The following is a 144,179-nucleotide window of genomic DNA, read 5'->3' on the forward strand; positions in this document are numbered from 1 at the left end:
ACCTATGTCTGTCCAGTGTGCTCCATGCCTGCTCAACTAAATGCAGCTAAAGCGAATTGCATCGACTCTTCCCCTTCAGAGGCCTCACAGTGTTACACAACACCTCTGTGACAGTTTTAATTTAGCCACTGGACAAGTGTGTGGATCTGCTGAGGGATAGAACAGCTGTGAAGGCTGTGTTCTCTGAAGAAAGAAGTGGTTTGCACATCTGTGGGCACACATCACACATCAAAGAGTGCAGATAAACTCAGTTATTTTTCCTCCTCCCTCAGTTGACCACAGGGGGGCGCCATAGGCAGTCACATGATTGTGTGTTTTATTTGCCCGCTGCTTAAAAGTTCAGTGTAAAACTGACTTCATTAGCAGCTTTGGGAAAATAAATTATTGAATGTTTCACTACCCAATGGCAGCACATCTTCTGCTGTGTCTGGGAAACTATTTATTCATTTCAGTTTCATTTAAAGACCACACTAAGAAGTAAAACACAGCAGAAAAACAGTAAATAATCATGGATGTTGACCTCTGGTAGAGCAAGTTGTGATGTCATAAACTGTAGGTTTTACATCTGCATCTTGTTACTGTCGCTGTTACCATGCCCAGACTAGCATTTAGTTCAAAACGACCACTTTTACAGATGCACTCTCTCACATTATCTAGCACAATTGTTTGCTGAGTCTCTCACAAAACCCAGTACTCACATCATATTACTAATAAGTATTTACTTGATGGAGCATATTTCTGTTAGTTCACTACCTAAGACTCCAAGCTTCTGCTTTTATTTCTTATTTCTAGCCAAATGTAACCTCTTGAGCTGAGTGCAGATTTCTGTCTGCAGTTCCTCTCATGACCACTTGAGGCTCCCCAGTGACACCCATTATTAACTTAAAGTTTACATCCTGGTACAAAAAAAAAAGGTTTTAGTCTCTAAAGCTAATTTCAAATCTCATTTTATGAGTAAAAGATGAGGTTTTTATTTGTATGATGTGAATATGATAAACATGGGACCTGGATATACAGTAGTGGTCACACTGAATGAGGTCACATGTTTTTAAAGTAACCACCTTTTCAGATGGTGATGCATTTTGGACAAAAGTAAATCGCAGCAAATAAAGACACAACGCCGCTGTAAGGTCAGTCCTGTTTGTTACAAACCTTTTATTAAGATATTCAGATTTCTTCCTCATTTTTAATCAGTCTGGTTTCTTTTTCTCTTTACAGTAGTTAATGTGCAATTATCTTTATTACTGGGTCACAGTTAGGAATTCACAAAGTTATTGGCACTTGGAACACATGAGGGAAACACTGGCATGTACAAGGAGAGCAGGGTGGGGGGTGGGGGCTGATTCGAGGGAGCATCTGGGCAATCATCTGTATGGAGTTCAGGGGGAAGAGGGGGCAGGGCTTGGGTAAAGGTCTGTGGGGAGAGGTGTGTGTGTGGTGGGGTGAGGTTGGGTATTTTTCTTTGACATCAGTAGATGCTACTGCATTGTTTTTGTTATTTTTATATATTTATATATATTTTTTAAACTTCCAAAAGCTGTCATTTCACTTTTCCTTTTTTTTCTGGGCTATGAAGAATAATAAAGAATAATACCTCATGCTGCGAGTGCACATCTAACAATCAAACTTTGATAGTGCTTCTATGTCATAATGTACAGTTTATATATTTATATATTTATAGTGGAAGAAAAAAAAGGAGAAAAGAAAGATCTGCAGACTGTTTTCACCCAACAACACCAGAGACAAGAAATAAAACTTAAAAACAAAAAAAAGTCATTCACGGTTGCTATGATCATATGTAAGCCCCGCCCCCGTTTCTGAAGCATGATTCTGAGGTAAGACTGTGTTGACATGGACTCCCAGCTTGTGTCCCGTTTCTGTAAAAACCCTGCACTGTATGCATTCAAATGGCCCGAGAGCGCTCTGCTGAGGCTCCTGGGTTTGTTCCTGAAAAACAAAAAAAGTATGTACCTGCTTTGTAACGGCAGCCACAGCAGTTCAGAAGCTGCTCGCAGCACTGAGATATCTGTGGGGATTAAGGTCTGCTATGGCTGAGAGCTCCCGAGGTAAACTGGTACTTTTTCTTTTTTTTTCTTTTTTTTTTGAAAAACTGCATCAGCGACACGAAGACGCACACACGCACACGTGTCCTGCAGCACCTCCAGAGAGTGTGCGGGTGCGAGCTTCGGCATCTCAGAGGTTTGCCTGTTTTGTATTCATGTATACATATACAGTATATATATAGATATTTATGCATCTGTGAGCATGTGTGTTGTCTCTGGTGTGTGGGGATTTGGGGAAAGAGAAGAGTAAATGTTTCTGATAGACGACTACAGACCAGCAGACAGCAGGAAAAAGACTCGCGCAGCTCAAGGACCGTATCGGAGGTCGGGAGAAGGGGTGAGAGAGGTCAGGTCCGCTACGCCGAGGAAGAAGTGGAGGAAAGCTGGCTGAGCAGAGGGATGGAAGGCGAGACACAAACCAAGAGGCTTCACTTCAGGATTACAATCTTGTATAGTCTTGCGTCCACTTCCTGTTCACTATTCTCAAGTTTAGCCCGTTTTTAACCACACAACAAAAGTGTCGACCGTCTCAGCAGGGCCCCTACACAGGAAAAATCCACCCTCGATTTCTACAACTTCGACTTGTCAAGTGTTCAGACATCCTCTGTCTTTTGGGGGTGTTTTGGCCTTTTGTCCATCAGTTTTTGTTTTCCTTTCTGGAATATGTTATGGCTTTGTACTTTGGTTTTGTGAGTCTATAATCCATACAGTTTAAAAAGAAAACTTTGCTCTTCAGCATTAAACCTGCACTAGTGCAAATTTGTTCAAATAGTGACAAACCATCAGAGAATTATCTCCCTGCTGGGAAGTAACTTATTTAATACTCTACTTTTAAACTATTTAGCTTCTATTTTGTATTCTTGCACCACAAAACACTTCTTCACATTTACACTAACAGGTGCACTCAAAACTGAAAATGAGTAGAGACACCAAACATTTGGTAGCCAAGCGGAGGATATGTTGTTAGCACAGATAATGATGCTACGGCTAGCTAGCTAGCTAGCTTTTTCCCCATGAGCATTAACATTTAACGTTAACATCGCATGTGCAATGTTAATGCCCTGTTTGGTATTTATGTGTTAAATAGTCCTGACTGTAAAAGAATTTGGTTGTTAGCATCATTAGTGCAGATACTGACAATTGTGCTAGCTAGCTAAACAGTACTTTTTTTACTTTAATGCATTAATGACTGTTAAATTGTTACAGTGACTGTAAAATAATATCATTTTTCAGCATTTCAACTATTTTTAAATATCTTTTTAAAAATATTCGACATATCATGGCAGGTGCAGTGAAACACTGGAATCATCATTTTTGCTCACAGCCCAGACACAGGCTTTGTTTAGCAGTTATAAAGCCAAAATTTTCAAACAGTAGACCAAAACCAAAGCTAAGAAAGTTGGCACAAGGGAGGATTTTTCCTTTCGTATTTTGACCGCACATTAAAAATTTGTTGAACAAAAAGTGAATACAAGTGTCAAAAAGATAATACAGTGTCCATGCATCAGATAAACTGGATGGAATTTTTAGCCCAAAAAGACACTCGAGTACATCTGAAAAAAATCACTTTCTTAAAAAGTTCTTAATAATTTGAATACATATAATTGGTTTTACTTTCAAGCTCAAAACTCTCGATTGACCCTGAACCAGTAAACCATCAAATTCTTATTGTACGATCGTTCCTCTATTGGTGATTTCTTTTGTTCATTTCCACTTCCATATACGTGTAGGAACCCTGTTTGAATCAGCAAGACCAGACTTCACCCTTTGTTGGTAACCCTCACCCAACTCCCACCCACCCACCTACCTACCCGCCTGCGTTCAATTGCAATCCATTCCCACATGGGTGAAGGATGATCATCATTTTTACACTTTACAAGAGAAAATAAACATACAAAATAAAAAGGGAAGTACAAAAATGTAAAAACAATTCAAATAAGCCCCCCCAACCCACCCCAAAAAACAAAAAACAAAACAAAACTCACATTACATCTACAATTGTCAACCTTACATCAACAAACGTCCCTCTTCTGATGCCGACATCCAAACCACAGACAGGAAGTGACACGGTGAGTGTGCTCGGAAAGGTGCAGAGGGCTTTGGCTCTACTTAACAATTGAGCTCTTGCCCAAAGGTGCTTTTCTTTTCTATTTTTAAGGGGAAAAAAGATGACTCCACTTTCTCCATGTCACTTTTGTTCCTCGCTGTGGATCGGACGCCGAGACAGAGATCAGGAATGAAAAACATGTGGAGTGACTCGTGGATGGAGGATGGAAGCAGGAAAACGGCTGCAGTGCTCTTTTCTTTTGGAAGTCATGTCGGCAACATTTCAATCTGCTGACAGCTTTTATTTGGCATCGCAGACATTTTGGCAGGTTTGAATTGGATTTGTAAAATGAGCAGCAGTAGCCTCCAGCAGGCCTGCTGTTAAGGTGCTCGGATAAAAACAGTGATCGAGACTCTTTGATTACAATCATAGCTTTTGTGGGATCACTGTTTCTTGGGATCCTGCCACCTGGTGGTTTTGGCACTTACTGCAGCTTCTGAGCCCCCCCTCACCAATTCTCTGAAGCTGCAGTAGCTGTAATTAGCCCCCAGGTGACGTTTTAAAGAGGAAAAAAAAACATTCAAGCAACAATAGCTTATTCTTTGTGGAAAAGCTGGTCAAGTAAACTTACTTTGGGTCGATTTGTGGTGTAAGTTTATGCAGGCTTGGCAAAGACTCTGATCTGAATTATGCAAAGACAACAGCGAATAAGCTTTCATCCATGAAAGGACAGTTTTTTTAAACAGACATTCAGACGCATTGCCTTAAAATGATGTGAGCCCGCCACAGTTTTGTTTGCCTCAGCTCTCCATCCATTTTTCAGTCCGTCCTGATCATGTCCCGACAACGGCTGCAGTACAGTAAAAAACAAACATCTGGTCCAGCATTACACCGCCTCTCCAACCCTCCCCGCCCACAGCACCTCAATCATACAACAATCGCAATGCAAAAATATGTGGTTCTCTTTCTCTATTTTACAGCTAACCAGCTTTGACTCTTTTTTAACACAACTTGGCAACTCTACATACAGGTGTTAATGTCTTATTAGTAGCATTTCCTTTAAAAATAACTTTCAAAAACTACAGTACGCTTGCTCGAATGTAAAAAACAACAACAACAAAAAAACAAACAAACACGATGAAAAAAAAACCTGTAAAACTCAAACAACCAAGCTTTTAGCACTTTGCTCTGGCCCCGCTCAACCTCGAGTTAGAAAACTGTGCTCAGGCATAGCTGCCCTACAAAGGGGCAAAAACTACAACCGACTTTAAAAGGTCAAAGGTGACAGATGATCTTTAAATCTTATATGCTAAAGAAAAACGACAATAATAAAAAAAAAGATATTCTGTGATATACAGCCTATCATACTAGGACGTCCGAGGCTTACTGTTCAGGTTCATACAGTTTTTTTCTCTTTGCACGTCTAAGAGTGTTTAAAACTTCTGTCTCGTCTCTCCGTAGCACTCGGCTACTTGGTTGTAACATTCCCTCCAAAACGAAGAGTAAATAAAACAGATATGAATAAAAATATCCCTTAGCTCTGCTCGCTGGAAGTACGCCAACTTTAAAGGAACTGTGAAGTTCTGGACCGATACCCAATAACCCATTCAGATATTTTTTTTCCAACTGTTAATGTTTTTTTTTTATTATTTCAATCTTTGTGCCAAAAATCATTATAAAACATAACTGCCCTCTTTTAGAGCCTTTCAGCTCTTCAGTGTCTTTTTGAACATCTTATCAATGGAAATTAATCGGACAACAAATAAACATTGATCACTGATATCTGCACCTGCTGTTACCAGTCAACAGGGTTGATATCAACCATTATTTGTATATTTTAGAGCATCCATATGAATCTATCTTGAGAATCCTGGTTCTGAAAGCCAACTCGAGCCTCTGTGCACCCAGCTGACTTCCCAAACCTCCAGATGACCAGGTCAAGCACCATCAGACAGCAGAAACTCCATCAAAAAGCTTCCCTCTAATCACGACTCCTGCACTTTGTTCTCCTGCCTGCCTCTGTGGAAAATTTAAGACATGCAGACTGTTGTGTTAAAACAACGCTGTAGGCTAACGGCTGCCTCAGTAGCTGCTTTTGGACCAAACCAGACCTACCAGTCTTTGATCTGGTTGCATTTGCACCAGTAATACAAACTCTGAAGTGATGTATTTCCCAGGCCAGTGCTTGGTAATTTCCAATCACCTCCTGTTGTGGTCTTTTCATTTCCTGTAATCCCACTCTATCTAGTTTATCACTAGGCAGCAAGTTGAAGGGAAATGCTAGCAGGGACTATGTATTCACATCATGTTCTTTGTTTCAGAGAGGTTCGAGACAGCCTGGACTTCACTGTCAGTTCACTTCTCTGCGTTTTGGTCCATTTTTAAGGCTAATATAAGGAGCTGTTCTTTACATGCCTAACCTTTTACCACCATTTACTTTTGCTGGCCCTGCATTTGCATGTTCAGCTGCTCAAAATACACTTACATCCTGACTAATCACATTACATTTCCCTCACTGAAAGTTCCTCGAATGTTGCGGAAGAACTTAATTCCCAGGAGGACATAAAGAAAAAAGACCTTAAAAATGGAGCTCTATGAGCGACGAAGGACCCGCAATTTGTGTAAAAAGTGGGGTACATCATCCGTTGTTCCCAAAACTAAGGTACAAAAGCAACTAGTATCTCCCAACCTATGACCCTGTGTAGGATGTTCTTATATGAAAAGGATACAAAACCTCTCTCTGCTACATAATTACACATATTATTGCTTTTTTCCAAATTCTGAATAATTCAAGGACTACGTCTAGAGTTCTCCTTTTTGATGCCACTTCTGGGACAGTCTTGATGTTTCTACAAACAATTTGGAATATATATATATATTTTTATCCAATTTGTGTCAGGAAAACAAAGAACTCTTCATTACAAGCTTTCAGCTTGCTATCTCATCTTTTAACATTTAGCCAGTGCAAGATTGATGGAACGACAGATAAAGATTGGCCGGTGCCATCGGGAAATGTCATCTTATTTGTGGATGGGCCAATGGCGGTCAGCAAGGCAAATATTGATACAGTGGTGCATCCAGAGCCCTTTAAACTGCCTTGTTCAAACAGTCCAAATATCCAATGATATTCAATTGAGCATCACCGAGGAAAGGACGAAAACAAGCAAATATTTACATTTGGAAGCAGAACAGAAGTGGGAACCAGTGATTCTGATGATTCAGCTGATAAACTAATTCATGCTATGGTGATCGATTGATCATGTCAGCTCTGGTTCTTGCACACAGTTTGCCATATAATGAAGATGGAGGTGATATTTTGCTTAAAGAGGTCACATGTAGAAAATAAAGTTGTGTTTCAGTGTACTGTGAAACACTGTAAACTCACACTGCCCCTTATTACGAAGCTCAAATGGTCTCACACTGTCACACCATCACACTGCAGTGCTTTAAAAGAATTCAGCCAAATCCGTTTCTGGACATTAAAGGTATTACTTAAATATTTAAAAAATTAGTGCAATTTTAACTTTGTGGGGTTAAAAAAAAAGGCGCTGAAAGGTCACGTCTTTATCTGGATCCCAGTCGGCGTCCACTAACTGGGTGCTCTTCTTATCAAGCCTTTTTAAGAGATTTAAGCAAATCTACCGTTTATTCATTCAAGCCCCAACCCCACCCTTCTGCAAAATGTCACGCTACATAAACAAACAAGCACCTAAGTATTTATCGTGGTGGCACAGGGCCACGGAGAGACAATCACCACATCCTCCTCCCTGTCATTAGTCTCCTCTCTCTTCCTCTCTCCTCTCACTCCTGTGTCTTTGTCTGGATTGAGGCTTTGCTCGTGTGACGGCAGAATGCCGCAATGCCTCGTCTGTCCTGGGAGATTCTTAACAAACATCTCCTCCTCAAGAAGAACAGCAGCACCGCCGCCGCCTCCCCCTCCTCCTCTTCCCCTTACTGCTCAAGTCTTAGATAATTATAATTATTTCTCACTTGGTCACTTGGTTCAACAGTCTGGTTGATATTCACCTCATGATTGGCTGCGTCTCTCATGTGGACACTCTGATTGGCTGGCCACAGCAGCCAAGGGAATATGGGGACAGATAGACCTTCCTCATCAATAGTGTGATTATTAAAAGGTGCGGTTAAAACAAAAGAAGACAGTCGGACCACGGCGTCCACGCGCGCACACATACACACACACACACACACACAGCACTGACGTGCTCGGTCAAATGTACCTACGCCCAATTAGTTTCAGATTTGCATTCGAATAGCTCATATGTATGCACACACGCACGCATGCAGCAACATATTTGGCAGCCTGTTCTCTTGTTGTTATAGACAGCTCACCCACACACACACACACAAACACAGATTTACACACACAGACCCACACACAGAAGTGGATACAGATATACAGGAGGGGAGAGTTTGGCAGGGATTTGCATTCTGTGAAGAAAATGGAGTCGAGACAGAAATGAAGCAGTGGTCGATGGAAAATGATGGTTCACGTAATGAAGCAACAAGGGACCCACACTATTTAGCTGCTTCCTTTGTGTGTGTATGTGTGAGAGCGACCTAGGGCGGCAGCAAAGAAGAGAGAGAGAGAAATGTATACATAAAGAGGCGGCGAGACAGAAAGATGTAAACAAAGAGAATGGAAAACAGAGAGACAGGCGAGGACACGGAGAAAAGAGGGAGGGAAGAAGACGAGAGAAAAAACAATTGGGGAGATGAAGAGAGGGGTGGGGAGAGGAAGAGAGGGGGGTGGGAAGTGTCAGAGTCCTGGCTGCAGTTTTGCTGCTGTCCCATGCAGGAGTACAGGATGTTTAAAAGGCAGCAGCAACTGGACATCTGGGAGGAAATTTGTAGATTAAAAATCCCCTACTGCAAAAAAATCTGAGTGTTGGAGATTTGCGTTACTTATAAGGGATTTTTATGTTTTTAAAAAAATATCCAGGAAGAGTCGAGCTGTAGTCATGACATGCAGCGTGCCCGCAACACATCTGCACGTTTGATATCATACACATATACAGACTCTGTGCTGTGTATATGTCACTCTGCAGGTGTGTGTGTGTGTGTGTGTGTGTGTGTGTGTGTGTGTGTGTGTGTGTGTGAGAGACAGGGGGAAAAAGAAAGGTATGCCGCTCTCGGAGGCAGACAAAAACAAACAGCCACTCATCTCAACCTCTGTGCACATACCACCCACACACCCACACACACACACACACACACACACACACACACACACACACACACACACACACACACACATACAGACCTTGCAGAGCTGAGCACCCAAACCACCCACACACAGTGACAGACATGCGCAGTCGCCCCATGAAGCCAGACACACACGTATGCAGCACATAGATCGAGACGCAGACCCAGCCTGGCATAGGCATGCGCATTACACACACACACACACACACACACACACACACACACACACACACACACACACACACACACACACACACACACACACAGTACCACTGTCAAAAGCTCTTTCTAGTGAGGAGGCAGACATTAACATGCCATAAATGGAGATAGAGGGAAGCGAGAGGAGAGGAAAAAAACTGCATACATACATTAATATGCGCACACACACACACATTAAAAGCACACCCACACATTCTGTTCGCCCACAGATACACACACGCACACACAAAGCCTTTACAAACAGCTCCCCAACCCACCCTGCAAGAAACCACACACACACACACACGTACATACACAGCCGTATGCATGCATGCATTCACACCAAATCATCCGAGCGTCCCAGCCACCACCCTCCCCCCCTCTTCATCCGTCCCTCTTCTCTATGGAGGCTTACACTGTCCTCTCCTTCCCTCTCCATCTCTCCCAGATTCTTTTTGATTCCCTCATTTAAGACAGTGCTCTTACACAAAACACTGCGAATGAGCCAACGCACAGAAAAAGAAAGCAAAACAAAAAGTGCAAACTGTCCATCACCCCCCCTCCCTCTCCATCCTATATCTTTCTCTTTTTCTTTCCTTGTTCATGTCTCACACTTGTTCTGTCCCCAGGTATCGAACTTGGTAGAGTCTCTGTGGATCGTACCATGTGGTCCATCACAGAGGGTGGGGCAAGGCGCCTCCCCACTTCCTCCTCTTGGCCTTTAGGTGCTTGTCTCAAGACTAAGGGTTCTTTGACTAAAAGCATTTGATTTACATCTAAATATGTATATTAAAAAAAACAAACAAACACATAAACATCTTTCCTCATAAAACAGGTTTTAAAAAGCAGACAATTTTTTTTCACAACACTGATCTATAAAAACTGGTTTCGTTCAACGCGCCCCAGAGGTTGCTTTTTTTGGTTCCACACTAAGATCTTGTACAGGGTTGTTTCTGCGTTTCGCTTAAGAGACAGTCTGACTACAGACTCTTTGCTTTGCGTGTGCGAGCGTGTGTCTGTATGTGTGTGGGCGGTGGGTAGAGTCACAACAGCAATATGAAACTGTGACAATGATATTAAACAGTTCAAATAGCTCCACTTGCCCACTTCACTAGCATTAAGGTGCTTCAGGTTTCTTCTATCGCAAAAACACGGGCCACGTATGATTAGGAAAAAGAAATAAAACCTGTGTCCCGTTTGGGTTTTGCCGTGCTCAAAAAACAAAAAATCCACATTTTTGATGTGTTTGTCACAGTGGAAAATTGAAAGTAACGCACGCAGGAAGACAGGAATTAAGAAAGGGGGAATATTTAAAGTGACAAAAGATTTTAGCAAAGCCTGACTGACACTGGGATTTAGAGGAACAATGAAAACTGAGATCAAAGATGCATTAATCTGCTATTTAGGTTTGATTGTGGGCTGATCCATTTGGTTCCATTCTTAATTGCTCTGTGTGGAGGCATTTCGAGCCTGCTACTCTTAACTTTGACTAAATCTAATAAAAAGTTCTTCCGTCACTCTCATTAGGTTTGCTTTAACAATTCTTAGAAAGCTTTTATTAAACTTGGAGTAATGTAACAGGGTTATCTCCATTAACTCCATTAATATTATTTGACCTCACCTGTCTCTTGTCAGCACCAGTCGCAGCACTATTTCAGTCTTGATTCAGTCTCAAGACTGAAAGAGTAGCATCAGTGCACACCTGTGCTGTCTATTCAATTACAAGTTATAGCAGGATAAAGATTTTCACATATTTTTCTGGATGTGCAGGTATATACAGTCTCAGTCCTCTCCATTGCAGCACCAACTGTCATACTGCAGTTCACCTCACTGCCAACTTAGTGACTTTGCTGGAACATTTAGCGCCATTTACTGACCTTTTCCTCAAAAAAAAAAAAAAAAAAAAAAAAAAACTCCTAGCAAAAAGCGCTACTTCACAGATCTTCACCACCTACAAGAACTCCCCTCAGAGTCAGATGCATCTCTCTCCTCCTGCTGCTTAGCGAAGCACCAACCAAAATCTGAGCTCTGCGTGATACAACAATGCATTTCACAAACTAGCACTGCGCTCTGAGACCGCTAAGAATATTGTAAACAATAAAGTGGAAGTCGCTCTTTCCATTTCTACATCGCTTCAAGGATGATTTTCTTTTTCAATAAAGAATAACATATATGGAAATACAGATTCATCTGTGATGCCAATATTGCCCAATCAATATGTATCAGTCAGGCTCTAGTTATTAGTTCATTGTTATTGATTGCCACTGCTTTGATTTGAACAGGCAAGATTAAAGGACTGAAATTAAAAGCTGGTTATAAAACACACTGAACATCCATTTCAGGCAGCACAGTGGCATTGATGATCAGAGTACCAGTGGGACTAAATCAAACGTTCCTCTGGACCTGCATTCAACTTCAAACTGAACAAGAGCAGAAAGCCCTTTCCAGGGTTTTCTTGATGACTGTATTCAGCTGCGTTGCCAAAGCTGAAGGCCAGTTTTTTTTAAAAGAAAAGATCTACTTCTGCACTCTTGTTCTTTTTTTTCTTGAAAGCTACCACTCACACACGCAAGTACCAAAAGCAACCATGACTGCAACGACTTTCAGGGTTGTTTCTATGCCAACATTTCTCTGACTTCTATCATTTAGCAGCTTTCCTTTTTTTGTCATTATAAGCACTTATAAAGCCAGGAATTTCACTTTCAAACAGACGCGCACAACTTTGAGCCACTTTTCTATCTGCTGCATTCTCCTCAAACACAAAATGTATCTGAAACGTATCGCTTCGATGCGATTCCCCTTTAATTCCCACGTCGCTCTGGTGTACTGTAGCCGATGCAGCTGACAGCCCCCAAATGCGTATTAGCGCATGTATGTGTGCTCACTGCAGTGATGGGTGAATGAATCGCCCAAGCGTGTGTGAAACGCTCTGTCTGGCCTCCCTCTCTCTCTCACACTCTCTGCGGCAGCACAAACTGTGCGGCCATTCAGACGCACACCTACATGCGCGCACGGAGCCGTGCTGCTCGCCATGTACCGCCGTCTGAATTAGCACCTTTGTCCGTGCCAGGCGAGCACATATCCAGGCGGGCAGAGCCTGAGGAAGCCCGTTCCGTTAATATTCTCGGAGAAATCAATTTAAACATGAGCTGACATGAAAAGAGCACCGCCGCTGTATCCTCTCTCACACACACACACACACACACACACACACACACACACACACACACACACACACACACACACACTCAATTTGTCACTAAGCTCACAGGCAGAAACTCACTTTAAGACAATTCTCGACTTTCGTTCAGATTTTTTTTTAAAAAGGGGAGAGGGGGAGTTAAACAAACTTAGAGATTGGATTCTAGCTTTTTCTTATTTTTCTCTTTTTTGCCTTTTTTAAAATAAAGCCACACCGTTTTCTCAGTCCGATACATACAAAAACTTAGTTCGATTGTACTCATACCGCAGGAAATAACACAGTGCATTTATCACACGCAAACTCTTTTACAATCATCGGTAACAAATTTCCTCTCCTTCAGGAGTCTCGGCAAACATCACACACAAAGGTGACAAAAAAAACAGAAAAAGTAAACAAACTGATATTTTATTTTTTGTTTTTTTAGAGTTTAACGGCCAAAATGTGGGGAAGGTTTGGGAGGGGGGAAGGTTATTGATTAGGCTTTAAACTCGCTAACAAATCTGAACATATCACCAGCCAATCGAAAAGCTGCTGTCCAAGTCAGAGCATTTCTCTGAAGACCAGTAGGTCAGCTTCCCGGCATGGCCAGCTGGGGTTAAAGAGCAGGCTGAGGTCGAGGAGATCATAAACCATGCCAATATACATATTAATATTCATTTCAACCCCTGACCTCACCGAGCCCAAACACTCAGAGAAGCTTTCATCTGGCAGATGAAACAAAGCAAACCAAAACAACAAAACAAAAAGGGCTCGGCGCAACCTCACTCAGCTGCATCTCGAATGCTTCGCCACGCATACATTCAATATCAAAAACAACAGTGTTACCGAAGTTTGGAGAAGGAGCCTTCTCCAAACTGGATTACCCCTCCCCGCCCCCCTTCCCCTAGGGAATGTCTGTGATTATGGTAAGAAAAGGTTTTTAGTGACAGTACACACTCTTAAAAACATAAAAAAATAAAGGCTGAAATCAGGTTTCTAAAGGTTGCAGAAGGATGAGGAACTGGGGGGGAGCGAACCTCCTTCTGCTACCTTTCACCATCTCTCTCCACAAGAGCATTCAAGAACAAACTGCAGAGATTCATTCTGAGCTGTGGAGACAGACAGAAACGTGGACAAACAAAGGAAGGCAAGCAGAACAAACTGAAGAAACATATCCCCAAACATAAAGCGGGCTAGGGGAGGAGTGATTACTGTCAAGACCAGAGTGGCCATCGTTCTGTTCTCATCACCCCAGAGATATTCCACCCCTCCTTCCATCAATCTGTCCATTCTATCTATCTGTCCGTTCACTCACTCAAAACAAAGTGCTGCTATCTCCCCCCGCCCCCTGCAGGCCGTCTGCCGGCGTGGCTCCGCTTCCCGCTTCGCTGTTGTTGGCTGCTGCCGCTGCAGCCACGGCTTCCAGTGAGGCGGGGTCAAAGCCTTGCTCCGTCCCCAACGCGTCGGCCTCCATCTTCACGCTGTCGGCCAGGAACGCGGAGTAGGCGTCGCTGTCGGCCATCAGCAGTTTCAGTTTGGGGATCCAGCTCTTGCGGACGACGCGGCGGGCGTTGGTGCACATGTCGGCAGCGATGGCGTTCATTTCGCTCTCCTTGAAGCTCGGTGCGAAATTCTGGCAGTAGACTGGAGCGAGGCAAAGAGTATGTAAAGGGACAATAAGAGGAAATGATGGGAGAGAAAAACATATGGCAGAGAAACGCAGAAACGCATTAGAGCCTAAATTCTAAAGCTGCAGCTTTGCATACTGACATGCAATCACAGACTGTATATAAACATAGGCCAGTGTGATGTCATTGATTTGTAGACTTTAATTTTGAACAAAGGGGAACCTTTGGGTACATCATACTATTTATTCATCTCTGGCTCTCTTCCACAGCATGTTTTTTGTTCTCTCTTCCTTCTCTCACCCAAACTGGTCCCTGAGCCTGGTCCTGCTGGAGGTTTCTTTCTGTTAAAAGGGAGTTTTTCCTTCCCACTTTCACCAAAGTGCTTGTTCATAGGGGGTCATATGATTGTTGGGTTTTTCTCTGTATGTATTATTGTAGAGTCTACCTTACAATATAAAGCACCTTGAGGCGATTGTTGTTGTGATTTGGCGCTGCATAAATAAAATTGAATTGAATTGAACTGAACTTGAGGCTGGCTCCAAAAGCAAGTATCATAGACTCCCAAGCCCAATTTGTCTTCTGTAGCTAATGTACATTTTCATAACAACTGTTATAGTTTGCCCTCATATTTATTAGCGTTTAAAACTCTGGGTGTGCTTGCTTTATGTGACTAGTTGATGCTGGTAAAGGCGACTGTAGCTTCCAGCTCTCTGCTCGGCCTCAGAGCCACTAATTTGAGTCACTTAACTGGATGTCTAGACATGGAGTTTTGGTGTTGGTGTACTGTGAGGAAATTCTACTATAAATATCTGACAAGTCTCCTTGCTTTCTGTGCAGTCAATTCAGTGAATTGAGTGAAATTTTAGTGCGTTATTTGTAGGCTATTTAGCATTAATTAGCAGGTATCTGTACCTGGGCCATGTCAATGACAATCCTTTGTGCTAGCGTTAGCTTTTAACTGAGCACATTACCCTCTTCTTTAAATGTGGTCACTTCTTGCTTCAAACTGAAACAGACAGCGGTGACCAAAAAAGCTAACATACCATTTCAAAATGGCACTTCACAGCACAAAAGGTTACAATGGGTTGTGTACATCTTTTATATACAGTCTATGATGCAGAAGCCTGAACTTTGACATTTTAGTCACCAGAAAGCAACATGGTCTGAGGTTTAAGGCAATTTCATTTTGGCTTCACTTTTCCAACCCGACGGGTACGTCCATCTTCCTTATACAGTCTATGCATGTAACTCTCAGTATACATACACTGTACGTCTTCTGTATGACTCACATTTGACAGCGTGCAGCACTCTGTTGTCCAGAGGTTTACGACTGGGATCATTGGTTGAGGAGCGGATGCCGGTTCCACAGCTGTTAGCCAGAGTGCTCCTGAGCAAGTTAAAACAAAACAAAAATACACATCAACACATAAAATACTTGAATGGACAATGCACATCTTTGTCTGCTGTCAACAAGCGCAAAAATGATCAACCATAAAATCTTTATTATATCAGTCTTACAAAAATAACCCCCCAAAATCAGACACTGACCTGTCGAAGAACGCCGCCAGAAGGCGTCTGAGCAGCACTTTGTGGCGGGTGCCGGCGCTGACGTGGCAGTTCATGAGCTGGGCGCGGGAGATGAACACAGAGGTGCCGCTCACCAGTTCCAGCTTCTCAGCCGGGTCTCCTTCCTCATACAGCTTTGGGTGGCAGCGGTTTCCGATCTGGCTGATGAGCTCGGCGGGCAGCGATGCTAGTTCCTGCCGGGACCGCCCCCCTCTGCCCCCCCGCCCGCCCCCTGAGTCTGGGGCTAAGTCTGGCAGAGCCTCCACCCGCTCCCCGACAACTGAGGAAGGGAAAGATCGAGTGTTACCTTTCTTTTTTTTTTGCAATGAGGGTTAGGGATCATTTAAAAATTTTATATAGTAGCAACAGCTTTTCAGCAGTGATACAAAACTTCTAAAGGGAATTACAAAGGGGGCCAGCTCTCAGATGTTAAAAAAACTGGATGCAGGCCGTTCAATCATACACGTTAGCCATAAACTTTTAACATCCAGTTCTAAATGTACTTCTGTTAACCCTTGTGTGGTGTTCGTATTTTTGTTACTCAGCCAGTGTTCATGGGTCTGGTGGACCCGCTAGAGTTTTGGCTTTCCAAATTAACACTATCAAACAATTTTATGTTAAATTACTCAACAGATGTTTACTTCATCCCAATTACAAGACATATGAACAGCAAACATGGTAAATTTTTTCCCTTTACCTTTGTTAGATCACATTTATGAATTAATGTGCTTCTCGTTTTTCTTTTATATAAAATGTTATAAATAAATCAGTTATAATCAAGTGGAGTGAGTGGAAAGACACAACACATTTACACGTGAAAAAATAATTAATTGTTTAATTTTTCTTTTGAAAAAAACTGAACACGGGTCTCACAGACCCGAACACCATACAAGGGTTAATGGTCCTTCTTGTTTGAAACCACTGCATATTTACTGTAAGCACATGATGCTGCTCCTTCGAACTTTTCAGTCTCAAGTCTGATCCTAAAACATTCAATAAACAACAAACCTCGCTGTGCCCCAGTTTCCAATTCCTGCATGTAACAAAATACCGTTCGACCAACTTTATTCACCATCGTTCCATTCAAACCTCCATGTGATTGTCCTCAAACTAGTGATCAAGCAGACCATAAACAGCTCACAAACTTAAAGCAGGACCACAGCTTTCAGCGGTTTCAGTGTTTTGAACATTTCGCTCTCACTAACATCCTCCACTATTGAGAAAGTTGGATAAACAAACTTTCCACCATTCGTACTCGTAAACACACTACAAGCGCTGCAGAGATCAGAGGAGGAAACTTTTAGACGGAGCTGCACAGTAACCCTGGAATGAACTCACCCGCTGATGCATTTATCCTGCTGTCAGCGCTTACCTGCTGCTCCGGCGTTCAGCATGCTGTACATGGTGTACATGTTGCAGATCTGTCTGTACTGCTCTTCAGTCTCATCTGCTATATCATCCTCCTCCTCATCGTCGTGGTAACTGATGGGCGAGTCGCTGGTGTACATGCTCAGGGTGCCCGGGCTCGTACCCTCTGGGGTCCCGCCGTTGTTGTTGTTATTGTTGTGGTTACTGTTGAGCACAGCTCCTCCCACTAAAGCGCTGCCTCCGCTGCCCACCAGAGAGGCGTTAGCGGCAGGTCCGCGGCCAGAAGCGTCCTGGGTTATTGTATTGGAAGAGGACGAGGAAGAGGAGGAGGAAGAATAGCGTGCGGCCTTCCTCAACCCGCCGCCCCCGCCCCCTCCTGACCCCCCTCCCCCATCACGGTTACCCCCCTCCCATAGCCGCTTGGCCACAGGGGTGCAGACCACAGAGTAGGGAGAGCCCTCCGGCTGAGGAAGAGAGAGAGGGAGAGAAACATGCTGGTTATAAACCAGCGCCTGACTGGAACACTCAATAAAACACAGTAATAAACAAATGTCATTTCATGGTTTCGTGGCTTAGAGTACAAATGGTACGTTTCCCATCTCAAGCAGCATCAAACAAATATCACTGGAGGTTCTGGCAGCACGTTTTTAATGCACATATATTGAACAGAGGTGCCGGCCTCAGCTGAAACAGAGCACACATGCTCGTTATTAGAAATGATTTGACTGTAATGAAGCGAGATGGGTTTGAGATAAAACATTCATTCAGCCACTCATTGTCAGTTCGTCAAATGCCTCCCACTGACCATCTCAGACAGGGGAAGATGTACTTCTTACAAGTACAAAATTCCAGGTCGCTATGGTCATAAGTTTATCAAAAAAGGATTTCAATAGATGATGGTGGGTTTTCTTTTTAGTACAATAGAATTCAGCTATGTAGAAATGATCTTCGGTGTCAAACTCAGGACCTTCTTTCTGTGAGGCAACATTGCTAACCACTGCGCCACCATGCTACCCTGCATCCCCGTTTGTAATTCAAAAAATCACACTGAGAAAATGACAATAAACACAAATCACAAATTCTGCATATATTATGAACTGAGTTGTTCTGGTACATGGTGTCATACCTGGGCAATGTCACACTGATGGTGGATGCTTTTTTCTCTATTCTAGCTTTAACCTCTCAAGCCTTTATCAGTTTTCAAGAATATTATATGCCTCGTGTGTAAGAAACTGTGAATTCAATATCAGTCATCTAAAGGCCCCCAGATCTGCTGATAATGATTGGACATCCTAATATTTTAGGGATTCTCCATACTCATGAAGACATAATACCAGCACCGCACCCATCTCTTAAAGTATTTTTTAATGACAGCATAGATCTGAAATTTTGCATAAGAAGAAGAATCTTTTCCCAGGAATTTTTCAGGTCAAGTTAAGATTTTTTTGTTTTGTTTGTTGCTTTTTTAATTGAGATGAATTGAGATGGAAGGGCAAAAAGGCACAATTTCACACAGCCAATAATATGTAACTGAGCTATCGGGAGTATCAAATATATGACCCAAAGGCCAGAATCAGCCTTCCAAGGGGGGGGGGGAATCCAGTCCACTGAAGGCTTTGCAGAGAATGAGAGCATGAAAATGAAAGATGCGGTTACATTTTCTGCGTGTAGTTTTGGCAGCAGAATGACAAAATGCAAATCTCAGGATGTTCATTTGCTTTATATAAAGTTTATTATTTAAAATTCCATCCATCCATCCATCTTCATCCGCTTTATCCGAGGCCGGGTCGCGGGGGCAGCAGCCTAAGCAGAGAAGCCCAGACCTCCCTCTCCCTAGCCACCTCATCCAGCTTATCCGGGGGAATACCAAGGAGCCCGAACCACCTCAACTGGCTCCTTTCGATGTGGAGCAGCAGCAGCTCTACTCTGAGCCCCTCCTGGATGGTTGAATTTCTCACCCTATCTCTAAGGAAGAGGCCAGCCACCCTTCGGAGGAAGCTCATTTCTGCCGCTTGTATCCGCGATCTCGTTCTTTCGGTCACTACACACAGCTCGTGGCCATAGGTGAGGGTAAGGGCGTAGATCGACCGGTAAATTGAGAGCTTCGCTTTTACACTCAGCTCTCTCTTCACCACGACATACCGGTGCAGCGTCCGCAGCACCAATCCGTCTTTCGATCTCCGGCTCCCTTCTCGCGAACAAGACCCCGAGATACTTGAACTCCTCCACTTGGGGCAGGAACTCATCCCCAACCCGGAGTGGGCACTCCACCCTTTTCCGGCTGAGAACCATGGCCTCAGATTTGGAGGTGCTGATCCTAATTCCTGCTGCTTCACACTCGGCTGTGAACCGTTCCAGTGCGAGCTGGAGGCCATCATCCAATGAAGCCAACAGAACTACATCATCTGCGGATGATGTGGTTCTGACGAGTTTCTGAGGCCACCGAAGTGAAAGCCCTCCACCACTTGGCTGCGCCTAGAAATCCTGTCCATAAAAATTATGAACAGAAATGGTGGCGGAGCCCATCATCCACCGGTAACGAGTCCGACTTATTGCCGGCAATGCAAACCAAGCTCTTGCAACGGTTGTATAGGGATCGAATGGCCCGTAGCAATGGGCCAGACACCCCATACTCCTGCAGCACCTCGCACAGGACACCCCGAGGGACACTTATTATTTAAAATTAAAATTAATTACATTAAATGTGTCAATAAATAATCAAAATGTACTTCTTTACACTAAAAGAAAAATAGGAATATTTGTCTCAAATATGAACTCCAATGATGTTAACACTCCTGATTTAACAATCACATAAATAAATCATAACACAAGCTGTAACAGAAACTGATTAATTGGGCCCAACTTTTATTAAAATAATTATATTTAATAACCAGCCCTCTTGCTATTTTTCTAAATCGTCTGAAAATATCTGATGATCTGTTTTCTTGGCACTATTTCAATATTCAATATTTCAGTCTCTGTTTGTTTGTTTTTTGTTGTCTTTTTAACTGTGAAAACAAATCAGTGGTGGAAAAAGTCTGACGTCTACAGGTTAACATTTCACTTACAGAAATGTTAAGTGAAAATAAGAAGTAACATGCAATATATCAGCTTTAACAAGATCGCACGTCTCGCACACAACTAACGTTAAATCTGCCACTGATGGGGAAACACTACACCTGACAAATATGATGATGTTTGCTTATCTATACCAAAAGTATGTGATGATGATCACACTGCCCCTAAAGAGATATGCAGATTAGCAGCACTTGACATCACATGAAAACTATTTTTGGAACTCACAACAGATGCTTTCCTCCATTTTCAATGAAAAGAAATGAACATATCCAGTATATATACTTCGTTATTAGGATAATCTGACTCTACCTGAAGCTGAAGTAACCGAATACGGAGTCTGACCTTTAAAAAAATTCATGTTCCTTCCTCGGAAAGTTTTTGGACTCTTACTTCATTTCAAGATTATGATTCATCCGCCAAAAAAGAAAGAAAAGACAAAAGCATGTGGGGTTGTGTAGCAAGGCCCAGACCAAACCTACCTGCTGTGGCTGTGGAGCTGGCTGAGGTGTTGTGGCTGTATGTTCAGTCTTCACCTTGGACACGAGGGGAAGGGGTGTCAGGCAGGAGGCAGGCCTCCCTACAGTGGCAGCACCGATGCCAACTCCGCCCACTCCCACTGTTTGAGTGACGGGGCTCTGAGGCTCAGAGGATGGGGTCTCCTCGGTGTGGAGACCCTGGGAGTCACAGCTTGGAGAGGAGACCTGGTGTGGGGAAAGTTTCATGAATATGATCAAAACATATTATGCCATTAGAAGGGTAAATCTACTGTAAACATACTGTATGTCTGATATCTACTCAAATCTGACGGTAGCACTGAAGACAGGTAAAAAGAGACAGCACTATTAAATATATACATATATTAAATATTTACTGAGGGAAACTTGGTTGTTTGATGGAGCTGGGCTTAACATTTCTCAAATAAGGTATCAAAAATGTGTCCAGCACTCTGTTTTAAATCTCAGGCAACACATGGCAGCAGTGGTGTAATAATTTAGTAATAAAGAACGTAAATGATGACATTAGGAAGCATCCTGAGCTTGAACAAATGAAGCCAACACTTGTATTACAAAACCTGCAGTTCCTCTAGTGGACAACAGAGGCTCGCTCCAAAATTGAGTTGATCCTCTGTCCGAACATACCCAAATATTAAATTTCCGAAAACAATCCTTAAAAGGGTGATTCAACAAACAGAGCTGGAGTCTTTGCATCATTGTTTTCATGAGGCGGGGGGGGGGGGATCACTGATCTATTCTTTTTCTTTAAGGCTTAAAATTAGCTTATGTTATCAGAATATTTTGTCATTTTATCAGAAGTAACTAATAAAAAGTCTGTCCAAGAAGTTTGCACTTGGCCTCAGTTAAGAAGAAACTTCTGTTTTATTTGTATGTTACTTAGCACTAGCTAGCTAATCTTCTATACACAATCTATGGAAATGACCAAAGTAATTCACACCTGAAGTTCATGTATAATGGTACAAAGAAGCCAGAAACAAATGACCATACAAGCCATCAATGAGCCAGTGGAATGCTCCAGTAGTAGTTTAACAATAAAATAGTAATATCTGAAAAATATGTGCTGATTAAAAGGTTAATATGTTCATGTTATTGTGGTTACAATCTAAAGCAGTATAATCAAATTAAGCGAAAAGTCCTGGAGTTCAAAATTGACAGTCTCCATATTATAATGCTGAAAAGAATTCTCCTTAATGAAACATTCATACACACAAAACATATAAGGCAACTTTAAATCTAGTAATCATGAATCAAACATGGACATCCTGGCTATTTAACATCACAACACTACTGGGAACTAAAAGATCGTTCATTTTTAGCACTATTTGGTCATTGTATTAACAATTCTATCAAAAATTTCTGCCAAAATAGCTGATGGAGTAAGAAAACTACAAATAATGAACATTTTAGGAACAGTAAACTGTGATTGCACGATATGACTTTTCTAGTATCAAATCTTGTTGTATTGATCGTTTTTCTACTGGTCTACTAGCACATACAGTGGGGCAAAAAAGTATTTAGTCAGCCACCGATTGTGCAAGTTCCCCCACCTAAAATGATGACAGAGGTCAGTAATTTGCACCAGAGGTACACTTCAACTGTGAGAGACAGAATGTGAAAAAAAAATCCATGAATCCACATGGTAGGATTTGTAAAGAATTTATTCGTAAATCAGGGTGGAAAATAAGTATTTGGTCAATAACAAAAATACAACTCAATACTTTGTAACATAACCTTTGTTGGCAATAACAGAGGTCAAACGTTTACTATAGGTCTTTACCAGGTTTGCACACACAGTAGCTGGTATTTTGGCCCATTCCTCCATGCAGATCTTCTCGAGAGCAGTGATGTTTTGGGGCTGTCGCCGAGCAACACGGACTTTCAACTCCCGCCACAGATTTTCTATGGGGTTGAGGTCTGGAGACTGGCTAGGCCACTCCAGGACTTTCAAATGCTTCTTACGGAGCCACTCCTTTGTTGCCCGGGCGGTGTGTTTTGGATCATTGTCATGTTGGAAGACCCAGCCTCGTTTCATCTTCAAAGTTCTCACTGATGGAAGGAGGTTTTGGCTCAAAATCTCACGATACATGGCCCCATTCATTCTGTCCTTAACACGGATCAGTCGTCCTGTCCCCTTGGCAGAAAAACAGCCCCATAGCATGATGTTTCCACCCCCATGCTTCACAGTAGGTATGGTGTTCTTGGGATGCAACTCAGTATTCTTCTTCCTCCAAACACGACGAGTTGAGTTTATACCAAAAAGTTCTACTTTGGTTTCATCTGACCACATGACATTCTCCCAATCCTCTGCTGTATCATCCATGTGCTCTCTGGCAAACTTCATACGGGCCTGGACATGCACTGGCTTCAGCAGCGGAACACGTCTGGCACTGCGGGATTTGATTCCCTGCCGTTGTAGTGTGTTACTGATGGTGACCTTTGTTACTTTGGTCCCAGCTCTCTGCAGGTCATTCACCAGGTCCCCCCGTGTGGTTCTGGGATCTTTGCTCACCGTTCTCATGATCATTTTGACCCCACGGGATGAGATCTTGCGTGGAGCCCCAGATCGAGGGAGATTATCAGTGGTCTTGTATGTCTTCCATTTTCTGATGATTGCTCCCACAGTTGATTTTTTCACACCAAGCTGCTTGCCTATTGTAGATTCACTCTTCCCAGTCTGGTGCAGGTCTACAATACTTTTCCTGGTGTCCTTCGAAAGCTCTTTGGTCTTGGCCATGGCGGAGTTTGGAGTCTGACTGTTTGAGGCTGTGGACAGGTGTCTTTTATACAGATGATGAGTTCAAACAGGTGCCATTCATACAGGTAACGAGTGGGGGACAGAAAAGCTTCTTACAGAAGACGTTACAGGTCTGTGAGAGCCAGAGATTTTCCTTGTTTGAGGTGACCAAATACTTATTTTCCACCCTAATTTACAAATAAATTCTTTACAAATCCTACCATGTGAATTCATGGATTTTTTTTTCACATTCTGTCTCTCACAGTTGAAGTGTACCTCTGGTGCAAATTACTGACCTCTGTCATCATTTTAAGTGGGGGAACTTGCACAATCGGTGGCTGACTAAATACTTTTTTGCCCCACTGTAGCTGGCATTTTATCAACCCTGTGTCTAGAGGTGTTAAGTGGAACTTTCAAGGAAATCAGTCCCCCTCATTAATATTCTAATTTATGCAGCCAGGCACTCCAGATCTAATCAGATCATCTGCTACTATAGAGGGAACCTGTAGTGTCAGTACGACGTTTCAATTATTCTCGATTCACGAGAACGTGTCTACAAACAGAGACGCCCCCATCACAACATAATGCCACGCATAATGTCACGCACAACAGGTAACACGGCGGCAGCACGCAGAAACGGCTATTTTTACATCTGCTTCATTTTGATTACATTTAAATAATCCTCATATTCACAGAAGTGTTCCTATGGATGCTCTTCTACATTTGCATTCAACTTTAACAGACGTTTAAATGACTCGATTTGTGATTGCTTCATTATCAGCTTACCTTAAGGAAAAACTCGGTGCCTTTCTCCATGATCTGTTGGATCTGGAGGAAGCCGGCGGTGTACATGAGCAGAAACTGGTCTCCCACATTCATGCTGAGGCGCCCCGTGTAGCAGAAGGCCAGGATCTGCTGGAAGCTCTGCGGCTGCACGGCCGGGGGTAGCTCCACCACCGAGCTCTTCCCCCCAGCATTGAACAGGTCCCGGAAGTAGGAGCTGCTGGCTGCCAGCACTGCACGGTGGGCCTGAGGGGTAAACAGCAGGGGTAGTGAAGTCGTAAGGGTTTAAAAATACATAGACTCCGATGCAGTAAACAGTATATATCAACATCCATATCCGGAGATTTGCACTTGCTCATGTTTGTTGTCAGTAAGGCAGAAGACATAAACAAACAGGAAAGTAGTAACAGAAGAAGACTAACATTTTTATTGTTAATCTCTGGTTGAATTTATTTTAATGCAAAGCATGAAAATTGCATCCTGTTGTAAAGGAAACTTCACGTATTGCTCAACAGTAACTTTTGAAGCACTGCCAAAATTAGTGTCTTCAGGTTACGATGTCAAATTGCACTAAACAGTCCAAAACTAAGTTTATTGACTGATCAGGAGAGGCAGACAAAGGAAGCTCAAAAAATGTTGAGACTATTAGTTTTTGACCCGAGGCATCGTTTTTTTATCCTACCAAGAGATTCTCACCAAAATCCTGACACTACATGCACAAACAGTACTCCAGGCAATTCATCTGCACATTCTGGCAACAAGGAAACACGAGGACCTAGAATTACCAGCTTGTCGCTGTGTCTCTCAGTGAACTGAGTCAAGCTGCATTTTACATCCGTGCTTGTCTAGACTCATACGTAGAAGACTAAGGTTGCAGTGGCTGAGATTTTTCCAGTTCAAATACGACACCTTGGCTTGGGTTATCTTCCATTTAGTGAGTAGCTGTCAGACACCAATGTCAAAATAATAAGCTGTATTCACTCTGAGGAAGAGACTGGGAGTCAGTCTTTATGTGTAAGCCAACATGAGGCTCTACTTAAACACTAACTTTGTAAAACAAACTGTGGCAAATAAATACACCCAAGAATAGAAATGTATTGAATTGGTATGTCATAGTAATTATTAGCATGTGGAGTGGAACTGACAAGAGACAGATAATGTGAAAATATATTCATGGAGTGCAAAAAAAGCTCCCCAACAAGTGTTACACTGAACATAGTGAGAGAGAAGGGACGGCAACAGCCATGTCGCTGTCAAAGCTTCTCAGTCCCGTCAAGTTATATGTCCATGCTGTGCAGTTTGCATTAAGTCAAAAGTTACTGCAAACTTAAAAGAACACTTACTGGTGAAACGTGTGAAATACCTCCAAACATACTGCCAAAAGTATTCGCTCATCTGCCTTCACGTGCATATAAAAAAGAGTTCTTAATCCATAGGGTTTGATATGATATCAGCTTCAATTTATCTGGGAGGGCTTTCCACAATATTTAGGAGTGTTAATGGGAATTTTTTACCATTCTTCCAGAAGTGCATTTGTGTGTTCAGACACAGATTTTTGGATAATAAGGCTCACAGTCTCTGCTCTAACTAATTCTAAAGGTGTATGAGGCTGAGGTCAGGACTCTGTGCAGGCCAGTCGAGTTCTTCCACACCAACAGGAGCAAACAGAACAACACAGAATTGACTGCAAAGAATAGATGACTCCCACAGATCAGTTCACTCACCTTGATAACAACTCACTAACAACTACATCCCTAAAAACAACTATAAAGGAATTTGATAGGCTGACACCAAAGATCAGTGTCACCAGGTCATTATCTGTCCACTGATGAAATATGGCCACAATCTCTTCTTCTCTTTTTCACTTATGACGTTGAAAAATTAATAACACTAGTGCTTTTGCATTTGGGTCATCCGACATAAATGTTGTCATAATCAGTAAAAGTTTTCTTGAGTTACAAGCAAAAACATCTTTTGAAATGTCACAGTGACATTGAGATCCTTTCATACTTTAGTGAGAGTGCACATTTCTGCCAAATTTGGAGAAATTCAAAGTAAATAGATTACAGTAAAGAGTTGTATTCAGCATGGATGGGTGCACAGACAACAAGAATGTGTTTGGCAATGAGAGTAAGCTATGTGGAGACATAAAAAGATAAATTACTTTTAACTTTAAATATGCGCTTTTGATTCTGCCTGTATTCAGGTCAAACAAAAACGGCGTTAGCTATATTAGTTTGAATGAAGTCGTCAAAAAACTTAATTCTGACCTTGAAGGCATGTCCCTTGACGACCACGGAGACGTCACAGTAGAGGCCCTGCAGCCGCTGCTCGTTCAGACACTCCAGGACATTGTTGCCAAAGTTAGGGATCGCCATCTGCAGCGTCTGAGCCATAACGCTCTGCCCAGCACCACAGGGTCTGCAGGAAGTAGAAACAAGTTAGTGTGTGGATAACAGGAGCACTGGAAGGTTAAAAAGGAAGGAGTGGGTGATGGAGGAAAGGAATTATCTGGAAGGACGGTAGATGACGGGATGATGGGGACATACAGGTAATTGGCAGGAAGGTCAGGAGAGTTGGGAATTGGTACAGGAAAAAAATGAGAGACGTGATGGAAAGGAGACGATAAAATGAGGCAGCGTGACAGGGGCAAAGGAAACCAAATAAATGAGTTATGAGATAAGAGCGCAAAGAAGAACTGGAAAATATGCAAAAAACACAAGCAAGGCAGAGTTAAGGAGGGACGAAAGAGACTTAAAATAAAGAAATGGGGTAAGTAAAGTGTGTGATGATTAATGAATTAAGTATCTGGTAAACAACTTTAATTCAAAACTCTATCTTTCAAATGAAACAGAATTTGGGGCCACCAGCCACAGTTACATAAGCCTTTATCTTTTTTCTTTAAAAAAAAAAAACCCTTGTTTCATGACATCTAATTCTCAGTTAATAAACTGTTTTGGTGGTTTTTGGCCTACTTTGTTATTTTCTTGTCGTTGCTTCCCAGTCAAAACACAGCCTCTTACATAACTCATCTATTTCACTCGTCTTCGTCACCATCCAACAAAGAAGCTTGTGATCAAAAGTGGAAGAACTGTCAAAGTACAGAAAAGGAATAAAATAAAGCAGGACTTTATCTCTAAAATCGGTGTTTCTCATGACTGAAGTCATCACTTTTTTGGTTTTGTTTAAAAATGCACAATACAAACACAGAACGACTCGAACGCCAAGTATGACAAAGCAGAAGTAAACAGACGAGAGCACAAAGGTGAGTCACGACTCCACTGAACAAATACGTTATATAGAGGATCGTGGCCTCCGAGTGATGGATGGTGGCCGAGCTTAGCTGACACCGACAAGTATTTGGAGCGCAGCTTGTGGTGAGGAGCTGATGATGATGAGCTCCTACCCTGGCTACAAACCCAAACAAACCACTAATAGGAAACTGATTAGCCTCGTTCCTCCACTAGGAACGAGGCTCACAGACCAAGCCTAGAACCTACACACCAGCTTTCTAACTCCGGTTCTCCTCATACATTTGCGGGAGTGTGTACAGTGATGCAGCAGCAGACACTTAAAGGTTAAAAAATATCATATATACAGCTTTTCTTGAGGTTGCTCCCTTCTGGGGCTGCACCAGCAGATGATCTGCTTCCCTCTCACCCTATTCCTAAAATCTAATTCTGTCACACAAATACACAAACTTCATGTCCTCTTTCACTACATCCATGAACCTCCTTTGTGGGATTCCTCTTTTCCCCCTGCCAGGCACCTCTATATTCAACATCCGTTGTCCAGTAGATCCACTGTAGGTGTTTTTCGAACAAAGACTTTTTGGGATTCCCAAAGGGTAACTACTTGGGGTCCACCGATTTTTCGGCGGGCTGATATTGTCGGTCAATATTAGCCATTTGGTCATCTATTGGCAGACAAAGGAAAATACACAAAAACTAACTGATCTGCGAAGCATGGGACAGAGCATTATAGAATAAATAAATTTAACAGGTTTTGTTAAGATGTGTCTGAAATAATAAAAAACATACTTGCAGATACATCAGATTTTTAAATCACCAAATCCATATCAGTCTTAAAACTCCTTTATTGGTGAGGATCTAGGAGCTGTTCCAAGACCTACTTACCTCGGACAGCGTTTTTTCTGTTTTCATTTTAACCACTAATAAAAATGCGAACATGACAAAATGGCATTTGACACTGCAGCAGCAACAACAACTGCAAGGAGATAAAGCGTGAAACACCCAGTATAACGTCATTACGCTACATGTGGCGTGGACAGAATAGTGTAGCATGAAATGCAAGCTAAATCTTTAGTCAGTGTTGTGTGGTTTGTTTTTTTTACTTTGGTCAGCTACATGATGATTCGCTGGTATTACACAGCTAAACTTTACATGGATTATTTTTGTCAGTCATCAGCAGTGTTGGTCAAGTTACTTGAAAAAAGTAATCAGTAACTAATTACTGATTACTTCCCCAAAAAGTAATCCCGTTACTTTACTGATTACTTATTTTCAAAAGTAATTAATTACTTAGTTACTTTTTAAAAGCACGATTTGCAACATGAATAGGTAATAAAGCGATAGATCTTTCAGCCCAATTCTACTTTTTCTACATAATCCATCATACAAAATGTAATCAAATGGAAAAGTCTCTTTTTTTAACTTGTTTTATCAGTTTTAATCTTTTAACTTTATGCATCAAGAAAAAATTTAATTATATGCAACATTCTCTGACTTGAATAAATTAGTTTAACATTTAAACCTATTTTCTACACATTCCAGCACATAAGGAACAACTTGTGTTTCTAAGGCGAATATTTTTTTTCATAGATTGTCTCCTGCTTTGTGAGTAGCTTGAGTAGCAAGTCAACATCTTCCACACAAACTATTGCCAACTGCAACAACCTGCTAGCAACCAAAACAACAGCACCAAGTGCCTCTTTGAAGCAAGGTTCCCATTAACAACTGCGAGAAAAACCTCCCCAGCTTGTCATAGAATACACATTTTTTCCTTGCGAGTAGAAGTTACCAGATGGTTGCCTAGTTGGTCTCTAGGCCTGTATGACTGAGGCCTTACTCAAAGGTCTCGCTTGTGATGTAAAATACTTTCCCTAAAGTTGAAACTAAAAAAGAAAATGCAAGAGGTTCTCAAGGGAACTAAGAACCAGTGCCACTTGAGAAATAGCTTCAAATGTTTTAAAGTATCAGATTTCTATGCCTCTGAGCTTATCAATTCCTTTATCAATGCCTGCAGGTGCTGGCAGTGTGCACTTTGATTGCAAAACAACCTCATACACATGTCTAGTGCTACCACATAAAGGAGTTATGGCAGAGAGGAAGAAGAGGCTCAGAGCATGACTTGATTTCACTAAGAAAGAAGAGAACAGTTGTGTTTACAAAGTCACAAAGTGATTATTTCAGGTAGGGATGGAAACACCAGCAACATGCTGAAACATCTTACACACAACGTGAGCTTCACTTCCATGTATGTGACGCTCTAAATACATGCAGAACAAGTGCTGTTGCTACTGTCGCCCAACAGTGCTGCTCAGTGGTAACTGGCACTAAATAAGCTGAAATATAATAACATTAGCACCATGCTTAAAGCTTAAATTGAGGGTTGGGAAGAGGGTTCAGAGGGTTGGGAAGCTCATCTGTAACCGGAAGGTTGCCGGTTCGATCCCCCTGCTCTCTCTCTCTTGAGCAAGACCGCCTGCTGGTGTTGGCCAGAGGGGCCGATGTTGCGATATGGCAGCCTCACTTCTGTCAGCCTGCCCCAGGGCAACTGTGGCTACAACTGTGGTTTACCTGCACCAGTGAGTGAATGAATAGTAGAATTGTAAAGTGCTTTGGATGCCCAGAAAAGCGCTATATAAATGCAATCCATTATTATAAATTAAAACAAATGCCACACAAACATGCTCTCATTTCCTCCACCTCAGATGCCAGCTAGCATTAAGCAGTACTCTGTTTGGGACTTTAGATAATGAAGCTGTTCTGACAAAAAAACCTCGCTGTACTCATTTTCTCACATAATTGAGCCAAGAATTGATAAAGAACCAGATCAATAAGCACATCACATTAAAGAAATCTACAAAATCTTATCAATTCCCATCTCTAGCCTTGACACAAAAAACTACCTGCCATTCAGAATGGGAAAAGCGTGACTGATCCATGTTGCTTATTTGAACTGTCACAGGAATGTTAATGGAAACCTGGATGTAATAGCATAAATCATCAAAGTGCGCCGATGCAAAGAGCTTCTAGGGTAGGTACTTCAATTTCTGGTAAAAGTTTTCAATATCTGGATTCAGATTTTTTCATAACAACTTACTGCCAAACACGCCTGTCCCTAGCATGTTTCAAAGCCTTTCAGTGACTTTTTAAAAAGTCAAAATCATTGACTCTGGGACAATGAATCATGTACTATTCTAGTCTTCTTAACTCTGATCTAATATTCATCACACATCTGACAGAACTGCTGGATCACTTCATCAGCTGGAATCAATAGAAAAAACATCTTGATAATAAGAAATTGCTCACCTGACGTATATTGTAATCTTGAAAAGGTCTAGAACTCTGTAGGTCATTACTTCTTAAAGTCTGATTAACCTCCCTCACTTGAGGTCATAAACAGATTGAGTACAGTTTTATTATGTAGACACATCATCAAATCACAAAGAGCTCATGTTATAGAAGAATATTTATTCATCTCTGGTTTACAATAAAAGAAGACAATTTGACTGTCATTAGCTACTTTATAATACAGGTTCCTTCACCCCCACGCCACATGACCTGCTAATTGTGGCTTTCTTTATTAATTTACATCACCTGACTTACTGTTTACTTTACCGAGGAATGGCAGAACTGGCTTCATGCCTGAGTACACACCGTACTCAGGTCTTAGGTAAATGTTAAAGGATTCAAAATGCCACCATCACACAATACAAAAATGATTATTTGGAACGTAGGGTATTTTGCCTTAATAACCAAGAACAAACTTCTGGCAGACTAAATTAAGTTTACCTTTTATATGACAAAATTGATCACATGTGAAATGTTAAAACTGCAATCCAATTGTTAAGTGATGACGTGACGAATCCTACTTCCGGGTCTAAAGTAGTCTGCGTTTAATATGGCTTTTGTGTTGTTAACATGTTTAATGTTATGTATTTTCTTCTATTTAATCTCAAAAAGCTCCTAAAACAGTCAGTGATCACTGTTGACCTCCCTCGGCTTTTATTACCGCTAATCATTTATTTAAGCTCAGTTTTTAAAACCTTAGGATGTAACTACAGCCCAGCCCATGCAGCAGTATATAAATGACTAACCTCGTATTGTGGATGGATTATCTCAGTTGTTCTCCTGGCTGAAGTTTGGTCTTTTTACAGCATCCTGCCATGCGATTACATTTGTTCCTGACCACCAACAACACTCACGTTAACTTTTATCCAGTGGGAAAAAAGTTAGCTTGTTTATATTATTCTAACATAGCTGTGTAGCTAGTGGTCACGTAGCACATCATTATATACCAGCTAGCCCAACTTCAGTAACCCTACAAACGTCACTGCTGTTTAGTTTCCTGTCTTGATTTATGCTGGAAGTGATAGCAGAGCTGTACGTTTTAATTTGTTTCCAAAACCCCGCAGTCAGGACATGCTATATTGTATTTAGATAGAAGCTAGCGAGCTAACTCCCTGCTAACTTCTAACTCCATTAAATGTCATAAATTCCGTTTTCATGGATGCCTGGATGTTAAACTCAATTGTTACACCTGGTAGAGCAGAACGCTGATCATTTTATTAAAGATGAAAGACTTTAGACAGTTTTCCAACTCTCAGTAATGCCATAGTGATCGTTTGATATATGGACCTGCAGCGGAGTTTAGGTCCAGACACGGCTAGTGACGTCAGACTGAACAACCGGATAAGTAGAAATCAAAAACAGGCAACCCCCCCCCACATGAGAAAAAACAATAAGAAAGACAACAAATATAAGAACCACAGCTTTTCTTCACCTTTGTCTAGTAAAAAGCCATGGTTATGCACATGCTCTTATGCCATGTCATTTGCCTTCGAACAGTCGAACAGGACTCAAAGCCATTCTGCATTAAGTGAATTTAAAAATGTCTTTGCACAGTGGATTTTATTAAAATTCAATTATAATTTTCTAGTTAATGTGAAATATTCTACAGCCTGGCCAGAAGTGAATGTGGGCTTTTAGGAAGTGAAAAAAAGCAATGGACAAGGGGTGCACTGGATTATCATACTGTTTTCATAATTGATGAAGGCCAAAGTAAAGTTTGATTGATTCCCCGGCCTTACTTTTTGCTATTTACTCTCAATCTGGGTTTGGCCAAAGTATTCCATCTAGATTTTCTAAAGCCAGAGGCCAGGCTTAAAACAGTAAGTCAAACTCCAAGTATCTCCAGTGATTACAGTCATGATCTGATTTAACAAGTGATTTGTTGTGCAGCTGTAATGAACAATATTAAGTCAGCAAAGACAAATGCCGAATAAGAAATGCTGATGCATAACTTCCCCAGCACTACACTTTGGTAGTTATCCATTCAGTCACGAGTGAACAAAGAAGGGCAGAGGGCTTATAGCCTTATAGTACAGTTTTTTTATTTCATATTTCTGTATAGTTTTTTTATTTCATATTCTGTATAGTTTTTCATATTTATATCCTGTTCATATCCTGTACATAGCTTGTACTCACTACAGCCTGTACATACATATAGTTATAGCATATTCATAACATACTTCATACCGTGTACATTATAACATACCATAATAGATCCATTTCTGTAATATACTCACATATCTATATTATTGCTAATATATATTTGTAATATATCTATATCATGGCTAAAGCACTTCTGGATGGATGCAAACTGCATTTTGTTGCCTTGTACCTGTGACATGTGCAATGACAATAAAGTTGAATTCTATTCTATACTATCATAAACAAAATGTATCCCCTTACAGGAAATTCCATCGCCACTTAACTCAAGCACAATAGCCCTTTTTAATGCTCATAAATGGCAAATACATGTTTAGTGGGTGGAGCTCAGTTGGTGACAGAAAGTGAATGTTTTCCAGTTTCATATCTTGTGGGAAAACCCAGCAAATGTACTGAAGACAATTCACTGACGTACCAAATACAGCAGGAGGCAAGGCCATAGCATGTAACTGTAAAAGACGTAGGCTATGGACTTTCCACACACTACCTCTGTTCTGAAGAAGTAACAGTGAGGGAACAAATTGTGGACTTTTAGATCCCCTGAGAGAAATCCTCTATAACCACATAGTCACATATCACATTGTTCAGTCTACTGAAAGTGGCAGCTTTGCAGTTGCTTTACTAACTACATCTCTAACTGTTCCTTTATGTGTGTTTAAGATCTTCTATCTTAAAAATGCACTCAAATTCTGAATGGTTTTGTTCACTTTAATCTGCTTATTTAAGCGTTGGAACTAACATTATTCCTCATCGCTAACATTAAGATATCACAATGCTCTTTGTCTAAAAAGTGTTACCTTTCTCATGAAGTCCCAGACTGAGGCTGAGAAAAGGCAACAATGGCTTACACTCCAAATTGGTCTACAAACACAGATGGAAATCTTACAAGCAAGCACGACATGGTCCCAAGTCTGTAACTGACAGACTGTTGTGACTATGCTGGACAGCTTTTTCCTTTGGGTCATGCTGCTAAAGCAAGCCACCATCAGTTCGTTCTTTCTACAGGAAACCAACAACCAACTTGATTTGGTTCAAATGCAGTGATCCGAGTGTAAAACAGAATCTGCCTACTTCACAATGCACTTTATTCCTGAAAAAAACTATCATGCAACAAATAAACCTACAAAGGGATTGGAAGCACCACTTTGCAAGGAAACTGGACATAAACTGATGATAAATGGGCAGAAAACCCCCCAAATACTCATACAATACTGATACCATATGTATGTCCATGTTTTTCTCTTGTAGATAAAAAAAAAGCTGACCAACTGTCAAAGTGACAACAACAAAGTTTACATAAATTGAAAGTGAGTGTGTAAAAATTTGTCTTACACCTCCCAATTCAACTCCATGATTCAAGCTGCTGTAGGACAAACATGTTTTAATCAGCCAACATATCAAGAACATTAAATTTAGACTGCACCCCATGAATGCTGCGGCCAGCTGGCATGTTTCTGTAACAGTTTGGACCGGCTCTGCCCCGCAGTTTCTCCCTATCTATGGAAATCTATCAATCCATTGTTTACCTCAGCTGTCAATGCTGGTTGAAAAGCATCTACCCTTATTTAATCTAAACGAGGCTGTAAAACTTTGTGAAAAAATAAGGATACAGGTCAGTGTTTCAAAGAAGCTCACTTCTATCTGATGACAGCCATACCGCCGTATTGTGGTTTTTGCCACAATAGCCGCTGGTAGTCAAACTATCCCTGAAGTAACTTTGTTGGAGTCTCTGGAGAGAATAAACTTCCATGAGATAGGAAAGTGTGATTTTTAGGGTATCGTGAGGGAACATGGTGACTTCCACAAACCACAAACCTACTCCTGTGTATTTTAAATTTATATTAATGATTTTTTTAATTGACTGATGTAAGTTTTTAAGTTTAGGAGAACGCATCAATTAGTTGGAAGACATAATTGTTCACTAAAGTATGTATATTGATGAGTACAATTTTTTTTTCTATTAAATAACCTCAAAAAATGACTAACTCCACTGTTAAGGGGTGGGTTGTTTTTTGTTGACTTGCTCTCTCACAATAACACAAAGTGGGTAAAAGGCAGACATACAGATTTCTATGCAACCAGATTCAGCCCAAAAATCGGATCTGCAGCAATACCTCTAACTTTGCTGAAGTGGTGACAACAGCTATAACTTTGTCATAAGAACAAGCCAAGACACATGACAATGCCTCTAGTTCCAAACCCACTTAATAACTGCACATTCAGCATACAGCCCAAAAGTGACCAACGCTTTAATCACCGGGAGTCCTTCTGGGAAACGTTGACAAAGAAGGTTTTGCAAAGGTTAACAAAACAAGAAAATTACAACTTTTCGCAAACTAACCTCACTCCTGGAATGGCTTCCATCGAAATTACAAAACAAATGTCTGGAGGTGGATTTTTCCCTCTAAACCATAACTCCTTCAGTTGAGCTTCTCCTTGGCCGGTAATAAAAGGCAGTGGCTGTATGGTGTGAAGCTTCCAGGTGTGAATGGTGGGTGCTGCTCTGGCATGCACGCTCAGCAAACCTTCACTGGCTGAAAAATAAAGGGTGAACAAATTGGACTAAAGCAGTCCTGAGCTCCTGCCTTACGCCTACATAAGGGCAGCGCTGAGAATAGGGGGCCATCATAATTAATTATGTTTATAGTGACTAATTAAATCTGATTGATGCAGGCATGAAAACTATGACAGTGGACTGAAAGGGAAGAGTAAAATGTGATTACTTACAACTCCACTGCCACACATTACATCAAAAGCATTTTAATTTTTGTTTTAATGAGGCTTGATCTAACCTGCACAGATCAGCCTTGGCTATCAGCATTTTTATATACAGATAGACAGAGAGATAGATTTCAACACTAGCCACCACATAAAGTGGAATATAATGCCTTAAAATTGCAAAATATTACTATGTTTATTAATTGTGTAAACTGCTCGACAGTATAATTACACTTAATTAATTGTGCAGTCCTGTTCTGTACGAGGACAATTATGATCACAAACGGATTATTGGATTGGGAGCACTCTGTACAATTTGTTCTGTAAAAAACAGTCTCATTATATCGGGTCTCTGTTACCGAGTGCATTGTATATAGGTTAGTTTTCTCCTACCTTTTCTTTTTTAATCGATAAAGCTTTGGCAATAAGAAAGTTCGTTTGTGCCTTGCTATTGTACCTGGACACGTTATTGTGGCTTGACAGTTTGTGTCGATGTAAAGAAATCAATATGCATTGAATAAGTGCAATTAAAATTCAACTGTAGAGGCTCCGAGTGATATTTACTCAGCGCAGTTTGGGTCCTATACAGGATTTGTTTACACGCATTACTTCTACTTTAATCAGAACACAACGATCTTACTGGGAAATGTGGGTCGTTGTCTTTACAAAACAGTGTTTTGATAGCGAAGAAAGTCTAAAAATGACTGTTTCTGATTCTATGGCACTAAAAATGCACGATCTGCTCCGCTAACATCTGCACTTCCCATGGCCTTGAGCAAGCAATTGAACTGACAAATGTCCCAGTGGAGCATCTCAGCGACCAATGGTGAGATGTCTGTGGCTGTTTCCAGGTGTAAATATGTGCAGTCGTATGAATAATAAGAAGCTGCCAAGACAAAGCATGTCTGCTGAAAAAATAAATAAATAAAATCTCCCCACAGTATTCGAAGACAAAAAGAATAAAAATAAAGCAGCGAACGCATCGAGTGACAGTCTGCACAGTTGCTGATAATGACAATAATATGCTGGCGATGCTGATAAAAGTTTCAACATTTTAAAAGCAGAACATTTTTTTTCATGCAAGCTGGTTTCCATTCACACTGCTTCATTGACATGTCATGTCACACAGGGATATGGTACCAGGCACCTTTTGCTCCTCACAGGTCAGAGGTCACAATAACTTCCAAGAAACAGAAAAGGAGAGTTAACTCACACTACTTGACCCTTGCCCTGTATTCCCCATGTGCCCCACTATGTGCTTTGACTCCACAAGAAAAAAAGAGTGTGTGACTGCGTGTGTGTTTCAATCATCTGCAACTTTGAAAATTGTTTTCCAGCACCAAAAATAAAGCAAAAATATATATATATACTCAGGTTTATGCAAACTAACCACATGCTGCTGCTAATACCAAAACACCAACATCAGATTACCGCAGTCATTTTGCTGCCAGATAATAAACCCGAGCAACCACGTGAACACGGGCTTTTGATATCAATATCAATCACTGCCTAATCATATTCAGTTTCCTGGTTTGGGGAGGTTAAAGGTGGCCTGTTAGCAAGTAGCAGGCTAAAGCTAAGGCTAACACTGGCAGAAGTAAAAACAGTTCACACATGCACACAACTCACAAACAAGGCTCCAAATCACGTGTAATAAACGCCAGCCTTGGGTGGCCTTTAGTTTGCAGCCGTTTGGGCTAGAAATCCTGTATTTACCGAAACTCGTGAGCAGACAGGCATCACAATGTGGCTATAGTCGTAGCCTCCCTTGAGCACGACTAGAGCAGAAACTTCAAAACCGAGATATCATTTATACACATTAATTATACATCAATTAATCTCACATGAAAGTCTCGCAGAGTCTCGCTGGCGGACGCCTCGGAGAGAAACAGCCCGCCGCCACCAGCGGTGCAGCAGGGCAGTCAGAGCGGGCAGAGAGCTCTCGGTGCCCCGCCGTGTGCCAGCCTCGATGCCCGGTAGAATTTGGGAGTCCTCAACTGGCCCGGGCCGGTGTGTGCGTGCATTCAGCGGAGGGAGGGGGCGAGGGAGGGGGCGGCAGCGGAAAATGGACAAAAAAAGGAGAATGAGAGAGCTCCTCTTTTTTATTTTTGAATGTCAATGATGGTTTTTAACTGCCCTCAACACACACGTTTATCGTCTGGGGGACCAGGGGTACGAAATATGGCACAAAAATAGTCGGGGGCGGGGGGTAAAATATTCAGCAGTTCCCGTCTCCCCTCCACTCCGTGCCAGCGCGGTGTGATGTCCGTTAAGACCGAGTTCCCTCCTCCTCCTCCGGCCGAATGGCAGCTACCAACATGGGACAGACACGCGTTGTTCCCCCTCCAAAATGTCGCTTATACTATATCACAGCGAATAAATGCTTTATTGCATCTCCACCAAAAAGCGGACTCGGGAACCACGCGGGGCTATCTTCACTCTGAGGAACTAAGATTCTTAAGGTATTTTTCTAAAGGAGAAGCGGGGGGTCTACAGCGGAGGGCGATCCTGGCACTCCATCTTTAGCCGACATCAACAGGTCATCCCGGGACACAAATGCGCTGCAACTGTGGGCGAGACAGACGGATGGATCCGGCATGGCGAGAGAGGAGAGGAGAGGAGGGGAAAGGAAAGTAGGGGGCTGGCTGTAAAATCTTAACCCATTTACCGACAGCAGCCTATGCCATGAGATTACACAAATAAGCAACTACCAGCGTCGTTCAAATGCAGCAATGTCTAAAAGGAAGAGGGGAATAAATTCACCCCTCGCTCAAACCTCAGGTAGTTTCTGAGAAAGTTCAGGAATGCTAGAGAAAGAGGAGCATAGGTCTCACGAGAAGACAGTCGCCCAGGGGTAGCCCGAGGCGACGAGTGAGTGGTGCCGGTGTGAAGTGGTTAAAGTTTTGGTCTGTCCCCAAGCACCCATCCCCCATAGGAGCCAGCACAACTTTACCACCCCACTCCCCTAAAAAACAATAGCCTAACCTCCACTTCAACAAAACGCCGAAGTCCCATACACCACCCCTCCATCTAAATTCACCCACAGAAATGTAAGCATATACAAACACGCAGTGGTGGGCACGGGCAACTAGCAAACCCGGTCCCCCAACCACCCTCCCCAACGGGCCGAGTCCGAACCGTTACACACGGTGACCCGCCGAGCTTCCACTCACCCCTCGGCTGTGTTCGCTGGAAAGTGTTTCAATGGAGGAGCAAAGCAGAAGTGGTCTAGTGTCTCCCTCCGCCTCACTACAGACACTCATTCTCTGTGACTGTACGCCGTGAACCAGCAGCGGAGCACGCATACACATACATTACTTTGCGAGCGCGCAGGATGTCGGGCGTGCACGCACGAACACACACGTGCCAGCGAGAAGAGCGCGGAGCTATCGAGGAGGACGCAGAGGAGCAGAGCGGGGATTTTTTTTGAAACTCTCCCAGGGGTTGCAGACAGATCGCAGAGCTACCGATGGACAGACAGACACACACACAGAGGCTGTATGCACTATTTTATTGGGCACTTTGTTTACTGTGTGCTATATTGTCAGCAGGTCACAGGTGCGTAATCTAAAATGACTAGCCCACCTATTGATGTATTATTAGTGTCTTTACATCAAAAAAAGTCAGAGTTGCATGATGTCATAACTTCAAACCAAAGTAAAATAAAAAAGTTTACCTCAGTGGTAATCAAAATAAACCTCACCAAATCTTTAATTTGTCTCCAAAGCCTTTAAAAACAAGTTAAGGGGTAAATTATAGGCTCGCCCACACACTCACTCTGTTTTCATTCAGTGCAGACAATGCGGAGCAAAGTTTACATTTTTCTGCATTTAAAGATATAGCGATTTTTTTTCATGTCAAAATGCATAGATGTTTTTTCATCGCTTTTATTCGTTTTATACGAGGCTAAACTGTTTTGTTTTTTCGTTTTGAAAGATGGTTAAATAAGACAGAAATAATTTAGAAAGCCGGTAGAAATGCATAGAAATACAGAAATAGTCACACGGGTAATGTAAATACAGATGTAGCCCAACAGCAATAAAACTGGCGGTAATCAGATTACATCCGAAGGAATAACGGATCACGGGTTCGAGCCCACGCGCCGCTGCGGGCAGGTAGACTGCCAGCGTCCCCAGCCGACCCGACCGTCTGAGCCCCACCCACCAGTCCACCCACTCAACCCCACTCACTCACCGGCGTGTCTTTGGTGCTGGAACCAATTCCCCTCCGATGCCCGACACCGCACGGACGTGAAGCCTACCGGGCCGGCGGTTCGATCCCCGCTGTCTGATCTGTACTGAGAGTGCGTCTAGACTCCGGGCAGGTGAGCCCTCCGGGGCCTCCAGGCGCTGCGCACAGTGAATACTAAACAGGATGAGACTGCATTCAGGCACGGCACTGCGCTCCCCGCTCTCTCTCCCTGTCATGCCAAATACTATTAACTCTATAATTCTCCTGTGTCAGATGTATAGCGCCACGCTCTCTGGGCATTCATTGTCACAGCGCCCCCATCCAGATGTTCAGGCTCGTGTGCGTACAGTAGAAGCAGAACCCTCTATTTTTTATTTTTCCTCTTATTTACAGTCAACCATGTCCCATTTTGTGGAAGCTGGCTGCAAACCGCTCAATAAGCAGATGGTAGATATTTGATAGTGAATACGAGAAAGCCTGCTGTATATGCAATATATTGCTTTTCAGTGTAACTCATTCGCTCTACTGTTCAAGTTGTTACCTATAAAATATTTGTAGCCAGGTGAAATTCCAAACAGCACAGAAAACAAAAACCATCTTTAGGTAATCAGGTATAACTTACACTTCACCAGGAGAGCTGGAGCTCTGTTTCAGGAATAAAATGGTAACCATTGCTGTACTTATTTTATTTTAATTTCAGGTTGTTGGGTCCCCCGCCCCCCCAAATTGCTTACATTAAAACACAGCGTGAGATCTGTGCCAAAAGCGCACATGCCCTCTCTGCATGTCAGCTAAAGGACAATCTCAGGATTGAGTTTGACAGTGTGCTCATTTAGACTGATGTAACAGGGAAATAAAGGAAATGTTCTTCTACCACACAATATTAAAATAATACAGGTTAACCCAAAATACAAGCTGAATCTAATCTGAGAAACAAGAACCAATTTTACTGTATATAAATAAATACGATTGTGGGAATTGTATCAGATATTTATATATGGCATAGATGTTGCCCGAGGCAGTGTTTATGCAAAGTTTCATCAAGATTGGGCACTTGTCTAGGATGCAATAGTGAACACACAAACATACATATACTACAATCATCATTATCATAATTATTTATATTATTTATATTATCTTCATTATCATCATTATTAGTAGTAGTATTAGTAGGATTGTTGTACAATGTATTACAATGCAAAATGTGCAATACTGTAATAATTCAGTTCAGCTATTTTATTGTTAGCACACGCAGAAGACTTGTTAATGTAAAAAAAATATAGTGAGAGAAACTGTACTTAAACCAGTAATGGCTTTAGCAGTTGTTACAGTACTCATATAGCTACAAGCTACAACTGTGGTTTCCCTTCACCAGTGTATGAATGTGAGAGTGAATGAATAGTGGTATTGTAAAGCACTTCGAGGGGTCCCGAAAAGCGCTATATAAATGCAATCCATTATTATTATTATTATCATATAGAATGCTGTAGTGTACATTTCCATACATCTTATGCTTCAGTAGAGCTGTAGGTGTAGCAGAGCACCTTGTTGAAACCTGAAAAAAACATGCAAGTATTTTATCAAAATAATCTTGGCCTCAATGCAGGCTCGTAGTAAGACTCATAAAAGTTGCAATCAGCTGATTTTGAAGGCATTTTCTGTGGCACACATTCAACAACGTGTGGAAGCATTCCTCTGAGATTTTGGTCCATATTTGACATGACAGCATCACACAGTTGCTGCAGATTTGATAGCTGCACATTCATCATGTCAGCCTCCCATTCCACCAATCCTGAAAGTTGTCTACTGGATTGGGATCTGGTGACTGTGGACACTACTTGAGTACAGTGACGGATCTGAAGGATGGATCCATGCAAAGATGCCTCACACCAGACAGCATTTTTCCAATCTTCGCTTATCTCATTTTTTTGAGCCCCTGTCAACTGTAACCTCAGTTTCCTGTTCTTAGCTGACAGCAGTACAGTCTGCTGCTGCTGTAGTGCAGCTTCTTCAAGGTTTGACATGTTGTGCATTCAGAGATGCTCTTCTGCATACCTTGGTTTTAACAAGTGGTTATTTCATTGCTGTTGCCTTCAGCTTGAAGCAGTCTGGCAATTCTCCTTTGACCTCTGACATCAACAAGGCATTTTCACCCAGAGAACTGGGGCTCACTAGATATTTTGGACATCAAACGTGAGCAGGCTATCTTGACCATATCTACCGGTGTGAATGCACTGAGCTGATGTCATGGGATTGACTGATTCAAAAACTGAATTTACAAGTAGATGAAGAGGTGTAGCTGATAAAGTGTCCAGTGAGTTTATGAATCACAATGTTTTCAGCATGTTTTATGCTTTTAAATAATGAGTACAAAGTGATAGGATTTCTGCAGTGGCAATAAAAGATAATCGAATAAAGGACAAGCATCTGAAATAGGACATAACTGTCTAGGAAGTCGGGCTTATTGTAGGGGAGATCATGCTTGCTAGGAACTGCTGGGTTCTAATGTTCGCCACATTATCTGAATAAAAATGTCGTTTTTATCTACTGGGATATTAACAGACCCGCGTTTGCTGTGTGGTAATTAGATTGCCACAGAAGGACAAAACAGAGACAGTGACACAGTGACCCTCTTCTGGACTGCACTGCTGATATTGTGCAAAAAGCCCTTGTAGTTGGTGCGGCTACAGCTTTCCAGCATTGTTCTCTATAATAAAAATAAGACAGGAAATACATACTCACAGTACCCTGGGTGTGACAGCATTGTCATCTGCAAGAAAATGGCAAGAGCAGCACAAACGCAAGCTTTTAATTGTCTCATCATTGTCACGCAATAACGACCTACATTTCATTAACCGCTCCTGTACAACGCGTACAGCCGCACGGCACTGACCCGAGCTGACCTTATTCTCTCTAAGGCAGTTTTTATCTCCTCACATCATAGGTCTGAGTTAATCCATAGGCTATGTTTAGCCTTTTCATCAGAATGCATCACTAACTTCGGGCACGGTGAGATTAAATTAGATTAATCATGATGTGTTTTCCAGTTTCCTCGCATGTTCACTGCGGGGGAAAGTAGGCCAGTTTGCGCAGCGGCAGAGCGATAGACCCTCTCTCTCATGTGTCCTCACGTTACACAGTTTCCCTTACATTACATGGCTGTAGGCGGAGGTTAGGGGAGGGGGCGGGGAGCAAGCCTTTTTAGCGCTCTATTTTCTGCCCGCGCGGGCCTCCGTAGAGTCGCTCGCTTCAAACATGGCAGCTTCCATGTGTTAATGTGAGAGCGAACCGCAAGCGGTGTGTAACAGAGAGTAGACAGCTAGCACAGGGGTGCCCGTTGCTTTGGAAACAAAATAATAAAACTTCTGAGAAAACAGGAGAGCCAGTGTCCACGCAGAGGAGGTGACACGGGTAAAAGCACTTAACCTTTGCTTATTTAGCCTAGCTAGTCAACATGCTAATTAGTTTGCGGCGATAATGTATGTTGTATGCAGAAACGTTACCGTAGTAACATCCGTTTCTGCTCCGTTTCAACAGAGCAGAGATTTACTCACTGTTATTTTATTGAACGACTGAACTGTAGAAGCTACAAAGGTGAGTTAAAAGTACATTTTAGAGGATATTTCATATTCAAGTGCTGAAGGAGTCTTAATCCATCAGTGACTGGGCGAACCTGTACTCTGCAGCAGCTGTGTAAGCCATTTAAAAAGTTAAAACTTCTTTGGGGACTCAAAGGATACCATTAACGTTTTGATGAGCACGATAAACTAGTGTGCTAAAATGCATATGAATGTGTTCATTCACACTCCAGTGAAAGGAAAGGCTCGGGTATGTGGCTTTTTGTCACATCACAAATGAAATATGAGTTTCCAAGTTCGGTCAGAAAACCTATTTACCGTTTAAAGCTTTTCTAAGAACACTAAGAAAATTGCACCTCTCACTTTCATTTATTTTTATTAATCAAAAAAGTGATTAACAGCTGCTTAGCTGCTCATTCAAAGAAATCAGCTAGAGATCATCTGGTTAATGGTTAATGGCAGAACACCCATTGATTCTTCAAAAGCATGAACTCCAGACGAGTCAAGCTCTACTGATGTGGTATTGTCATGGTTGTAGTGTGTGCTGTCTCACACAAAATAACCCATATTTTTTGAGATCTGATGACTGCCAAGGCTGTAGTGTACCATTAAGAATTGCATGTAACGGCTCTTTATTGAAGGTGTGCGTGATTCAAGTCTGTGTTGAGGAAACTGTGAGGTTGTTCTTTTTTTAAGCCAACATATTACTTAAGACATTTTAAATGTGTGTTTCCTTGCAGCCATTGTGGCTTTATGCTGGTGCGGACAGCCCGGCTGTTCCCCTTCATCATCTCCCATCACCTGCATCCCTCTCGCACGCATTCAGCCGGACACGGATTTCGGTGGAGTGCAGCTGCTGCTAGCAGGGGAGTGAGATTCATGGAAACTGAAGTTCCTGCCTCTAACCCTCCAGCTGCATCTGCTGAATCTTCAGCAGATGGCACGGGCCAGTCCGCCACTATCTCTACAGGTGACCAGGAGAAGATGCCTTCTGTGGGACTGTTACCAGGAGAGACAGTGGTTAAAGAGGGAAAGGCAGCCATCTTGTTCCCCAGTGCCAATGAGGTGTTTTATAACCCAGTGCAGGAGTTCAACAGAGATTTAACGTGAGTATGAACTTCGCCTTTATTGCCACTTGCAAAGTATCCACAACTGTCTCCATGTTAAAAGAAAAACTGATGGAACAGTAACAGTCAAAGTGTGATTTAGATAAAATAAGGTGTCTAAATCCAGGTTTTTCCAGGCTCATTGAGATGTGATATAAGCATGTTTTGACTATGTCATTGACACTTTATGAAACATATTAAAGAGAGACAAGGCCCTACTTGTTGGGTCTATATGTCAGAGAGTTGGACAAGCTAAACTCTGTAGGTATGTAATTAAGACTGATTTTTGTAGCTCTGATTAAATCTAATAATAATAATAATAATTGATTGGATTTATATAGAGCTTTTCAAGGCACCCAAAGCGCTTTACAATGCCACTATTCATTCACTCTCGCATTCACACACTGGTGGAAGTAAGCTACAGTTGTAGTCACAGCTGCCCTGGGGCAGCCTGACAGAAGGGAGCCTGCCATATCGCGCCATCGGCCCCTCTCACCAACACCAGTAGGCGGTAGGGTAAAGTGTCTTGACACAACGACCAGGACACAGAGCCCGGGGATCAAACCGGCAACCTTCTGGTTACAGATGCGCTTCCCAACCCCCTGAGCTGCGGTCGCCCCTAGAATGCAGCTCTGTACCCACTCCTGTAACCTGTGCGGTAGCCTTAAGTATACCCTCCTAATAGAGCTGGGCGATATATCGAGTTTTTAAAAAATATCGATATATTTTTATACGAGATATAAGATCTGACAATATCCTTTATATCGATATAGTCTATGTTACGTTATAATTATACTTGTGGAGCCGCAAGTTTGCCTCTCTTTCGTCCACTTCCGTCTCTACGCAACGTTACTCGGCCTCGCCTCTCTTTCACTGAACACAACTCCCCCTCCTCCCCCATCGCTTCACCTGCAGGAAGCGACAAGATGGACACGGCAAATCTCCGTTAACGAGTTACTGCGCATCGCCCCGTGCGTGGGGCTGGACGGCGTCAATGTGTTAGCTAGCTAACCACGCTAACGAGCTAACCACGCTAACGCCATGCAGCCCAGAGGTGCTGCACGGACTAAAATCCTTTCATTTTCTCAAAAGTTGACAGCGCGCCTTATGTATGAATTCTGGTTGTGCTTGATGGCCGCGAACCGATTTTATGTGGAACACGGCGCTCAGCAATCTGTCAAAAAATGTTTTAGTACGACTTTGGTAAGCTACGGAGCTGCACCGCTTGATGGATTGTCGGAGCATTACGGCTGAGCCTCGCGGAGTGATACGTACTGTGCTTCAACGTAATATTACCCTACTGTGTATAAGGACCATAAATGGCACCTGTTAAGAGACGTGGTTGCGAAGCGGATTTCAAACTCCAGGCTGTCAGTCACGCAGTACAAGTAGGGAACAGAGCAGCTGTGAAATCTGTCTTTGTTACTATGCTCAGCGTCTTTTAGTTTACATTTTGACTGCACAATTGTGAGCTTTTTGTTATGCACAAAAACAACATTGTTTTCTTTTATTTATGGAGCATTATTATTTAATAAATGCTCATAATTTATTTTTGAGTAAATTTTATGTACATCTGCTCTATGTTAATAAAAGTGCCTGTGTGACATCTGGGACACAGCTTTGACTAAGAACTCTCTTCTTGTTCTTACTTTATGGCTTTAAAAAAATATATCGAGATATATCTTATATCGCCATCCAGCTAAAAAATATCGAGATATGAATTTTGGGTCATATCGCCCAGCCCTACCTCCTAACATTAACACTAAAGTGACTCAGTGAACTGTGACATGTGCGTTTAGTAGGAATATGTGGTGTAAATAGAGCGTCTTGTTTAGCACAAGGATATTACTTCTGTAAAACAAATTACAGCAGGTGGTAATTGTGTCTAGCATGCCCATTATACTAATAAAATAGTACGTATTCCCCAAACATATGCACTGTGAACATATGCAGTTTCTTTATTTTCATGGCTCAGATGATCCATGCATTGACTCTGTCCTGAAGTCTCACTTCTTCCTGTGTTTCTGTTATAGTAACTCGTGTTTAATTAATTATCCAGAGCAACACAGACACAAACCAGTATATAATCCCAAGTGCAAAAAGTTGGGACCCTGTGTAAAATGTAAATAAAAACACATTGCAGTGCATAAACTGAGACATTTTATTAAATTATTTGCTCATTTTGAATTTTATGGCAATTGCACGTCTTAAACGTTGGGCTGTGGGGAATAAAGGCTGGAAAAGTAAGTGATACTATAAAGGATCACTCGGACAAACATTTTTCAACTAATTAGGTTATTTGGCAACAGGTCAGTAACATGAAGGAGAATCAAAAAAGCATCTTAGAGAGACAGTTTGTCAGAAATAAAGTTGGCCACAGGTTCACCAATCTGAGAAAAATCAAAATCCAAAAATTCTGTAAAATTACAGAAATCTCTGTGCGGACTGGACAAGGCCATAAATCATTACTGGATGCCCTCAGGCAGCACTGCATTAGAAACAGGCATGTTTTGTTTTAGGGGCCAAAGCCCATTTAAAATGGACTGAGCCAAAGTGGAAAACTGTTCATAATGTGCAATTCTGTTTGGGAAAACGTGAACACTGCATCATTTAACATGGTAGTAGAAGAGTCCCGGTGGTGAAGTGGCCTGCCTCGGGGCAGGATTTCACTTTCATCAGACGGTGACGTCCCTGTGGCTTCATCCATCCTTTATGTACAGTAATAATCTGCTTTTCCTGTCATTTCATTAACAAAAGTGTGTTAATTAATAGAAAAAAGTCACAAAAACCCCTGAAATGCTGGTGACTTTCCCTGGTCAGGGAGAAGATTGTTAGAAATCGCTTCTACAGTGGCCTCAAAAGTATTTGCATTGTTAAACAATCAACAAACTTCCTGAGCTTTGTTGACCTTTCTTTTTTACAGGATGAATTTTTAAGAACTTGCCATTAAAACAAAAAACAAACAAAAAACGAACCATAACATATATTTTTTACTACTGGCCACATAGTGGCACAATCGAGACCTGCTCTTTGTTCTCAAGAAACCATCTAGATTCATTAAATGTGTCTTTTTGCAAGGTAGTTTTGAGAGACGAACACTTCAGAGCAACACTCAAGACTGAAAACCTAAAACCTTCAGCAGGACACGGCTGCTCTCTTTACAAAGAAAACTCATCACTCAGTTGCTGTTTGACAACCTTGTTTGAGCATCTTTGGAAAGATCGAGCCACAACTACAAGAAACTACAGAGCAGGATTTGTGATTTTTTTTTTTCTCTCTCTAATTTTCTTATTGGTCTTTCATCTGTGTGGACACATCTCCCGTGTCACAGGAGATGTGTCTGAAGGAGAGAGAAAGTCCTGAGAGTTACTGCTCTGCCTGGACCCCGTTCTCATTTTTCTCTCACGTGTGTGTTTATAAGTAAACATTCCCTTTCTTCTTTCCAGATGTGCTGTGATCACAGAGTTTGCGAGAGAGCTGCTGGCTCAGCGAGGGGTGAAGGTGGTGGTGCCAGGCGAACAGGAGAGGGTGGTGGTCTCTCTGTCAGAGGAGACAAACGAGGCCGAGGCACAGACGGAGGAGAAAAACGGATCAGAGGAGCCAGCTGTAACGGCAGCTGCGGGGGAGAGATGTGAGGTATGTAAGAGTGATTTATTTATGTATTTTTTAGTGCAGTGGCACACCAACAGGCTTTTATTGCTATGTATGAATACAAATGCAGGATTTTAATGGTACATGTATCCAGCTTCTAGTTTAGAAGGTTTTGTTCATGCGTACGATCCAGAACCTGATTTATTCACGTGTGGAAGTTAAATTAAATACCATCTGAAGACTTTAGGATGATAATGAACATGAACAAGGCAGAACAAGTGGTGTACTTGTATTTCTATGTGAATGGTTCTGTATCTAAAAGCCAGGTATTATTACTGCCCAGAGGGACCTCCCATGCTAAAATCATATGCACTGGTTCCAGTGGAAAATCCTTCGATAGAGGCCAATTTCACACTTTGGGGGCCACAAGTGGTCGAGAGGCAATTGGATCATTTTCAAGAAACTTCAAAACATGTTATGAAGTTGATATAATCTCATTAGTGTCATTAGACTGAAGGTTTTTGTCTTTGTTTTGTTAATTAGAACAGTTGCTGGTGATCCCAGCTTTCCCTGAATACAGCTCTCACATTTTTTTAATTAGTTTCAGTTTCACTTTGAGTTGATTAATTCTCAATAAGGAAGGAAAAACATGAGAGCAGCGACCAGCTTCAAAATGAAAATGTTTTTTTGGCTACGTTCACACTGCAGGCGAAAGCACATCAAATCCGATTTTTTTTTGACCCTATGCGACCCATATCCGATCATGGTATGACAGTGTGAACAGCACAAATCCGATATTTTCAAATCCGATCTGGGTCACTTTCGTATGTGGTACTGAATCCGATACATATCCGATGTTTTAGAAAGCGACTGCTGTTTGAACGGTCAGGTCGCATTAAATCCGTCTTTTACGTCACTGACACAAGACAGACGCCAATTATCAGCGCCAGAGAAGCGCCAGAGAAGCGCCAGAGAAGCGCCAGAGAAGACATCGCGAACGCTTCTCTGGCCATCCAGTGTAGATGTCAGTGAAACTGTTGGGAAGACGATGTTGGAGAAACGTGAACATTTTATTTGTACTGTATAATCTGCAGATTCTGACAGAAATCTGCAACTATCCTTTGAAGCACCGCTCCTCTCTAAAACAGCAATAAGGATCATTATTAGGTTATTTACATTATTATGTAAATAACAAAATAACTTAAAGCAAAAATTGGGAAATGTAAAGTCCGAACTCTTTATATTAAGGGCCATCAGTCAAACAATACTGTTTGCTCTGGGTCTAAACAGAGTGCGTTGTGTGTGAAGTCTTCTTTTGCGCATGCGGGCCGCTTTGAGCGTTCACACTAGAGCGCGTTTGCTGTCGCATTTTATTTGTAGTGTGAACACGCAGACAAAAAAATCAGATTTGATCAAAAAATCGGAATTGAGCATTAAGACCTGCAGTGTGAACGTAGCCTTTGAGGGAATATGTACACAGAGGGAGCAACGTTTTCACATTTTCTGTTCCAGCAGTTGTGAATTGACCTGAGAAAAATAAAGAGTTGTTCCATATAAGTAAACATAAAATCCTCCTCAGCACTGTTTCTGTGTCTTCCAGTCAGTCTTTGCATTCTTTTGCAGAGTCGATGATCAATCATGAGCTCAGTGAAGAATGTTGTTGTTAAAGAGTTGGATTCTTTTTTTATTGTTATTATCGAGTTATTGGAGACCAAAATGAAGCGAAATGAGAGTAAATCTAGTTGTAACTGTAAACTTGCTCTCTTGTGGGAAAATCTTACTCAAGGTTTAGGAGTGCTTATGGGAATTTTTGAGCATTCTTGTAGAAGTGTATTGTGAGGTGAGACACAGATATTGGATGAGAAGCCCTGGCTAACAGTCTCCACTCTAATTCATCCCGAAGGTGTTCTGTCGAGTTGAGGTCAGGATTCTGTGAAAGCCAGTCAAGTTGTTCCAAACCAAACTCGCTCATCCGTGTCTTTATGGACTTTGCTTTGTGCACTGATGTGCAGTCATGCTGGAACAGGAAGGGGCCATCCCCAAACTGTTCCCACAAATTTGCTTGTTTTTATACACCTGTGGCCTTGGAAGTGATAGGAACACCTGAATTATATCAGAGACTACTACACCATATATTTGGAAGATGTGGTGTATATTCAAAAACGTAAAGCAACTCTTTGATTAAAGAGCTCGTAATTTTTGGCCGGCAATGTGTAATTTTCGTTTTCAGGACTTGTTTCTGTTGCTGCCAAGAGGCCAAAGAGTGCATGTGTGTGTCTTTGTGGAACGTTAAGTGTGTTTCCCCAAACCTTTTGTGTCAGCGTGGTCTGCGAGTCCTGGAGGGCCTAGCAGCATCTGGTTTGCGCTCGGTGCGTTTTGCTCTGGAGGTCCCAGGCCTGCAGAGCGTCACTGCCAACGACTTCTCTGCTAAGGCGGCGGCTCTGATCGCCAGGAATGCCCAGTACAACGGAGTGAGCCACCTGCTCCAGGCCAGCTGCAGAGATGCCAGGTATGACTAGTCAGCATGTTCTGCTGCTTTACTTCCCACTTTTATCAGCTCCACTGTTCAGTACCATCTTCTTTCCCCCCCATTACTTCTTGTTTCATTGTTCTTCACTTTTGATCTTTGACCTCCTGTTCACATTTCTCATGAGCATCTTTTTTTGTTGCTTTTATCCAAATTTACCATTTAAGATAAATAAATAAAAATTTCTCTCTCGGGTTTTAAACACAGCATGCTGATGTATGACATGCGAGCGAAGAAGGATCGCTATGACGTCATTGATCTGGATCCCTACGGTAGCCCGGCCTCTTTCCTGGATGCTGCCGTTCAGTCTGTCAGTGAAGGAGGTGGGTAGTTCACCGTAGCAGCTCCTCTAGGTTTCATCACTTTCAGGGATGTGGAAAGTTTCAGATCACTGTTGTAACTGCAAATATTCAACTAGTGCAGAGGCTGCTGACACATGCATGTATGCAGTCTTTTAAAAAGCCAACAGCATGGTGCATGTGTGTGATAGACTAAATGTTAACTGGCTGAAAGTTTCAATTAAATGTGATTTTTATAGCAACAAATCACAACAACAGCCACCTCTAGGTGCTTCATATTCTAAAGTAAAGATCGTACACTAAGGAGCTCGGTAAAGTGCTCCTTGCCAGCTTAATGGCCTGTTGTATGTAGCCCAATAATGGAGGTAGAAGCTGACACCACACGGAGCTGTTTTCAACACTGCGTTGCATCTGAAGTGAATTCAGATTACTTTTCAAAATTCACCATAAAATCAGTTTGGCAGCTGCTCAGAAGTGGGCGAGAGATTGTTAGTGAAATAATTCTTGTTTGGTTTGATCCACTTTAAGTGTCAAAATCACTTTGTTTGTCACAAAGCAGAGAATAGTGTGTGTGTGTGTGTGTGTGTGTGTGTGTGTCTTTTTGTGTATATGTATGATGTCTAATCTACACGGTTAAGCTGCCACTGCAGGTTTATAAATTTCAGTCTTTTAGATTTCTCGTCTTCTCCCCCCCCCCCTCAGGTCTTTTATGTATAACCTGTACAGACATGGCGGTGATGGCAGGAAACAGTGGAGAGACTTGCTACAGCAAATACGGTTCAGTCTCCATCAAAGCCAAATATTGTCATGAAATGGTGAGGGCACAGAGTATACACACAAACAAACACTCTCCACACTCTGGCTCACTCTCAGAAATGTGAAAATGACACATTGCAGTACATGCACAGTCATGTTTGCATTAGTGTGTAAGCATGCAGAATGTATCTGAGTGAGACGGTGACGCTGTAAGTAATCGTACGTTCAATTTAGCCAAGTGAGTTTTCGTGACGTCAAAAACAAATGATATTTTATTCTTGTTGCGATTGTCTGAGGTTATAATCCTTCAGTGTGCACACTTTGGGAAAAGAAATAGCAGAGCAATGATTGGCTACCTCTCCAGAAGTTCCTCTTCTTGTGGATCATCTCCAGCTCCTCCATTTTGGACCGCAGATGGTGACTCTACTTTCTGTTCAACCTGAAGGCATCAAGCCTGCACTTGCTTCAGGTACAGTGTAAGTTGGACCTCCGGCTAGTAACGGATCACCGGGACAGCCGTCACCAGCTGCAGTCCAAGATGTTGGAGTCAGTTTCGGGATGAGAGACTCAGAATTGACTGTTTTATTACATGTAATTAGAAAACTCCCTGAAAAGCCTTCAGTTGATCCAAAATGATGCAGCGAGAGTACTGACAGGGACTAGAAAGGAAGAACATATTTCTCCTGTTTTGGCTTCTCTTCACTGGCTCCCTGTTAAATCCAGGACATAAAAGATCTTTAATAATCATCCCCCATCTTATCTTAAAAACCTCAGAGTACTGTATCACCCCAGTAGATAACTTCACTCTCAGACTGCAGGCTTACTTGTGGCTCCCTTTCCTGTTAAGATTTGGGAGACAAACACTCTCTACCTTTAAGATTAGGCTTAAAACTTTCCTTTTTGATAAGGGATAAAGTTAGGGTTGGATCAGGTGACCCCGAATCCTCCCTTATATATGCAGCAATAGGCCTTGGCTGCTCGGTGCTTCCCCTGATCCACTGGGTGTTTCTTCTAAACTCATTATGTGTTTAATTATTAGTAATTGATTAATCTTTGGATCACGTTCACAGTATGCCTTTGTCTCGTCTCCCTCCCCTCATCCCAACGGGTCACAGCAGATGGCCCCGCCCCTCCCTGAGCCTGGTTCTGCTGGAGGTTTCTTCCTGTTAAAAGGGAGTTTTTCTTTCCCACCATCACTAAGTGCTTTCTCATGTTTTGTCAGATTTGTGAGTTTTCTCTGTATTATTGCAGGGTCTTTACCTTTATAATATAAGGAGACTGTTGTTGTGATTTGGCACTATATAAATAAAAATGAATTGGATTGAAATGAAATATTAGTAAAATAACAAAATATATGCAAAAAATACAGAAAAAAGTAAAAGACATAAAATATATACCACACAATTCTACATGTTTGAAAAGCAGAAGGATAAATTTTACACTTATTTGATGAGTGAAAGTCACGACTGTTACCTGCCTGTAGGGAAACATGAGACAGGAAGACTGTAGGTGGCTTTTTAAAATAAGGGTGAAGGGCTTATCGAGTCATCTAAGTCAAACATGCAGCTGTCTCAGTGGGATCCAGATGGATAACAATAAATTACACAGTATGCTTGGGCAACCATCCAAAGAGTCATCGTGTAGACAACGCCGTTCTCGTTGAATATTTTCTTTGGCAGAAATACAAGAAAAGAGCAACTGGTGAATGTGTTTGCACCACAGCCAGAACATGTGTGGTGTTCTCATAAAGGTCTTTCTTCTTTTTCCCACCTTCTCATGTGCTATCATGATCTGATTTCATGCTGCATATAGCACAAGTAGTTTTCCACACAGTAGTGGAATTCACACAATCTCTAGCTGTGAGTGGCAGTAATGGAACATAAATGCAAGGATCATTAAAAAAAACTCATAAATTCTATTTGATTTGATGAAAAAGAAACCCCTCTGCAGCCGAATAAAACTTCTTATCCAACATAATTTCCTCACATCCCTGTAAACAGATCCGAGATGTTTTCCAGATTTTCACAGCAAGAGAAAAAAAAAGTGCTGAATACGTGCCTCTCTCCATCTTTGAACTCCAGGCTCTGCGTATCATCCTGCACAGTTTGGACCAGAGGGCAGGAGTGTACCAGCGATACATCCAGCCCCTGCTGTCCGTCAGCGTCGACTTTTACATTCGAGTCTTCGTCCGCGTCTTCACAGGACAGGCTACAGTCAAAAACTCAGCCAGGTGCTCGCTCACACACACGCACACACTGTCTGCTAACAAAGGCTGATCTATCCTGTGTGATGAAAGATGAATGATCCTGAAACTGGGTCACTGCAGGAACAAATGCACAAAGTAACAGCAGCAGGGGGATTTGTGAGGGTAAAAGTAAAGTGCTAATAGAATAATAGAAATCTGGGTACGTGACACTAAAAGATGATATTATGACTGATGTGCTCAGTATTGAAACACAAAATGACACTGCAGTTGAGTCCCGTCTCTCTTTGTTGCAGTAAGCAGGCGCTGGTGTACAACTGTGTCGGCTGCGGGGCTTTCCACTTGCAGAGAATGGGCAGGAGAACAAGCAACGGAAAACAGTGAGACACTAAACACTCTGCTGCTGCTTCTAATGAGGTTCTGTGTGTGATGGTTCAGTCGAGGTGTGCTCATCAGTGAACTGGCGGCTTGAAATAAAGTCCTCAGTTTATGGTGTTTCTGTTTCTTTTTGGATGTAAAAATCTTAGGTTGAACTCAATCAAAAGGTTGACTTCAAGGAGCCATGGATGGATACGTTTGGCTAAATGCTTTACTATTAAATGTGAGGTTTGCTGTTCAGAGAACCCCTCTGTGTTACTTGATGATCACTGCGTGCGGTAAAGTCGATGTCTGTTTGATTTCAGCATGAAGTATTCTGCTGCCACCGGGCCACCGGTTGGACCAGAATGTGAGCACTGCGGACAGAGACATCAGGTGATGCACAAACACGTCACGTCAGTGTGCTAGCATTCGCTCTGGGTTACAGTTTTTGTTTTGGTGGTTATGGCAGAAATGTCCCACTTCTCAAGCATATGATCACTGATACATTCACAGTACTTGGCTGGGCCTCCTCCTTACCACATATTACTGTATGGAGGCGATCAGCTTTTGGCCCTGCTGAGGTGTTACTGAAGCCCAGGTTGCTTTGACAGCTGCCTTCAGCTTGTCGGGTGGATCTTCCTCTTGAAAATACTTCACAGATTCTGTGTGGGGTTTACGCTAATCGAGCACAGTAATAACATGGTTGGCAAACCATTTGGTACTAGTTTTGGCACTGTGGGGAGGTGCTAAGTGCTGCTGGGAAGTGAAATTAGCATTTCTATAAAATGTCTTAGCAGATGGAATAATGAAGTACTCTAAAATCGCCTTCATTGACTTTGCAGCACAAGTTATCAGACTGTGGAAACTGTGGATTCAATTGAAAAACATCAGAATGTCGAGTGTAGTGCTGGTTCATGCAGGACTAACACCAATCACATCAGCTGATCTTATGTTTGTAATACAGAGCACAGTTTTGAAGCTGTTTTGTCCTACCTAGAGTTTGTGGGCATCTGTAGGTTGCCTAGCAACCCAACTCCACCTGTTGTGCTGTGTCCAGTCAAATCAGTGTGGTTGTGTTGTCATTTACAGGGAGTGCAGAATTATTAGGCAAGTTGTATTTTTGAGGAATAATTTTATTATTGAACAACAACCATGTTCTCAATGAACCCAAAAAACTCATTAATATCAAAGCTGAATGTTTTTGGAAGTAATTTTTAGTTTGTTTTTAGTTTTAGCTATTTTAGGGGGATATCTGTGTGTGCAGGTGACTATTACTGTGCATAATAATTAGGCAACTTAACAAAAAACAAATATATACCCATTTCAATTATTTATTTTTACCAGTGAAACCAATATAACATCTCCACATTCACAAATATACATTTCTGACATTCAAAAACAAAACAAAAACAAATCAGCGACCAATATAGCCACCTTTCTTTGCAAGGACACTCAAAAGCCTGCCATCCATGGATTCTGTCAGTGTTTTGATCTGTTCACCATCAACATTGCGTGCAGCAGCAACCACAGCCTCCCAGACACTGTTCAGAGAGGTGTACTGTTTTCCCTCCTTGTAAATCTCACATTTGATGATGGACCACAGGTTCTCAATGGGGTTCAGATCAGGTGAACAAGGAGGCCATGTCATTAGTTTTTCTTCTTTTATACCCTTTCTTGCCAGCCACGCTGTGGAGTACTTGGACGCGTGTGATGGAGCATTGTCCTGCATGGAAATCATGTTTTTCTTGAAGGATGCAGACTTCTTCCTGTACCACTGCTTGAAGAAGGTGTCTTCCAGAAACTGGCAGTAGGACTGGGAGTTGAGCTTGACTCCATCCTCAACCCGAAAAGGCCCCACAAGCTCATCTTTGATGATACCAGCCCAAACCAGTACTCCACCTCCACCTTGCTGGCGTCTGAGTCGGACTGGAGCTCTCTGCCCTTTACCAATCCAGCCACGGGCCCATCCATCTGGCCCATCAAGACTCACTCTCATTTCATCAGTCCATAAAACCTTAGAAAAACCAGTCTTGAGATATTTCTTGGCCCAGTCTTGACGTTTCAGCTTGTGTGTCTTGTTCAGTGGTGGTCGTCTTTCAGCCTTTCTTACCTTGGCCATATCTCTGAGTATTGCACACCTTGTGCTTTTGGGCACTCCAGTGATGTTGCAGCTCTGAAATATGGCCAAACTGGTGGCAAGTGGCATCTTGGCAGCTGCACGCTTGACTTTTCTCAGTTCATGAGCAGTTATTTTGCGCCTTGGTTTTTCCACACGCTTCTTGCGACCCTGTTGACTATTTTGAATGAAACGCTTGATTGTTCGATGATCACGCTTCAGAAGCTTTGCAATTTTCAGACTGCTGCATCCCTCTGCAAGATATCTCACTATTTTTGACTTTTCTGAGCCTGTCAAGTCCTTCTTTTGACCCATTTTGCCAAAGGAAAGGACGTTGCCTAATAATTATGCACACCTGATATAGGGTGTTGATGTCATTAGACCACACCCCTTCTCATTACAGAGATGCACATCACACTAATATGCTTAATTGGTAGTAGGCTTTCGAGCCTATACAGCTTGGAGTAAGACAACATGCATGGAGAGGATGATGTGGACAAAATACTCATTTGCCTAATAATTCTCTACTCCCTGTATGGCTGCTCTGTTCTCTCACCTGGCTTTCCATATGACCGGTCCCAGAGCAGCGCCAAGTGGCCACATAAATGACTGCTGATGGAACAAAACAGTCTGACTGTAGAGGTTCTGACTGAAATGTGATTCTATTGTATTTGGGAACAAATGTAAAGGTAGCTGACTTTTTTTTCTCCATTAAAGTTTTTTTAAAATGACTTTAAAGTCAAGGGTGCAGTGGCCCACTTAAAACCAGAAAAATCCCACAGGGACCTCCCAAAGTTTTCACTCTAATCAAAATACAAGAGAGAAAGATGGATTCATTGAAATTTTCATTCAAGAAACATAAACGACTCTGGCTGTTGGCTATTAATTGCTAATGCTACCCAGTCACATGCAAACAGGGCATCAACTTCAATATAATAGCAGTGAATTTAGGTTGGAGTAATGAGTAATATCACAAACTAACCACCTGCTATTACCAGCTTTAATTCACTTTTTTATTGAAATAAATAAATTTATATAAATGTATTACTGTACATAGATGTAAGTTCAAGCTGACTGCCTGCATTACCCTTGCAACTCACCAGGGGTCCCCAGCACATACTTTGGGAATCACTGACTTAAATGGTTTATATGTCCATAAACTGGCCTGCTTGTTTCTGGTTGTTACTGTGTGGGCATGCATAAAACTCCATTTGAAGCCTCTACCTCTCCTCTTTGCAGCTGGGCGGTCCGATCTGGGCAGAGTCCATCCACAACCTGGAGTTCGTCCAGAAGGTTTTGTCTGCCGTGTTGGGGAACCCTTGCAGGTTTGGGACATCTAAACGCATTGAGGGCGTGCTGAGCATGGTGACTGAGGTACTCATTCCCTTTCTTATATATGCTCTCACTGCTGGAACAGGTGCTATTTAATGGGATTGTCCCGTGGGTGTGGTTGGTGGCGTTAGCCGGCTTTTTGTTGTGTGAGATAGACTGTGATCACGTTTCAGTCGTAGTTTCCTGTCAGACTGAAGCTTCATTGCCTGTGACGTGCTCTGTGTTACAGGAGTTGGAGGATGTGCCGCTTTATTACACCGTGGACAATCTGAGCAGCACGATGCACTGCAATACTCCATCCCTGCTCCAGTTTAGGTACACACACACACACACACACACACACACACACACACACACACACACACACACACACACACACACACACAGTTTGCATCAACTGATGGTCTGTATGCATTTCTTAAAGACTTACAACTCATGCTTTCTTAAATTTAGTTGTAGGTCGTAAGCTGCGACCGCACAGGAAGTGATTCACTCGATGCATGTCACTTTGAAGCAGTTGGCAGCGGTTATTTCACCCGCAGTCATTTTTGATCGTGGAGTGTTGTTCACGCGCTCTCTGATTGCCACTTCGCTTCGCTGGTTGATACAGCTTTACTGTGAAAGAACTCTTTGCAAATGTGTAATTGTGTAACTACACACAGACACTGTTAGACACTACTGTCTTTAAAAAAAAGTTTTTATTTGATTAGAGAATTGTCAGTGACAGCAAAATGTATTCTTTAGAAAGGTGTCACACACCCAGAAAGGTTACAAAGCACTGTGTAACACACACACACACACACACACACACACACACACACACACACACTTTGCTGATAGAAGGAAGTCAGCAGTAACTTGAAAGAGCATCTCTTTCCACACGACATGTCAAACCTTGATATTGAAATCTGACACACGGCTTTGACTGAGGCATACCACCTGTTGTTGCAATCTTTTGTTTGCAAGGGTCAGCCAATCAGAAGAAACAATCCTGAAAGGGGAGAGGGGAAGGCAAGGGAGCTGAAATGGCTTCTTTCAGACAGACGATGAACTCGGCTGCTGCACCAAAGCCCTGGATCAAATTAATAAGAATATTTTGATTATTTTAAACTGTCAAGTATACAAAGCTCCAGTATAATCCTTAAATAAAAAATATGGAGTTGGAAATGAGCATAGCTGCCCCCGCTTTAAAGCTCTCATCCATTTATATCTAACACGGAGTCTGTGGCATCTTCTACCTTGTTGTTTAGGTTATTCTCCTGCTGTGCATGTGTGAATGTCCACATTTGTTTGTTTTCAGTGATTCCAGGAGGAAAAAAAATATCTTACCCGTGGCTTTCCGTTTGTCTGTTTGTAGGGAAAACCTTCCTCCTCTCACATTTCTCACAAACTGAATCATCAGAGCATCCTTCCTCTATCTCACTCTTTTCAGGTCTGCTCTCCTCCATGCTGGCCACAGGGTCTCCCTCTCTCACGCCTGTAAAAACGCCATCAAAACAGACGCCCCTCCTGCAGCCATCTGGGACATCATGCGATGCTGGGTAAACTTTACAGGAGAAAAAGAAAAGCTATTTTTTGTAATCCTGAACACAGCCACACGCTGTTGTTGCTTAAACATTTCCATGTCCTGCTGGAAATGTCGACACTAAATAAAAAGTGAACATGCTTATTCAGAATCGTGTAACACATTTAAAGTCACACATGCATGTTTGATGATCTGCTGCAGGAGAAAATCAACCCTGTAAAGAGGGAGAAATTATCTCCGACCAGCCCCGCATTCAAGATCCTCTCCACTGAGCCCAGGTGAGCCACTTTGAGCCATCAGGAGCACATTTACCGCTTTAAAAGATTCCACTGTCTCTGAAAAATGCACAGCCCTAACCTGCAGATCTGTAATGTTTGTGTGTTTGTAGCTTTGAGGCCTGTTTCACTGTAAGGGAGGATGCCAACCCTCAGTCCCGTAAGCGCCACCTGACCCGGTTCCAGGAGAATCCTCAGGCCTTCTGGGGACCCAAAGCTCGCGCCAAAGCTGGGTAACCATAACAACAAGTTTGTTCGTTTTTTTAATAGTCCAGAGGTCACAAGTGTCACATGCTGATGTTTCCAAAGCAGCTAAAATGTGTGTCAGTTGAATCAAGAAGTACGGTGGCCTTGAGTGGTCAAACACACTGCAACTTCAGAAAAAACTGCAAAGACGCACAAAACACAACAGAAATACGAGGGCAAACCCAGAACTAAGGTCTCCAAAGCAGTGGTGACGTAGAGAAACTGTTCATACGGCTGTTTGCCACACTGTTGTGATCGGTGCTTCCTCCACTCCCGAACAAGCATGCGCAGCTTCGCTGGGACGCTCCATCTTGGCTTGGCAGCCCTATGAAAATGGAGCTCTCGCTGAACGCTACCGCCAAGTGCGTGCAGGGGGTATTGTTGGTTGACTTTCTGCCACAATAAATGCTGACAGGTACTGTAAAACACTGAAAAAAACTCAGAAGGGCAATTCAGAACCAGAGAAGAGGAATGCTGAGCAAGGGCGTAAGCATTCTCCACGACAACGCGCGACCGCACATCGCTCGTCAAATTGTCACTCTCCTGCAAAACTTTGGTTGGAACTTCATCACCCACCCATCCTACAATCCGGACTAGGCACCCAGTGACTCCCACCTGTTCCTAAAGTTGAAAGAATATTTGTCCAGAAGGTGATTGTGTGGCGCCAGCAAGCGGGTATGACATGGGCATTGTAAAACTGCCACAGCATCTGCAAAAATGCAGCGAGTGAAATGGTGATTATGTAGAAAAATAAATAATTCTTCAACCTTTAAAATGATGTAAATATTTCTAAAACGATAGGTGACCTTACTTTTGAGATTGCCCTCGTAGGAAAAAACCCCAAACCTTAAATACCCTGAATTAGTTTAGTTACTTAAAGTAGTCCTGAGTTTTTCTTTGGAGAGAAAAAAAAGCTGTGTCCATGTTCTTCCAGTGTTCTTTGTTTCTTGCACATGTTGCTCCTTCTATCATCTCCACTTATTTTTTTTTTTTATTCTCTTTTCTCTGGTTTCCTGTTAATCTTTCTCCTCATTTGTTCTCTCCTTCAGTGGTGGAATCTCTGCTGACCTGCAAGACAAGAGGAAAAAGTTCCAGAACAAGAGAAAGAACCAGATCACAGACTCTTCTCAGCTCAAGACCTTCCCCTGCAAGAAGTTCAAACAGGTCAGATTTACTAAACACAACCTAAATACACTTTTTTTTTTTTTTTTTACATTAAAAACTCTTAAATAGTGCTTTTACCTGCATCCCACTCAACTGAAGGTGAAAATGGTGACTAGCTGGTGAACATAGCATAACATTTTGGTAATGACTTGGTGGAGACCAAAATGATGCTGTTCTTGTGGCTGCTGGGCATTTAAAGCTAAGAGGCCATCTGTGCAAAAGGCTGCCCACCCCAGGCATGGTTCTGCTCAGAGGGGTTTTCTCACAAACTAGGAGTACGTGAAAAGGGTTTCTGCCTGTTTAACATTTAGAACTATGTTTGTGCACAGCACAGTAAAATGAGAGGAAGAGCAGAAAGCATCGTTACTGTTGCAGCAGCTGACGGAGTCGCTGCAGGTGAGGATCGCTTCAGCACGTCGGGTTCTTTATCATACTGTTGGCACACTCAAGTCCCTCTGAATTAAAGGCAGGCAATTACCTAAATACTAATTAGTCCCGTAAAGTCTCGATGTCCTGGGCGGAAAATGAAACGGCAGACTCGTGCTGACGAATTAGTCTTCTCCATAGGTTGCTTTGGCAGGTCGCCACACACTGCTGGTTTCCTGCCAGAGAAGCTGCGCGCTGCCTCGGCAGCCACAGCCAAAACATACTGCTGGCTGTTCAGACGTTACTACATCAGAATCCAACAGCTTTCATGAGTATTTCTTTATTTTTGTCTTTCAGGGAACATGTACCCACGGAGACGAGTGCTGCTACTTCCATGACTCGGAGCAGACAAATGAACAGAAAACAGAGTGATGACTCTATATTTTTCCTTTATTTTAAAATAATCTTATTTCTGGAATTTGAATGGATGTTTGAATGTTGCGCAGCAGACTGTTTTGGCTTTTAAAAGTTACTGTACATAACATTTCCATGATTTAGTTCTATACCAGAGGGTTTTTTCTTTTTGACTGTCAGCCTGTGTTCACACCAATAAAGTCATTGCTGTGAGACTGTTTTTGATATTCATAAATAACATCAGGTGGACGATTATAATCTGACACACCTTTGTCACTCAAAAGGTCAAATCGTTATGAAAAGCACCTCTTTGTATAGTTTTCTTTACGTTTCCACTACAAAAACAGTTGCTTGTATAGCACCTCAGCAGCCATTTAGCTTCTCACACTAAAAAAACACCAAAAAACCCTTTTTGATCATCCGAGGCTTCACATCGCTGCGTGGTTGAAGACACGCTGGAGACAGCAGGCACAGATGACTGTCACTGGAAAAGGTCTGCAGCAGCAACAGAACAACATCTGTTCTGATGTCAGATTATCAGCAGTTAAATGCTGCTTCACTGATTATACACAAGATTTGTGGCACAAACACGAGGGCAGGACAGTAAGGAGGATTGATTTTTATTATTAGCTGCTTCTTGATAAGTAGAAAAATCTAAGTATACACAACATGGCAGAAATGCAAAGATTATACTTTATTGCACATATCACTTTGTGGGAGACGATATTCTGTTACTGCAACAGCACAAAAAATCCCCACAAATATAAATGTTCTCAAAAATGTTAAAGGCAGCTTTAACAAATTCAATCTTATTCAGACATTCTGTATCAAAGGCTGAAGGCATCCTGAAATGACTTTTGCCCAGGTCAGTCCGGGCTACAGCTGTGATCCGATTTTAAGTCGTAGGCAGCGTGAATACAACTCATTCATTTTTCCCCTAAAAATCCACACTTTATTAAATCAGCAACGTAAACAAGCCACAGGAATGTCAATATACGATAATTCATCCTATAAAATCTCATGTGTGATTGGCTATCTAAGGTTGACTTTGAGAAGAAACGTTCGGATCTCCATTGGCCTTAAGGTCACCTCCCACGTGGACGGGTCTTGAAATGTCTTCAGCAGTGGCTTTTCTCCTGGAAAACAGACACATTATGTGAGCACAACCACAAACGACACAAAGTGTTTTTGGTTGGTTAATCTTTAAACACACCAGCAGTGTGAATGTGTGTGTGAATGGGTGGATGACTGGATATGTAAAGCGCTTTGGGGTCCTTAGGGACTAGTAAAGCGCTATATAAATACAGGCCATTTACCATTTACCAGTGACACGGGTCAGTGATCAGCAACCAAGTCTCCTCACAAGGAACAAAATAACATGTTGAGCTCCAGAAACACCTTGTAGTATACATTACATTATGAAGCATATCAATCTGTTTATGACGCTTTATGGCTCCCTGCTGGCTTAATTAGCACCTGCAGGGAAACTGTTAAGTCGATGACTACAATCAGAGATTTCTATCAGCCCAGCGCTCCTTCAGTGCATGGTCACCTGCCAGATGTTGAAAAATCCAGATGTTGCCAGTCTTTATATTACTATATAAAATATTATAAATAATGTAATGAAATTGTGACAACACTAAACGAAGGCCAAAATCTGCAAACATCAGGGAATCCTCACTATGGAAGTGTGATTGAAGAGCAGTGTACTACAAAGCCAGAATAACGGATTACTGAATTATGTTAAGTGCAGTATATGTTTGCAAATAAGTTTCGTATTGAAGCCATAGATTAAAAAAAAACACTGACTGAAGCGCAGACTGTGCACTTCATTGTCACTGGATTATAAATGTATTCAGTTGATGATGCAGAAAATGTGTAAATGTTTATATACTTTATTTTGCTGCTGCTACATTTCTTTCACACAGCTGGAACTGCAGCTACGAGCGCACAGAACATGCATCATTTAATCTATTAAATTATTTTCACTTTGATCTGACAACGAACCAAAGTGATTTCCACAGAAGTTCATACCTGGTCTCTGAGATTTTACCACCGACCTCCAAAATGCACAAAGCTCAAAGCAGCTGAGTTGGAATCCATATTAAAATAAGCCCGAGGAGACGACATTCATTGAAATTTAGCCAAATTTAAATCGAGTCAGACTGGAGAACACATCCAGCTTTGAATCTAGGGTGACGTTCAAAACTGCAGTGGTGAACTAACTGACACAACACTGGTGTCCTGTACCTTTCTCAGGAGTCCAGTCAAAACGTTTCATTTCATCTTTCCACTGATTGGCCGACAGGTTCAACTCAGCCACACCCAGAACCTCCAGAGTTGAAAACAGCTTCTGCACAGACAGGAAAGACAATGGGATTAGTTACAGCAAAACGACATTCCACTGCATTGCAAACGAGAAACGACTGAATGACAGATGACCGTACGGTCGCTTTGAGTGTAACAAGGTTTAAACTGTTTCTGAATGTCTGACCTGCAGGTTGACTGTGACTGGCTGAGAGCTCACTTTGCTCTCTGAGCTCTGGTACTGATGCTCCAGTCTCAGCAGCACTGAGTCTTCATCCCACTGACTGAGTGTCAGCAGGTGGACAGCAGGGGGCAGTGCAGCCAGGAGCCCTGAGAACTAAAAGACAAAGACCCCTCACTCACAGAAACCATGCCTTTAAAAAAAAAAAAAAGATTATTTAATGTATTCCAACCACATTTTCTATAAAATTACTACATAAAGTTGATATGAATTTCGACCAATCGCTGGCTCTGAAAACATGTCAGCAGCAGTTGCCGCTAAAGGCAACACAGCTTAGCTCAGTTCCCCTGAGAGCGAGTGAAACCATGTCTAAAAAATGCAAATATGTACACAGCAGGACAGAAATGGGTTATAACCAGCAGCATAGACAGTTGGAGACAATGACTCAAAACAAGCAGCAGACTCTCACAGGAACAGCCTGCAGTTTGTACAGTGCAGGTCACAGCACTGTACAAAGCTTTTCTTAAGCTTACACACAGGAGTTTAAGGTGTTTGAACAGGAACCTGCAAGATGGAGGCCAGCTGGTTCTTGCACTGCTAATATTTCAAACACAGATCACATCACCGTGACTTCTGAAACCCGATTAGTGAAGTGTGTTAATAACATGTCTTTAAAATACATGCAGTATTTGTACAAGTACTGTACGAATGTGCATGTGATTGGGTGAATGAGTAGAAAGGCACTATACAAGTACCAGTCCGTTTACCATTTACATACCTCCAGCTGAGTGTTTGGCTTCAGATCTCCATCAGTAAACGTAAGCAGCGGCTGCAACACCATCCCCTCTGCGAGGGGGCGGTGCGTGTCGGCAGCAGTCTGCGGGGGATCGAGGGTGAGGAGGAGGCGGCCGCGGACCACCAGCCCGTCTGGGAAGATGCCAGAGATCTCGTTGAGAGGTTCACCAACACCACGGAAATCATCGTGGAGCAGCCGGCGGTGGAGCTGAGGGTGAGGAGGTTGGATAGAGAGACTTTAATAAGAACTCCTTGTGTGCGCTTAGATGGGGTCAACATGCTAATGGTGATGAGCTACGACTTTATGCCTCACCATGATCTCCAGTGAACCATTCTGGATGCTGCCTCCACCCTGAGAGCGATCCGTTACCACAGTGAGTTGGTCCACATCATCCTGAAGACACACAAGTGAAAGGAAAACATCACTTGTGATAATTCATAATAATGGATTGGATTTATATAGCGCTTTTCAAGTCACCCAAAGCGCTTTACAATGCCACTATTCATCCACTCTCACACACTGGTGGAGGCAAGCTACGGTTGTAGCCACAGCTGCCCTGGGGCAGAGTGACAGAGGCGAGGCTGCCATATCGCGCCATCGGCCCCTCTGGCCAACACCAGTAGGCGGTAGGATAAAGTGTCTTGCCCAAGGACACAAAGACCAGGACAGAGAGCCCGGGGATCGAACCGGCGACCTTCCGGTTACAGATACGCTTCCCAATCCCCTGAGCCACGATCGCCCCGTACTGTCATAGAACTGACAGTCAATGCTTTTTGTTGCCTGTCTCTCCAAATGGAAGCTAACAAACACACAAACCTTGATATAAGCGCGAGAGTTGATTGGGTAGTAGTTTCCAGCAATGGGCTCTGACTGTTTCAGGTTCCAGGTGGGCCGGAAGTCTTTCCTGTTTGGGGGGGATGGGACACACACACACTAAGTGTACAGAATTGGATTCTTTTAATGTAAAACTATCACATAACTGTACAGCTGTCTTACTTTGTATATAATCTGTAAAATATCAAAATCCAAAACAACTGCAACAACTTTAAAAGGTTAAAGTGCATTTTCCATCATCAAAAAACAAAAAGCAAACTCTTACTTCCTCTGCAGAACTTCTCTGCCGTTGGAATCAGTGTAGAAATATTCAGAGGTTTTGATGCTGGTGTCCAGACGAGTGATCACCTCCTTCCCCAGGCTGTCACTAAAAGGTCAAGACAGCAAGTGTGACGTGGGTTAAAGGTGGGTGGTGTGGGGAGCATTTTGGCCAAGATTCCTCACTTTTCCTTGAATTTATTTCTCTCGCTCACAAATAAAAAAAAAAAAAAATGGCTAAAATAGACCTGAAATTATGAGCTAAATCTATTCCCCAGTGGGTGTGCATGGAATCTTATGGTCTAAAATTCCCTCTTTCCATGTATTTATAATCTGACATGGGGAAAAAGATAACAGCGATCTAAGCCAATCACTTGCTATGATATGAGGAAATATTTAGAAGGGCAAAGCTCTGCCACAATATTGCCCCATATGAGGTTTTTCTCCCCTGAAAGATCAGTTGACATTAAGGCACTGAGCTTTTAGAAAGGTTGAAGAGAACAGAAATTTCAACAACCACTTATCTCTAAAAACATCTCCATTACATATGTAGTGTGCACGTGTTAAACTCACTCTATCGGCACAGGTCCCACAGTCCACTCGAGCTCCAGAGCTCTGCTGTCAGCATAGAGACGAACCACCTGAGACACCCAGGGAGCAAACCACTGCCTCACCTCCTGCACCACTGACGTCTGAGGATGAGAGCATTGCAGTACAAAATTAGACGCTGCATATTAGCCTCTAAACAGGGAGGTAAAACATGTTGGCACGTTCATTCTGACACCCACACATATAAAATGACAGCAGCCTATAATTTAGAAGTAAACTGAATAACAGTGTAAAAACAAAGCTTTGATACTAGGAATCTACGTCTGGATATGAGCAAACATCTCTACCTTAATGATCTCCGTCTTGGCCGTCCGGCTGATGATGAAAGGTGTGGAAGAGTTGGGTCTGAAGATGTAGGCTCCAGAAGGCTGCCTGCTCTCTACGTTGTTACCGGCACTGGCGTTGTACCTGGGACGTTTTAACAACACATCATTTGGAAGCTCAACTTAAAAAAAAAAGCGTGTTCATTTTGTTATTTTTAGAAACACTAACCAGTAGAAATTCTGTGTCAGTTTGATGATCTGTTTGGTCTCCTGATTGTTGAGGCTGCTTATCAGGCCTGTCTCAGGGTCAAAGGTCACTTGTAGGAACTAGAGTGCACGAAAACAAACAAAAACAGTTCCTTTTTCAGAAGATTTTGTTTATTTATTTGAATATTTTGGACTTTCTTCTGTGTTCTGACCTTATTCTGGATCACTGGGGGTGCGCGCTGCTGTGCAGGTGCAGGTGGAGGTCCGTCCTGGATCAGGGCCACCGTGTACGTGGTGTAGCCCAGAGGAGGTGCCTGAACCTGGAACACCAGCTCATTGACTGCAAAGCCTCGTTGTCTTCTAACTTCGTGAGTGGCCTGTGACACGTGAACCACCTTCAACGCAAACACATTATCGAGTGTTATCTTTGTTTATATTGAACATGTTGAGTGATACAAAAAAACCAGTGCTGTGAAAAAGTATCGCAGACTTCATTCTCTGAGATGAGATCCATCTATATCTTGTGTCTGACAACTGCACAGCTTGTTTTGGATCATCTCATACTTGCTGCTGGCACACATACTGACCTGGCAGTCCACCGCTTTGCCACTAGCATCTGACACGCTGTACGCTGTTCCATTGACCGGCAGCCTGACGGGCCAAGTGACGGGCCGAGCGAGAGGGTTGTACACATTGACTGAGAACTGAATGACAGACAAAAAGACAAGCGAGAGAAAGGCAGCGTCAGCATTCAGTCTTATCTGTAACTAGAAAGTGCATTTTCTGAAGAAACTGCAGTGTGAATGCTTGAATCTGAATGTATGCATTGAAATGAAATAATTACTGAATTTAAGTTAAAAATTTTGAATGAGATAAAAAAAAAAAACCCGAATTTAACCTGAAAACAAAAGTGCTGAACTGCTAAAAGCTGAAGGTTACACAGAAGAAGAAGTTGGAAAAAAGCTGAAAATGTTTTAATTGTAAATTAGAAAAACCTAAGAAATGAGAAAAGAACATTTAGAGTCAGAAAACATCTGAAAGAATATTAAAAGGTCATATTCTTTGAATCACTGAATGACTAAAATGTGATCCCTCCACTTGGACCCACACAGTTTAAAAAGTTTACATCTCTGAGCTTTGAAAGACAAGATGTTGGAAAAAGAACAACGATGGCGACGTTTTGAGGGTAAAATGATGGCTTTAACACTGTGGACACAGCAGCAGTTGAAAGAGAAGTGTTTAAGATGAATCTTGGCAGAGTGGCAGAGAGAGCTCGTTAAGCAGGCAGGTGTGAGCCTGGTTGCTATAGTGACCGCACCCAATGGCTCCATACACACGGACACAGACATGCACCTCACTTTTGCTGCTTAAAATGAACAGAAAAGTCAGGCCGAAACAAATCGTTCCCAAATGAAAAGTAAAAGTCGTATTGACAAAATTCTTTCACTGTGAGCGACAGCAATGTCTAGTCTACCAAATTCTCAGTTTTCATGTCTGTGGAGTTTATTATATGGACGTGGTGACAGTGGAAAGACACCATGCTCTTCTGATTTTCAAACGAACCTTCTGAGCCATTTTAACATTAGAGTCTATGGAAGAGTTGGAGGGAGGAGGCTGTGCATTGGTGACATTTATGAAAGAACCATAACACCTAGTACAATAGTAAACACATTGGATGAAAGAGGACAGCCATGGCTACGTTTTGAGGGTAAAACCATACCTGTAGAGCAAACGCTGCGGACACAGCAGCAGTTTTAAAAAAGATTTTAAGATTATTTTTTTTGCTCCTCTCACTCTAGCAGTTGAGCTGCCTCACTCTAGCCCCAACATTCCGTCCCATACACACCCATTATAAACTCTGAAACGGGTGAAAAAACATCATGAAACTTAAACTGGAACTGAAGAAAAAGTATAATAGATATTGAAAAGATAAATGCAAGTTGAATAGTTGAATGTCTTGTCTTCGTTTTAAAGTTTGAATGGTGGCTCTATGTCAATGTATGTGGAAGTAGTAAGAGTTTAAAAATGAGTAAGTTGAATGAGGATTTGAAGGGTCTCCCCATTGAAATACATTATAAATTTTTGTTGAATAAAGTTGAATAAAATTAAAAATATAAATGTTAAAAATATGAAAAATGGAAGCAGTGTTGTCCAAAAGAATAGGAATCTAACGGTGTTGGAATGGTTTTTCTAAGTTGAACGGTTTTGAAGGAGTAGGATTACAAAAAACGTACGGAATACAGAATAAAATATAATAATAATAATAATAATAATAAAGATTACAACAACAATACTGTGAATGCTTTTCAAGCATTCACACTAATTACACAGAATGTATTTACAATAACTGTAGCCCAGGTTTTTTAGGCTGTACACCTTGAATACACTGTTTGTTCCGAGGATAAATCTCAGAGGGTCAGAGTGTTCAGAATTACATTTAAGATGACAAATTGTGGGTTTTTTTTATTATGTTACCGGTGGATGGTTGTTAAACATGGTTTAAATGACAGGATCAGTACATGTACAAGTAAGACTTATGAGCCAAACCTTCAGATTTTAAATGCTCACTTTCAGACAGGATAGTGACTCGGGCACGCAGCTGTGACTCTACCCACTTGCTGTTCAAATGTCTTGATGCATCCTCAGTCATCCAGGTAAGGAACTCTTAAAAATTAATTCTGTTCATCTGGACGTAGAGTTTTCAGTGGGAGAAACATTTCGTCACTCATCCAAGTGACTTCTTCCGTTTCAGCTGACCGCAGGTTTCACTGATCACATTAACTGGGTGGACCATCACATTAGGTTCACCTGGGAGGTTATGGCAGGTTAGCCTTCTTAGACTGTGAGATTTACACCAGTAAAGGGGGACATTTAAAGTTGATGTGTACTGTAAACAAATGCTCACGGGTGAGTATTTAAGGTTTGACTCTCATCATCCACTGGAGCACAAACTGGGTGTCATCAGGACGCTACAACAGACACAGCGGCCAGGGAAGTAGAAGAACATCACATCATGAAGGCCCTGAGTAAATATGGTTATCCCAGCTGGACTCTTGTCAAAGCTTGGAGGCGCCAATCAATTCAGGAGAGAAGCAAAACTGCTGCCTAAGCGAAAACCCTAAGCGATCCCGTATGTGTCAGGAGAAGCAGAACATTTGAGATACATTTTTTTCTAAACACCAGGTCTCTGAGGCTTTTAAACCCCAAAACACACAATGCAAAAATTGATCCACCCCAAGGATCGGGTCCCCCGACACAAACAGAGTAACATAGTGTACGCTGTTAAGTGCCAGGAGGATTGCCAGGATTTATACATCGGGGAAACCAAACAACCTCTGGCGAAGCAGATGGCTCAACACAGAAGAGCCACCTTGTCAGGCCAGGACTCCACAGTCTATTTACACCTACAGGCCAGTGGACACTCTTTCAATGATGTACACATCCTGGACAGGGAGGAACGCTGGTTTGAGCAAGCAGGCCAGGAGGGGGCCTAAGGGTACATCTTTCACCATCTTACAATGCTGTGACTGCAGCCATTCCCCAACTTTCTGTGAATGGTACTCATGGTTGTTGATCAGTGATTGTTGATCAATGGTCATGACAATTTGCATATTAATGATCAAGAAACTGACCTCACAGCAGATTGCACAATGACTGAAACCAGCCCACTGAAGGAACAAATGTACTGTTTATAAGATTGGGGAAACCTGCGTCAGCTGAGTCTGAAGAATTCACTTGGATGAATGACGAAACGTTTCTCCCACTGAAAACGTCACATTCAGATGAACAGAATCAACCTTTTTGGGATTGCTGTTCAAACCTTTTGCCAGTGGGTGGTAATCAGACAGATGACTTAAATAGGACTCTAAATTGGGCTGCACCAGTGCAAAGATTACTAAGGATTTCACTGTAAATCATGCAAATCTACTTTAGTCAATTCCAAAAAATAAAGATGAGTTGGAAATGAGTAAAGCGGGTCCCCTTCAAAGTCTATTTTCTGTGTTTTTTACCTTCTTGCTGGATTCAGTGAGAGGACACACGCTGACGTTGAGGTTATCACAGTAGATTCGCTCAGCAGACAAGCCGCTGAGAGCAGCCAGACTGTTACTGACTAAAACCTGAAAGAGAGACAACAGTTAGACAAGAAACCTGTGCAAGAAAGTTTGGACTGAAGAACACTTTCTGCTAAAGACATGATAATATATTTTCCTGTACAGAAAATGACAAATTTAGCACAAGTAACTTCTGTTGGGTAAGATAATGTACTGTGAAGCCTGGAGTACCTGACAGTGTTGCCAGCCGTTAGCAAGCTTCCTGGCGTAGTCATTTGCTACGTGTTGCTTTTCTGTGCCCGACACAGCGTCATGGTGCTGAGCCACAGCCATGGCTTTCTCTACCAATGAAAGCAGCCGTCACTCAAGCTCTTGTCTGACATCCAATTGGTCTTAGTAACACAAATACAACTTTTAAAAAGTGTCCATATTCTTAACCGGTTCACCAATTCACAGTTGTGGGGAGGCTGGAGCCCATCCCAGCTCTCCTACATCCTGGACAGGTCCATCACAGGAGTAGCACTTGAAGACAGCCAACCATTTATGGTCATGCTATTACATGTTAACCTAATACGTAAGTCTTTAGACTGTGGCAGGAAGCCAGAGTACCTACAGTATGCCTATGCAGAACCCACTAAGGAGACACAAAAAAGATTCAATCAAATCTTACTCATGGTCTGGCTTTCACCTTCCCCAAAGGGTCCTTTCCTGGAAGCTGGACCACCAAATACCTCCAGCTGGTTACAAGTCTATTAAGAGGGAAAAAATGAACACAATTTAAACATATTAAAATAAACACAATTTAAAAAGTCTCACAGGTATAAATTTTCCACCATTAAACCTATATTTCCACATCTTAAGGTAGTTCTATAGACGCAGGATACCAGTGATAGCTTTATTAAGTGCCAGCTAACAGTGTGCTTCATGCTATATATTAGCATTTATTTGCTTACAGTTCATGTTAGGAGTTAGATAAACTTTGTTTTCACAGAACAAAATTTAAAGCTTGTTAGTGTAATGTGACAATGTTATACTTATCTAGCATATGTCATGCTAACATTCTTAAAGTTTGAATGTTAGCATGCTAACTACCATCTACACTAAAACAATTAAATTTTTCTGAAAGCTCTAAAGTTGTGGGACAGGACTTACAGTTACAGAGGTAATTCTAGAAAAGCAGAAATTTGAATGTTGTGATGTCGTCGACACAAAGTGTAATGCTGAGCACACTGTAAAATCGCCCCGCACAAAGTAAATCTCAGAGTACCTGCAGGTTGCTGTTGCTGATCCTCTCATATCGCTTCAGCGCTGGTCTGCTTGTAAAGTAGCCAGTCCAGAAATCATGAGCGTCGTCTGCATAGGGGAAGAAATCATCTGTCTTCAATGGCCTGGATAGAAAACCAATGGATTTAGCTGACATTAAAATGCAAAAGACGACACTTTTTACAATAGAGTTTAACACCAACAGTGCTGCTAGAACAAGAAAACATTATCCTGCCCCTTTAAAGTTCACAGTACCAGGTGAGGTTTGCTCGGTGCAGCTCCTGCAGGTAACAGGACGGTGTAGAGTAGAGCACGTTGACTTTGCTGCCATTTGCCTGCCGGGCATTTACATAGTGGATCAGCTTGTCCAGGTTCTTGTACCACAGGTTGGCATTCTCATATTGAAAGTCTGAGCCCATGGTCATGATGATGTGGTTGGTCTTATAGACCGTAGACTAAAAAAGGAAGAGGAAATAATGCTTAACAGATTAAACTAAACAAAAAGGAAGAAAAGGGAAGAGTGAAATTAAACAATTCACACATCTCTTCAATCACACACACCTCACACTATTCAAAGCACATTTATATGATGGCTAAAGTGGTGAATGTGGATTATTAAAGGAGGACATTGCATTACACTATCTGTAGATGTCTTTATTATTGTGATCATGACAGGTTCATAAAATAAAACCAGACAGGTTGAGAAAAGATTTATGGGGACCTGCATGAAGATATGCTGACATTACTTGAAACAAGAGGTTCCTACTGAAATTTTACATGTCATGTTAGCTAGTCACAGCTGTATATGGGCTGGGATAAAAAGCACAGTATCCCTTCTGCTTCCTCTTTTTCTAAATCAGAAAGCGTTGTTTGATGTCTTTTGATTTAACATGAGCATTTTTTTCGTAGTGTTAGTTAAACATGCGGTGTTAAGAACACCACGTGACTGATAAATCAGTGTCTCTGTGCGCCAGTGTGGAGTTGTGTCCAACCTGACTGTTGGCGATGACAAGGAAGCGTCCCACCACATCATCAACATTATAGTCTTCAAGATCAGGATCGTCTCTGATAGGTGGGTCACTGCAGAGCTGGTCCCAGCAGAAGCCCTCAGGAGGGTTGTAGCCATTAGGAAGGATCCCTGTTGGTTAACGGGGGCAAACGGTTAAAAAAATAATGTGACACCGTCCTGTTGCTGAGTCCAGAAGTCATTAACATAAAGGGATGAAGAAAGGAACTTTGCATACCAGTAAAGAGGTCAGCCATTGGAGGAGTGAGGCTGTCGGAGGCTCTCCATAGAAGCTCCTGCTCCTTATTCCTCATCCTGCGAGCCCGGTCTTGATAGTCTAGACGACCAAAGAAGAAGCCATCGAATCCCATCTGCAGCAAAAGACAGACAGTTAATGGTTAAAGGAAAGTCAAATGGAAAGCCAGTGAACTAAATTGTGCCTTCATGTAATAATGCAGCATTCTGGAAATAAGCCCATTTGATTCATTGCAGAGCAGCAAATCTGATAATGACGATACAGCCAAAAATTTGTAATGAGAAAACGGAGAGTCTTTCTCGACGTGAGTGCTACCTTAACTCTAATTAGCCTCAACTCTCTTCTTTAACTGATAAATTCTCCCATTTTAAGTCTCACTAGAAATCAGGCCTTCCTTAAGGTGACCAATTATGCTCATCCTTCTATTCTGCCCTATACTGCTGATATTAAACATGGCCAACGTTTGAAAGTGTGACAGTGAATGAGCTGAGCAATTCTGAAGTGTGACTCGTACAAAACTCGAAGAATAAACATAAAGAGCTATGCTACCTGTGCAAACATGGAGGCGTGTTCCCGGGCGTGGCCAAAGGGGTCGATGTGCCAGGCGACGCGGGGACGGCCACAGGCTCCAAAAGTCTCATTAAGGAACCTCAAACCAATGGTCATCTGGTCAATGACGGCGCTGTAGTGTGTGGCAGCCTCGTCGCTCATACACCAACCACCATTCACAAATTCCAGACGGCCTGCGGGAGGAGCAGCTTTTGGTAAGGATGCACTGAAACACTTAACGCAGCTGTATAGTACTGAATGGGTATTTACCTTCATTAACCAGCTGTTTGACTGTCTGCTGCATGCTGGAGCTCTGACTCTTCCACCAGCGGTAGAAAAAGGCCGTCTCCACATAGATGAACCTCCTGTCTGGATTCTTCAACAACTGATCCACAACTGAGTCCAGGATGTACTGAACACCAGCATGCTGGATGTCATTACGATCTACGCACACAAATGTGCACAGATTTAGGACAAAAGAGACATTATTTTGTAACACAGAAGTCAATGCTTCAAGAAGTGGTCAGAATTTAGTTGCTGTGTGTCACAGTTTGAAAAATATTTATTTACACTAACGTATCTTAACAGCAAGAAAGTATATGTGCTCATCTGCATTCATGCATATGCCCAAACAAACCACCCTCAGTGCAGATGAGTTCTGCTTACATATTAACCCAGACTGGAAATCAATATCAGATGATGGTCACCTGCACAACACCTGGCCTTACAACTTACTATAAACAACATGTGACATTAAAATAAGCAAGCTCGACAATCAATTGCACTAAAAGCATAAAACTCTAAAGCAATGAAGAAGTAAACTGTTGCAGTAAACAGTACATTATGAGGCAGTGTGAAATACACGACAGAGTATAAAATGAAACGAAGGTGTTTTAATATCGTCTTCTGATACATTTCAACAGTGGCTCGGGCCACTTCGGGGGTGGGGTGCCCTCGGCCTCTCGGCCTGGGGCTCGGTCACTCTGGCGCAGCTGGCTGCCGGCGGAGCTCCCGGGCACGTCACTGCAACCCCCCCTGGCTTCTGCTCCACAGCTGCTGAGTGACCCCTCATCTGGGGCTCTCCTCAGCTCTTTCTGGGACAGTGGCACAGCTGCCCCTCCGTTGGTCTTCCTTGGTCTCTTGTGCTCTGAGGGCCTCTGAATGTCTGGAGTCTTGATCTCCTCCATACCTGCTTCATGCCCTGGAGGACGGGGCTGTGGCCCCCCACACCCTCTAGCAGATCATTACATGAAGGAACCTTTTAAAAACAAGCGCGTCCATGCTCACAGGTGTACACACGGGTGCTCACACACACAAACTACACCCTTTTTGGCTCCTACCTCAAGGCACACTGTGCGCTGTCGATCTTACGTGCTGCACAATAATGTTTAACATTTAGTATTTACTGTTATATTGCCATAGATCATCATGATGTTGTTTATTCTATTGCTCTAGTCTTCTTCTGCTTGTTTTCTTTTTTCTTTCTCAACAGGTGATCCAGGAAAAGAAAAAGAGAAAAAAAAAGGTGATGAAGCAGATTTTCATTGTCTTTTCTCTCTATCTCTTTTCTCCTTTTTCTTTCCCTCTCCTTCTGTTAACTTTCTTCTGAAATTTTCTTCTTGTTTTTCTTTCCCGTCCCCGAGTCCAGTCTGGCCTGATTACAATATCTTAGAATAAAAATAACTAATAAAGATCAAATAAACTATGACAATCAAGTGGGCCAGTATAGCAAAAGGCCCACTTGGGAAAGTAAATCTGTTGGGCATTTTTCTTGGCCTTCAGACAATAATTCTGATTGCTACAGTGCCAGACAGGACACAAAAAAAAGAAAAAAAAAAAGATACATTTCCACATTTCGCACAGCCCCAACAACAGAGAGTAGTTCGAACATGAGTGATGGCTGTCACTCCAGTTCACATTCAAATCAAATCCAGAGATCATGTCCATGAACCACCATTAAAACACATCATAGGGCTTTAAAGCAGGAGGATAACGCTGCTGGTCACAAGACCCACAATCACTTGTAGCAGCAATCAGGAAGATATTTAGTACCAGTCAATAGAGCAGATTTACTTGCATCAGCAGAACTACTAGAGTAAATAGAAACATATGCAAACATTTGACAGAGTAAACACAGAGCAGGAGGTTGGCTAATAGCTTCACAGTGTTTTTTCTGTATGTGTCACACTGACCTCCATAGAAGTACTGGTCCACGGTCTTGAGCCAGCCAACGTCATCATGTGTGTGCGGGACCAGGTGGACATTCAACATGCCCGGCTTGGTGGCATGACATGACTGCACACAGACACACACTCTATGAATACAGCTGTACTGCTCTGTCGGAAGAGTCATAATGTCGACAAATATTAACTCCAAAAAGTGATCGTCTGCCAAAAACTGATTTCTGGTATTTACCAAAAAAAGGATTGCTCGCATTTAAACTGCTATACATAACTTGTTAGTCTATAATATGTGAAACCTATATCAAATGTATCCCTCATGAATGATATAAGTCATCTTGAGCCACAAACAACATTCCTGTAACAAAGTAGAAGCTGCAATCAGTTTTTGGCAGTGACTTTTATATATCCTTTATTTATGCAGTTAAAAGAAGCTTGTTGACATTAAAAATGTGTTTTAAAGAAGAATCTGGCCAAGAGGACAGCAGATATTGAAAGACATCTAACAATAGTTCTGTAAACATATTTTAAGTGGACAAAAATGATGGAATTGGTTGTAATGTAAGTGCAATAAGACAGAGTTGAAAAAGATGTAACTGTAAAATGTTATATCTAGCCCCTTTGTAAAGCCTGTTGACCGAAGTCTATTTGCCAACATAGGTAAAGATATTACACATAAAAACACAGGTAGACATTGGAAATCAGTTTTTGGCAGGCGGGCACTTTTTGGCACAACACCAGCACTTCCTTGTATGTGAGCACAGTCATGTGAGTGAAACAGAAAGTAGCGCTAACAGCTCCATTGAGCTTTTTGACATGTACCTTAACCCTAACACATGTAAATAAAATACAAAAGCGCGACATAAAGTAGCTAACCTCGTATCCGCAGGTTGGAACGTCTGTTTTCTTCTCGCCGACAGGAAAACTTAAAACTACGCTGAGGATAAACAGGAGAGCTGTAGCCAGCTGCTGCGACCTGCCCGCCATGTTGGAAAACAACCCGAAAATCATGTGACATCTGTTTATGTTGAGCTGGGTCACGTGACCGTCACCCTGTCTACCGCATGGCTGTGGAAGCTGGAGAGCACTGAATTGTTTTCCCTCCAATCTGACTTGAAGGCACTGGGGAAAAGTAAGCGACAAACCGCGGAATGAGAGGACTCAGCGAAAATAAACATAAGTTAACATGACAAAGACTGACATTACATTACAGTGATATATATATATATATATATATATATATATATATATATATATATATATATATATATATATATATAAACACCCAGCGCGCCCCTGCGGGCGGTTTATCCTTCAAGCTCGGGTCCTCTACCAGAGGCCTGGGAGCTTGAGGGTCCTGCGCAGTATCTTAGCTGTTCCCAGGACTGCGCTCTTCTGGACAGAGATCTCCGATGTTATTCCCGGGATCTGCTGGAGCCACTCGCCTAGCTTGGGAGTCACCGCACCTAGTGCTCCGATTACCACGGGGACCACCGTTACCTTCACCCTCCACATCCTCTCGAGCTCTTCTCTGAGCCCTTGGTATTTCTCCAGCTTCTCGTGTTCCTTCTTCCTGATATTGCTGTCATTCGGAACCGCTACATCGATCACTACGGCCGTCTTCTTCTGTTTGTCTACCACCACTATGTCCGGTTGGTTAGCCACCACCATTTTGCCCGTCTGTATCTGGAAGTCCCACAGGATCTTAGCTCGGTCATTCTCCACCACCCTTGGGGGCATCTCCCATTTTGACCTCGGGACTTCTAGGTTATACTCGGCACAGATGTTCCTGTACACTATGCCGGCCACTTGGTTATGGCGTTCCATGTATGCCTTGCCTGCTAGCATCTTGCACCCTGCTGTTATGTGCTGGATTGTCTCTGGGGCATCTTTACACAGCCTGCACCTGGGGTCTTGCCTGGTGTGATAGACCCCAGCCTCTATGGATCTTGTACTCAGAGCTTGTTCTTGTGCTGCCATGATTAGTGCCTCTGTGCTGTCTTTCAGTCCAGCTTTGTCCAGCCACTGGTAGGATTTCTGGATATCAGCCACCTCCTCTATCTGCCGGTGGTACATACCGTGCAGGGCCCTGTCCTTCCATGATGGTTCCTCGTCTCCCTCCTCTTTCTTGGGTTTCTGCTGCCTGAGGTATTCACTGAGCACTCGGTCAGTTGGGGCCATCTTCCCAATGTATTCTTGGATGTTCCTTGTCTCATCCTGGACTGTGGTGCTGACACTCACCAGTCCCCGGCCCCCTTCCTTCCGCTTAGCGTACAGCCTCAGGGTGCTGGACTTGGGGTGAAACCCTCCATGCATGGTAAGGAGCTTTCTTGTCTTTATGTCAGTGGCTTCTATCTCCTCCTTTGGCCAGCCTATTACCCCAGCAGGGTACCTGATCACGGGCAGGGCGTACGTGTTGATGGCCCGGATCTTGTTCTTACCATTCAGCTGACTCCTCAGGACTTGCCTGACCCTCTGCAGGTACTTGGTGGTTGCAGCCTTTCTAGCCGTCTCTTCATGGTTCCCATTTGCCTGCGGGATCCCCAGGTACTTGTAACTGTCCTCTATGTCTGCAATGTTGCCTTCTGGTAGTTCAATCCCCTCAGTTCTGACTACCTTCCCTCTCTTTGTTACCATCCGACTACACTTCTCCAGTCCGAACGACATTCCAATGTCATTGCTGTATAGCCTGGTAGTGTGGATCAGTGAATCGATGTCTCGTTCACTCTTGGCATACAGCTTGATGTCATCCATGTACAGGAGGTGGCTGACAACTGCTCCGTTCCGTAGTCGGTATCCGTAGCCAGTCTTGTTAATGATCTCACTGAGGGGGTTCAGGCCTATGCAGAACAGCAGTGGGGACAGAGCATCTCCTTGGTAGATCCCGCACTTGATGGTGACTTGTGCTATGGGCTTGGAGTTGGCCTCTAGTGTTGTACGCCACATCCCCATTGAGTTCCTGATGAAGGCTCTTAGGGTCCCATTGATCTTGTACAATTCTAGGCATTCCAGTATCCAGCTGTGGGGCATAGAGTCATAGGCCTTCTTGTAATCAATCCAGGCAGTGCACAGGTTGGTCAGTCTGGTCTTGCAGTCTCGGCTGATTGTTCTGTCTACCAGTAGCTGGTGTTTTGCACCTCTGGTATTCTTGCCAATTCCTTTCTGTGTCCCGCTCATGTATTGACCCATGTGCCTGTTCATCTTAGCCGATATGATGCCTGACAGGAGCTTCCATGTAGTACTGAGGCAGGTTATTGGTCGGTAGTTGGAGGGGACCGGTCCCTTCTTGGGGTCCTTGGGGATCAGGACCGTCCGGCCTTCAGTTAGCCATTCCGGGTGTCTTTCGTTAACTAGTAGCTGGTTCATTTGTGCTGCCAGACGCTCGTGGAGTGCAGTCAGCTTCTTCAGCCAGTAGGCGTGAACCATGTCGGGCCCTGGTGCTGTCCAACTCTTCATACTGGAGACCCTTTCTTGGATATCTGCCACTGTGATGGTTACTGGACCCTGTTCAGGGAGGTCGCTGTGGTCTGCCCTCAGATCCACTAGCCACTGAGCATTGCCGTTATGGGTTGCATCCTTCTCCCATATGCTCTTCCAGTATTGCTCCGTCTCCAGCCTTGGTGGTGCTGTTCTCTTATTGTTCCCTTGCCACTGAGAGTACACCTTTGCTGGTTCTGTGGAGAACAGCTGGTTTATTCTCCTGCCTTCTATCTCTCTGGTGTACCTCCTCAAGCGGCTGGCCAAGGCTGTGAGTCTTTGCTTGGCAGTTTCCAAGGCCTCAGGTATGGACAGCTTGCTGTATTTCTTAGGCACCTTATTTGTCGCACCTTTCTGCAACTCCGTTAGTTGGCTAACCTCCCTCCGTGCTACTTTGATCTTGCCCTCTAGCCTCCTTCTCTATATATATATATATACTCTCAGTGTACTCTCAGTGGCAAGGGAACAATAAGAGAACAGCACCACCAAGGCTGGAGACGGAGCAATACTGGAAGAGCATATGGGAGAAGGATGCAACCCATAACGGCAATAACGGCAATGCTCAGTGGCTAGAGGATCTGAGGGCAGACCACAGCGACCTCCCTGAACAGGGTCCAGTAACCATCACAGTGGCAGATATCCAAGAAAGGGTCTCCAGTATGAAGAGTTGGACAGCACCAGGGCCCGACATGGTTCACGCCTACTGGCTGAAGAAGGTAACTGCACTCCACGAGCGTCTGGCAGCACAAATGAACCAGCTGCTAGTTAACGAGAGACACCCGGAATGGCTAACTGAAGGCCGGACGGTCCTGATCCCCAAGGACCCCAAGAAGGGACCGGTCCCCTCCAACTACCGACCAATAACCTGCCTCAGTACTACATGGAAGCTCCTGTCAGGCATCATATCGGCTAAGATGAACAGGCACATGGGTCAATACATGAGCGGGACACAGAAAGGAATTGGCAAGAATACCAGAGGCGCAAAACACCAGCTACTGGTAGACAGAACAATCAGCCGAGACTGCAAGACCAGACTGACCAACCTGTGCACTGCCTGGATTGATTACAAGAAGGCCTATGACTCAATGCCCCACAGCTGGATACTGGAATGCCTAGAATTGTACAAGATCAATGGGACCCTAAGAGCCTTCATCAGGAACTCAATGGGGATGTGGCGTACAACACTAGAGGCCAACTCCAAGCCCATAGCACAAGTCACCATCAAGTGCGGGATCTACCAAGGAGATGCTCTGTCCCCACTGCTGTTCTGCATAGGCCTGAACCCCCTCAGTGAGATCATTAACAAGACTGGCTACGGATACCGACTACGAAACGGAGCAGTTGTCAGCCACCTCCTGTACATGGATGACATCAAGCTGTATGCCAAGAGTGAACGAGACATCGATTCACTGATCCACACTACCAGGCTATACAGCAATGACATTGGAATGTCGTTCGGACTGGAGAAGTGTAGTCGGATGGTAACAAAGAGAGGGAAGGTAGTCAGAACTGAGGGGATTGAACTACCAGAAGGCAACATTGCAGATATAGAGGACAGTTACAAGTACTTGGGGATCCCGCAGGCGAATGGGAACCATGAAGAGGCCGCTAGAAAAGCTGCAACCACCAAGTACCTGCAGAGGGTCAGGCAAGTCCTGAGGAGTCAGCTGAATGGTAAGAACAAGATCCGGGCCATCAACACGTACGCCCTGCCCGTGATCAGGTACCCTGCTGGGGTAATAGGCTGGCCAAAGGAGGAGATAGAAGCCACTGACATAAAGACAAGAAAGCTCCTTACCATGCATGGAGGGTTTCACCCCAAGTCCAGCACCCTGAGGCTGTACGCTAAGCGGAAGGAAGGGGGCCGGGGACTGGTGAGTGTCAGCACCACAGTCCAGGATGAGACAACAAACATCCAAGAATACATTGGGAAGATGGCCCCAACTGACCGAGTGCTCAGTGAATACCTCAGGCAGCAGAAACCCAAGAAAGAGGAGGGAGACGAGGAACCATCATGGAAGGACAGGGCCCTGCACGGTATGTACCACCGGCAGATAGAGGAGGTGGCTGATATCCAGAAATCCTACCAGTGGCTGGACAAAGCTGGACTGAAAGACAGCACAGAGGCACTAATCATGGCAGCACAAGAACAAGCTCTGAGCACAAGATCCATAGAGGCTGGGGTCTATCACACCAGGCAAGACCCCAGGTGCAGGCTGTGTAAAGATGCCCCAGAGACAATCCAGCACATAACAGCAGGGTGCAAGATGCTAGCAGGCAAGGCATACATGGAACGCCATAACCAAGTGGCCGGCATAGTGTACAGGAACATCTGTGCCGAGTATAACCTGGAAGTCCCGAGGTCAAAATGGGAGATGCCCCCAAGGGTGGTGGAGAATGACCGAGCTAAGATCCTGTGGGACTTCCAGATACAGACGGACAAAATGGTGGTGGCTAACCAACCGGACATAGTGGTGGTAGACAAACAGAAGAAGACGGCCGTAGTGATCGATGTAGCGGTTCCGAATGACAGCAATATCAGGAAGAAGGAACACGAGAAGCTGGAGAAATACCAAGGGCTCAGAGAAGAGCTCGAGAGGATGTGGAGGGTGAAGGTAACGGTGGTCCCCGTGGTAATCGGAGCACTAGGTGCGGTGACCCCCAAGATAGGCGAGTGGCTCCAGCAGATCCCGGGAACAACATCGGAGATCTCTGTCCAGAAGAGCGCAGTCCTGGGAACAGCTAAGATACTGCGCAGGACCCTCAAGCTCCCAGGCCTCTGGTAGAGGACCCGAGCTTGAAGGATAAACCGCCCGCAGGGGGCGTGCTGAGTGTTTTTTATACATATATATATATATATATATATATATATATATATATATATATATATATATATATATATATATATATATATATATAACTTAATTTTTACCTTTCTTTGTTTATTATCATATAAACAGTACAGTGATTACATGCATTATATACAGTGATATATATATATCACTGTATATAATGCATGTAATCACTGTACTGTTTATATGATAATAAACAAAGAAAGGTAAAAATTAAGTTAGTTAAATATATCAATTAATTTGCAGACATGACCTTTTTGTACCCTTCCTGCCACTAAGCAAGAGTTCTAGCATTTGCAGCCCAATAATAAAACTAAAAACATGGCAGACCAAATCCAGCCTCAAGTTTAGACTTAGATAGATCAACTTTTGATATCCTATGATTTTTATAGCCCCAAACAAATGGTAATACTACTGACTCGATCATTTGAAAAATTGCTTATTCAAAAAGATAGGTACGTTTAAAAACAGACATAAGAATTTAGGGAGAGAAACCATTTTGATTGCATTTATGCGACTCATCATGCAAATAGGGAGAGCCCTCCATTTCTCAATGTCCTTTTACAGTTTTTTCAACTTGTTCAAGATAATTCAACTTAAAGATCAATTTAGGATCATTGGGCAAAAGAACACCAAGGTATTTAAGTCTGTCTGTAATTTTCTTTCTTTCTTTCTTTTTAAATTATAAATATGTATTTATTTGATTTGATTTTCGGTTGTTACAGACAGGACAGACATGACTGGGGGATAAGACAGGGAGAAAGAATGAAAGAAAGAGAGGGGGAGAAAGAAAAATAGAGGGGAGAAGAGATGGTGAGAAAGGTACGCAAGATCGACAGCGCACAATGTGCTTTGAGGTAGCAGCCAAGAAAGGTGTAGTTTGTGTCTGTGAAAACCCGTGTGTTCGCCTGTGTGCACACCTGTGTGGATCAGCATGCTTGTATTCAAAAGGTTTCTCCATGTAACGATCTGTGGGGTGTGTGGAGTGTGGGGAGCCATAGCCCAGTCCCCCAGGGCATGAAGCATGTATGGAGGAGATCCAGGCCCCAGACATCCAGAGGCCCCAGAATATGAGGACCCAAGGAGGACCACCAGGGGGGCAACCGTGCCACCCTCCTGGGAAGAGCTGAGGAGAGCCCTAAACAAGAGATCACCCAGCAGCCACAGAGCAGAGGCCAGAGGGAGTTGCAGTGGCCAGCACCTCCTCCCAGCCCCCCTACCCAGACGGTTAACAGAAGACCCCAGACATCCCTCCACTCGCTCATATGTAGTGTTGCTGCGTCCTGTTCTTAAGTGCATTTAATTATTATTGTCTGTAATTTTAAAAAGCAAAGTTTTCAAGAAATCAACATCCAGGTTTGCAGTTAAAGCCACAAACTCACTCTTCTACCAGTTAATTGCATAACAAACAACCTCACCAGATCAAATAGTACAGGAACAGATCGCTCAGGATTTGACAGGACCAAAACTGCATATATATTCCACAATCACATAGGGATGGGGGTGTGTGTGTGTGTGTGTGTGTGTGTGTGGGGGGGGGGGGGCTCGTGTTTACTGATGTTTGTTGCATTTGAAATTATCTGACAGTTAAAATGTTTTATTATTTGTATTGCTCAAAATGACAGCGTGTAATCTGTTTGTATTTAATTAAATATTTGAGTTTAGGGTTTAATGGGGTTTTTTGATTTTCTTCTTTAGTGTTTAGTTTATTAACAAACTAGATTGTACTGCATCGGTTGTGATTTATGATTGTGTTTGTTTTGTTACCCCTCATGTGTCACAATGGTCTGATCAGCCATTATATATACCCTTGTATGTTATTTCATGTTTAGGTCAATTATGTATGTTTGGGCAGTCATTTGGTCAGTTAAGTTTGCAGTGTTTGCCTGAGTTCAGTTTTGTTTCTTTGACCTCTTTTATGAGCTCAACATTTATTACTCTTGTAAATATAATTTTTGGGGTTAAATAAATGGAAACTATATTTTTCTAATAATTCCTGGGACTCCTGTTTTTCAACTCGGTCCATCACACACACTCTAGATCTTGTTTTAACATACGACATAGAAACTGAACATTTAACAGATAGCTCGTAAGCTGGAGATGAAATGGTGTGCAAAAATGTAATAGCTCATCATTTAGCCTGCTTTATTAAAAAAGCTAGAACATCTTACTATTCATTACTGATTGAAGAAAATAAGAACAACCCTGAGTTTCACTTCAGCACTGTAGCCAGACTGACCAAAAAGTCAGAGTACCATTTAGCCAACCATTCCCATTCCTAGCCTCCATTTCTTGATGGTTTTGAGATAGAACAGGCTTCAGACTGACCTCCTAGTGTCCTTCTACCGTGCCACTATCGAGAGTGCGCTGGACAGGCTCGGTCGTTGTGTCCTTGGGCAAGACACTTCAACTGTTGCCTATTGGTGGTGGTCAGAAGGCCCGGTGGCGCCAGTGTCCGGCAGCCTCGCTTCTGTCAGTGCGTCCCAGGGTGGCTGTGGCTACAATGTAGCTTGCCATCACCAGTGTGTGAATGGGTGGATGACTGGATGTGTAAAGCGCTTTGGGGTCCGAAAAGCGCTATGCAAATACAGGCCTTTTACCATTTCACCCCTATTTATTTTATTATATAACTGCCCTTGTATACACCCACAATGTTTCTGTTTCAATGTTTCTTACGCATACACCATGTATATAGTTGGTTATTTTTTTCCCTCGTTGTACATTGTTTTCTCTTCTTTACTTTCATTGCATCTCCAGCCCACATCTCCAGCCACTGTACTTAAGGGAAGTTGGGACAATGTAAAAGACTTTCTTTAGGCAATTGCATTTGAATTACCTAAATTCATGACAGGCATTCAAGCAGTAATGCCTGGACTGAGAAACAAACACACCAAGCTTCTGTGTTGTTTGAGCCAGAGACTGGACTTGTGGATGAACAATACAAACATTTTATGTTTATTATGTCAGTAATGTAACTTGCAATAAAAAGTTATGGGAAGCTTAGACTTAGTTTCAGAATAATTACATCTGATAATTTGTTTTATTGAAAAGGTTATTAAAGTTTTAAATTGTATGACAAATAAAATAATAAATTACTAAAAAAACACCAGCTACAATATTGGTAATATGTGTGTTGTTCAGCAGAACAGTGTCCAGTATGTTAGTTGATATACTTTATTTACATTTGAAAACAAAAGTTGGCATTACAAGGAGTGTTTTTAATTCTTAATTTTTAAATAAACATGCAGTGTTTATATTAAGTGTTGAATTAGAAAAAGATTCAAGGATATTATGTCAGACAATGGCAGTAAGAAACATAGTGTTAAAATAGCTGTATATAGCATTATCTCTTTGATCTGAAGATTAATCTGGAGAAGAGGTCAAAGGTCAGTTATCGTTATGGGGTCTTGCTATATGCTATGACACAAACATAACACAGTTGTAAATATCATAGTTTCTAGGCTCTAAAGGCTTTTTGTCAGTTTTACGGTGTGTTCACACCGAACGCGATGGACGCGAATAGAGCGTCAGGTTTACATGTAAAGTCAATGGAAAGGCGCGATGACGCGCGATTGCGGGTCCCGCGAAAATTCGGAAGCAGATTTGCGTCGCGAAAACGCCAAAACGCTGAAACGCGCGTCAGTGTAGCGCGTCTGGCGCGTTTGACTCGCGAATAAAACCACGCGCGTGAGTTTTTGTGTTGCATTTTGTGCATACGCGCGTTTCGCGTCTACCGCTCGAGTTGGAAAAATCTGAACTCCAGCGTCAAATCGCGCCGCGACAACCAATCAGGAGCCTGGTGACGCGGCTGTTACCTAGGTCAAAGGGGCAGATCCAGCCAAAGCCTTTCATACTTCAATGGAGGGGAAGGCTAATCAATGCGGTAGCAAACAACTCGGAGCTGTACAACACCAGCTGCTTTCAGTACCGAGACAGGAATAAAAAGGACCGAGCTTGGAGGAAGATATGTGAAGAGATCGGGCAACCTGGTAAGTTCATTCATTTCTCTTTTGAAAGTTTTCACTGACCCGGGGAAGCAGCACAAAAGCTAGCAAGCCACCGCTATTTTCCCACTGACGTACAAATACCGTTCTGCTTTTATGCATGTTATCATTTAGGAATATATTTTATTGTTTATTAATAAACAGCACACAGTGGTCCCGCTGTTCATCCGTCACTGCTTTGCTTTTTCGCTGATTTTTTATTGCACAGTACAGCATTGCATTCTGCAGCCTGATTGACAAATCTCCTGCGCTTGCCAAATTTATCACGTTTGGTTTTGATAACCATCGTGTCCAATAGAAAAAACAGCACAAAAACACCCATAACTATGAGCCTCATTCGGAAATAGACACCTGCACCGTGAGGGAAAAAGGCGCACGAAAGTGGCGGGCAGATGAAGACAAACCGCGGCATAATAATACTTTTACGTTTCGCAATCTACAAAGGTTTGCACTTTGAGAATCAATTGTGAGAACTGTGACCAGGGGCTAGTTATTCTGAGAACCCCTGCAATAAATGAGGGACCACTGTCTACTCTACGATTATTATATCGAACCTGTTAACATTTAATACTGTATTGATAGAACCAACTGATTCTGCAGCAGAGCATCCCCAGTCCCTGAGCTCCTGCTGCTGCACCCACAGATATGTACAGCAAGCACTGATACCTTTTTAGTCGGTGGGATTCCCTTGTGATCACCTTTACTAAATATCTACAACCAATCTGATTATATCCTGTTATTGTTTTTTTTTTTTCAATGTTGAAATTAAAATCTAGTAGCAGCCTTCTCATTTCTTTGTGTTTTGTGCTGTTTTACAGGCCCACAGAGGAGGACGGCTCCGAGGCAGATGAGGGACGGGTCCCAGGACGGTCCATCGGCGGTGGAGCTGGCCATCCTGGAGTCCCTGAAGAGGCCACACCAGTCTCCAATGGAGCATTTCCTCCTCAGCCTTGTTCCTGCTCTGGAGAGCAGCTGGTCCTTTTTATTCCTGTCTCTCTGTAAATTCTTATATTTTATATATTTATGTTTAATGTTTTTCTGTTTGAGACTTTTAATATTATTTCAAATAAATGTTTATAATGACTAATGTCTCAGTTCTACTACACAGCAAATGTTGGCACACGACTTGACACATGTAGAATTTATTTCATATTATACTAATGACAAAATATACTGATACAGTGGGATGCAGAAGTTTGGGCAACCTTGTTAATAGACATTATTTTCCTGTATAAATTGTTGGTTGTTACAATAAAAAATGTCAGTTAAATATCATACAGGAGACACACACAGTGATATTTGAGAAGTGAAAAGAAGTTTACTGGATTTACAGAAAGTGTGCAATAATTGTTTAAACAAAATCAAGCAGGTGCATCAATTTGGGCACCACAAAAAAGAAATGAAATGAATATTTAGTGTATATCAATGTGTGTGTCTCCTATATGATATATGGGGTGCCTTTGTCTGGATGTGCTTCCCATCCAGAGCTGCACAGCACAGAGGAAAGTTCCAGCACTCCTAGAATCCCTCTGTGATGGAGCGCCAGTCTCCAGGTGAAGGCACAGCCATGAAGTCGTCCACTAGACAGTCCCAGATGGACGTCGCTGCCTTGGGGGTGATCTGGCTCACCGTGGACACACCGACTCTGAAACTGAACGCGATGGTCCTGAAGGAGTCCCCGGTGACAAGGAACCTGGACAAAATTGTTCAAAATCAGTATTATGTGTACTGCAGTTACAAAATACATCATTCAAATTCCAAAATACTTTTGTGATGTCAGATTTAAATCACAAAACATGAATCTTACATAAAACCTTTTGTAATTATAAGGATAATTACAAAATGTATATTAGATAATATCTAAAACAGTTGTGTTTTGTTTTAACTTTAACATATCATAATTTGATTGGTAGCAACTTTTGCCACTACAGTGAGCCAATCACTCACAATTCCTAAACATGTCAACCAGGTAGGAATGAAGTAAGACATTAATAGAAATAAAGAGTTGTATGTTGACATGTAGCCCTTTCCTTGCTTAAATCATTAATATTTTTGAAAAATTAATCTGTGATAAGACAGCTTATCAAGATAGAACCATGTAACTAGAGATGAACCAAACTGTTCACAGTTTTATCTAACTCTGTTTTAATAAAGGCTGTGACCCCTGCTATAGAGTCTGACAGCTGCAGGGATTATATACAAATATTCAACTATCCCAGAATTAAACCAGGTCTAAATAAAAAGGAGTGAGTATCACTACAAGGTTAACTCAGTGGTCCTAATGCTACAGTTTGATATCAGCAAACACCGAGCGCATACATTGATGTGACACCACAGCCATGCTATCATTCAAACACTGATAACAGCATAAATCGAATTAAATCGGGACTTGATGAGACCTTCTGAGTATCACTAGAAATATTATAAAGAGTCGTCTCTGTACCACAGTTTGCTTTCAGTAAACACCGACAGCATTCACTGTTAGCATAGCACATCCATGTTAGCAGTGTATAACTGGATGGATTAGCATATTAGCACAGATATCAATAAAGGACTACCGTATTAAATAGTTTTACTAACCTCAGGCAGACGGACAGGCGCTCTGCAGGTGGGATTGAGCGTCTGTAGTTGGTGTCTAGGCGGGCAATGCTGGGACCGACGAGGGAAAGCAGGTCCTCAAACTGGCCGAAGGTGATAGCGCTGGAATCGGCCGTCATCCAGGCGCAGCTCCTGGAGCAAGTGGTGAAACTCACCAAACTGCTCATGCCTCTGGAGGACCTGATGGACCCAGGTACGGCGGGGACGTCTTTTACGCTGCTGCTCTGCTCTCCACAGTACATAGAGAAGGGAGACTCTCTCTTCAAGCGCTAGCTCGATAGCTGCCATCTTGCAAAGATACCGGTCTGGCACAACTCCCTCCCACATTCCTCCCACATTTCCGGTTCACGCGCGTCAAAATATCATATTTTGACACGCGATGGATTTTTCTTGGACACGCGTTGAGACGCGAATGTACACGCGTCAAATTAGGGGCGTTTGGGGCGTTTTATTCGCGTCCATCGCGTTCGGCTAATTAGCGCGGCTAGCATTTTAATATCTGTTAAATGGTGTCATTGCTAACATATACCTGTTTTACAGCATGGTGAGTAGCGAGAACGCTAAGTTATTGTTAGCTTCGATAAGAAAAATGTGAAGATGTAATATTACCATGAGCTATATGCTAATGTTATTCACTCAAGCAAACATCTCAGTTACTGATTTGCTGCTTTCTAATATCTATGTTTATTTCTGGATATACCTATACCTACGTGCTTATATTACATCCCATATAAAGGGTGACAACGGCAGTAACTATAAATGACCATAAATTAACTGTAAATTACATTGCAGTGAGCTCCATTCTTATAGTTTTATTACGTGCACACGCAGTTGGCAACCGTAACCAAGGCGAGTGTTTAAATGCACTTCCACAACGTTCCATTCGTTCTTTTGTGCTGGCTCGTGAACTTGTCTTGACCTGCTCCAAACTCAGCTTGTGGAAAGATAACTTTTGGAGAATATTTCTACAGAAAGCGGAATTTACTAGAAAGCGACAGTACAAACGACTCGAAGAAGTCGTTTGTACTGTCGCTTTATGACGTGTTTCATAACAGCAAAGCTGGCTGGCTCATTGTGGATCCGGACTCATTGAAAGTCACCTGGCTGGTACAAGATTCTTCAATTATTTTAAGAGTCACTAGACAACTATAATAATTTAACAAGTTCCAGTGTGAATATCAAATTTTAATGTGATCAAAATATGTGTATTCCAAGATTTTTCCCGGTAAATTGCTTGTATGCTTTAAATTTTGCGGGACAGCTGTAGAATTCATTAATGAGTGGCGTATGAATGTGAAAAAAGGTGTTACTTTGATTGAAGGCTTCAAATTTGACACTGCCCCCCAATAAAATGGTTAAACTAGCTTAACGGACAAAGATTCGTAAAATACTCCCCAAAAAAAGAATAAAAATAAAATCAGTTTCTATGGTAACAGCATTTCGTCACAATGATAGAACATGCAGGTGAACACACCAGATCCCCTGTAGCTCCTAACATCATTTTCTTCTCTGGATCAAAAGCTTCATTAGGTAAACTATAACGTTTTTTCCCAGCTACATAACGCAGTGATAAAAAAAATAATCAAAATAAAATAATATAAAAATAATATTGAAAACATTAAGCATAGTCAAAATAATCATGAAGTCAAACCTTTATGTGTGTGTTTTATTTTGTGTTTTATTTTAAAAATATGTGCTTGGAGTTCCACTGCCTTTGTTTGTATTGGGAACATTTAGGACATGAAATTGGTACATTAAACCTCTGATGCTGTTTCAAAATGTGTTACATTGTTAATGAAAGAATCGTAATAAATATAAATAAATAAATAAGAGAATGAGCTGCCTAGTTAGTTATACATTTCCTGTAGTATAATTATGTAACAAGCTATTTATGTCCAGTTATTTAAAAATGAGTACCTATTATCCATTACCGACTCCAACGTAGTGTTTGCATAAAGGTTTAAAAAGGACAAATAAAACAAAATGAATGTATACAAAATAAAATAGTGTTACCATAAAAGTGTAGTGTGCACAGAGTGAGCTGCCTTGGGGGAGGTTTGGTGCTCTTCTATTAAAAATGGATGCTTCACTTAATGATGTGAACTTAGTTGACATCTTTTGATCTCACATGAAAAAGTCGAAGTGTCACTCAGTCTGACATAAATGTAGCCTAAAATGCTCTTCTGTCATCATCTGCTCAAACTAACAGATGTAGGTCTGTTGCTTTAGCACTGGCTGTTTATTACATTCCTAATGTTATTTTAAACTTGTTTCCTTACAGACTGTCTTGACTATGTGGTTGAGCGTCCTGCAGAAGAAGGCCTTCCTCAAGTCATCAGGATCCTGGATGACAGTCTCCTGAACGCCATCTCTTCTGATGAAGCACAGGACACTGATGCCCAGCGTGTCGGTGACGGTGAGTATATCCCTCCCTCAGTCTTCCCCTTTTCTCATAAAGAACTGGATGCTGATGCGTGTCAGCGAAGTGCAAGATGAAAAAACCCTCCCTGAAAATGAGGAATCAATGCTGGAAAGTCATTTTATTACTTTTAGGTCTGTTTGTTGCAAATCTCTTTCACTTGTCTTTATGTCTTGTAATATTTAAGTGTGTATTTATGTCTTGTATTGCTGGTAAGTAACTTTCTTACACTGAGGTCTGTTTGTTGCAAATATCTTTGACTTGTTTTTTTTATGTCTTATAATGTTTATGTGTGTATTTATGTCTTGTAATGTTTATATGTGTATTTATGTCTTGTATTGCTGGTAAGTAACTTTCTTGCACTGAGGTCTGTTTATTGCAAATATCTTTGACTTGTTTTTATGTTCTATAATGTTTATATGTGTATGGATGTCTTGCAATGCTGGTAAGTAACTTTCTTACACTGAGGTCTGTTTGTTGCAAATATCTTTGACTTGTTTTTATGTCATATAATGTTTATGTGTGTATTTATGTCTTGCATTTCTGGTAAGTAACTGTCTTGCACTGAGGTCTGTTTATTGCAAATATCTTTGATCTGTTTTTTTGTCTTATAATGTTTATATGTGTATTTATGTCTTGTATTGCTGGTAAGTAACTGTCTTGCACTGAGGTCTGTTTATTGCAAATATCTTTGATCTGTTTTTTTGTCTTATAATGTTTATATGTGTATTTATGTCTTGTATTGCTGGTAAGTAACTTTCTTGCACTAAGGTCTGGTTATTGCAAATATCTTTGATCTGTTTTTTTGTCTTATAATGTTTATATGTGTATTTATGTCTTGTATTGCTGGTAAGTAACTTTCTTGCACTGAGGTCTGTTTATTGCAAATATCTTTGACCTGTTTTTATGTCTTATAATGTTTATGTGTGTATTTATGTCTTGTATTGCTGGTAAGTAACTTTCTTGCACCGAGGTCTGTTTGTTGCAAATATCTTTGATCTGCTTTTTTTTGTCTTATAATGTTTATGTGTGTATTTATGTCTTGTATTGCTGTTAAGTAACTTTCTTGCACTGAGGTCTGTTTATTGCAAATATCTTTGATCTGTTTTTTTGTCTTGTAATGTTTATGTGTGTATTTATGTCTTGTAATGTTTATGTGTGTAATTATGTCTTGTATTGCTGTTAAGTAACTTTCTTGCACTGAGGTCTGTTTATTGCAAATATCTTTGACTTGTTTTTATGTCTTATAATGTTTATGTGTGTATTTATGTCTTGTATTGCTGGTAAGTAACTTTCTTGCACCGAGGTCTGTTTGTTGCAAATATCTTTGACTTGTTTTTATGTCTTATAATGTTTATGTGTGTATTTATGTCTTGTATTGCTGGTAAGTAACTTTCTTGCACCGAGGTCTGTTTGTTGCAAATATCTTTGATCTGCTTTTTTTTGTCTTATAATGTTTATGTGTGTATTTATGTCTTGTAATGTTTATGTGTGTAATTATGTCTTGTATTGCTGTTAAGTAACTTTCTTGCACTGAGGTCTGTTTATTGCAAATATCTTTGATCTGTTTTTTTGTCTTGTAATGTTTATGTGTGTATTTATGTCTTGTATTGCTGGTAAGTAACTTTCTTGCACTGAGGTCTGATTATTGCAAATATCTTTGACTTGTTTTTATGTCTTATAATGTTTATGTGTGTATTTATGTCTTGTATTGCTGGTAAGTAACTTTCTTGCACCGAGGTCTGTTTGTTGCAAATATCTTTGATCTGCTTTTTTTTGTCTTATAATGTTTATGTGTGTATTTATGTCTTGTAATGTTTATGTGTGTAATTATGTCTTGTATTGCTGTTAAGTAACTTTCTTGCACTGAGGTCTGTTTATTGCAAATATCTTTGATCTGTTTTTTTGTCTTGTAATGTTTATGTGTGTATTTATGTCTTGTAATGTTTATGTGTGTAATTATGTCTTGTATTGCTGGTAAGTAACTTTCTTGCACTGAGGTCTGTTTATTGCAAATATCTTTGACCTGTATTTATGTCTTGTAATGTTTATGTGTGTAATTATGTCTTGTATTGCTGTTAAGTAACTTTCTTGCACTGAGGTCTGTTTATTGCAAATATCTTTGATCTGCTTTTTTTTGTCTTATAATGTTTATGTGTGTATTTATGTCTTGTAATGTTTATGTGTGTAATTATGTCTTGTATTGCTGGTAAGTAACTTTCTTACACTGAGGTCTGTTTATTGCAAATATCTTTGACTTGTTTTTATGTCTTATAATGTTTATGTGTGTATGTATGTCTTATAATGTTTATGTGTGTATTTATGTCTTGTATTTCTGTTAAGTAACTTTCTTGCACTGAGGTCTGATTATTGCAAATATCTTTGACTTGTTTTTATGTCTTATAATTTTTGTGTGTATTTATGTCTTGTATTGCTGGTAAGTAACTTTCTTGCACTGAGGTCTGATTATTGCACATATCTTTGACTTGTTTTTATGTCTTATAATGTTTATGTGTGTATTTATGTCTTGTATTTCTGGTAAGTAACTTTCTTGCACTGAGGTCTTGTTGTTGCAAATATCTTGAACTTGTTTTTATGTCTTATAATGTTTATGTGTGTATTTATGTCTTATATTGCTGTTAAATGTGTAATTATGTCTTGTATTGCTGGTAAGTAACTTTCTTGCACTGAGGTCTGTTTATTGCAAATATCTTTCACTTGTTTTTATGTCTTGTAATGCTTATGTGTGCATGTATGTCTTGTATTGCTGGTAAGTAACTTTCTTGCACTGAGGTCTGTTTGTTACAAATATCTTTGATCTGTTTTTTTTGTCTTATAATGTTTATATGTGTATTTATGTCTTGTATTGCTGGTAAGTAACTTTCTTGCACTGAGGTCTGATTATTGCAAATATCTTTGACTTGTTTTTATGTCTTATAGTGTTTATGTGTGTATTTATGTCTTGTATTGCTGGTAAGAAACTTCCTTGCACTAAGGTCTGGTTATTGCAAATATCTTTGACTTGTTTTTATGTCTTATAATGTTTATATGTGTATTTATGTCTTGTATTGCTGGTAAGTAACTTTCTTGCACTGAGGTCTGATTATTGCAAATATCTTTGACTTGGTTTTATGTCTTATAATGTTTATGTGTGTATTTATGTCTTGTATTGCTGGTAAGTAACTTTCTTGCACTGAGGTCTGTTTATTGCAAATATCTTTCACTTGTTTTTATGTGTTGTAATGCTTATGTGTGTATTTATGTCTTGTATTGCTGGTAAGTAACTTTCTTGCACTGAGGTCTGTTTGTTGCAAATATCTTTGATCTGTTTTTTTTGTCTTATAATGTTTATGTGTGTATTTATGTCTTGTATTGCTGGTAAGTAACTTTCTTGCACTGAGGTCTGATTATTGCAAATATCTTTGACTTGTTTTTACGTCTTATAATGTTTATGTGTGTATTTATGTCTTGTATTGCTGGTAAGTAAATTTCTTGCACTGAGGTCTGTTTATTGCAAATATCTTTGACTTGTTTTTATGTCTTATAATGTTTATGTGTGTATTTATGTCTTGTATTGCTGGTAAGAAACTTCCTTGCACTAAGGTCTGGTTATTGCAAATATCTTTGACTTGTTTTTATGTCTTATAATGTTTATATGTGTATTTATGTCTTGTATTGCTGGTAAGTAACTTTCTTGCACTGAGGTCTGATTATTGCAAATATCTTTGACTTGTTTTTATGTCTTATAATGTTTATGTGTGTATTTATGTCTTGTATTGCTGGTAAGTAACTTTCTTGCACTGAGGTCTGTTTATTGCAAATATCTTTGACTTGTTTTTATGTCTTATAATGTTTATGTGTGTATTTATGTCTTGTATTGCCGGTAAGTAACTTTCTTGCACTGAGGTCTGTTTGTTGCAAATATCTTTGATCTGTTTTCGTTTCTTATAATGTTTATGTGTGTATTTATGTCTTGTGTCGCTGGTAAGTAACTTTCTTGCACTGAGGTCTGTTTATTGCAAATATCTTTGACCTGTTTTTATGTCTTATAATGTTTATGTGTGTATTTATGTCTTGTATTGCTGGTAAGTAACTTTCTTGCACTGAGGTCTGATTATTGCAAATATCTTTGACTTGTTTTTATGTCTTATAATGTTTATGTGTGTATTTATGTCTTGTATTGCCGGTAAGTAACTTTCTTGCACTGAGGTCTGTTTGTTGCAAATATCTTTGATCTGTTTTCGTTTCTTATAATGTTTATGTGTGTATTTATGTCTTGTGTCGCTGGTAAGTAACTTTCTTGCACTGAGGTCTGATTATTGCAAATATCTTTGACTTGTTTTTATGTCTTATAATGTTTATGTGTGTATTTATGTCTTGTATTGCTGGTAAGTAACTTTCTTGCACCGAGGTCTGTTTGTTGCAAATATCTTTGATCTGCTTTTTTTTGTCTTATAATGTTTATGTGTGTATTTATGTCTTGTAATGTTTATGTGTGTAATTATGTCTTGTATTGCTGTTAAGTAACTTTCTTTCACTGAGGTCTGTTTATTGCAAGTATCTTTGATCTGTTTTTTTGTCTTGTAATGTTTATGTGTGTATTTATGTCTTGTATTGCTGGTAATTAACTTTGTTGCACTGAGGTCTGTTTATTGCAAATATCTTTGACTTGTTTTTATGTCTTATAATGTTTATGTGTGTATTTATGTCTTGTATTGCTGGTAATTAACTTTGTTGCACTGAGGTCTGTTTATTGCAAATATCTTTGACTTGTTTTTATGTCTTATAATGTTTATGTGTGTATGTATGTCTTATAATGTTTATGTGTGTATTTATGTCTTGTATTGCTGGTAATTAACTTTGTTGCACTGAGGTCTGTTTATTGCAAATATCTTTGACTTGTTTTTATGTATTATAATGTTTATGTGTGTATTTATGTCTTGTATTGCTGGTAATTAACTTTGTTGCACTGAGGTCTGTTTATTGCAAATATCTTTGACTTGTTTTTATGTCTTATAATGTTTATGTGTGTATTTATGTCTTATAATGTTTATGTGTGTATTTATGTCTTGTATTGCTGGTAAGTAACTTTCTTGCACTGAGGTATTTTTATTGCAAATATCTTTGACCTGTTTTTATGTCTTATAATGTTTATGTGTGTATGTATGTCTTGTAATGTTTATGTGTGTATTTATGTCTTGTATTGCTGGTAATTAACTTTGTTGCACTGAGGTCTGTTTATTGCAAATATCTTTGATCTGTTTTTTTTGTCTTATAATGTTTATGTGTGTATTTATGTCTTGTAATGTTTATGTGTGTATTTATGTCTTGTAATGTTTATGTGTGTATTTATGTCTTGTATTGCTGGTAAGTAACTTTCTTGCACTGAGGTCTGATTATTGCAAATATCTTTGACTTGTTTTTATGTCTTATAGTGTTTATGTGTGTATTTATGTCTTGTATTGCTGGTAAGTAACTTTCTTGCACTGAGGTCTGTTTATTGCAAATATCTTTGACTTGTTTTTATGTCTTGTAATGTTTATGTGTGTATTTATGTCTTGTGTCGCTGGTAAGTAACTTTCTTGCACTGAGGTCTGTTTATTGCAAATATCTTTGACCTGTTTTTATGTCTTATAATGTTTATGTGTGTATTTATGTCTTGTATTGCTGGTAAGTAACTTTCTTGCACTGAGGTCTGATTATTGCAAATATCTTTGACTTGTTTTTATGTCTTATAATGTTTATGTGTGTATTTATGTCTTGTATTTCTGGTAAGTAACTTTCTTGCACTGAGGTCTGATTATTGCAAATATCTTTGACTTGTTTTTATGTCTTATAATGTTTATGTGTGTATTTATGTCTTGTATTGCTGGTAAGTAACTTTCTTGCACCGAGGTCTGTTTGTTGCAAGTATCTTTGACTAGTTTTTATGTCTTATAATGTTTATGTGTGTATGTATGTCTTGTAATGTTTATGTGTGTAATTATGTCTTGTATTGCTGTTAAGTAACTTTCTTGCACTGAGGTCTGTTTATTGCAAGTATCTTTGACTAGTTTTTATGTCTTATAATGTTTATGTGTGTATTTATGTCTTGTAATGTTTATGTGTGTAATTATGTCTTGTATTGCTGTTAAGTAACTTTCTTGCACTGAGGTCTGTTTATTGCAAGTATCTTTGACTAGTTTTTATGTCTTATAATGTTTATGTGTGTATGTATGTCTTGTATTGCTGGTAAGTAACTTTCTTTCACTGAGGTCTGTTTATTGCAAATATCTTTGACTTGTTTTTATGTCTTATAATGTTTATGTGTGTATGTATGTCTTATAATGTTTATGTGTGTATGTATGTCTTATAATGTTTATGTGTGTATTTATGTCTTGTATTGCTGGTAATTAAGTTTCTTGCACTGAGGTCTGTTTATTGCAAATATCTTTGATCTGTTTTTTTGTCTTGTAATGTTTATGTGTGTATTTATGTCTTGTATTGCTGGTAAGTAACTTTCTTTCACTGAGGTCTGTTTATTGCAAATATCTTTGACTTGTTTTTATGTCTTATAATGTTTATGTGTGTATGTATGTCTTATAATGTTTATGTGTGTATTTATGTCTTGTATTGCTGGTAATTAAGTTTCTTGCACTGAGGTCTGATTATTGCAAATATCTTTGACTTGTTTTTATGTCTTATAATGTTTATGTGTGTATTTATGTCTTGTATTGCTGGTAATTAACTTTGTTGCACTGAGGTCTGTTTATAGCAAATATCTTTGACTTGTTTTTATGTCTTATAATGTTTATGTGTGTATTTATGTCTTGTGTCGCTGGTAAGTAACTTTCTTGCACTGAGGTCTGTTTATTGCAAATATCCTTCACCTGTTTTTATGTCTTATAATGTTTATGTGTGTATTTATGTCTTGTATTGCTGGTAAGTAACTTTCTTGCACTGAGGTCTGATTATTGCAAATATCTTTGACTTGTTTTTATGTCTTATAATGTTTATGTGTGTATTTATGTCTTGTATTGCCGGTAAGTAACTTTCTTGCACTGAGGTCTGTTTGTTGCAAATATCTTTGATCTGTTTTCGTTTCTTATAATGTTTATGTGTGTATTTATGTCTTGTGTCGCTGGTAAGTAACTTTCTTGCACTGAGGTCTGTTTATTGCAAATATCTTTGACCTGTTTTTATGTCTTATAATGTTTATGTGTGTATTTATGTCTTGTATTTCTGGTAAGTAACTTTCTTGCACTGAGGTCTGATTATTGCAAATATCTTTGACTTGTTTTTATGTCTTATAATGTTTATGTGTGTATTTATGTCTTGTATTTCTGGTAAGTAACTTTCTTGCACTGAGGTCTGATTATTGCAAATATCTTTGACTTGTTTTTATGTCTTATAATGTTTATGTGTGTATTTATGTCTTGTAATGTTTATGTGTGTATTTATGTCTTGTATTGCTGGTAAGTAACTTTCTTGCACTGAGGTCTGATTATTGCAAATATCTTTGACTTGTTTTTATGTCTTATAATGTTTATGTGTGTATTTATGTCTTATTATGTTTATGTGTGTATTTATGTCTTGTATTGCTGGTAAGTAACTTTCTTGAACTGAGGTCTGTTTATTGCAAATATCTTTGACCTGTTTTTTTGTCTTGTAATGTTTATGTGTGTATTTATGTCTTGTATTGCTGGTAAGTAACTTCCTTGCACTAAAGTCTGGTTATTGCAAATATCTTTGACTTGTTTTTATGTCTTATAATGTTTGTGTATGTATTTATGTCTTATATTGCTGTTAAATGTGTAATTATGTCTTGTATTGCTGGTAAGTAACTTTCTTGCACTGAGGTCTGTTTGTTGCAAATATCTTTGATCTGTTTTTTTTGTCTTATAATGTTTATGTGTGTATTTATGTCTTGTAATGTTTATGTGTGTATTTATGTCTTGTATTGCTGGTAAGTAACTTTCTTGCACTGAGGTCTGATTATTGCAAATATCTTTGACTTGTTTTTATGTCTTATAATGTTTATGTGTGTATTTATGTCTTGTATTTCTGGTAAGTAACTTTCTTGCACTGAGGTCTGATTATTGCAAATATCTTTGACTTGTTTTTATGTCTTATAATGTTTATGTGTGTATTTATGTCTTGTATTGCTGGTAAGTAACTTTCTTGAACTGAGGTCTGTTTATTGCAAATATCTTTGACTTGTTTTTTTGTCTTATAATGTTTATGTGTGTATTTATGTCTTATAATGTTTATGTGTGTATGTATGTCTTATAATGTTTATGTGTGTATTTATGTCTTGTATTGCTGGTAAGTAACTTTCTTGAACTGAGGTCTGTTTATTGCAAATATCTTTGTCCTGTTTTTTTTGTCTTGTAATGTTTATGTGTGTATTTATGTCTTGTAATGTTTATGTGTGTATTTATGTCTTGCATTGCTGGTAAGTAACTTCCTTGCACTAAAGTCTGGTTATTGCAAATATCTTTGACTTGTTTTTATGTCTTATAATGTTTGTGTATGTATTTATGTCTTTTATTGCTGGTAAGTAACTCTCTTGCACTGAGGTCTGATTATTGCAAATGTCTTTGACTTGTTTTTATGTCTTGTAATGTTTATGTGTGTATTTATGTCTTGTAATGTTTATGTGAGTATTTATGTCTTGTATTGCTGGTAATTAACTTTGTTGCACTGAGGTCTGTTTATTGCAAATATCTTTGATCTGTTTTTTTTGTCTTATAATGTTTATGTGTGTATTTATGTCTTGTAATGTTTATGTGTGTATTTATGTCTTGTATTGCTGGTAAGTAACTTTCTTGCACTGAGGTCTGTTTATTGCAAGTATCTTTGATCTGTTTTTTTGTCTTGTAATGTTTATGTGTGTATTTATGTCTTGTATTGCTGGTAAGTAACTTTCTTACACTGAGGTCTGTTTATTGCAAATATCTTTGACTTGTTTTTATCTCTTATAATGTTTATGTGTGTATTTATGTCTTGTATTGCTGGTAAGAAACTTCCTTGCACTAAGGTCTGGTTATTGCAAATATCTTTGACTTGTTTTTATGTCTTATAATGTTTATATGTGTATTTATGTCTTGTATTGCTGGTAAGTAACTTTCTTGCACTGAGGTCTGGTTATTGCAAATATCTTTGACTTGTTTTTATGTCTTATAATGTTTGTGTGTGTATTTATGTCTTGTATTGCTGGTAAGTAACTTTCTTGCACTGAGGTCTGTTTGTTGCAAATATCTTTGATCTGTTTTCGTTTCTTATAATGTTTATGTGTGTATGTATGTCTTATAATGTTTATGTGTGTATTTATGTCTTGTATTGCTGGTAAGTAACTTTCTTGAACTGAGGTCTGTTTATTGCAAATATCTTTGACCTGTTTTTTTGTCTTGTAATGTTTATGTGTGTATTTATGTCTTGTATTGCTGTTAAGTAACTTCCTTGCACTAAAGTCTGGTTATTGCAAATATCTTTGACTTGTTTTTATGTCTTGTAATGTTTATGTGTGTATTTATGTCTTGTATTGCTGGTAAGTAACTTTCTTGCACTGAGGTCTGTTTGTTGCAAATATCTTTAATCTGTTTTTTTTTCCTTATAATGTTTATGTGTGTATTTATGTCTTGTATTGCTGGTAAGTAACTCTCTTGCACTGAGGTCTGATTATTGCAAATTTCTTTGACTTGTTTTTATGTCTTGTAATGTTTATGTGTGTATTTATGTCTTGTATTGCTGGTAAGTAACTCTCTTACACTGAGGTCTGTTTATTGCAAATATCTTTGACTTGTTTTTATGTCTTATAATGTTTATGTGTGTATTTATGTCTTGTATTGCTGGTAAGTAACTTTCTTGCAATGAGGTCTGATTATTGCAAATATCTTTGACTTGTTTTTATGTCTTATAATGTTTATGTGTGTATTTATGTCTTGTAATGTTTATGTGTGTATTTATGTCTTGTATTGCTGGTAAGTAACTTTCTTGCACTGAGGTCTGTTTATTGCAAATATCTTTGACCTGTTTTTATGTCTTATAATGTTTATGTGTGTATGTATGTCTTGTAATGTTTATGTGTGTATTTATGTCTTGTATTGCTGGTAATTAACTTTGTTGCACTGAGGTCTGTTTATTGCAAATATCTTTGATCTGTTTTTTTGTCTTGTAATGTTTATGTGTGTATTTATGTCTTGTATTGCTGGTAAGTAAATTTCTTGCACTGAGGTCTGATTATTGCAAATATCTTTGACTTGTTTTCATGTCTTATAATGTTTATGTGTGTATTTATGTCTTATAGTGTTTATGTGTGTATTTATATCTTGTATTGCTGGTAAGTAAATTTCTTGCACTGAGGTCTGATTATTGCAAATATCTTTGACTTGTTTTTATGTCTTATAATGTTTATGTGTGTATTTATGTCTTATATTGCTGTTATATGTGTAATTATGTCTTGTATTGCTGGTGAGTAACTTTCTTGCACTGAGGTCTGTTTATTGCAAATATCTTTCACTTGTTTTTATGTCTTGTAATGTTTATGTGTGTATTTATGTCTTGTATTGCTGGTAAGTAACTTTCTTGCACTGAGGTCTGTTTATTGCAAATATCTTTGACCTGTTTTTATGTTTTATAATGTTTATGTGTGTATGTATGTCTTGTAATGTTTATGTGTGTATTTATGTCTTGTATTGCTTGTAATTAACTTTGTTGCACTGAGGTCTGTTTATTGCAAATATCTTTGATCTGTTTTTTTGTCTTGTAATGTTTATGTGTGTATTTATGTCTTGTATTGCTGGTAAGTAAATTTCTTGCACTGAGGTCTGATTATTGCAAATATCTTTGACTTGTTTTTATGTCTTATAATGTTTATGTGTGTATTTATGTCTTATAATGTTTATGTGTGTATTTATGTCTTGTATTTCTGGTAAGTAACTTTCTTCCACTGAGGTCTGATTATTGCAAATATCTTTGACTTGTTTTTATGTCTTGTAATGTTTATGTGTGTATTTATGTCTTATAATGTTTATGTGTGTATTTATGTCTTGTATTGCTGGTAAGTAACTTTCTTGCACTGAGGTCTGTTTATTGCAAATATCTTTGACTTGTTTTTATGTCTTATAGTGTTTATGTGTGTATTTATGTCTTGTATTGCTGGTAAGTAACTTTCTTGCACTGAGGTCTGATTATTGCAAATATCTTTGACCTGTTTTTTTGTCTTGTAATGTTTATGTGTGTATTTATGTCTTGTAATGTTCATGTGTGTATTTATGTCTTGTATTGCTGGTAAGTAACTTTCTTGCACTGAGGTCTGTTTATTGCACATATCTTTGACTTGTTTTTATGTCGTATAATGTTTATGTGTGTATTTATGTCTTGTATTGCTGGTAAGTAACTTTCTTGAACTGAGGTCTGTTTATTGCAAATATCTTTGACCTGTTTTTTTGTCTTGTAATGTTTATGTGTGTATTTATGTCTTGTAATGTTCATGTGTGTATTTATGTCTTGTATTGCTGGTAAGTAACTTTCTTGAACTGAGGTCTGTTTATTGCAAATATTTTTGACTTGTTTTTATGTCTTATAATGTTTATGTGTGTATTTATGTCTGGCATTGCTGGTAAGTAACTTCCTTGCACTAAAGTCTGGTTATTGCAAATATCTTTGACTTGTTTTTATGTCTTATAATGTTTGTGTATGTATTTATGTCCTTTATTGCTGGTAAGTAACTCTCTTGCACTGAGGTCTGATTATTGCAAATGTCTTTGTCTTGTTTTTATGTCTTGTAATGTTTATGTGTGTATTTATGTCTTGTAATGTTTATGTGAGTATTTATGTCTTGTATTGCTGGTAATTAACTTTGTTGCACTGAGGTCTGTTTATTGCAAATATCTTTGATCTGTTTTTTTTGTCTTATAATGTTTATAAGAGGGGTCACTAAAATCAATATTGAATCGGTGTGCAACTTTGCCAAAACAATGTCGGACTCTGTAGTTTTCTCTGGTCCCCTCCCCAATCAGACCAGGAGTGACATGTTTAGCCGCATGTTCTCCTTAAATTGCTGGCTGTCTGAGTGGTGTCCCAGAAACGATGTGGGCTTCATAGATAATTGGCAAACCTTCTGGAGGAAACCTGGTCTTGTTAGGAGAGACGGCATCCATCCCACTTTGGATGGAGCAGCTCTCATTTCTAGAAATATGGACAAATTTATTAAACCCCCCAAAATATGACTATCCAGAGTTGGGACCAGGAAGCAGAGTTGCAGTCTTACACGCTTCTCTGCAGCTTCTCTCCTCCTGCTACCCCCCCAAAAACCCATCTCCATAGAGACTGTGTCAGCTCCCAAACAGACAAAAAACAAACTAAAAACCAGCAACAAACAACTTAAACATAAACAATCACAAAGAAAGAACAATACAGTATCCACATCTGAACCAAAGAGTAAAACAGTGAAATGTGGATTATTAAATATTAGGTCTCTCTCCTCCAAGTCTCTGTTAGTACATGACTTAATAATTGATCAACAAATTGATTTACTCTGCCTTACAGAAACCTGGTTGCAGCAGGATGATTATGTTAGTTTAAATGAATCAACACCCCCGAGCCATTCTAACTACCAGAAATCTCGAAGCACAGGCCGAGGGGGCGGTGTGGCAGCAATTTTTCACACCAGCCTATTAATTAATGAAAGACCAAGACAGACTTTTAATTCATTTGAAAGCCTGATGCTTAACATTGTCCACCCCAGCTGTGAAACTCAGAAACCAGTCTTACTTGTTATCATCTATCGTCCACCTGGGCCTTACACAGAGTTTCTGTCTGATTTCTCAGACTTTATATCTAATTTAGTTCTGAGCTCAGATAAAATAATTATTGTGGGTGATTTTAACATCCATGTAGATGCTAAAAATGACAGCCTCAACATGGCATTTAATCTGTTATTAGACTCAATTGGTTTCTCTCAAAATGTAAAAGAACCCACCCACCACTTTAATCACACTCTAGATCTTGTTTTAACATATGGCATCGAACCTGAACATTTAACAGTGTTTCCTGAAAACCCTCTCCTGTCTGATCATTTCCTGATAACATTTACTTTTACAATAATTGATTACACAGCGGTGAAGAGTAGACTTTATCAAAGTAGATGTCTTTCTGAAAGCACTGTAACTAAGTTTAAGAATATAATCCACCCACTGTTATCATCTCCAATGCCCTGTACCAACACAGAGCAAAGCAGCTATCTGAACGCTACCCCAACAGAGGTCGATTATCTTGTTAATAATTTCACCTCCTCACTACGTACGACTCTGGATACTGTAGCTCCTGTGAAAACTAAGGTCTCTAATCAGAAGTACCTGACTCCGTGGTATAATTCTGAAACACGTACCCTAAAGCAGATGACTCGTAATCTGGAGAGGAAATGGCGTGTCACAAATCTAGAGGATCATCATTTAGCCTGGAGAAATAGTTTGCTGCTTTATAAGAAAGCCCTCCGCAAAGCCAGAACATCTTACTATTCATCACTGATTGAAGAAAATAAGAACAACCCTAGGTTTCTCTTCAGCACTGTAGCCAGGCTGACAAAAAGTCAGAGCTCTTTTGAGCCAACCATCCCTTTAACGTTAACTAGTAATGACTTCATGAACTTCTTCACAAATAAAATTTTTATCATTAGAGAAAAAATTACCAATAATCATCCCACAGATGTAATATCATCTACAGCTACTCTTAGTACCATTGATATTAAGTTAGACTCTTTTTCTCCAATTGATCTTTCTGAGTTAACTTCAATAATTACTTCCTCCAAACCATCAACGTGTCTTTTAGACCCCATTCCTACAAAACTGCTCAAAGAAGTCCTGCCATTAATTAATTCTTCGATCTTAAATATGATCAACCTATCTCTAATAATCGGCTATGTACCACAGGCCTTCAAGCTGGCTGTAGTTAAACCTTTACTCAAAAAGCCATCTCTAGACCCAGCAGTCTTAGCTAATTATAGGCCAATCTCCAACCTTCCTTTCATATCAAAAATCCTTGAAAGAGTAGTTGTCAAACAGCTAACAGATCATCTGCAGAGGAATGGTTTATTTGAAGAGTTTCAGTCAGGTTTCAGAGCTCAGCACAGCACAGAAACAGCTTTAGTGAAGGTTACAAATGATCTTCTTATGGCCTCTGACAGTGGACTCATCTCTGTGCTTGTCCTGCTAGACCTCAGTGCAGCGTTCGATACTGTTGATCATAATATCCTATTAGAGCGATTAGAACATGCTGTAGGTATTACAAGTACTGCGCTGCAGTGGTTTGTATCATATCTATCTAATAGACTCCAATTCGTGCATGTAAATGGAGAGTCCTCTTCACACACTGAGGTTAATTATGGAGTTCCACAGGGTTCAGTGCTAGGACCAATTCTGTTTACATTATACATGCTTCCCTTAGGCAGTATCATTAGAAGACATAGCATACATTTTCACTGCTATGCAGATGACACCCAGCTCTATCTGTCCATGAAGCCAGATAACACACACCAATTAGTTAAACTGCAGGAATGTCTTAAAGACATAAAGACCTGGATGGCCGCTAACTTTCTGCTTCTTAATTCAGATAAAACTGAGGTTATTGTACTCGGCCCTGAAAATCTTAGAAATATGGTATCTAATCAGATTCTTACTCTGGATGGCATTACCTTGGCCTCCAGTAACGCGGTGAGGAACCTTGGAGTCATTTTTGACCAGGACATGTCCTTCAACGCACATATTAAACAAATATGTAAGACTGCTTTCTTCCATTTGCGCAACATCTCTAAAATTAGAAATATCCTGTCTCAGAGTGACGCTGAAAAACTAGTTCATGCATTTATTACTTCCAGGCTGGACTACTGTAATTCATTATTATCAGGATGTCCAAAAAACTCACTGAAAAGCCTTCAGCTAATCCAAAATGCTGCAGCAAGAGTCCTGACAGGGACTAGAAAGAGAGAGCATATTTCTCCTGTTTTGGCTTCCCTTCATTGGCTTCCTGTTAAATCCAGAATTGAATTCAAAATCCTGCTCCTCACATACAAGGTCTTAAATAATCAGGCCCCATCTTATCTTAATGACCTTGTAGTACCATATCACCCTATTAGAGCGCTCCGCTCTCGCTCTGCAGGCCTACTTGTTGTTCCTAGAGTATTTAAAAGTAGAATGGGAGGGAGAGCCTTCAGTTTTCAGGCCCCTCTTCTGTGGAACCAGCTTCCAGTTTGGATTCGGGAGACAGACACTATCTCTACTTTTAAGATTAGGCTTAAAACTTTCCTTTTTTCTAAAGCATATAGTTAGGGCTGGACCAGGTGACCCTGAATCCTCCCTTTGTTATGCTGCAATAGATGTAGGCTGCCGGGGGATTCCCATGATGCATTGAGTTTTTCCTTTCCAGTCATCTTTCTCACTCACTATGTATTAATAGACCTCTCTGCATTGAATCATATCTGTTATTAACCTCTGTCTCTCTTCCACAGCATGTCTTTATCCTGTCTTCCTTCTCTCACCCCAACCGGTCGCAGCAGATGGCCGCCCCTCCCTGAGCCTGGTTCTGCCGGAGGTTTCTTCCTGTTAAAAGGGAGTTTTTCCTTCCCACTGTCGCCAAAGTGCTTGCTCATAGGGGGTCATATGATTGTTGGGTTTTTCTCTGTATCTATGAAGCGCCTTGAGGCGACTTTTGTTGTGATTTGGCGCTATATAAATAAAATTGAATTGAATTGAATTGAAATTATGTGTGTATTTATTTCTTGTAATGTTTATGTGTGTATTTATGTCTTGTATTGCTGGTAAGTAACTTTCTTGCACTGAGGTCTGTTTGTTGCAAATATCTTTGATCTGTTTTTTTGTCTTGTAATGTTTATGTGTGTATTTATGTCTTGTATTGCTGGTAAGTAACTTTCTTACACTGAGGTCTGTTTATTGCAAATATCTTTGACTTGTTTTTATGTCTTATAATGTTTATGTGTGTATTTATGTCTTGTATTGCTGGTAAGAAACTTCCTTGCACTAAGGTCTGGTTATTGCAAATATCTTTGACCTGTTTTTTTTGTCCTGTAATGTTTATGTGTGTATTTATGTCTTGTAATGTTCATGTGTGTATTTATGTCTTGTATTGCTGGTAAGTAACTTTCTTGAACTGAGGTCTGTTTATTGCAAATATCTTTGACCTGTTTTTTTGTCTTGTAATGTTTATGTGTGTATTTATGTCTTGTAATGTTTATGTGTGTATTTATGTCTTGTATTGCTGGTAAGAAACTTCCTTGCACTAAGGTCTGGTTATTGCAAATATCTTTGTCTTTTTTTTTATGTCTTATAATGTTTATATGTGTATTTATGTCTTGTATTGCTGGTAAGTAACTCTCTTGCACTGAGGTCTGATTATTGCAAATGTCTTTGACTTGTTTTTATGTCTTGTAATGTTTATGTGTGTATTTATGTCTTGTATTGCTGGTAAGTAACTTTCTTGCACTGAGGTCTGTTTATTGCAAATATCTTTGACCTGTTTTTATGTCTTATAATGTTTATGTGTGTATGTATGTCTTGTAATGTTTATGTGTGTATTTATGTCTTGTATTGCTGGTAATTAACTTTGTTGCACTGAGGTCTGTTTATTGCAAATATCTTTGATCTGTTTTTTTGTCTTGTAATGTTTATGTGTGTATTTATGTCTTGTATTGCTGGTAAGTAAATTTCTTGCACTGAGGTCTGATTATTGCAAATATCTTTGACTTGTTTTCATGTCTTATAATGTTTATGTGTGTATTTATGTCTTATAATGTTTATGTGTGTATTTATATCTTGTATTGCTGGTAAGTAACTTTCTTGCACTGAGGTCTGATTATTGCAAATATCTTTGACTTGTTTTTATGTCTTATAATGTTTATGTGTGTATTTATGTCTTGTATTTCTGGTAAGTAACTTTCTTGCACTTAGGTCTGATTATTGCAAATATCTTTGACTTGTTTTTATGTCTTATAATGTTTATGTGTGTATTTATGTCTTATATTGCTGGTGAGTAACTTTCTTGCACTGAGGTCTGTTTATTGCAAATATCTTTCACTTGTTTTTATGTCTTGTAATGTTTATGTGTGTATTTATGTCTTGTATTGCTGGTAAGTAACTTTCTTGCACTGAGGTCTGTTTATTGCAAATATCTTTGACCTGTTTTTATGTTTTATAATGTTTATGTGTGTATGTATGTCTTGTAATGTTTATGTGTGTATTTATGTCTTGTATTGCTTGTAATTAACTTTGTTGCACTGAGGTCTGTTTATTGCAAATATCTTTGATCTGTTTTTTTGTCTTGTAATGTTTATGTGTGTATTTATGTCTTGTATTGCTGGTAAGTAACTTTCTTGCAATGAGGTCTGATTATTGCAAATATCTTTGACTTGTTTTTATGTCTTATAATGTTTATGTGTGTATTTATGTCTTGTAATGTTTATGTGTGTATTTATGTCTTGTATTGCTGGTAAGTAACTTTCTTGCACTGAGGTCTGTTTATTGCAAATATCTTTGACCTGTTTTTATGTCTTATAATGTTTATGTGTGTATGTATGTCTTGTAATGTTTATGTGTGTATTTATGTCTTGTATTGCTGGTAATTAACTTTGTTGCACTGAGGTCTGTTTATTGCAAATATCTTTGATCTGTTTTTTTGTCTTGTAATGTTTTTGTGTGTATTTATGTCTTGTATTGCTGGTAAGTAAATTTCTTGCACTGAGGTCTGATTATTGCAAATATCTTTGACTTGTTTTCATGTCTTATAATGTTTATGTGTGTATTTATGTCTTATAATGTTTATGTGTGTATTTATATCTTGTATTGCTGGTAAGTAACTTTCTTGCACTGAGGTCTGATTATTGCAAATATCTTTGACTTGTTTTTATGTCTTATAATGTTTATGTGTGTATTTATGTCTTGTATTGCTGGTAAGTAACTTTCTTGCACTGAGGTCTGATTATTGCACATATCTTTGACTTGTTTTTATGTCTTATAATGTTTATGTGTGTATTTATGTCTTGTATTTCTGGTAAGTAACTTTCTTGCACTGAGGTCTTGTTGTTGCAAATATCTTTGACTTGTTTTTATGTCTTATAATGTTTATGTGTGTATTTATGTCTTATATTGCTGTTAAATGTGTAATTATGTCTTGTATTGCTGGTAAGTAACTTTCTTGCACTGAGGTCTGTTTATTGCAAATATCTTTCACTTGTTTTTATGTCTTGTAATGTTTATGTGTGCATGTATGTCTTGTATTGCTGGTAAGTAACTTTCTTGCACTGGGGTCTGTTTATTGCAAATATCTTTGACTTGTTTTTACGTCTTATAATGTTTATGTGTGTATTTATGTCTTGTATTGCTGGTAAGTAACTTTCTTGAACTGAGGTCTGTTTATTGCAAATATCTTTGATCTGTTTTTTATGTCTTATAATGTTTATGTGTGTATGTATGTCTTATAATGTTTATGTGTGTATTTATGTCTTGTATTGCTGGTAAGTAACTTTCTTGAACTGAGGTCTGTTTATTGCAAATATCTTTGACCTGTTTTTTTGTCTTGTAATGTTTATGTGTGTATTTATGTCTTGTATTGCTGGTAAGTAACTTCCTTGCACTAAAGTCTGGTTATTGCAAATATCTTTGACTTGTTTTTATGTCTTATAATGTTTGTGTATGTATTTATGTCTTTTATTGCTGGTAAGTAACTTTCTTGCACTGAGGTCTGTTTGTTGCAAATATCTTTGATCTGTTTTTTTTTCCTTATAATGTTTATGTGTGTATTTATGTCTTGTATTGCTGGTAAGTAACTCTCTTGCACTGAGGTCTGATTATTGCAAATGTCTTTGACTTGTTTTTATGTCTTGTAATGTTTGTGTATGTATTTATGTCTTGTATTGCTGGTAAGTAACTCTCTTGCACTGAGGTCTGATTATTGCAAATGTCTTTGACTTGTTTTTATGTCTTGTAATGTTTATGTGTGTATTTATGTCTTGTATTGCTGGTAAGTAACTTTCTTGCACTGAGGTCTGTTTGTTGCAAATATCTTTGATCTGTTTTTTTTTCCTTATAATGTTTATGTGTGTATTTATGTCTTGTATTGCTGGTAAGTAACTCTCTTGCACTGAGGTCTGATTATTGCAAATATCTTTGACCTGTTTTTATGTCTTATAATGTTTATGTGTGTATTTATGTCTTGTATTGCTGGTAAGTAACTTTCTTGCACTGAGGTCTGTTTATTGCAAATATCTTTGACCTGTTTTTATGTCTTATAATGTTTATGTGTGTATGTATGTCTTGTAATGTTTATGTGTGTATTTATGTCTTGTATTGCTGGTAATTAACTTTGTTGCACTGAGGTCTGTTTATTGCAAATATCTTTGATCTGTTTTTTTGTCTTGTAATGTTTATGTGTGTATTTATGTCTTGTATTGCTGGTAAGTAAATTTCTTGCACTGAGGTCTGATTATTGCAAATATCTTTGACTTGTTTTTATGTCTTATAATGTTTATGTGTGTATTTATGTCTTATAATGTTTATGTGTGTATTTATATCTTGTATTGCTGGTAAGTAACTTTCTTGCACTGAGGTCTGATTATTGCAAATATCTTTGACTTGTTTTTATGTCTTATAATGTTTATGTGTGTATTTATGTCTTATATTGCTGTTATATGTGTAATTATGTCTTGTATTGCTGGTGAGTAACTTTCTTGCACTGAGGTCTGTTTATTGCAAATATCTTTCACTTGTTTTTATGTCTTGTAATGTTTATGTGTGTATTTATGTCTTGTATTGCTGGTAAGTAACTTTCTTGCACTGAGGTCTGTTTATTGCAAATATCTTTGACCTGTTTTTATGTTTTATAATGTTTATGTGTGTATGTATGTCTTGTAATGTTTATGTGTGTATTTATGTCTTGTATTGCTTGTAATTAACTTTGTTGCACTGAGGTCTGTTTATTGCAAATATCTTTGATCTTTTTTTTTGTCTTGTAATGTTTATGTGTGTATTTATGTCTTGTATTGCTGGTAAGTAAATTTCTTGCACTGAGGTCTGATTATTGCAAATATCTTTGACTTGTTTTTATGTCTTATAATGTTTATGTGTGTATTTATGTCTTATAATGTTTATGTGTGTATTTATGTCTTGTATTTCTGGTAAGTAACTTTCTTCCACTGAGGTCTGATTATTGCAAATATCTTTGACTTGTTTTTATGTCTTGTAATGTTTATGTGTGTATTTATGTCTTGTATTGCTGGTAAGTAACTTTCTTGCACTGAGGTCTGATTATTGCAAATATCTTTGACTTGTTTTTATGTCTTATAATGTTTATGTGTGTATTTATGTCTTGTAATGTTTATGTGTGTATTTATGTCTTGTATTGCTGGTAAGTAACTTTCTTGCACTGAGGTCTGTTTATTGCAAATATCTTTGACCTGTTTTTATGTCTTATAGTGTTTATGTGTGTATTTATGTCTTGTATTGCTGGTAAGTAACTTTCTTGCACTGAGGTCTGATTATTGCAAATATCTTTGACTTGTTTTTATGTCTTATAATGTTTATGTGTGTATTTATGTCTTGTATTGCTGGTAAGTAACTTTCTTGCACTGAGGTCTGATTATTGCACATATCTTTGACTTGTTTTTATGTCGTATAATGTTTATGTGTGTATTTATGTCTTGTATTGCTGGTAAGTAACTTTCTTGAACTGAGGTCTGTTTATTGCAAATATTTTTGACTTGTTTTTATGTCTTATAATGTTTATGTGTGTATTTATGTCTTTTAATGTTTATGTGTGTATTTATGTCTGGCATTGCTGGTAAGTAACTTCCTTGCACTAAAGTCTGGTTATTGCAAATATCTTTGACTTGTTTTTATGTCTTATAATGTTTGTGTATGTATTTATGTCCTTTATTGCTGGTAAGTAACTCTCTTGCACTGAGGTCTGATTATTGCAAATGTCTTTGTCTTGTTTTTATGTCTTGTAATGTTTATGTGTGTATTTATGTCTTGTAATGTTTATGTGAGTATTTATGTCTTGTATTGCTGGTAATTAACTTTGTTGCACTGAGGTCTGTTTATTGCAAATATCTTTGATCTGTTTTTTTTGTCTTTTAATGTTTATGTGTGTATTTATTTCTTGTAATGTTTATGTGTGTATTTATGTCTTGTATTGCTGGTAAGTAACTTTCTTGCACTGAGGTCTGTTTATTGCAAGTATCTTTGATCTGTTTTTTTGTCTTGTAATGTTTATGTGTGTATTTATGTCTTGTATTGCTGGTAAGTAACTTTCTTACACTGAGGTCTGTTTATTGCAAATATCTTTGACTTGTTTTTATGTCTTATAATGTTTATGTGTGTATTTATGTCTTGTATTGCTGGTAAGAAACTTCCTTGCACTAAGGTCTGGTTATTGCAAATATCTTTGACCTGTTTTTTTGTCTTGTAATGTTTATGTGTGTATTTATGTCTTGTAATGTTTATGTGTGTATTTATGTCTTGTATTGCTGGTAAGAAACTTCCTTGCACTAAGGTCTGGTTATTGCAAATATCTTTGTCTTTTTTTTATGTCTTATAATGTTTATATGTGTATTTATGTCTTGTATTGCTGGTAAGTAACTCTCTTGCACTGAGGTCTGATTATTGCAAATGTCTTTGACTTGTTTTTATGTCTTGTAATGTTTATGTGTGTATTTATGTCTTGTATTGCTGGTAAGTAACTTTCTTGCACTGAGGTCTGTTTATTGCAAATATCTTTGACCTGTTTTTATGTCTTATAATGTTTATGTGTGTATGTATGTCTTGTAATGTTTATGTGTGTATTTATGTCTTGTATTGCTGGTAATTAACTTTGTTGCACTGAGGTCTGTTTATTGCAAATATCTTTGATCTGTTTTTTTGTCTTGTAATGTTTATGTGTGTATTTATGTCTTGTATTGCTGGTAAGTAAATTTCTTGCACTGAGGTCTGATTATTGCAAATATCTTTGACTTGTTTTCATGTCTTATAATGTTTATGTGTGTATTTATGTCTTATAATGTTTATGTGTGTATTTATATCTTGTATTGCTGGTAAGTAACTTTCTTGCACTGAGGTCTGATTATTGCAAATATCTTTGACTTGTTTTTATGTCTTATAATGTTTATGTGTGTATTTATGTCTTATATTGCTGTTATATGTGTAATTATGTCTTGTATTGCTGGTGAGTAACTTTCTTGCACTGAGGTCTGTTTATTGCAAATATCTTTGACCTGTTTTTATGTTTTATAATGTTTATGTGTGTATGTATGTCTTGTAATGTTTATGTGTGTATTTATGTCTTGTATTGCTTGTAATTAACTTTGTTGCACTGAGGTCTGTTTATTGCAAATATCTTTGATCTGTTTTTTTGTCTTGTAATGTTTATGTGTGTATTTATGTCTTGTATTGCTGGTAAGTAACTTTCTTGCACTGAGGTCTGTTTATTGCAAATATCTTTGACCTGTTTTTATGTTTTATAATGTTTATGTGTGTATGTATGTCTTGTAATGTTTATGTGTGTATTTATGTCTTGTATTGCTTGTAATTAACTTTGTTGCACTGAGGTCTGTTTATTGCAAATATCTTTGATCTGTTTTTTTGTCTTGTAATGTTTATGTGTGTATTTATGTCTTGTATTGCTGGTAAGTAAATTTCTTGCACTGAGGTCTGATTATTGCAAATATCTTTGACTTGTTTTTATGTCTTATAATGTTTATGTGTGTATTTATGTCTTATAATGTTTATGTGTGTATTTATGTCTTGTATTTCTGGTAAGTAACTTTCTTCCACTGAGGTCTGATTATTGCAAATATCTTTGACTTGTTTTTATGTCTTGTAATGTTTATGTGTGTATTTATGTCTTATAATGTTTATGTGTGTATTTATGTCTTGTATTGCTGGTAAGTAACTTTCTTGCACTGAGGTCTGATTATTGCAAATATCTTTGACTTGTTTTTATGTCTTATAATGTTTATGTGTGTATTTATGTCTTATAATGTTTATGTGTGTATTTATGTCTTGTATTGCTGGTAAGTAACTTTCTTGCACTGAGGTCTGTTTATTGCAAATATCTTTGACTTGTTTTTATGTCTTATAGTGTTTATGTGTGTATTTATGTCTTGTATTGCTGGTAAGTAACTTTCTTGCACTGAGGTCTGATTATTGCAAATATCTTTGACTTGTTTTTATGTCTTATAATTTTTATGTGTGTATTTATGTCTTGTATTGCTTGTAATTAACTTTGTTGCACTGAGGTCTGTTTATTGCAAATATCTTTGATCTGTTTTTTTGTCTTGTAATGTTTATGTGTGTATTTATGTCTTGTATTGCTGGTAAGTAAATTTCTTGCACTGAGGTCTGTTTATTGCAAATATCTTTGACTTGTTTTTATGTCTTATAATGTTTATGTGTGTATTTATGTCTTATAATGTTTATGTGTGTATTTATGTCTTGTATTGCTGGTAAGTAACTTTCTTGCACTGAGGTCTGTTTATTGCAAATATCTTTGACTTGTTTTTATGTCTTATAGTGTTTATGTGTGTATTTATGTCTTGTATTGCTGGTAAGTAACTTTCTTGCACTGAGGTCTGATTATTGCAAATATCTTTGACTTGTTTTTATGTCTTATAATTTTTATGTGTGTATTTATGTCTTGTATTGCTGGTAAGTAACTTCCTTGCACTAAAGTCTGGTTATTGCAAATATCTTTGACTTGTTTTTATGTCTTATAATGTTTGTGTATGTATTTATGTCTTTTATTGCTGGTAAGTAACTCTCTTGCACTGAGGTCTGATTATTGCAAATGTCTTTGTCTTGTTTTTATGTCTTGTAATGTTTATGTGTGTATTTATGTCTTGTAATGTTTATGTGAGTATTTATGTCTTGTATTGCTGGTAATTAACTTTGTTGCACTGAGGTCTGTTTATTGCAAATATCTTTGATCTGTTTTTTTTGTCTTATAATGTTTATGTGTGTATTTATTTCTTGTAATGTTTATGTGTGTATTTATGTCTTGTATTGCTGGTAAGTAACTTTCTTGCACTGAGGTCTGTTTATTGCAAGTATCTTTGATCTGTTTTTTTGTCTTGTAATGTTTATGTGTGTATTTATGTCTTGTATTGCTGGTAAGTAACTTTCTTACACTGAGGTCTGTTTATTGCAAATATCTTTGACTTGTTTTTATGTCTTATAATGTTTATGTGTGTATTTATGTCTTGTATTGCTGGTAAGAAACTTCCTTGCACTAAGGTCTGGTTATTGCAAATATCTTTGACCTGTTTTTTTTGTCTTGTAATGTTTATGTGTGTATTTATGTCTTGTAATGTTCATGTGTGTATTTATGTCTTGTATTGCTGGTAAGTAACTTTCTTGAACTGAGGTCTGTTTATTGCAAATATCTTTGACCTGTTTTTTTGTCTTGTAATGTTTATGTGTGTATTTATGTCTTGTAATGTTTATGTGTGTATTTATGTAAAGCATTCCTGCATTAAGCTTAACAAGCGACTGCCTCTTCTTGCTGCTATTTCAATCATGAAACTGCTTAATGATCAGCTGATCGGCTTTTCTGTCGCGAGTCCGTCTCTCTTGTTTGTTTTTGGCCCAGTTTGCACCAGAAAGAGGAAACCAGCGGCTGAAGAACAGCAGCACGTTTAAGCTTGATAAGCTGTTGTTAGAATTTATTTATTATTACTTTCTACACCAGGATCTTTTTCTACGTAGCTGACGCTGGTAACTGTGCAGGGGCGGATCTAGCAAAGTTTAGCCAGGGGGGCCGATAGGGCATGAACAGGGAAAAGGGGGCACAAAGACATACTTTTCTTTCTTATTCTCATTTAAAATGTCTAGCTTTTAATAAATAATTATCTGAATCTTACACCCAAAGTTTTAATTTGATGTAAAAGGAATAGAAGTCAATTACTGTACATAGTGACTATTAAGTCTAATATATATACCCTAGTAAGCTATAGTACTTTTTACTTTGGGAAGGTACCATCTGTGCAGTCTGCAATTTTGTTGAAGAAAGATGTTGAATCTATTTAATATTTCTTGAAAAATAATTTCACACTGCATCAACTTAAGGTTGATTACGTCGATTAAGCATCATGAGGTGGAGCGTGAGGGGTGGTTCCCTATTTTTTATTCATTTATTTTTGTTGTTGCTGGGAGTTGGAACCCTATTAGTTAGGTTGCTTAATATTTACGCTAAGTACTCTTTAAAATACCAGAATAGGGAGGATGGTGTAGGTTTAAGTTGATTAGATTGATCAGTATTGCTCAACTATGAAATATTTTTTTTGCATACAGGTATAACAGAATAGCTTTAGTGTAGTTGTTGTTTTAAACTTGAGTATGAACTTATACAAAATGCAGCAAGATATTTAAAAAAAACAGTTTTGTTGATTAAAAAACACTATATCGGATTCATATCGGTATCGGCAGATATCCAAATTTATGATATCGGTATCGGACATAAAAAAGTGGTATCGTGCCATCTCTAATTTGTATAATATTACAGTTTGTGATGTTTTATACATGTTTTTATTGCTTCACTTCAAAGTAGGAGATATAAAATAAACCAGTTTTCATAATATTTTCTGTGTATTTAGTTGTTTTCTTAATAAGTTATTTAATGGGACATTTTTAGCTAATAACCAGACCTTCTGATACGGATGATATGCGAGTGCTGAAATCTGATAGTGTTTGTAATGTTCCTTTGTTCTCAGGAATGTGGCTTGGGTGGACTTGCATACACACTGAAAATGGTTTCAAGTTTTATTGTCATGTACAGATAAACAGTGTAGCCACATTTACCCATAATGAAATTCTTTGGCTCGTGCTCCTCTGCTTTACATGAGCATATAGAAAGTGTTAAATTAAGAAGAAATTAACAGGAAATATCATTAATAATAATGATAAAGAGAAAAAAGAGAGAAAAATAGTATAAAATATTTAGAGTATTTCAGACAAGTTGGTATTTACAGTTTGTGCAGATCTTGTGCAACGAGCATTTAAGTGGCATTAGTTGAAGTGACAGTGTGTAGAGTCCTGTAATTGTAGTGAGTGTGTAATGGTGTGTATAGAATGTCAGCAGTTCAAAAGCCTGATGGCTTGTGGGTAAAAGCTGTCTCTATGTCTGGTAGTGCGGGTCTGAATGCTCCTGAACTTCCTGCCAGACAGCAGGAATGTGAAAAGTCTGTGGCTGGGGTGGCTAGGATCAGAGAGGATCCGCTGTGTCTTCTTCATGCAGCGCAGTCTGTAGAGATCCTGCATGGCTGGCAGTTCAGTCCTGGTGATGCGCTGTGCTGATCTCACCACCCTCTGCAGAGCTTTGCGGTCCAGAGCATTACAGCTGCCGTACCAGGTGGTGATGCAGCCAGTCAGAATACTCTAAGGTGCTATTGAAGGTGAAGGTGGTATTGTACAGAGAGAACAAAGAGCTCACCTGAAAGTGCACAGATTATTGGCAGTAAGAAGGAGTAACTATAAATTACCATAAATTAACTTTGCACTTCATTCGTACAGTTCTATCACATGCACTTAACCAAGGAGCAACCGAGAGTATATAAAGGCTGCAGAATGTTCCATTTGTCTCTTTATACTTGACCTGTTTCTTCTCACTGACTATGAACTTTCTTGAAGATCAAATCCATCCGTTGGTATGAATCATCATCCTGTGCCAGCAGCACTGTAGATTTAAGTTTATTTGTAGTTATGTGAATGTAAATATGTTGGGTTTAAAAGGGCATTTTAACAACATACTACAGCTACCAACAATGGAAATGCTGTTTTTGTATTAAAATGGCGACTTTCTTGTGTTATTGCTTTGCAGGGCAGTGTCTTTAGCAATCCTGGAACAGCTGAGAGTGGACAGAGCTGCACAGAGGACCAAAGATCCACTCTCAGCACTTGATATCTGACCAGCCCCTGCACCACCCTGCTTCAGCTAACTTCTCATCTTTTTAAGATTAGGCTTAAAACTTTCCTTTTTGCTAAAGCATATAGTTAGGGCTTGTTACGGTCGCTGACCTCTAGTGGCTCTCCCTCTGTGGAAGAGTTTTTTTTCTCCTTTTTCTTGTGTTGCAGGTCTGCCTCATGAGCCACAGCTGAGGTGTGTTCCAGCTCGTCAGCCACGGCATATAGTCTGCCATCCTAAACTGCCACACCGCTGCCACTTCCCCCATTTTTGCCAGAGCTGTGAGCTATAGTGTTTTGGGCAGCAGGCCTGAGTGAGTGAGTGAGTGAGTGAGTGAGTGAGTGAGTGAGTGAGAGCAAGAGAGAGAGAGAGACACCTTAAACTCCGTGAAACTTTGGTTTTCTTTCTTTTATTGTAAGCAAAGGTGTGCCCTTACTGTGTTAATTAGTTCATCGTTGTGGAAGCAGGTAGGGGTTCTCTGCCATTTTTGTTTCAACTGTTTTCTCCTGTTTTGGTTAGACAGGGAGCTCAGCCATTGTATTTTGTTTTGGTTAGAGAGTACTTGGTTTGATTTTTAGCTAAAGGGGGTGTTTTGTTTGTTGTTTTGGCCTTGGAGACCCTGAAGAAGAGAGCTTCCCTGTGTTTATTTTTACTGTAGTAGTTTCGGGCAATAAATCATGTTTAATGACATCTATTCTCCAGTAGTTCATGTTTTCTCTTTCACTTTGTGTTACCCCTCACTCCAGTCAACACTTCGTTTTTAAGTGGGGCGTAACAGGGCTGGACCAGGTGATGCTGAAGCCACCCTTAGTTATGCTGCAATAGACGTAGGCTGCCGGGGATTCCCATGATGCATTGAGTTTTTCCTTTCCAGTCACCAGTTTCTCACTCACTATGTGTTAATAAACCTCTCTGCATTGAATCATATCTGTTATTAATCTCTGTCTCTCTTCCACAGCATGTCTTTATCCTGTCTTCCTTCTCTCACCCCAACCGGTCGCAGCAGATGGCCCCGCCCCTCCCTGAGCCTGGTTCTGCTGGAGTTTTCTTCTTGTTCAAAGGGAGTTTTTCCTTCCCACTGTCGCCAAAGTGCTTGCTCATAGGGGGTCATATGATTGTTGAGTCTTTCTCGGTATCTATTGTATGATCTACTGTACAATACAAAGCGCCTTGAGGTGACTGCTGTTGTGATTTGGAGCTATATAAATAAAATTGAATTCTCAATATGTGAAAATTTGGTTTCAAGTAAAGGTCAAGCCATTTTATTAGGGAAGAAAATCATAAAATATAGAGTTTATTGCACATCAACAAGGGAAAAAAATACAAGAAACATCTGAAATAAATCATTTTAACAAGTACTATCAATCCTTTCACTATTAAGAAAAACTCACTGCATGTTTAGACCCTGATCGATCAGTTTTTTTGTGAGCTGAGTGAAAGGAATAAACTCATTTGGTAAGACAACATATATAATATAAGTAACATAAACAATAACAGTAACAGAAGCACAGCGGGTAGACAAACATACATAAGGATGCTCATTTTACAGACTTCATGATACAGGCCTACAGCTTGTGGAATAGTGCACTCCATGTTAAAAAAATGTAAATATTTTCTAATAGCTCTGTGAATGATATATATACACATTTATTTATCTGTACATGTGAGGTTGTGTTGCATTCTGAGGTTCTTCCATAGTTTGGTTTGAAGGCCCTACACAGTGTCTGGTCAGGTGATCATAATCCTCTGCAAAAGTGCCTTTTAAAAAGAAAACAACCCTCTAAGTCAGGGGTGGGGAACTCCAGGCCTCAAGGGCCAGTGTCCTGTAGGTTTTAGATCTCACCCTGGGTCCACAAACCTGAATCAAATGATTATCATTAACAGGCCTCTGGAGAACTTCAAGACATGTTGAGGACATAATTTAGCCATTTAAATCAGCTGTTGGATCAAGAACACATCTAAAACCTACAGGACACCACCCATTGAAGCCTGGAGTTCCCCCACCCCTGCCAAGTCAAGAAAGGCAGTGGCTATAGTATGGTGTCCATTCAGATGGAAGACATGATCTTCTTTATGTCACCCCACAGTTTTAAAATCACAAAGTATTTTTTTTCACGGAATGGCTCTCTCTAACAGTTTTTTCTTTTTGTTCCGTCATCCTCCCCTCACCCCGAACCAACTCATGGGTTTGCATGATGGATATTTCTTCCTGTTAAAAGGGAGTTTTTCCTTCTCACTGTCACCATTTGATTGTTGGGTTTTCTCTGTATTAACGTGGGGTGTTAACTTACAGTACAAAGTACCTTGAGCCGAATGTTGTTGTGATTTGGCGCTACATCAATAAAAATGAATGAGATCGGCATGTATGTGATTTGATAGAATCTGAGTTGCTTAGATAAAAGTTATAATCATAGACTTAGAAGCAATCAAAGTGCTGCAATGATAGCAAGTGTTGTTCTGTGCAAATGTTTGAGGCACTTGGATCTTTTGATTGTTTTCCATCGCACTGTACCACAAGGAAAGGCTCATGATTAGTCCCAGTTTTCCTCTGGAGCACATCACTGACCCTAAATATTTGACAAAAGTCATAAAGAGCTGTCTCCAGCAGCAAGATAAACAGCCAGTATGGTTTCCACAGAGTCTTAATGTCAACATAACAGAATCATTCAAGGATGATAAGACAGAACTCAGGCTAAACAAACAAGAAGTGGGACAACCTGCCCGTTGAGTACCTTAAGAAATTGTACGTCCATATTTATTGTGCTACAACTTTTCCCAACAGAATTCTGTAAGCATTTTTTTAACATATTAAACTATTCCTTCATTTAATTTAAGATTAATGCAAAACAATGTTTAATTTATCTGAAGCTGAGGTCACTTCTGCAGGTTTAAATGAAAAAATGCCCAGAGGTTTCCCATGTCACATTAGTATAACTGATAATGGAAAAAAATAACCTTTGACTCCTATAAATGTACAACCCTATGAAAATAACATCAAACACAAAGGGAGGAGAAACCAATGAATATTTCTCTGTTGCTGATTTAGAATCTGTGGGAAACACTGTCGCACATGTTTCCAGTCAAATGATTTCTACAAACACGCTGAAGTGTATGGTTCTTCTTTTTATACTCCATTGCTCAGTAAATCTGTGAATATGGCTTTTTCCCAGTAAACATCTGTCACAGAGGCAAAAACACAAAAAATGTTCAAAAAGATTACAAAATATGAGCATATTTATAATTCTATGTTAACTCATAGTAACTCATCCATGTCTTACTGGAACACAAATACCACCTGATATTACAACAAGGTCAGCACACTGTAAAAGTTATTTTAACCCCATATTTAAATTAAATTTTAAAAAAGTAAACATTCCTGTTAAAACTAATAAATTTTTGTAATTAAAAGTAAAAAGAAAATGTAAAAAAAAAATAGTCCTTTTAAATTTGATGCCAGCAACACAAAGTCAAGACTGAGGAATATTTATCACGGTTTTCCAGACCTGTTGCTCTATAATCAAATATTCTCTCATGTTCAACAGTGCTCATGTGGTCTGGCAGTGTCTTATTTAAAGGTAGAGTGTGTAAAATCTCACCACCAGATGTCAGTAAATTGCAGTCAACTGAGCTCTGATTACTTATCATCTCAATTCAAGTGTAATAATTCCAGCTACGGTGCCTGCTGGTGGACAAACACTTTTCACTTAGCAATAAATCGGGAATTAAACAATGAATATGTGTTTTGCAGTTTTGCAGTACTTTTTTTGACACACGAATCACCTCTGACCACAGCCGTTCGACATTTAGCTATCAATATGCTGTTTGCTCTGGTAGATGCTGTAAAATTTAGTGAAAGGACTACGATTCGAGCCGATAAGTCAGTGAAGCGAACCTCAGTGAGCTGCTGATAAGCACCGCTGTTTTTACCGTTGTTAGCTGCTGTTAGCTGGCATTATGTTGGACTTTGACACCTAGCAAGTAAACTCTGATACAATGGGATACTCTGAAACAAAGTGTTTATCACAGGGAAAGTGACAAACACTTTCCTAACATTAGCTGGCCTAATGTTAACTTGTAAATGGCAGTTGTTGTTTAGCTGGCTTGTTGGTAACAATAAGTAATTGTGACAATATCGTAAATTAGCATGATTATGCACATTAGAAGTTCTAATTTAGAACCCTAACTTCAGTTCAGGAGATGAGGTTAAGGTAAGAAGGAACAGGATAAGCTAGAAATGAGTGAGGAGAGGTAAAGAAAAAGACAAAATGATAAAAATGTACATGTTCAAATGTTAAATAGTCAGATATAGTTTGAAGGAACTGTAAAATACAAAGTTGTAAGGTGTATTATGTATTTGGCCGGTCTATAGTCATGTACATGAAACACAATTAGGTGGAACGGTGATGTCCAACTCAGCTACTGTACTGTAGATGGTGGGCAACATGGTGCCTTCCACAAACCCACGCATCCTCCTATGTATTTTTAATGGATTCATTTAAAGTTTATAAGAATGCATCAATTTGTTGGGTGGCATAATTACTGACTGATCTATGTATATTTTTGAGTACACTATTTTTCTAATAAATAACATTAAAAACCCACTTACTGTACCTTTAAATAAGCACAGACCTCCCTGAAAATACTGGCTTTGAAAGCATGTGTTGCCCCCAAACTTGCATGTATCAGCCAACAATAATGGTGCTTTCACAGATGTGGAAATCACCCATGATAATGGCTTATTATGGACCAGAAATTCTTTCCCATTTCTGAGAAACTGTTTTCTTGTTTAAATATTTGCTCAAACAGTCTTTCACAATGTGATGAACCCCTGGTCTATGGCCTGTTACCAGTTAGTTAATTAGCTGTGGGAACCAAGTGATTTTCAGCACTACACAACTTTTGCAGTCTTTTAAAGCTAGCATAAAATCCAACTTGAGGGTATATTTTCAATTTGCTGAAAGCATCAGTTTATATATATGTATATGTGTATATTTATTAACCTGTGTGTATCTGGTTTAAATGATGACACATGGGCTTTTATGTAATAAAGTACACTGTAAAAAACATGCATGCTGTTAAAAAAATTATGCAATTCTGCCACTCAACCCGGCAGTTATCAAAGAGAATATTACAGTCAAAGAGAATTACACAGAAAAGTGCCATTTCCTCACCACTCACTCATATCAATTGGCAGAGCGAGCAGCCCTTTCCTCCAGAAGATAAATGAGACGTCCTGGAAAAACATGGGGGCATAGTTAGCTTCCCTCATGAGGGCAGATGACAAGAGTTGAGTCCAGATCCAAACGGAAGGCGGGGTATAGCGGCTGAGAGAACGAATAATGGAAAGTGTGCAGGAGCACCATGGAGTCCGAGATGCTGTAAAAGGACAAAGCTCCTTTCTGGCGCTCCAGAAACACGCCGATCCTGGGGGAGGGCGGTGCAGCGACCGTGGTCTTGCGGTTATCGTGCCATGCAGCATATCCAGCATGACTACACCTCAGCCGCCAAGAGTGCTCGTTGCGCCCAAGCAGGCAGGGCTTCCCGCCACCTTTGCGCCCGATCCCACGGTAGGTGACGCCTATGTCAATCCACCCACCTCCTCTCCACTCAACCTCCCAGTAGCTGGCACCACCAAACTGGCCCTCCCTGCACAGGACTTGCGCCACTGAGTCAAAGCGCTGTGGATGAGGCTGGTAGGGCTGTGGCTCCTCGCCACAATGAGCACCCTGGGGCCCCTCCAGGAGAACCAAGGTAGGATGAGCTGTCTCGGGGTCAAAGGTCAGATGGCACGAAACTAGAGCAAGGAAACAGAAAGAAAAAAAAACTAACAGTTAAACACCAAAAAGGCTCTGAATGAAACAGTTGGATTGCAAATGACATTTAGCAATGTCATTTGCAATCCAGGATTTATGACTAAATCCTTAGTCATAAATCACTAAGGATTTATGACTGAAATGTTACAACTCGTCAGGTGGCCATAACACTACAGAACACTTTTCTGTTAAGCAGAGGAGTGGGTGTTTGAGGGTAACTGATGCATAAAACTTTAAATTCTGAAACGTGAAGACAATTTAAACGTTCTATAGAAGTCTGGAAGTAAAGGTGTCTCAGGTCTCACCTTTGTAAACAACTTCCTGATGAGCAATTCATTTCAGTTTCATCTTAAAAATTTTGGGCATTCTGTTTATTAGAAAGGGAGATATTTTCATTAGCTAACAACCTGTGATTGACAAGTCCCTAGCCAATGAGAACAGTTTCACTGTAAGATCCATTGCTTGCTGATCAAATGTGTTTTCAAAACTCCAAGATGGTCATGATGCCATACCAACCAGCTGCATTCTAATTCTCCCCACTCTCCATTTGATTTTCCTCCTCTTATAAAGTCAGAATAAAGTTGGCATCAGGAGAAAACTTGCTATTATCCTCCTAATTTAGCAGAGAACTGAACCAGCTGTTGTCTACTCTGTCAGGTTGTAGAGGTTTTCCCACTGACGTTTAAGCCTTGCAGTATTTCAGTTGACTTTTTGGCACAGTGGACACAAACGACACACAGACACTGACCAAATGAATTATTAAACCCTGACAAGGTGCTGGTAATGCTGTCATTGTGTCAGCAGGCTCAGTCGTGTTGGAACATGGTGCTGATCTTAATGATAGACCAGGAAGTCATAAATACAGTATGATGTCCATCCATCATTAATGAGCATCTAGACTGAGGTTTCAGATTTCCCAGCAGGATTCTTATTATCTGGTCAAGTAGGAGGACGCAGAACAAGCAAAGACTGAGGGAAAAGAGGTGACAAAGCAGAGAAAGATGGGTAATGACAATTAGGGTGCTTGGTCTCAATGGTTGTACCAGGGACTAAAAAAGGCACTAAAAAAGGAAAAAAGCATGCTTCTGAGTCACACTTAAGGGAAAAAAGATGATATACTTACACCTGAGGAAAGCTGCCCTCATCCTCTGATCAGGCGCCTGCAGAGACAGAGACGACAGCGGGAACGACACTGGTGCTGCTTGAACGAGACAAAAAAACAGAAAAGTGCCTGCTGAACAAAACTGTATCAATAAAACATTTTTTATCTTCTTTTGCTTAAGCTGTAGAGGGATGATGAGCAAAATGTTGAATGAATTTTGAATAGCACGTTGGGAACACCACAAAAGTTTTCAAGTTAACAAATGGAAACATTTCTTTGTATTTTAAACCAGCTTAAACAGAAATAGGAAACATGTTTACATGCAGTTTAGTAACTTAGAGGCAGCGTTTTCATGCTGTTGGCCCTTTATCATGATGGCTGACCGTCGCTGTCCAAGGTTCAGCAGTACCAAGAGTGGGTGGCTTGGTTGGAAGGTAGTTATTGAACACATAACTTAACCTTTACTGGCATTTATTAAATTTGTAACGTGTTAATAATGAACACACCATGATTAGGTTGACTCTGGGACTCGCATTTTTGATTTCTGAACAAACAGAATCAGACTGTAACCATGTTAGAGGTTCTGTAAGGCGGTACAATCTAAGAATTTAATGAAAATCGAATTAAGCGTTGCAGGACGGTCTGCACTGCTAAACTCTATACACTACCTTGTACTTATTTAAACTTATGTAATGTTGTGCACTTTAAAAGCCCCTTTAAAAGTACCTTTCTAGTTTTATTGATTCCAAAAGCACAACACATTCACACAGCACTTATTGTACCCTTCAAGCAGGGTTCAAACAGCGCAATCCAACCTATCACCATGCCACCTCGTAGCATGGTGGTGGAATGGTAAGTCATTAAAATCCCCACTGTGATACATTTTCTTTTGTTATGAATCTCATGCAGACCTTCTCTGTAATGCAGTGACACTGGAGATAAGACTTGTAATGTCGCTTTTCTTGAATCATGATCTGGTTACTTGTCGGTAACTTACTGTTGTTGTCATGAGAGTAAGCCTCTTATCACACGTCAGTTCACAGGTACCTGGGCTATAATTGTATTTCTCTGATGCACTGAGTAAAACAAGACAAGTCCCTTGATATTCAAGAGGAGGCAACAGAAATCTCCCAAACTGGGGAGCGCACACCAAAGCAGTGAATTTCAGTTCAGTATTATTCATATAGCACCAATTCACAGCAACAGTCTCCTCCCCACAGTATTACAGAGAGAACCCCCCAATTAAGGCGATCCCCTATGAGGAAACGCTTGGCAACAATGGGAAAGAAAAACTCACTTTTAACAGAAAGAGACGTCCAACAGAACCAGGATCCGGGAGAGGCAGGATCTCATGTCATTTGGATATATCATATTTATTATATTAAATTATAGTCATGTGAAAAGAAACATTTCATATGACACTATGCAGCCTGGTGAAAAACTAAGTGCATGCTTATTGTTTCTATAGGGCTGGTGAGTAGCAGCCAGGCGCTGCTAATCAAATCACTTGATTTGCTGATCATCAGCAAATGTGAGCAGATTTTAAAGGCATAGTTAGCATGCTAAAAGTTTATGACAGCACAATTAGAAAAAGTACTGAACAAGACTTTTTATTTGAAAAGGTTTTTGAGAGAAAACCTCTTTTCTCTGAAAAACATGGCAGCACAGTAAAGCTGCATTTGAACAAACTACAAGACTTGTGGATAGATGAGACCACACAGTTTGGCCAAAATGCACAGCACCACATTTGGAGGAAAAAAGTCAGAGCATATGAGTACAAACACCCCACACTAACTGCCAGGCATGGGGGTGGAGGTGTGATGATTTGGGCTCATTTTGCAGCCACTGGACCCGAGCACCTCGCAGTCTCCACTTTATACCAAAGTAAACTGAAGTGATGTTCAGCAGCTTCAAAATAAAAGAATCAGGATGTTTTGATGGCCAAGTCGACCTGACTGAAATGCTGTGTAATGAACTGAAGCAACATTGTAAAGAAGAGTGAGCCAAAATTCCTCCAGAAAAATGTGAGAGACTGTTTTTGTACACGAAGTAAGTATTACTACATTACATTATATTACATTATCTTTTTGCCACTTACCCCTGGTTGCATGTTGCCCTGTAGACAGTTGCACTTGCTGAGGTTTGGAGTTCACCGCACTGTGAATTCGACCACCTCCCCAATACAACAGATATGAATGGTATGAATGATATTTGGTTTGAAATAATGTCACAACAAACAACATGCCACTCAGTCAAATTCACAAATTTGGAGAGTTTCCATTAAAAGAAAGAAAGAAAGAAAGAAAGAAAGAAAGAAAGAAAGAAAGAAAGAAAGAAAGAAAGAAAGAAAGAAAGAAAGAAAGAAAGATCCCCTCTGAGCACATACAGGGAGTGCAGAATTATTAGGCAAGTTGTATTTTTGAGGAATAATTTTATTATTGAACAACAACCATGTTCTCAATGAACCCAAAAAATTCATTAATATCAAAGCTGAATGTTTTTGGAAGTAGTTTTTAGTTTGTTTTTAGTTTTAGCTATTTTAGGGGGATATCTGTGTGTGCAGGTGACTATTACTGTGCATAATAATTAGGCAACTTAACAAAAAACAAATATATACCCATTTCAATTATTTATTTTTACCAGTGAAACCAATATAACATCTCCACATTCACAAATATACATTTCTGACATTCAAAAACAAAACAAAAACAAATCAGCGACCAATATAGCCACCTTTCTTTGCAAGGACACTCAAAAGCCTGCCATCCATGGATTCTGTCAGTGTTTTGATCTGTTCACCATCAACATTGCGTGCAGCAGCAACCACAGCCTCCCAGACACTGTTCAGAGAGGTGTACTGTTTTCCCTCCTTGTAAATCTCACATTTGATGATGGACCACAGGTTCTCAATGGGGTTCAGATCAGGTGAACAAGGTGGCCATGTCATTAGTTTTTCTTCTTTTATACCCTTTCTTGCCAGCCACGCTGTGGAGTACTTGGACGCGTGTGATGGAGCATTGTCCTGCATGAAAATCATGTTTTTCTTGAAGGATGCAGACTTCTTCCTGCACCACTGCTTGAAGAAGGTGTCTTCCAGAAACTGGCAGTAGGACTGGGAGTTGAGCTTGACTCCATCCTCAACCCGAAAAGGCCCCACAAGCTCATCTTTGATGATACCAGCCCAAGCCAGTACTCCACCTCCACCTTGCTGGCATCTGAGTCGGACTGGAGCTCTCTGCCCTTTACCAATCCAGTCACGGGCCCATCCATCTGACCCATCAAGACTCACTCTCATTTCATCAGTCCATAAAACCTTAGAAAAACCAGTCTTGAGATATTTCTTGGCCCAGTCTTGACGTTTCAGCTTGTGTGTCTTGTTCAGTGGTGGTCGTCTTTCAGCCTTTCTTACCTTGGCCATGTCTCTGAGTATTGCACACCTTGTACTTTTGGGCACTCCAGTGATGTTGCAGCTCTGAAATATGGCCAAACTGGTGGCAAGTGGCATCTTGGCAGCTGCACGCTTGACTTTTCTCAGTTCATGGGCAGTTATTTTGCGCCTTGGTTTTTCCACACGCTTCTTGCGACCCTGTTGACTATTTTGAATGAAACGCTTGATTGTTCGATGATCACGCTTCAGAAGCTTTGCAATTTTGAGACTGCTGCATCCCTCTGCAAGATATCTCACTATTTTTGACTTTTCTGAGCCTGTCAAGTCCTTCTTTTGACCCATTTTGCCAAAGGAAAGGACAAAGGAGCTTGGAAAGAAAAGCGTCTGGACTTCTTTAAGTTGCTTGAAGACGTTTCACCTCTCATCCGAGAAGCTTCTTCAGTTCTAAGGTCAAATGGTGGAGAGTCCCAGATATAAACCCAGTGGGAGTGACCCCCCACAGAGGGACAAAAGGACCCCCTGATGATCCTCTAATCGCCTGAGCCAAGGTGTGAAACTGGGCGTGGGTCCCAATCAGCCAGAGTTTCGGGTGTGTTCATTGTGAAACCTGGCCCCACCTTATCATGTGAATTCCTGAGGTCAGATGGCCCAGGATGTGAGTGGGCGTTAAGGCGTCTGGGAAGGGATCTCAAAACTGGATTATAGATGGCAGAGAGTTGGTGTCGTAAACCCCCGCCTCTGTTCAAAGATGGTCGCTCACAGTGGACATAGATGGCTTCTTTCACTCCTCTTTCGAACCATCTGTCCTCTCTGTCCAAAATGTGAACATTGGCATCCTCGAAAGAGTGTCCTTTATCCTTAAGATGCAGATGGACTGCTGAGTCTTGTCCTGTGGAGGTGGCTCTTCTGTGTTGTGCCATGCACTTGTGAAGTGGCTGTTTGGTCTCTCCAATGTAGAGGTCTGAGCATTCCTCGCTGCACTGTACAGCATACACCACATTGTTAAGTCTGTGTTTTGGCGTTTTGTCTTTCGGGTGAACCAGTTTCTGTCTGAGCGTGTTGCTGGGTCTGAAATACACTGGGATGTCATGCTTGGAGAAAACTCTCCTGAGTTTCTCTGATACACCGGCTACATAGGGGATGACAATGTTGTTGCGTCTGTCCTTCTTATCCTCTCTCGCTGTCCTAAGAAGGACAGACGCAACAACATTGTCATCCCCATTGTCAAGCTCCTTTGACTACGATGACCTGGATGACTGAGAACCTTCACAGACAAAGGAAAGGACGTTGCCTAATAATTATGCACACCTGATATAGGGTGTTGATGTCATTAGACCACAACGCTTCTCATTACAGAGATGCACATCACCTAATATGCTTAATTGGTAGTAGGCTTTCGAGCCTATACAGCTTGGAGTAAGACAACATGCATGAAGAGGATGATTGTTTTTTTTGTACTTTTTATATTTTACATTTATATTTATTATTGAAACTTGCACCAAGGGAGTGGCACTCCAATTTCGTTGTACTCTGTACAATGACAATAAAGGCTATTCTATTCTATTCTATTCTATGTGGACAAAATACTCATTTGCCAAATAATTCTGCACTCCCTGTAAAACCCCCACAAAAAAACAATTTAACCTCCTAGGACCTGGCGTCCACATATGTTGACTACCCATTTTGGGTTGTCTAGACCAAAATACCAAATTTTGCTGCAGAAGGGCCTGATATCCACGGACAAGGACGTTACACTGCCACTGTTCTATCGAAATTTAATGTGAATGTCCTCATATGTGAATCTCATTTTTCTCAGAAACAAAAATAAGGTAAAAAAAAAAAAAAAAAAAAAAAAAATCACGTAATTCTTTGTTTTTATATTCATCAGGTCCTAATCAGCCCAAATAGCAAAGAGAAATTAAAAATGCTGCCATGGAAGAGTTTGGGTCTTAGGAGGTTAAAAAAGCTCTTAGGAAAAAAATATAAAAAATGAATTAATAACAAATCTGCAGTTATGCCGGCAACTTTTTGAGGCTGCAGTTACAGCAGTGCTTTGAGAAAAATGCTATCAGCAACATGGTAACATGCAGTGTCCACTATCTCAGCGTGCTAACATGCTTATAAAAAAGTGAAAGGATGGGACGATAAAATGTCGGAAGTTTGTCCATAAACAGCTGCAACGTATTTAACACACTGAATTTTAATGTAATGGTTTTGCTGCAAGAAAACTGTTTCACACTTTTTACAGCAATGAAATATTTTCTATAATATGGAGACTACTGCAGAAAGTGCTCACACTGATGGATCCACACTACAATCCCTTAATCACATCATGTCTTAATTAGCTCCACTATCTTTGTGCTAACCCCCTAATATAATGTGGACGGTGCTGCTTCAAATGACACCAAAATGAACAGATTAGAATAGAGAGGAGCTCATCCTGGTCCTCTTCAGCATCAATGATTAACAATTCCACTCGGTGTTAAAGGTCATAGAAAACCTGGTAAAAACGGGTCACCCTGAGCTTTGACTGTGCATGTTTGTGTGTGTCGTGTTTGTTGTGCTTACTTTTTACATGCTCTCCACCAGATTTGTAGTTATCATTAACTGGAAGAGAAATAATAACAAAAATAATAATAATAATACAGTGCACATACAGCTCATATATGTATATGAATCCATAAATGGACTTGTGATATGATCCGAATATAGACCATGGGAAGGGATGGGAATCGAGAACCGGTTCTCTACAAAAACCGGTTCCCAGTAGGCCAGTTCCTTGGAATCTTCCTGCCTATCGATTCCTCTTGCACTCTTGCTACGACCAGCTGATTTCAGTTCGTGTGTCTTTGGCGTGGATATGGACATTACATTACAACTTTGGCTCTTAGCAAGCGCCTGCAAAGACAGAATGCCAACGCTAAGCTAACCAAGAGCCCAGATTGACGTCAAAGCTGAGTAAATGCTGACCAAGTCCAGCACTGTGCTAAAATGAGCCATCATTTGCTGTGAAGTCAGCCGCTGGTGAACTTCAACAGGTAACAAACTGATGAGCAGTCAGGCTGCAGCCCCTGTTTCTACCTGTCCACATTTCTAAAGTAGAACTCCTGTGTCGACCGCTCTAAAGTCTCTTTGTGTTGGTTTTCATCTTTGATTTGTGCTGTCAGCTCTGTGTTGACACCAAAATACTAAGAGTCACGTGTGTGCTCATCAGGACAGGGATCTGTGTTGGTGTGTGGGGCTGTAGGTTTATATTGTTGACAGTGTTTCAGGTCATTTTACAAAGTAACATGAAAGGAACGTAATGAGTAGTATAACAAATGTCTTTCTCCTGGGTGTAATTAAGTAACGTGCGTTGTTACTTTTTAGAAAATTGCTCTGTGTAATATCTGCAATAACTTTTTTTATTTACTTTTTTGAGTAATGACGCCAACACTGATCACAACAAAGAGGAGAAATACCTCCAACATGCACAAACATTTGACCACTCGGCATGCTATTAATTCCCATGAATGTAATGGTAATGTGATATTCTCATTGAGAGCCATTGAGAATTGATAAGTCATATTGATAATGAATTGCTAAATTCTTATCAATTCCCATCCCTAACTGTGAGTCGGTGTTAGCATCTTTGAAGCTCATCCTGAGTCCAGGTGGTGCTACCTACCTGCGGGGGTGATCTTGTCGACCTCCTCCCTGCAGACCTCCTCTATGTGGCTACGGAGGTGGCCCAGTGCTCTCCTGGCACCACTGAAGGCCTCCGTGGGCAGGCTGAGGGTGCCGGAGTGCCGACCAGTGGCGAAAGGCATGCAGAGCAGCTGGGTGGCCTGAGCCAATGAGAAAAGAGTGAAACTATACTCCAGGCGCTGCAGATTTGGCCCGCCTTCCCCCCCACCCTCCACCCTCAATTCCTCGTACAATTAAATTTGAAAATAACACTTAGGCAGTTGCCGTCTTTTTCCACTAGCCACTGCTGACTCATTCTCTCCTTTCATCCGTTCTTTCTGCTCATAACTCGTTCACACACTGACTGGATCTTTCTAAGTACCCACTCAGGTGAGTTCTTATGTCCTCCAGGATGCATTAACAGTAATGGGTGAGTATCCAATACAAGAGCTGCTAACGATTTGATTTTTCTGAGTGAGAACAATCGAGAGTAAAAGTGGGCGATGTGCAGGCGTCCTTTAAAGCACATCAGCAACCAATTCTGTTGTAATTGATGAGCCAATAACAGATAATCAATCAGCAGCCGTTTGGATAATTGATGATTTTCTGGAAACAATTGAGAACATCTGATAGCCCCAGTGTCTCAAATGTGAGAATGAAGTCTTTTCTTTCTTTTACTCTGAAGTTAGTTCAATATTTTATCAGTTTGTTCTCACCCGTCATGGAATTACAAAGTTCTACAACTTCACCAATAAACCGAACACTTGCACCTGCACGTTCATGATGCACATGGGATTGTGTCCAGTGACCTACAACGTCTGTTTCAGTTTGCTGTGAAGGACAGGTGATAAGCAAGGACTGTATTGGAGTTGCCAAAAACATGCATACAAGCATGTGAGGGCCTAACAAACTACTGAGTACTACTTTGAGTTGCTGCAATTAAATTTTATCAAAATGGACTAACCTACCTCATTATTTGTTCATTTTGATTTTTGATGTGTCTTTTCATTTCCTTTAAATGATGTGGCATCTTCTAATTCCTAACACATTATTGAATCCACATCAGTAAGAATATCCATCATGAGTTGCTTGCTTCACTGAAATCTGATTTTTTTTTTTTTAAATTTTGGGAGCAGTGTATGCATCTTATATTAGGCCTTGGTGCAGCTACCCAAATTCGTTTCTGTCTTGTCTGTTTAAGCTCCTTTCCCTGTGTGGCCACCTTCTTTTTAAGCTTTCTTCTTTTTGATTGGTTGAGACTCAGAAACAGAAGGTTTGGTAGGTAATGGGAGGGGCTTCTGTGCTCATAACCAGAGCTGTGTGCCTTAGATCAGCAGTCCCCAACCTTTTTTGCGCCACGGACCGGTTTATGCCCGACAATATTTTCACGGACCGGCCTTTAAGGTGTCGCGGATAAATACAACAAAATAAAACTAGTACCAGTACAGAAAAAAAGAAGATTTATTCATAACACACGTGAAAAGACCCAGGAAAACTGAGTTAATGAAAAAACGATAACAAAATAACGCTGAAAACCGATAAAAACCCTGAAAACCAGACATTTCACACCTGAGCCTCAACTCTCGCGGCCCGGTACCAAACGACTCACGGACCGGTACCGGTCCGAGGCCCGGGGGTTGGGGACCGCTGCCTTAGATGACTATGTTTGATCTCAGTGACATCATAGAGGACCACAAGTAAAGGAAAATATTTCGGGAACTGAACGTTTAGAGCAGTCTGAAATCTTTTTGCCTCACAAAGATCACATGTATTTATGTGTCCCTCATGATTGTCAAGTTTAGCCATGTTTAATGTCAGCATATGGCAGAAAATAAGGAAACATATAACAGGTCTCCTTTAAGTAAGTATATAAGTAAGTGATATTAAAGAATGACTTTTAAGCCGACCTAGTGTCTTTCCATGAACAAACTTATATAATAATGTAACAAACTTCCTTCCCTTTGTAACCAGCAAACTGCATTCATCCTCACCTGTAAGAAATGAGCATTATCCTCAGACTGCAGCAGCTGGCTGATCTCCTCGTCTCGCCTCCTCAGCTCCTCCAGGTCCTTCTCCATCAGCTCTATGTCACTTTCAGCTCTCGCCACGATTGCGCGCTCTTTCGCTTCCAGCCTCGCTCGGGCCTACAGCACACAAGCAGAAGATTTAATTCCCTTACAAAACTGTGAACGTTTCACATTATTCTCCTCAGAGCTGCTACTGTTGCAAATACTGGCAATATTAGAACTTATGCTTCTAGCTCCTGCTACTCACCTCCGCCTTGGTTTTCTCCAGGCATAGTGCCATATCAGCAAACAGAGCCTCACCATCCTCCAGAACAGCAGACGCCGACACCTAAAAGACGCACATTAGAGTAGAACAGAGCATGTATTTAAAGATGGCATAAAGCAGAGAATGCAATCTTCTGGAAAACTCTTTGATGGCATCCTCAACAGCCTTATGATATATTAACAGACATATCTTCATGACATACTTCAAAAAGAAACCCATGTCATTTCGAATGGCCTCACTCTCTACATTAGGAGTGAGAAAAATTCTTATTTCACAGTGTTTAAGACATGCTTATTGTAGTTTCATCCAGGCATACAAACTTTCTTACAATGAACACAATTATATGGGTAATTAACAAGCAGAAAACTTTGGTGACGAAAAATTACGCCAAAAAAACAAATGAGGCTTCGTCCAAGAGTGGATCCACTGAGACTCCCATGTTAAAATATCCACCTTTAGCAGTGACACTGACAGGTCTATGGCCTAGTGCAAACACTTTATTTAACATCTATATCAATTTCACCTTTACTATAACTGTATGGTAAGTGAATTTTTGTGTTACTCACTTGTTTGGAATTTTTTAGGGCGTACTAAGGCGAGGTAGCTTTGACTGATGGCACGCCCAGAAGAAGCTAGCAGCCATCAGTTAGGCGTCACCTTTGGTAATTTGAAAATAGACCTCGTCTATTTTAGTGTTGGTGTCTCCCTGAGTGCTTGGGCATGGTGAGTAAAATTTGTGTTTTATTAGTCTGTTATTTGGCATCAATTAGCATTTATTTGTGACTGTGCATGAAATATGCACGATTTACGGATGCAGTGTGCTAGCATTACTTAGTTCACCCATTATAGTAACTTTTATATCTAATGTTGAGGCTTCATAATGTGGAAATCACAAACCAACAGGTTTGTTATGGACATAAGGTTGCCATCATTGCCCAGCTGTGGTTAGGTCCATCTTTTATACACAGTCTGTAGTATGTAGCCACATATTACACTCGCAGAGCATTGTGGCACTGCACATCAACCCATAAACCACCAACAGTGAAGCCTGGTGGTAGGAACATCATGGTGCGGGGCTGTTTTTCAACATAAGACACTGGCAGACTTCATATAACTGAAGGAAGGATAAATGGAGCAATGTACAGAGACAAGAATCTGCTGCCATCAACCAGGATGCTGAAGATGAAATGATGGTGGACGTTTAAGATCAGAAGACAGCTTGTGTGGAAGAATGGACCAAAATCACATCGGAGCAGTGCAGTTTTTCTGTACCGGAGGTATCTTGAAGGTGTCATTAGCAACAAAGACTTTTTTAGCAAGTATAAAATACATTTCAGCTAGCATGTTCAATTCTTATTCCCTGTGTCATATCACTTTATTACACAGTACTCAATTTATGGACTCTTTTTTTCTTTATATATGGTGAAAATGTTATCCCAATATATTCACTGCAAAAAATGTTGACCAATTCAGCACTTTAAAGAGAATATTACACTTTATATTTGTTAAATTACAAAACTACATTGTGGATATGTGGGAAGTTCAGATTTCAACCTTTTGGGACAGAACGGAAAATTTTCCCATTTAGTTCTTTGTAGGTTTTATGAGTAAAAATACACTAAATATAAACATTTAACATCCTGCACGTTTAAGTAGATCCATTACCATTTAAATTATTATTTTTAAAAATTAAAATTAAAATTAAAAATATTTTTTAATTTGCTAATATAACAGGCAAACTAACCAGAATCACACGATTACAATTTCAACCTCCAGAGCAACAAGCCAAGATGGCAGGGTATCTGTCTGAGGTTACTGTGAGCGGATAGAGTGACTTCCCAAGAGTGGATGGAAGGAGACGATGCTCGGGGGAGGGAGGAGAAATAGCTTTCCTGGAAGTCTGAAAGGGTGTTAGAGAAACTAGAATACAAATTGGCACTGTACTTGGAACTAACACGATCCCCAGAGGGCAGGATGTTGGTGTGCAGGGGAAAAATTTGCGTGAGTCTTGCCTACATTGCATAATAACAATAACAACATGATGACCTGAGAGAAAATCAAAAACAATTAAAATAACATTTGACTAATTTAAAAGCGAGCGTATGCATGTATTATTTTTTTTACAGCTGTAAATAACTTAACGTTAAAACAAAAGAGTTGGTCAGTCACAGTGAACTCAAAATATACAACTGATATATACAGTGGGGCAAAAAAGTATTTAGTCAGCCACCGATTGTGCAAGTTCCCCCACTTAAAATGATGACAGAGGTCAGTAATTTTCACCAGAGGTACACTTCAACTGTGAGAGACAGAATGTGAAAAAAAAATCCATGAATTCACATGGTAGGATTTGTAAAGAATTTATTCGTAAATTAGGCTGGAAAATAAGTATTTGGACACCTCAAACATGGAAAATCTCTGGCTCTCACAGACCTGTAACGTCTTCTGTAAGAAGCTTTTCTGTCCCCCACTCGTTACCTGTATGAATGGCACCTGTTTGAACTTATCATCTGTATAAAAGACACCTGTCCACAGCCTCAAACAGTCAGACTCCAAACTCCGCCATGGCCAAGACCAAAGAGCTTTCGAAGGACACCAGGAAAAGTATTGTAGACCTGCACCAGACTGGGAAGAGTGAATCTACAATAGGCAAGCAGCTTGGTGTGAAAAAATCAACTGTGGGAGCAATCATCAGAAAATGGAAGACATACAAGACCACTGATAATCTCCCTCGATCTGGGGCTCCACGCAAGATCTCATCCCGTGGGGTCAAAATGATCATGAGAACGGTGAGCAAAGATCCCAGAACCACACGGGGGGACCTGGTGAATGACCTGCAGAGAGCTGGGACCAAAATAACAAAGGTCACCATCAGTAACACACTACAACGGCAGGGAATCAAATCCCGCAGTGCCAGACGTGTTCCGCTGCTGAAGCCAGTGCATGTCCAGGCCCGTCTGAAGTTTGCCAGAGAGCACATGGATGATACAGCAGAGGATTGGGAGAATGTCATGTGGTCAGATGAAACCAAAGTAGAACTTTTTGGTATAAACTCAACTCGTCGTGTTTGGAGGACGAAGAATACTGAGTTGCATCCCAAGAACACCATACCTACTGTGAAGCATGGGGGTGGAAACATCATGCTATGGGGCTGTTTTTCTGCCAAGGGGACAGGACGACTGATCCGTGTTAAGGACAGAATGAATGGGGCCATGTATCGTGAGATTTTGAGCCAAAACCTCCTTCCATCAGTGAGAACTTTGAAGATGAAACGAGGCTGGGTCTTCCAACATGACAATGATCCAAAACACACCGCCCGGGCAACAAAGGAGTGGCTCCGTAAGAAGCATTTGAAAGTCCTGGAGTGGCCTAGCCAGTCTCCAGACCTCAACCCCATAGAAAATCTGTGGCGGGAGTTGAAAGTGCGTGTTGCTCGGCGACAGCCCCAAAACATCACTGCTCTCGAGAAGATCTGCATGGAGGAATGGGCCAAAATACCAGCTACTGTGTGTGCAAACCTGGTAAAGACCTATAGTAAACGTTTGACCTCTGTTATTGCCAACAAAGGTTATGTTACAAAGTATTGAGTTGTATTTTTGTTATTGACCAAATACTTATTTTCCACCCTGATTTACGAATAAATTCTTTACAAATCCTACCATGTGGATTCATGGATTTTTTTTTCACATTCTGTCTCTCACAGTTGAAGTGTACCTCTGGTGCAAATTACTGACCTCTGTCATCATTTTAGGTGGGGGAACTTGCACAATTGGTGGCTGACTAAATACTTTTTTGCCCCACTGTACATATATATATATATATATATCCTGTTTCTTTAAAAACAGGACACATTAAAAATACTGAATGTCAAACAAGTAGCTGGAATTGAAAAAAAAAAGACATTAAATTATTATTAGTAATTTCAAAACCCACATAATTCTCAGTTAAAGCAGACTCAGTGTCATTATAGAACATATGAATCATTAGTTTACAGGATTTTGTAAAAACAAACAAACAAAAATTGTGGATTTTTATACAAAAGTCTGAACAGAAAGAAGTAAAGGAGAGCACCAAGTTATTTCACAGTGTCTGCATCTTTCCAATGGTTTCCTGTCTCCCTTTGAATTGATTGACTCTTAATGGCTTTCCAACTTTCTCTCTCTACACTCATTTCAAGGTCAGTTTCATGAAATATTACAGTGTTAAAAACACAAAGAGGACTGAGCAGGTTTCCATCTCACACTACGCTCTGCAACACGGTGGTGTGAAAAAAATGAGTCGAGCCAATGAAAACTGTAGCATTTTTGGGATGATTCACATCATGGATGTGCAGCCAACAGAGCAGCAGCTTTTCAAAACTATGCCATGGAGAACTAGAGCAGTTCTGAAGGTAAAAGTGGGTCCAGCCTGTTACAGGCAAGGTGTCCTTAATAAAGTGTCCAGTGAGTGTAAGTTGCATAGATTTCAAACAGATGTCAGCATTAATTTTATATTCGACTGGTTGCTCCAGCAAATTCAGCCCAGGAGCTGATGTGCCAGTGGAAGTCACACTTGCTGTGAAGCATGGTGATGGAAATGTCATGCTTTGGAGTTCATTGCCATGTCAACGGATGGAGAGCTAGAAAACTATCGGCATCATATCAAACTGCTTGAAGAAAGCTTGAAGGCATGTCTGAAATTTGAAATTGAGACTATAGTGGAACTTTCAACAATGGTAATGGTCCTAGGCATGTTAGATCATCCAAAGGTGGGAACAGGAGAGCTGAAGCCCACTAAAATGAAGACATTTATCACAGAAGAGTGGTCAAAAGTTTCAGCAAGCCCGTGTTAGAGGCTGATGGATTAGTTTGTTTCTGTTAATTAGTGCGATACACCACAAGTACTAGACATCTATGGACATTAGGTTACATCTGGTCGGCCAGTCATTAACTTTAAAAAGACGTCCTGTTACAATTACATTTACTACTTGAAAAGTCATCTTTTAAGGATATTAATAGCCCAATTACCATGATACATACATTTACCTATACCCAATGAGCAGTTTTCTACTGATCTGTGACACAGGTGTGTCTATGAGTTTGTCCTTTCTGTAAGAGAAGCTGAGGTATTGGGTGACAACAGCTAACATTTTCCAGGTAAGTTCCTGGTGTACCAGTTAATTTCCCAGTACCAAGAACTACCCACAGGCCACAGAATCATCAGGACATACTGGGTGTGTTTGTGTTTTTGTCACCTTGAGAGACTCCAAGTTTTGTTGAAACTCCTGCAGCTCTCTCTCTCCGGTCCGTATCCTCCCCTGGACCATCCTCTGAGACTCCTGAAGCTGGAGCTGACAGACAAACAGAGAAACAGATGGAGGCGGACAGACAAACAATTAGAGAATAAGACATCCATTCAGATATTTGGCATGAGCATTTTTACTGCATTCGGGGGAATTACTGTCCATGTGGTGAAAGCTCGTAAAATATCTCATATATAACACAGCTGTTATACAAGTGCCTTATCTTTTAAAAGACTGATAACTGTTCATAAGCAACATCATTAATAAGTGCTAAACTGAGAGGTAATTACTAACTAATTATTAGTTGGCTTGCAAACCACCATTGAAAATTATCTGGATGGTTACTGTAAATTGCAGCTTTGGAAATTGCTACTAAAATACTCCACAGTACACCCACAAACATCATATGGATGGCTATGATAAAGGTGAAACTGATATTAATAATGGTTGTTTTCAGTGCGGTTGGGTTGGGTTTGGGAACCAACAAACTATACTGTTAGGATTTTCCTAAACCTAACAAATCAAATTATTTGCAGACATAATGAAAGGACATGTATGCTCATTATGCTCAGGTTTAACTTTAAATTATGGATGCATTGATGCAGCTTATTTTAAAATGCAAAAAAAGAAGAAGAAGATTTTATTGTAGTTGCTATCCACAAAGTTGGAAAGCATTAAGAGAAGCTGTGAGCAGGGTTAAATAGTGCAGCTATTATTTCTGATGGTGTTTGGCACAGAACAGAGTGTGTTTTATCTTCTCTGTCCAGGTACTGAGACATAATTTTGCATGATTTAACTTCTGTGGCATCACCTCAGCCAACTGCTGCTGTAAGGCGTCCTTACAGTGCAATAGTTATAAATCTAAATCTATTTAGTTAATCGATTTCACTCTTGTTTGGACTCTTCCTACATACTAAAGTCGTACTTAGCAGCTTATTATCTGCAGTAAATTTTGTGGGGATTCTGTAAGTTCAGTTCAACACTACTAAGTTTATTTTTAAGAAAAGAGAAGAAGAAAGTATTTCCTGTTTGTTTGATGAACAATGTTTTTCTTTTTAGAAGTGAACAGAAATTTTATGTGGCTCTTTCCCACTGAGGGTCCCCCCCCCCACACACACACACTTTTCGGGGTATCCTGACTTAATGTGAGAGTCTTAACTCTGTGCTGTATTATACGATACTCAGAGTTTCTCTCAGCAGTACCTGTCTCCTAGCTCTCTGCGCTTCCACACTGGGCGCTTCCTCCTGGTCGGCCTGGCACAGCAGGCAGTACCCGCTCCACTCCACCGCAGCCCCTGCCTCGGAGCCGCTCCCCTCGGGCTCCAGCCCCAGGCGGTGCTGAGCGCACAGCTTCTCCGCCACACATTCTACCGCTGGCACCAACTTGTGGCGTCGCAAAGTACCGACCTCACGGTGCGGCAGGACGTGAAGCTTGCAGAAAGACGCCAGGCACACCAGGCACGACTTGTCCGCCCTCAGTTTACTCTCCGCCGTGCAGAAGTCGCAGGGAACTTCCCCGACTCCCCCCAGGTAGACCTCCGGCGCTGTGTCAATCTCATTCAGCTTGAGTTTGCCGAGAACCTCGGCGAGCACAGTGTTCCTCCGCAGCACCGGCCGAGGGCTGAACGTGTCCCGGCACTGAGGGCAGCTGAACTGACCCGAGTCCACCCGGTCCCAGTAGCTGTTGATGCATGCCATGCAGTAGGTGTGTCCACAGGGGATAGACACCGGGTCCTTCAAGATGTCCAGGCAGATGGGACACCTGAACTGGCTCTCCGTCACCGAGATATTCGCCTGAGCCATCTCAGCGGTCGGCTCCGTCCACTTCCCCGGATCGGCTCTGAGCTGCCCGATCACTCCGTTCCTGATATTAACACAAGCATTTCCTGACTTCCACGTTATTGTGAAGAGGCGTGGTAAGCAGACAGGAATAGCCTTCCGCAATGTCATACCTCCCATTAGTTTAAGCGCCACCCTCGTGCCCTGATTATTGTCTTACAGGCATGTATGCATTAAGGTGGACAGGAAACTCTACAGCTAACTTACACCAAGGAGCCCTACTCTAAAAAACTATCACAGATTTAACACCGTCTGTGAAGCTGTTTTAAGAAATAAGTGTGTTCAAAGTATATTTAGCACCATCTTGCTCCAGTACAGAACATGACTTCACTGTGCCGGTTGGTTGGTTTCTGCTGAAAGACTTAAATTGGTCTATGTTAACTCAGTGGAAAATACTCAGGATCTACTTTTACTGTTTGTTTCTTTAGCAGTAGGCCTATACTGGCTGCACTGAAATGGGAAAAATGCACCTGTTAGCCGTAATACTTCAGTTTGTCAACATTTTATAAATGAGGACAGTGTGGAGGAGAACCCGTTTGAGTCAGGGGAAGCTATGGTTCAAGAAAGTCCTCTACAAACCCTAACATTAGGGCTAACAGCTGGATTTTCCTATTACTGTGCAGCTATCCAGCACTTAAAACAACAACAACATAAAACTAAAACAAAATGTACATGCTTAGACTTCCTTTTTGTTTTAGTTTCCTTCTTTTACACTGAGTTATCATTTGTTTCAGTAGTTTGCTAACATAAACTTATACAAGTCTATCAGCAGCAACCATGATGGTCTGTTCTGTGCTGGCACTGCTAACATGCTCTAAAAACCTTAAACACTTATTTTTGAAACCCAACTTCACAGTTAAATCTATGACAGTTTTTTGGAGTAGGGCTGTATGGTGTAAATTAGTATTAATACATGGAGTTTTTTATTGTCACTCAAAATCACACAGATGCAGAATAGCAAACTTTTACTGGGTAAAGTGCCATTTATCAAAGGATGCCAGAAACCTTTGAAATAAAATCAATGTCTTTACGTCACTTCCACAGTAGCAATAGACATTCGCTTTAAATATGGCCCCTATCAATACTGTTCTTGGGCTGTAATTAACCTAAACTGATGATTGTGATTCAGGATGACCTTCTTTTATGTTAAGGATCAGTTTGACCCATTCCAGTTTTTGTGTTGACCAAAGTACTGGTCATCCTTTCTTTTTCGTTTCTTGTTCTTTCAAATTGTACCAACGTCGGCTTTTCCTGGAAGAACTGGGCAAAAGTCTTGTCACTTCCAAGATCCAGAGGCGAGTCAGACTAGCTCGATCCCCAGTAGCTGCAGCTGTCATTGAAAAAGTCAAGTCTGCACCCTCTAACCAATCTGCGATGGATCCTGTGTGGTGGTAAGACTACACACCTTTGCCGCTGGGTTCACAAGTTCGATTCCCACCCGGTCCTGGCTAGACCCCCATGCTTAATACCAACTCCTGGAATGGCGAGGCTATGTCTGCGGCTCGGACACAAGAGTTTTGCTACATGTTGTACTCTGTATAATTGTGTATGTGACAAATAAAGGTTGTTTGTTGTTAGATACAGGTGTGGGCCACTTCTGATCTATGTAAGATTTGCCAGTGGTGTATTAATCAAGCTGTGTAAAGCCCAAAGTATCACAGACTAAGCAAAATGTGTTTGCCAACTTGGTTTGGTTTTTTTAAGCTTACCTTTGTAAACTCTAAAGTTAATAAATGTTACTCATTTCTAATTTTTCTGAAATATTATATATAAACAGTATAAACCTCTAAAATTTTAACATCTGTTAAAATATTTTTTAACTTGTAAAAAAGGTTATTTT

The 144,179-nt window shown here is 40.2% G+C and overlaps 5 protein-coding genes and 1 long non-coding RNA gene across 11 annotated transcripts; 2 read left to right on the forward strand and 4 right to left on the reverse strand.

The window, feature by feature from the left end:
* Positions 1 to 13,159: 13,159 nt before the first annotated feature.
* nacc1b (nucleus accumbens associated 1, BEN and BTB (POZ) domain containing b) lies at positions 13,160 to 40,161 on the reverse strand. 4 transcript variants are annotated; one of them, XM_085276052.1, is made up of 9 exons: positions 39,032 to 39,127; positions 37,703 to 37,855; positions 26,655 to 26,805; positions 24,388 to 24,630; positions 20,832 to 21,053; positions 17,279 to 17,738; positions 15,889 to 16,186; positions 15,630 to 15,727; positions 13,160 to 14,356 (listed from the first exon to the last, which is right to left on the reverse strand). In XM_085276052.1, exons 3-9 carry the CDS (start codon positions 26,778 to 26,780, stop codon positions 14,028 to 14,030), a joined length of 1,776 nt encoding a protein of 591 aa, XP_085132178.1. In that variant the 5' UTR covers positions 26,781 to 26,805; positions 37,703 to 37,855; positions 39,032 to 39,127; the 3' UTR covers positions 13,160 to 14,027. The 4 variants fall into 4 exon arrangements, with proteins under 4 accessions (XP_085132178.1, XP_085132180.1, XP_085132179.1 ...); XM_085276054.1 differs by lacking the exons at positions 37,703 to 37,855; positions 39,032 to 39,127 and adding an exon at positions 40,053 to 40,161; XM_085276053.1 differs by lacking the exon at positions 37,703 to 37,855 and having other exon boundaries at positions 39,032 to 39,098.
* A 3,120-nt stretch (positions 40,162 to 43,281) lies between these two features.
* trmt1 (tRNA methyltransferase 1) lies at positions 43,282 to 62,120 on the forward strand. 3 transcript variants are annotated; one of them, XM_085276060.1, is made up of 17 exons: positions 43,282 to 43,460; positions 43,587 to 43,643; positions 44,368 to 44,733; positions 48,180 to 48,369; positions 50,646 to 50,833; positions 51,059 to 51,174; positions 51,853 to 51,965; positions 53,988 to 54,136; positions 54,406 to 54,489; positions 54,793 to 54,862; positions 57,825 to 57,959; positions 58,147 to 58,232; positions 59,350 to 59,458; positions 59,644 to 59,720; positions 59,831 to 59,950; positions 61,013 to 61,127; positions 61,851 to 62,120. In XM_085276060.1, exons 3-17 carry the CDS (start codon positions 44,381 to 44,383, stop codon positions 61,923 to 61,925), a joined length of 1,980 nt encoding a protein of 659 aa, XP_085132186.1. In that variant the 5' UTR covers positions 43,282 to 43,460; positions 43,587 to 43,643; positions 44,368 to 44,380; the 3' UTR covers positions 61,926 to 62,120. The 3 variants fall into 3 exon arrangements, with proteins under 3 accessions (XP_085132186.1, XP_085132184.1, XP_085132185.1); XM_085276058.1 differs by lacking the exon at positions 43,587 to 43,643; XM_085276059.1 differs by lacking the exon at positions 43,282 to 43,460 and having other exon boundaries at positions 43,472 to 43,643.
* Positions 62,121 to 62,511: 391 nt separating this feature from the next.
* On the reverse strand, positions 62,512 to 77,679 carry man2b1 (mannosidase, alpha, class 2B, member 1). The gene is made up of 23 exons (XM_085276056.1): positions 77,545 to 77,679; positions 76,681 to 76,783; positions 74,759 to 74,932; positions 74,489 to 74,682; positions 73,922 to 74,054; positions 73,670 to 73,815; positions 72,933 to 73,132; positions 72,682 to 72,802; positions 72,085 to 72,163; positions 71,646 to 71,755; positions 71,373 to 71,480; positions 67,950 to 68,066; positions 67,575 to 67,757; positions 67,385 to 67,482; positions 67,180 to 67,300; positions 66,857 to 66,975; positions 66,291 to 66,392; positions 66,008 to 66,095; positions 65,504 to 65,584; positions 65,174 to 65,398; positions 64,402 to 64,551; positions 64,158 to 64,260; positions 62,512 to 63,043 (listed from the first exon to the last, which is right to left on the reverse strand). Exons 1-23 carry the CDS (start codon positions 77,677 to 77,679, stop codon positions 62,940 to 62,942), a joined length of 2,994 nt encoding a protein of 997 aa, XP_085132182.1. The 3' UTR covers positions 62,512 to 62,939.
* Positions 77,680 to 86,809: 9,130 nt separating this feature from the next.
* On the forward strand, positions 86,810 to 88,088 carry LOC146572026 (uncharacterized). Its single transcript, XR_014892650.1, has 2 exons — positions 86,810 to 86,986; positions 87,820 to 88,088. It is a non-coding gene; the product is annotated as an uncharacterized LOC146572026 (long non-coding RNA).
* A 39-nt stretch (positions 88,089 to 88,127) lies between these two features.
* On the reverse strand, positions 88,128 to 89,942 carry LOC146572027 (uncharacterized). Its single transcript, XM_085276061.1, has 2 exons — positions 89,582 to 89,942; positions 88,128 to 88,694 (listed from the first exon to the last, which is right to left on the reverse strand). Exons 1-2 carry the CDS (start codon positions 89,839 to 89,841, stop codon positions 88,520 to 88,522), a joined length of 435 nt encoding a protein of 144 aa, XP_085132187.1. The 5' UTR covers positions 89,842 to 89,942; the 3' UTR covers positions 88,128 to 88,519.
* A 30,281-nt stretch (positions 89,943 to 120,223) lies between these two features.
* On the reverse strand, positions 120,224 to 142,353 carry LOC146572028 (E3 ubiquitin/ISG15 ligase TRIM25-like). Its single transcript, XM_085276062.1, has 9 exons — positions 141,704 to 142,353; positions 140,453 to 140,548; positions 135,202 to 135,282; positions 134,919 to 135,071; positions 132,929 to 133,088; positions 131,830 to 131,868; positions 127,972 to 128,046; positions 125,895 to 125,972; positions 120,224 to 124,752 (listed from the first exon to the last, which is right to left on the reverse strand). Exons 1-9 carry the CDS (start codon positions 142,301 to 142,303, stop codon positions 124,214 to 124,216), a joined length of 1,821 nt encoding a protein of 606 aa, XP_085132188.1. The 5' UTR covers positions 142,304 to 142,353; the 3' UTR covers positions 120,224 to 124,213.
* Between the last annotated feature and the right edge of the window lie 1,826 nt (positions 142,354 to 144,179).

The sequence above is a fragment of the Mchenga conophoros genome, linkage group LG6, assembly GCF_057382185.1.
Source record: "Mchenga conophoros isolate Kocher_MC1m ecotype Shallow Benthic linkage group LG6, M_conophoros_male_GT1.1, whole genome shotgun sequence".
Lineage (NCBI taxonomy): Eukaryota > Metazoa > Chordata > Actinopteri > Cichliformes > Cichlidae > Mchenga > Mchenga conophoros.

What these genes read in the sequence shown, in the direction of transcription:
- nacc1b (XM_085276054.1), bottom strand. Translation starts at nt 26,780, where the DNA reads ATGGCTCAGACGCTGCAGATGGCGATCCCTAACTTTGGCAACAATGTC. An exon ending in TCAAGGGACATGCCTTCAAG is followed by an intron (nt 24,631 to 26,654) that starts GTCAGAATTAAG and finishes TTTACCCCTCAG; the next exon opens with GCCCACCGTGCAGTGCTGGC. An exon ending in CTGGCGGCGTTCTTCGACAG is followed by an intron (nt 15,728 to 15,888) that starts GTCAGTGTCTGA and finishes TAACTTGCTCAG; the next exon opens with GAGCACTCTGGCTAACAGCT.
- trmt1 (XM_085276060.1), top strand. Translation starts at nt 44,381, where the DNA reads ATGCTGGTGCGGACAGCCCGGCTGTTCCCCTTCATCATCTCCCATCAC. An exon ending in ACTGCGGACAGAGACATCAG is followed by an intron (nt 54,863 to 57,824) that starts GTGATGCACAAA and finishes TCCTCTTTGCAG; the next exon opens with CTGGGCGGTCCGATCTGGGC. An exon ending in ATCCTCTCCACTGAGCCCAG is followed by an intron (nt 59,721 to 59,830) that starts GTGAGCCACTTT and finishes GTGTGTTTGTAG; the next exon opens with CTTTGAGGCCTGTTTCACTG.
- man2b1 (XM_085276056.1), bottom strand. Translation starts at nt 77,679, where the DNA reads ATGATTTTCGGGTTGTTTTCCAACATGGCGGGCAGGTCGCAGCAGCTG. An exon ending in CAAACAGCTGGTTAATGAAG is followed by an intron (nt 74,683 to 74,758) that starts GTAAATACCCAT and finishes CTCCTCCCGCAG; the next exon opens with GCCGTCTGGAATTTGTGAAT. An exon ending in ATGGTTCACTGGAGATCATG is followed by an intron (nt 65,399 to 65,503) that starts GTGAGGCATAAA and finishes CCTCACCCTCAG; the next exon opens with CTCCACCGCCGGCTGCTCCA.
- LOC146572027 (XM_085276061.1), bottom strand. Translation starts at nt 89,841, where the DNA reads ATGTACTGTGGAGAGCAGAGCAGCAGCGTAAAAGACGTCCCCGCCGTA. An exon ending in CGCCTGTCCGTCTGCCTGAG is followed by an intron (nt 88,695 to 89,581) that starts GTTAGTAAAACT and finishes AATTTTGTCCAG; the next exon opens with GTTCCTTGTCACCGGGGACT.
- LOC146572028 (XM_085276062.1), bottom strand. Translation starts at nt 142,303, where the DNA reads ATGGCTCAGGCGAATATCTCGGTGACGGAGAGCCAGTTCAGGTGTCCC. An exon ending in CGCAGAGAGCTAGGAGACAG is followed by an intron (nt 140,549 to 141,703) that starts GTACTGCTGAGA and finishes TTTGTCTGTCAG; the next exon opens with CTCCAGCTTCAGGAGTCTCA. An exon ending in TGGTGGAGAGCATGTAAAAA is followed by an intron (nt 128,047 to 131,829) that starts GTAAGCACAACA and finishes TGTATTGGGGAG; the next exon opens with GTGGTCGAATTCACAGTGCG.